The following is a 144,179-nucleotide window of genomic DNA, read 5'->3' on the forward strand; positions in this document are numbered from 1 at the left end:
TTCTGGCTCAAAAAAGCTCTGTGGTTACCATATCAAGTGAATAGGGGATTAGAAACATGATGACAAATGCATTTGGTGTTTTTGTGGGGATTTTTCAGCAGGGGGGGGGGGGGAATTTCAATCCCATCTAGATGTGACTATGGAACATACTTTAACACTAATCATATAATAGTGGGGTCTTTTTTATAGAGCATAATTCAGATAAAACAAAGATGTCCATGGGCAATAGAGAGGAAAGAAAACACTAGACATCTCCAGTAAAAGAGGACAATAACAACAGTAAAAAAAGAAATTGACAGGTACCAATGAGTTAATTACAGTTCTGTCATTAATTCCTTACCGTACCTGTCAATCCCTTACTACCACCTTGCCATGGATATGTACACAGAGAGCTTACTGTCATAGCCTACCTCAATCTGTCTCTGTGAGTGCTGTATATTACCATCATTCTCTGAAAGGCTAATCCTCAGAGAAGATTCACTCACTGTAGGCAGTTGTTGAGGAAGCCACTAATCCTTGTATTGACTGCCTGTAAAGATCCTTCATTGTCCTGTAATTAATGTGTCTACTAGAAGGTAAGATCAAGGTCAGATGAATGAAAGGGAGCTTTCACCTGTTGGTTAGTGATAGTAATGGCTTCTGTAGGCAGTTTCTATGGGTGTTGATGATAGGATGCGCTGTTACTTGACACAGTCTATGCATAAATCTATAATGAGAATTCCTTTATCACCATGCCATTTTCCTTGTGAAACTAAATAAAATGGAAACATCTGGGGACAGAGACCATCAATGGCAACTGCAGTTGCCCCCAATGGGGGGGGGGGGGAATTAGTGTTTCTTCCATACCACACAAACCTGGTGTGTGTATATTACAATGAATCATGCACAGTTTTCCCATCCCACCAATCAATATCCACAGTAAAAGGTACTACACACATGCTGGGACATCCAGAGATAACATGTGTGAATAGAGAGGTTGGCAGTGCTCACAGCAGCACCAGCACACTGCAACCCAGTTGTGTGGTTCCACAAACTACATCTTTACTGCCACTCAGCCACTGTTTTGGTTGCGCAATGTGCAGAATCTAGGATTGTTTGGAAAATAGCTGTTCCCATACGGAAATACATTGTGTAAAATCCCTGTGATTATATAAGATCTTCTGATTTAAGTGACAATGAAAGTGTTCTTGCTAAAGCAGTTTCAGATTATCTGGTGAGCACAATATAGGGTTTGCTGTGGGCTTGCATGACCTGTCCATATCTGTTTGGCCTTTGCATCATAAATACAGAGATAAAAATGAAGGCTTACAGAGATACAAATAGGGACACACAATTCATAAGTTCACAAAAACAAAAAAATCCAGGAATATACTGCCCCTTATCTTTTTAACTTTTTTGTTCAAAGGAAATAAATTATGTGTCTTTACTTTCAATTTCTTGTCCTACATCATACCTTCTGTTTACATGAGACATCTCCTGTCGTGGTTATAAGTGCAACTTCCAACATTTCCTATTGCATTTCAAAGGTTCATATTTATTTATTTTTTTTTTAAATCAATGCTTGGCATCTGTGTTCAGTTTGTAAGACATGTGACCCTGTGTGCAAAAGAGGTTTCAGAGTCAAAGAGCTGCTCATTCAAAAAGTCTTATTTGTAGATGCTGAGGAGTCTAACACAATTGCACTGACCATTGCACAATCACACTTCCCAAAGGACAAGTAATGACATAGTGCCTCAGAGCAAAAACCAACAGTAGTCTAACAGGTGAGAAGGGAGCTCAAACAAATGGTCGCAGTATTTGTCAGAATTCTCCCTCCTACTTAGAAGAGTAAGATCTTGAAAAAACATTTACTAAGTACATACCAAGGATACCTTACAAGTTCTGCCTGATAGCAACCTTATTCAAGCAGGAAACTCACATTTCCCTTGTTTGCTTTCACTGGCTGGGAAACTAAAATCCAGTGGGAAGTCCTGTATTCATGGGGCCTACCACGTTCACTTTCAGAGCATCTTGTAGATTTGGGTCACTAATACAGCATTACCTTCTTTTTCTGTAGTGCTAGATGGGCCTTGGCAATAATGTTTACATCCATGAGCAACTAGTAACTGGTAAAGCTTAATCCTGTACGCCAAAATACACAGGAATGCCAAATTTTTCTCATAAATGAAGTTTTGTTAGATGCAAACAAGATGATACTTCAAGTCTAACATGAGGGCTACGGATTGCTGCTATACAGCAAGCCCTATTTGCAAGAGGGAATAATAGTAGTCATCTTATTAGCATATAATCTTGTATGTTTGCGTCAGATGAATAGTGTACATATTGAACAGTTATTTTGGGAACACAGGTTTTCATACTCACATTGAAACTAGCGGTATCTCACTTTCTTTATGAGTATGAATGTCCTGTTGTGATACCATGTGGTCTAGCAGTAAGATAGACTGCGCTGTGTGAACCAAGCAGGCAGTTGCACCACAGGAGTTTGTATGGGACACATCATAATGTTGAATGTTCTTGTAATGGATTATAAATCTGATCTGATCAAATGTTGGAAAGTGAAAGAGAAAGATTTCATGAAGGCTTAGGAGGCTCATGTAAAACCCTTCTTTTCACTCACTACCCTACTCTCAAACATTTTATACAAAATTTGTCCATACAGCTCATATATTTTTCTAATTATTGCAGATTTAGGATTTTTAGGAAAAGTAACATTTTTCAAGGAATTGCCCATATGTGGAATTTGTGGCTTGTTTTTTACTTTTAATATTGACTTTGTCTTTGACTAGATGCCAAATAAGTATTCTGGGATGAATTATGTGGATCTTAAAACATGATGCATGGTAAGGCTGCAAAGTACAATATGCACCGCACCAGGCCAAGCGCCATGACGTGATTGCATACAGCACTACGTGCAAATGCATGTGTGGGACTACGGTATGCAGTTGCAAATCCCAGGACAGTAAAAGCGGGCAAATAAAGTAGGTACCAGAGGCTGTAGTTTGTACGTCAGCGGTGCTGTTGTGATGTATTAAAATCATAAACTTTCATGTAATGAAAATATTAATATTCTCTCGAAAGAAATAGGAAAACAGGTGAACTGAGCACTGATTTGCTGAGAGTCATCATGATCTTTTGCACGATTTTGTCTATCGCGAGAGGAGTATGACATAATGGACAAGGCGGTGTGAGTGCAGCGCGAGTGAATTTGGGTGGACGGGGATAACCAGGGTGAACGCGTTCGAAAATAGGGTGGTGAGCGAGGGTTCGACACTCACGCATGCGCAGTACGTAAAAAATAAGTCATAGCACAGTGACGCCAGTCTCAACGTGCAAATCGGAAAGTGCCCATCACTGCAGATCTACATACAATACACTGCACATTGAATGTTGCCTCCCTAGTCTTACGCTTGATGAGACTGTGACATGTGCATTGTATGTAATGGTAATGTGTACCGGCACAAGACATGCACTTCTTAATACTCATCGCATCTATCTAGAAGTTAATTATTTTTCCATTGCTCTTTCCATCTTGTTGTAACAATCAAAACAAACATGCAAACAGTAAATGTCTTTCATTAAAATCCTCTCATACTACCACATGATATGTCATTATTTGTATGTTTGTTGAGTGAGTTGAATCTTAGAAATGGAGGATATGTATGTTGAAATACATTGTATCTGTGTATACTGAGAAAATTGTTTAAAGATCTTTAATAGTATCAGCATTTATCATCCAGTAACACTAGGGTTCAGGTGTTCAAAAATATGCTGAGTAGCAAGGGCATACTAACCTAGAGAAAGTTTTGGGGAGACACCTGTGAAATTAACATACATGTAATATGGTAATGGCATCATTTTGGCTAAAGCTGGATTCCAACACCTTACCAAGTAACTAGACAGAGTAACTAATGGTGTTATGTGGAAATATTCAAATGACTGATACTTGTTCTTTGTTATTTTAATCACAATTATAATATATAAATAAAAAATGACTTGATATCAGACCTTTAATCATCTAACACCCACACTAGTAGCTTGTAGCATCTAAATACATCAGGAAATACATGTACTTCCATTATTCAAGCAGCTCAAAGCAAAGGCAACAAAGCCAATTGGGTATAGGATATACTGTATACGCCATATATTTCGCGAGTCTAAATTTTCGCGAGTGGCTAAATTCGCGATCGTGGAGTCCTGTACTAAACGGAGAATTGTACACGCGTACGTCGCATCCACATCGGGATCAGAGTCAATATTTTCATGTGTCTTTAATTTTGCGAATAGCACCTGACTCGTGAAATTCGTGAAAATAAAAACCTCGCGAAATATTCAGCGGCCGAGCCCGCCTTCATTTCAGTGGAAACACGCCAAAACGAGCCCGGCCCTTTCTCAGTGTAAATGCAAACTGGGCCAAATGCACGGCCAATTCTAATCTGGCTTCCAAACCCTCTACCCGTACTATTTCACTATTCTGGATATTAACCCCCTCAACGTCGAAAACTAGTGTAAGGTGGTTTTGTCCTGCAAAGGATTTTTCCTTCGAACGGCGACTTCGTCGCCACGGAATCCAGTTGGCAAAGGGTCTGAAAACCAGACTATACCAAATTGCGTTTCTTTCAGTGCCGTATATACGGCACTGGTTTCTTTACAAGCAGAGCGCCACCATGACAAAATATTGAAAGGTTTGAATTAAAAGCGCGGCCGAGCCCGGCAGTGTAAACGGACAGAATTGGGGGGCTCGGCCCCTCAATTGAGGCTGGGCCGGGCCGCGGCTCGGCCCAGCCGCGCACTGTTAACGGGGTCTCAGACAAAGCCCCAATTCAGTATGAAACAGACATAAGTATGGTGAAGAATAATGTCACAACTGTCCTTTCATACAATTCCCCTTACCAAAACTGCTAAAAATGTGAAGTGCTTAATGATACTAAACGTTATAGAGTAGTAGCTAATGAACATTTCTTAGTTTAATATGGAGACATTCAGTACTGATAGTTAATTCAGTTGTCATTAGTATGATGCCTTTTATACAGCAAGGAAAACATGGCACACACCATAGACGGAGAGAATAGACACGGAGTGGAGTCATGACTATTCTCTTACAGCCATCTGACATTCTGTAGCTATTGATTTTTCATTCAGTCTTGAAAACAGTGCCTTAAGAATTAGTATTGTCTAGTAGAACATGCCTTATTGACTAGTCTCTGGGAAGGAACAGTCACTTAAACCATCCCAAGTACCAAGTCTGAACAGAAATTGCTGTACAGGGATCACAATCACAGCTTGCATGCTGACCAGGTAGTGACTGGATTCAATAGTGTTGTACCAGTAGTCAAAATTCATGTAGACTACAGGTAAAATAGCTGCTTTGCTCATACATCTGTAATACTCAATCAATGAACATGAAAGCATCCAGCAGAAAACTCACATCAGAAACACTATCAGTCACTTACAGTATAATCTGTGATTCTGACATTGCTTGTACTGCAGTCTTCCCTCTGGACTGTCACTTTTTCCAATCTTTGTGGACTTCGACCCCGTTTAATACAGTGAGTGAAAAGGCCAGGCTCAGCCCAGGCTGAGCGGGGGCCTTCCTTTCACGGTAAACACTCAAAAAGCCAAATGTGGTACCAAAAACGGCCATGCATTTGGCCAATCTCTGGAGGTAGTGTCAGCACAGCCTTTTCTCACTGTAAACGCAAACTGGGCCAAATGCAGTACCGAATTGTGACATTTTAAAAAGCTGTGCTAAATATTATATTTTCTAAAGGATGTTCCATTCATTAAAGATGTTCAACAATGTAAAAAGTTGGGACTTGTATAATAGGGGATAATATAGTGGTCACTGGCGTGCCCTTTATGTCATGCATTGTATTGCTTGCACACTCAGAGCCTTGTGGCAATAGGAAGACTGATCGTGTCATTATGACAAGAAGTACATTGTAGCTCATCAAGTTTCACATACTGTCAAGAGTTTACTCAGATTATAGCTCTTCACAGTGGGTGTTCCTACTTAATACATACAAGTACATGTACCTGAAGAATATTATGTTTTCCAGTAAAGTAAGGCTCTACATCTATTATTTATGCTGATAGCGGTGGCTCACCTTGGTAATGTAGGGTACCTAGCAAGGAACAAAGAATTACAGTACTGTATACGCCAAATATTTTGCGATGTTTTTATTTTCGCAAATTTCGCGAGTCACATGCTATTCGCAAAATTAAAGGCACACGAAACTAATGACACTGATCCCAATATAAATGTGATGCACACATACCATTTCTCTGTTTACGACAGTACTCCACGATCGTGAATTAACCATGTGCAAAATCGTCGGGAAGTCCCGATTGGCGAAAATTTAGACTCGCTGGATATATGGCGTATACAATATGAAAGAGGGTCACCTCCTTGGCGACTGCTAGAAACACAACTGCTCTGGGTATTATATTCTATAAAATCTATATAAAATGAATACACTATATTTGTTGTAGTATTTACAATAACATGAATACAGTCAACCTCGCTTAAGTCGACATAAACGGGACTGAGCAAAACACGTCAACTTATGCAAAAGTCGACTTACGCGTAAGTCGACATTTCGTTGACTTATAACTGAAAACTGATTTCCCCCAGGTGTACAGAGTAAGATTTGGATCGCGATGCGGATCGCTATCCAAATCTTACTCCTTTTGCTGCCAAAACATGCCTACTGACAGCATTAGCAACAATAATGTTTTAGTTCATGTATACAAATTGTAAATCTCGCACGGATTATTAACAACAACACACAATTCCCAAATCTCTACAGAGATTTTGACTAGAGCCGGATCAGAAACCTGGACCCATGCATTTCTAGAAATTTTATGTTTTAAACTTGATTTGAAAAATCAAACGCAAATTCCCAAAATTGCATGCAACTTTGCGATTTGAATTCACAATATATGTTGCTGCAAAGATATGCGTGTGAATTTGTATGATTCTGTCAACATGATTTTTCAGTGCCGACTGAGTTGAAATATGTATGATTTTCCTTCCCTAAGTCGCCATATTTGTTTTGCTTAAATTTCTATTGCCATACTCTGAAAATAAATTGTTCTCGCTCCGATTCGCAACATTACCGCTCTGTACGGCACGGGCCCGTCTGATAAAAGAAGAAGAAGAAGAAAAGATTGTTAATCTGAAAACGACCTCTTATTTTCGGATTAACTAACTTTCATAAAAACAAACCTCTTTCCATTGTCGGACTAATTTAACTTTGGACTGAGATTTACACCTTCGGTATAGCAAACTGTAACAATAATTTGTTACCATTTTCTCATTGACATTTCGTGAAGCAGCATGTGTTTCAGTAGTTTGAAACGCATATATGTTGCGGTGTCTTTCCCCTGCTGGTGCAGACTAAGTTTGGTCATAGCGAAAGTTCCATTTGATATTTTAATTTTGCGTACGAAATAAAAAATAATGCAAGTCTTTTCAACAATAACGCACTTCCGTAGATTTGTAGGGTTGCGTTTAAACGCAGTTTCTAGCTTCGTACGAAAACCGCAAGTCTTTTCTGCAACCCTCTTGCATTTAAATACAGCGTTGCGTGTGATAATGGACTTGCATTTGATTTTTAGAGTTGCGTTTAAATGCAATTGAGTTTAAGGTTCATATCATTATTTTCTAGTTTCATATGATCAAACGCAAGTCGTTTCAGCAACGCACTTGCGTATAAATGCAATGTTGCGTGTGATTTGAAATACCTGCATTTGATTCTTTTAGTTGCATTAATTAGTTGCCTTTAAATTAAGTTTCTAGAAACGGGCCCAGGTTTTTAATACCGCTTCGGAATAATTAACGTTAGATTATTCGGATTAATGAAAAGGCCTATTTCATGTTCGAATATGAATATCTACTAGGACCTACAGGTGTACAATGTTTGTGCGTTTTGAGAATAGCGATCAAACCTCATTGCATTTTTGATTTTATAAACAAAATCACCCGTAACAAACATATTCCTGCAAACTGCGTGAACAACCATCTTAATAATGAGTGTGCAGAGAGGAAGTGTGATATAAGTGTATTTGACAAAATTGTGTACGTTACTGACTGTAATCACACAAAATATCTTTTTGACATAGCTTAGAAGGCAAGTGTACATCCAAAGGTACAATGCATGTAATTTTAAATGAGGCAAAAAGCGAGAAAAAAATGTTCAAGAACAATTTCCCGTTGCACCCTCATTGGACCATGCAGCTTTAGCTCCACATTCACTCCGTAAGTTGCATCACGCTGATATACCTGCACCAAACGATACACACAGACACAAACACTCAGAAAGTGAGAGGGAGAAAAGGGAGAAAGTGAACTACACTTGTACCTTGGGTACTACGTGTAATATTCCAGTGTAAATGAGAGTATACATGCCCTTTCTATTCAGGCATACAAGACAATGGATGCATGGCGCGAACACTACCGCGCTGTACACTAGCGAATTAGCGAGTAGAAATGCTGCGAGTCGGAGCGGGAAAAAAATTCTTTTTCAGAGAATGGCGATAAGAATTTGAGCGAAAAATTATGTCGACTTAGATGAGGGAATTAACACATACATTTCAGCTCAGTTGGCACTGAAAATCATGTCGACTTACACGAGTCGTCAACTTATAAATGTCGACTAAGACAAGGATATTTTCAAGGAATAACAAAGGCAAAAATCGGGACTTTTCTTTCGTGTCGACTTAAGCGAGTTGTCGACTTATGCAATGTCGACTTAAGCGAGGTTTACCATATTTACAAAAGGTATATGGGTAATTCCATGAAATAGGGACCCACTTTGTGACATGCCTATTTTGCCAATTTTCTCTTGAAATCTTTTAAACTGTGTGACTGCTACCAAAATAACAACAAACAGTTCAACACTGGTCCTTAAAGAAGAAATCCACGACCTATACAAAGATTATTCATAATATAGTTAAGAAATCCACGATTCCGATGAGCTTAATGATATACCTCACTTCATAACCGTTACAGCAAACGAGATTTGTACATTTGGGAATGTTTTCAGCCAAACAGTTCAAATTTCTGTAAGGAATCGAAATCAATCACATGACCCGATGACGTTTCACCCTCACATTGCTCGAGCGAAGTTTATTTGCGGAGGAGCTCAATACACGTACAGTACCTCGCGCAACTGCGTTGTATACACTGAGCTGCATGCATGATATGCATGCTGTTCGACACCGTGCGTGCATCATAACATTGAGCGAAGGTGCCGATGTGTCAGGCATACGGGTGTACGAATAAGCCTGCAAAAGGCAAGAAAAAGAGCTTCTTTCAGATACCCAACCCAGAAATAGAAAGGGAACGGTGTGCAAAATGGCTCAACAACATTGGAACAGATAAATTTGATGTGATGACATACAAATTTAATCCAAATCGAGTCGTATGCGAAGACCATTTTGAGTCGCACTGGTTCCAGGATGACATTCGTGCGCGCGTGATGGGATATGTGCATCAGCACTGCCAGCAGCGGCAGCCCTCTCGGTCAGTTCTTCTTGATTCCGCTCTGGTTGGAAAGCATATCCAGGTGGACCCGACATGACACTTGCAGTAAAACCACATATTATAATGAACGTACGACAATAAACGGAGATTAACAAAATGGGCGCTAATTAGAGCGGAGAGAAAAATAGCTTAAACGAAAGAACAAGCGATGTATGAACTGTATGCTGCACGTATATATGGTTCACGGTGTAGTGGGACGCGACGCGACGCACGCTGTGAGCTGAACGCTGAACGCTGCGACAACACACGTAGATACACACACACTCACACATAGTACTTTATACAAGTGGCACACACACACAATTTCTGTGGCAAGGGCAGGCAGCGATCGTAGAAAACGGAAGTGCGGGTCGTACGTCATCGGGAATTGCATTGTGGTAGAGAACAGTCTCGCAAAATGAAAATATTAAACAAAATGATTAAAAATATTTTCCGTCAAATATTTGTGAAATTAAGAGCATATCTGAGCGTTTCATATTTTTGTCTTTCATTTGAGCATGACTTTATGTAGACCCGGATTTCTTCTCAGTACTATGGATTCCACACTCATAAATTAAGGTTTCTCGTGTAAGCAATTATGGGGACACCAAAACTTACACGTGAAACGTCTTTCTTGGGATTAACGTGTGCAAATGTGTATCAATTGATGCATGAATTATATTTATAGTGTTCAAAATTTGCTTGTCTTTTATCAATTTTGACCCCTTAAAATAGAGTTTAATCCACAAACAAGCTGTAAATCTAACTGGTGTTACATAAAATGTCACACAATTTTGCCCAAAAACGTTGTGATTTTGCACTTTTTGTCAAAATTCATGTGGAACTTTGAAGAAGCAATTTCTATATTTTACTTTGAAAAGGAAGATACTTACCTGAATAAGAGTATTCAGAAGTAAAATTGATTTAGGGTATGTAATTCTTAAGCAATGACAATATGAAGCAAATAGAAGCCCGGGCATTTAACTAGTGGGACCCTTTTTTATTGGAATTACCCATATAATATGTAAATCAGGGCAGTGAAGAGAGTTGGAGTACAATGGAAAAGGAATGTGACAATTGCAAATCATTATGTGAAGTGAAACACAATCAGGAAAATGCATGGTAGTGGAACATAAAAGAGTTGGAGGTCTGCAAGTCAGATAACGATTTACATACAAAAGCAGATGAAATGTCAGGAAATGGCAGAAAAGGAGAAGAAATAGAATCTCTCCTCTGTACCCATGTTCCGTGAAGAGAAGTTAAATGCACTCAATCAAAGGTGTTAATAAATTGCTTTGACAAAAGACAGCCTTTCTGTTTAAAGGAAAAGTTCACCTTGAGTGACTTCATAGACATGTGGGTTGAGTGAATGCAGCAACAATAGTAGAACACATCAGTGAGAGTTTGAGGAAAATCAGACAATCCGTTCAAAAGTTATGAATTTTTCTGCTCAGTCACAGCTGGATGAGAAGACTACTATTAATACCTTGTGATGTCACATGTGTACAACGATACAAAGAAAGAATAAAGAAAATTAAACATATTTTCACTTTTCTCGCATAACAAAAGAATACTCGACTTCTCTCTTTCAGAAGGCAGGGGGAATAATAATACCCATAACATATAAGTGTAAGTCAGTAACAAGTCAAAGAAATGTGCACTTAACGAAAAAAAGTAAAGTATTGTGAAATTCTCTTTTTATTTTCTTTATATCGTTGTATGCATGTGACATCACACACTGTAGTAGTCTTCTCATCCAGCAGTGACTGCGCAGATAGTTTAAAAATTCATAACTTTTGAACGGATTGTCCGATTTCCCCCAAACTTTCACTGTGTCCTACTAATATTATTGCATTCACTCCAACGATATGGAGGTGGACTTGTCCTTTAAATACATGTGCATCATTCATCAGGCACGATAAATTGAGCGAGCAGCAAGTCGCCGTCCCTTTTAATATTCTTGGCAGTAGATATTTAGTGTGTAGAAAACAGGACAAGCAAACAAAAAATCAGCAAAAAAAAATTGTAATTCCTTATTATGTAAAATGCTATTAAACAAACAAAAAGTGCACTAGCCAATTATTTAATTCAAAAGATTTCACATTCATACCAAACCTGGCAAACAAAATAATGCACAAATGTGTGTGAGATGGTTAAATGTTGAAAACTTTTTAGGCGATACTAATATTCCTTTCTTGCAACTGATTGACAAATTGCCTGTAAGTATAACACTGAATTGACCAGCATTTCTAGTAGCAGCCATGATAAAAGATATCATAGGCATACATATCGAGGAGGATTCGAACTTACAACCTCCTGATCTCGGGACAGGCGTCTTCTGCCCCACAGCTAGGTGCTGGTTCTGATCCTTATACATGTAGCATGCAATGGGTACTGCATAATAATTCAACTTCATGAAATTCTTCAATTGAGTTGTTTTATTGCACCTGACAAATTGCCCAACATTGACTAAAATAAGCACTGAATTGATCTGTGTTATACTGTAACTTATTCCCTATATATTCCTCTCTTTTTTTGTCCCGGGGTATTGATAACAAGAAAATTTGAAGAAAAACTGAAAGGATTTGTTCAGTAACATATGAAAAAGTTCCAAACAGGATTTCATCACTTCCTCTGAAATACAGTATCTAGAACCAATTCTTTGGTCTCCATATCAAAACTTGACAGAAGAATGTCTTGGAGCATGGAACATCAAAGCCAGTGGAGTGCCACATGTAAGTATTAGCCATCATGCTACTGTACTGAACCCACGCATAAATTTTCACAAATTGGGAAGAGATTCCACTCCTTTTCTAACACTTCTCTGGACAGAAACAGTTCAGAATACACTGGCCTGTTCAAAATATATCCCTACAACTAGTCTCCTTCCCCATATAAAATGCCCTCAATTTCAAATAATCCTTTCTACCCTATTGAAGATACAACTATTGTAAACATCATTCACCAACATACTTTATAATTCAAAAGTTTTTCTCAGACTTCATAAAGCCCTGAAACAGAGATTATACTGCATATTATACAATTCAGATATATTGAATTTCTGGTTTACATAGCTGTACTTTTAAATCAATGATAGAAGATCATAGATCAATATGTGTTCCACCTTTGTACCATACATCTCATATTGATTCAAATGACTAGTTGTAGGATGCCTAGTATTTAAATGGGTATCCCTCCCATACAGGGACGGAGAAGTAGGCAACAGGCTTTACACTCCGTTACTGCCAGGAACACACGCCCTGGGGTTTCTGCTTTTGACCTCAAGGGTTTATCCAATATAATATATGTCCTGGTAAGTATGTACAAAATGTAACATGATAGTTAGAAAAGGTACAAATAATATGCAAATCAGTGTGGTGAAGAGAGCTTGAGTACAACAAGAAGGGAATGTGACACATGCAAATCATATTGCTATGTTGTGAAAGTGCTCGAAACTGCACCCTCCTGGATAGCTGATTGAAATAGGAGAGACTGAAAGATCAGTCTGTCTTTATATCATTGGGGATTATGTTCCATGGAGACTACATCTGGTTTCACAAAATCCTCCTATTCAGACTGAAGGCTCTCAAACCACACAGAGGTGAGACAATCACCTCCTTGGTCATACCCAATATTTTTTTTTTTTTTTTCCGGGGGCTGCTCTACCCATAGGAACCCACATGACTGGCTAATGGATGTATTCGCCGATGATCAGTTATTCAAGTGCTATAAAGGGTGCTGTTAGCATACCAACCAGCTAGTACAGTAGCTGTCTTTTTCCATGAAAATTCAACCCAAATCTTTGATACCAACCAGCTGGTAAGCACACTCTATTCATCAGTATGTTGATTTTATTATTTTAATTAAGATTTGCTGATCTAGGACTGTGAACTAGACGTAATTGAGAAGAGTGCAGTACCTCACCAAGCACGGTATACAGGGACAAATGGTTAAGTCTGTCTTGGAGGACAACCATCACAATAAAAAGAAATGTTTATAAAATTCCTCAGAAAAAATGTACCGATCTTATAACTTTGCTATTTAATTCTAATAAATACAAGTAATATGGTTTAATCTTCAAGTATAGTTCTTCACAGATTATATGTCAGATTGGTGACTGGACACGCCCAGTCAAGTAATTTTTTCTTTATTTTATACATTTTTGCACAATCTTAATCCTGCATCCCTGTGTCTTTACCATTATGTATTGCTCAACTCAAGTAGGGATGGCAAAAGGTACCATCACAAAGACATGTGGATGTATCTTCCTCAGAAATTGGCTGGTCATTATACAATGACACATGAATCAATTGTCTTCTTGTCTGTGAGACAGATCCAGTTTGGCACATATCGGTACTTCAAGTTCAAATTCTGAATTTTTCAGTGGTAGTATCCAACGTGGGTTCAAAGCAATATATAAAGATAGTTGTAACCAAAGAGTATAGAAGCTAATGCTATGAGAGGGCGTACTCTCGCAATTTCGCGCGCAAACGGGTGTAGTACGCATGGAGCCCCACATGGAGCCCAATGGCGGCTATTTTAGTATTATTAATAACGCAAGCTTCTTAACACGTGAGCCTATGGAGCAAACTGTGCCTTCCTTTCATTTTCTTCATTCTACGGAGGCACACAGCGGTAAAATTTTGTTTCAGACCGCAAAATATCACCAGAAGCATATATTTTTTGTCAACTATTTACGCAAAAAAAAATTTGAAGTAATGCGGTTTACTTTTCAATCTGTAGTCCCTCAAAGTCTGTATCTCTTTCTCTCTCCCTCCCGAAACATAGTTCGGGCTACTTTAGCTCAAACTTTGTGGGACTACATATTTGAAAATTTGGACATTTCTTCAATTGCATTTCATGATTAGACAGGAATGATACTTTTGTATGACAAAACGAGGTCCTAAGGTGTATCTCTTCCCCTGTATGCCCCCTAAAAATGGGAAAAATGAAAGGGAGACAGAAATCACTCTATATACGAGGACCCAGTGATACGGCACTGCTATGATCACGTACAAACATACGGTGTACGCCCTCTATCGGTCTGTTAAGATATACCTTTAATGGCGCCCGTATTTCGCCCATGAGCGTACTACGCGAAATCGTGGGAGTAAACCCTATAAGCGCTCGCTTCTACACTCTTTGATTGTAACTCTAATCTCTTGAAATTCCTTGATACGCGTGACTGCAGCAACAAGATACACGTGTATTATACAAGGCCTGCTTGAAATATATTCCTATTTTGTACATAAAATGAAAGGTAAACAGTCCAAGCTTTCTTGAAGGAATTTGCAAAAATGTTAGCACAAATTTGCTGAGTTTTTCCGACAGGAAATAATGTCTGCTGAATGTGCAGCATTGCAAAATTGTCTTTCATATTCATTGACATTAAATTTATTATTTTTTTTACTAGGTTTACAGTTTCTTTTAGGTTAAGGTTTAGGTTTACATCTAGGGTTTTATTATTAGATTAAGTTAAAATTGGTCTTAACTCTTGTGGAAAGGTGGAACATGATGTGGATACAAAAGTGCTATAGTGCTGCTAAATGATTGCATTCACTACATCTAGATCAAAAGATCAGTACCGGTATGTATGAAATTCAAATTGATGAAAACAACTCAATGCAAGAATTTCATCACTTTGAATAATTGTGCAGTAGATCTACCCGCTACATGCTATAAGGATTTGTACAAGCACTGGATGTTGAATGGAAGCTCGGTGGTCTAGAGGATATGACGCCAGTCCGGTGATCAGGAGGTCATTGTTCGAATTCTGCTCAAGTATGTACAGTATGTCCATGATTTCTTTTGTCAAGGCTACCTGGTACTACTAAAACACTGATCAATTCAGTGTTTACAAGGGCGGATCCAGGAATTTCGTAAAGAGGGGACGCGTTTACAAAATTAAAGGGGGGGCGCACGCACCCCTCCCCCCATTTTTTTCTTTTTATTTCTTTTGTTTCAACAGAAAATAAAGGGGGGGGGCGTGCGCCGGTTGCGGCCCTCCCTGGATCCACCACTGGTTTACTTGTCAATGCAGGGCAATTTGTCACTCGGTTGCAGTCTGTATATCTTAAGGAATATGTTATGCAGAGAGACTAGTATAGAATGTCTGGCTTCACAGAAGCCCACCTTTCCACAAGTCTATCCAGTTACTATGTCTCACTGTGATCTAATCACAATATTCTTAGGCACAGGAATTCATAGCGCAAAGAGCAGGGAGTTTGTACTGATCTAAGAATCTAGAAATGTGTCTGGGCTAGCTAACATTCACCTTTAAGTAGAGGCTTTGAGCCTTTATAACTCAGATAGGATGATCCATAATGGATCTGGATTGTTCTCTCATGCTGATGCACATTTACAATTGGTGATTAGTTTTAACACAAAGTTACCATTCAGAGATAAGATATTGGATCAAGACTATTTTCTGTGTCTAGACTGTAAACTGTATCATTTACCAGGTATCTACAGTATAGTGAGGTGCCTGCACCTCGTCAGGGGCCCGAATACCGTCACCCCCCCCATTGTTTTGAGCGCACTAAACAAAAATTTATGCCCGGAACTGTGTTCGGTACGCTTGAAACTTGGCAGGGCTACCACAACCAAGCAAATTGTGGTGAAAACCGAACAGTTTTTCGCGAAAATCTGAAATTTTAAGAGGAATACGTATTATAAGTCACAAGCACGCATCCTTTTACGTGTATGTCTGTGGGAACATCACGGTTTTCCGCACACATCTTTTACGTGCTAAGTCTATGGGAGCGCTGGTGACGAGCTGCAGGCCCCTTCCTTAGCGCACAACTATTCCGCATCATTAGTGATTCCAGTTGTGATTCCATTGGAATTTTCAGCATTTTTCCTGTATGTGAGTTGGATTTCAAAGAATTTCAGTGGCGAAATGTGATTCACATATGCACAAACATTAACTTAACTGCGACCAGCCCCAACGTGCAGTGCAGCGTGTTGGGGCTGTGCCGTTTTCGCATTCAGATCTTAATGTTGTACAAAACAGGTGCCGTTCCGGCGCTATATTTCCTTAATTTTTCAACAAAAACTACTAGGAATACTTACATGGGTCGATTAAACCTAAATGATTCAAATCGGCGACTGTTTGATGCATTTCGTTACTTATGATGCAGAAAATGTTGTCTTATAAGGCGAATTATCTTCAGCTCACCGATGCTCACTAACGTTGCATGCTAGCCTTTTGTCAAGGCCCTCTCGCTGTAACGGACGAGCGAAGGGACGAGCGAAGCGAGTCGCGCTACCTTACTCGGCTGGGCTCTCTACACCATACAGCGAGAGGGCCTTGACAAAAGGCTACGTATTGCTCGTTACACGATATACACGTTCAAAATGGTAGCACGGCTCTCCCACTAGGGCAGGCCGCTTACTCCTAAAAAATATGGAAAATTTTGCAGTTTCCAGATAAATTGGTGAAAAGAACCAAGGCAATGGGGTAATGTATATTTCATTTTTTATTGTCACTGTGTTTATGATAGAAATTTACCCATGATTTATTTGTGAACTCGCCATATGTGGCAATAGGGAGTTGTTCGTGATTCTCACTTTAGCGAAACTGCGAGGTAGCCGCCAGGACCCCGCCGCATCATAGCGGCGCGGTCTGTGGGGCTAACATTAACTATGACGAGATGCGGGTCACCCAAGTAACGTTAATACTTCGTACTACTTCAAGGTACTTGAACTTGTTACCCACCTCCTCATTCATACAAAACAACAACAATAAAGATCTATTTTCTGTGTCTATACTGTAACTGTATCATATACCAGGTATCTCCACTTGTTATCCACCCTTTACTCATTACAAAAAAAAAAAAAAAATCACTCCATCTATCAATGTTGCGAGCACTCAAATTGCAAGATCAGATTCTGACTGGAAAGATAAAATCACATGAAGACAAAAATTGAGAATGAGACACTCAACAAAAAGACGGCTGACATTAGAAAAAGAAAAAAAGGATAAGAAAGGCACCATCTGTACATGTATGATGGGCATAGGCATGAGTAATTTCTTTACGTTCAAGACGAGTCAAAATATTATTCTTTGCGTCGTCCATCATCGCGGGCGGGGCCGGGCCGGGTGACTCGCCGAAGAAACGGGCGCGAGTTCACTCAACGTTCCGCTCTCACTCGCACCTTGAACCTTTCCAAACAGAACCTTTCCCCACGTAGATTTTACGTTAGGCAGCCTAGAGCTAAGGAACCCCACTAATACTTACTTTGCGTTGTGTTCGGGTGATGTTACCAGATGTCAATCTGCGGTGAAATTACTTGGAATATTTACTCACACTTCAGCAAAATATGTCCTCTACGATCATAACATAAGATCCGGTTTGTCCACAATTCTTTCGTAGAAACGAGACGCCTTTCTTCACTCCACTGCACAATACTATTAGTATCTCATCGAACACTTGCCGTGTGTGTTGTGTGCATTGCATGTGTGGTGGGTGGGTGTATATGACGTAAATCCCGCACAGCTATCGTGCATATGGGGCTACTAGGGCAGCAGAAGAATCGCGGATGGCATACACAATGAATGCACAGCTACAACAGTACGAAGTTACAGAGTCATCTCAGTAGTTCATTTTCACAGATTCGTGAGCAAGCGCCATCACACGGTTCAAACATTATATTTGCCAGACGTCGATTGCGGTGGATTCATAATGTGGTCTGCGTGGTGGTCTGCAATCACCCAAAATCCCCAAAAGTCAATCATAAGTTTTAAACCTTGAACCTGGAGAATCAATTCCTGTTGCAGCTGTGTCTGGATACTGCATCGGATGATTTATCAAAAAGTTACTCATCAAATGGAAATTAAAGGAAATTTGCAATCGATTGCAAGGCCTCCTATAGTATTATGATCATCATAGCTATAAACATTCCTACAATAGCTCATTTTTATTTATTTTTTTTTCTGGCAACCTTATTTGCACTATAGGCAGTGCCAAGTCCTGTAAAATATACATTTAGCTAACAGTTACAAAATGCAAGTCTTTTATTGTAGTTTTTTTTTTGTCGAATAAGGGAAAGAATAGCAACAACATCTGATAAATTTTGTAATTATTTGTAAATATTTCGTATTTCAAGGGAATTGTACTGCAATTATTGTCGGCACATTATGTTTGTTAATATGGATGAATGGTGACACTTCATGAATGTAAATGGGAAAAGTTTTTGAGCGTTAGATGGATTAAAAAGTCATCACTATAGTATCAATTTTGCCAGATATTTTGCAAATGCTTCAGGAACTCCTTGGGAACATTTAGCAAAACCTTCAGTTTTAGTATCAAAGTGCTTCCTTATTAATTGTGTATAATCTTTGAAATTTCATGTCAATCACTGACTATCAATCGATTGGTTCATAAATTTATTCCTGTATCTATTCGGGAGGTTTTGGTTGTATTTGATTTACGTGTATGAACGAAACAAACCAGGACAGGCACAGATACATTCCTGACTCTATCATTGCTGTAATATTATATCCGGAGACAGTCCTATTGGCACAATGGCTGTTGAAATAAACCAAATAACTTCAACTTACAAGCTATATGAGAGTGAATTGATACATGAATGTATGCATAAAAAGTTAGTAATGAGTGATTTTTTGAAAAGAAAGCGGCGAAACAGAATGAAAGTTTTATGAAAATTATATGGGCAAAAATAATCAATCATTAGGGGTCACCCCACGAGTCATATTACAGCCCACTATTGTTCGACATTTAAAAAAGGTCCATGAGTCATACAGCCTACGAGACATAGGGACCTACAGCCCATGCATGAGTTCGAAACTCTAGGACCCGACCTATATAGGAAAATAAGGCCCATGGGTTTGACATTCTGTGAAAACAGCCCACGAAATCGAAATTACAACACGGGGTTTTCTGTGGCGGTATCATGGGCTTGTTTGCTTAGTGTCGCACTCATGAGCTGTATATGACTCGTGGGTTGTATGACTTATGGGCTGTATGACTCGTGGGCGGTCACTAATTTGAGATGCCAAAAAGAAGATCATATTCCGTCCGTAATCCTTTTTTTTAACCATTTGCTGGGTTTGTTCAATTTCTGGTGGCAGACAATATTCTCTAGGAATGTTACTGAGTTACCGTATATGATGGTGACTAATTAGTATATTAAGTGCGTCAAAACGGTGCCTTCAAAAGCACTATTCACTGAGGGGCTGCTCCCCTCAGTGACTAAAGTGCTTTTGAAGTCACCTCTGCCCATAGTTTAAACCAGAAACTCTCAAGGCAAAGAATATTATTCGTATGTATATACTGTAGGCCTAAGATAATGTTTATGTGTCACTATGTAGGAGGCATTTTTGTAATGTCAAAGCATGAAACTAATTCTGCCCTATGGTTTGGTAAAAGGAAGCAGGTGACATACCATCCAAATTTGAGTTATTGATGTTTTCATAATTCACATAATGAGTTCTTCTTCCAGGTCAAATTTCATCAACATAGCTGCAGAAACACTCATCCTTTACTAGGAGATATGCTAGATAAGACATCATGATAGCCCATTGACGTCAATGTAAATGACAGACACATTTTGCTCTCAATTTACGAGAAATGTCACTTTTGTCACTTGCTTCCTTTTGCCAAAGTAGGGCAGAATTGTTTAGAGTAAACGGGTACCTATGACATGAGTTTAATGTGTCGGAAAATATTAGGATACAGGGTATTTTTTTTTTTTAGTTCACTGTGGAAAACATTGTAGGCAGTATAGACAATATTGCAGGCAACTTAAATCATTTCTCTTTGCTTCACTGATACAATACCTTTAAACTGTTTCCACTAATATGCAACATTATACACAACCGTTTTGTTCGCTTTAATTCCAAATTGAATGTCATATCCATTACTGTTTCTCAGTTAATTATTGACTAGTTCTTTTGGTGTTTATTTGTCTGTTATACGTGTATGTTCCAAACTTGTATGTGCATGTAATGATATATTTACCTATATTAAAACGTACACGAAAAAGCGGAATTTCACTTCAAGTGAGAATCAGATGGTAGACTAGCTAATCACCGTGGATGTCAAACAAGGACAACAACAAATCATGATATAATTATTATTCGTTATTACAGTTTGCCACGTTTCTTAAAACAGTGCTATTATAACAACAAAATTGATGCAAGCTCGCATTTGCCAAGACTGACAGGTGAGGTGATTGCCGGGGCGTGTAATTTTTGAGATGTTCATGAAAAAAAAAAAACATATTTGACACGTAACCTTAATTTGCATATCGACAACGGCATATAAAACGCATGAGATAATCACATTTTACAAGGTTCACATATACTTTTGTTGGTGTTGTTTTTTAATACAGTATTGGCGTTTGCCTCTGAAAACATAGCTCATCTCCGCCACCTTCTCCGTGAATATAAAAGCATCGAGACACTTCATCCACGATCAGCTCTTCTTCGACCAGATTTTTGTAATAGTGAGTTGCTACAGCGAAACGGCCGAGAAGCAAACGCTGTATAGCACATTATGTCTTTTACCCTATAAAGTACTTTTGATGTAGGATTTTTCTTTGAATTTTTATCATAATAATCTGAATCACATCACACGTTTAGTTGCTTACAACTAGAATTCGTATATAACTGAGTGGCAGTTTACAACAAAACATTGAAAAATTAGTTGACAAATGGATGTTCTTCTATTCTTCAGGTCCCTCGATGAAAAGACTGACGTTTGGAGAGATTAACACCAGTATAATTTCGTCCTGATTTACATCATGTGTACGAGTGAAGCTGCCAATCCCGAATTGGTCTACATTTGTAGGCATTTCACAACTTACAAATAACTGTTATCCTACATGAATTTTTTGAAAATGAGGGATTCTATAAGTAAATCGATTGTCATCATCCACGCATTTCCTGCCACTCATCGGGGATTTGGTGTTCACTAAGACCCTATTGTCCCACAAGTCCACCAATATAAGCAAAGACGCAATTACACAGACTTGCAAATGTAAAACACTTGCACTCAATCAACTGATCAGCACGTAATTGTATGTTTTGGACAGTAAACTTCAACTCTAAAAACAACACGGAACACAATATTAAAACATTCGCCATTACTGTAGCCTCTTCCAATGACTAAAACTCAGGCGTGTTATAAGTTCTCCGATCCTTCATGCCAATACTAGAAAAAAAAAAAACACAAACAAACAAACAACAACCAAACATAATGTCTCGTAAAAGCCGCATCTAATTCAGTAATAACTATCTGACGTATACTACAAGATTATATTCTGTCAGGATTATACGTATGGATTGTGTTTGTGCTTTTCTTATGGTGTGTGCCATTGGTTTGCGGTTTTAGAGGATTTAATCGTGTCATATCATTTGAATATATAATATAAGACCCTATGGTATAGGTATATTAAGAGAGTTGCGCATACATTAAGTTTATAAGTCGATTTTGCTGATGTCATCTCTGTAATGTATTCACCATGTATTCTTGTGCCTTTATTCCTTTTCAGTTAATATTGATTCCAGCTTCACCCGCGTCGAGGGCTCAAGTGAAATAATGCGATCACTTTACGTACACTCGTTAAAACCACCATAGTCGGATTTTGATCAAACTTGGCAGGATATATTTGCATGATACTATTCACTGACGGGCGCTGTCCCGAAGTTAATAGTACTTTTGGAAGCCCCGAGGCCTATATTTTTAACCAGAAATTCGAATTTTAGGCAGAATGCATTTGTTTTATATTTTGGAACAAAATGTTAAGCAAATGAAGGGGAAAATGTGAGGTTAGATATCGTGTGGTGGATGTTGTGGAGGAATCCTTCAGTGACCGTATGTCACGGTTGTTTTGTTAGAAACATTGTTACATTGCAGAGAGTGACGGTACGAAGCAACGAGCGTTGTCAGAATTACTTTGTGATGTCACAATTACTTTGTTACATTTCACGAAGTTTCTGTACGAAGCAGCGTGTGATGTCAGAATTGCTTTGTGACGTCATTTCACAAAGCACAAATAATATATGTGCACTATTTTGGAAAATGCCGTCAATAAATAGTGACGTCATTTTCCAATAGTATGCCATAAAATGTCAGGCAGGCCAAAATCCTGAAATAGATAATATATATATATATTCATATATATACACATATATATATATATATATATATATATATATATATATATATATATATATATTAGAAGAAAGAGTCTCAAGTACGCCATGGATCCAACGATTACAAAATTCTTTATTACAAAATTTTCGGTCTGCCTCAGACCTTCGTCAGTGCAAAGACAATTACTGGGGTCAATTAATTAATCATCAATTAATTACAATTAATTGGGTCAATTCATTGTCTTTGCACTGACGAAGGTCTGAGGCAGACCGAAAATTTTGTAATAAAAAATTTTGTAATCGTTGGATCCATGGCGTACTTGAGACTCTTTCTTCTAATAATTACAACATTCGAAGTCCAACACGTGGAAAATTCCAAGATGAACATATATACATATATATATATATATATATATATATATTATGAATGAGCACGTGAAGCTCTTTCAAGCAATTACTACATAGAGGATTAACTTCTAATCCAAAATACAAAATACGCGACACCTTACTTGTTATTTCATTACAAGGAATAGTCTTGAAATTGCGATTGAAAATATACCATATCAACCCACTATAGTTTTTACATTTTTTCAGCTTTAATCTCAAATATCTCAACTTAAAAATAATCGGGTCAATTCAATTTGCGATCAAACCCTTCAAATGATTACTGACATTAACAGGAATCATTCTAAAGGCATTTAACACTAAGGTGTTCAAAGTGCTTTAGTGGACCTTATATGAGAGCCATGCGGGCCAACTCATCGGGGTTATCCCACGAGTTCGACACGAACAATAAAGGTCCATGAGTTCGACACCAGGTACAAACAACTCACAAGTTCGACATTACACCACGGGGCTTAATGTGTCGGTCTCGTGGGCCTTGTTCGCTGAGTGTCGAACTTATGGGCCTTGTTTGCCTAGTGTCGGATTCATGGGCCACATTTGCTTAGTGTCGAAGTCATGGGCTGAATGACTACTGGGATGTACAACTCGTGGGCTGTATGACTCTATATAAGGCTGTGAATCGTGGGTGTCGAACACGTGACATACACCCAAATCATCAAACTATCATCTTTTCTGGATGCACAAATATCACAGCAAAATTTACTCTATTATTTAGATGTTGCTTGAAGTAACTAAATTGTCCGTAACAGTTGCACTGGTGGCCCAATTGAGTCTCCAAACGGTAACATGTTTAGGAGAGAGAAAGAGAGAGAAAATTGTGCAAGCCCTCTGAAGAGATCGTACAGGGATGTATATGGGATGCACAAACTTATTTGAATTGAACGCGTATCCTTAATTTTGACTCAAACACGGATGGTATCATCTTCTTCAGATCAAGAAATAGTGACACTTTTTTGTGTGTAATTTCCATAACAGGGGAGATATCAATGTTCACATGGCAGACGCTGGGTGGCTATAGCAAAAATACCCCTGTTATTACTTTCTTTAAAATGCATTTTTGATCATAAGTCTTATTGGCAAGGTCCATGCTTATAGTGTGGCGTCACACTGTCACAAATTGACACAAGACGGCCATACAAATATTGAATTTTCAATTTCTTGGGTAGTTGGCCCCGAACATGGTCAAACGCCAATCAACAGTCGAGACAGGCACGATGCCTACAGAACGTCACACGATGGCACCCGAACCACACGCGAAGGCTACATAAAGATGTGAATTTTAAACTGAGAAGTTTACCTGAAGGACACAGAAACATAATGGCTACACGAATACTTTGCCACCGCTCATGAAGTTGCTACTAGATCCTATGGCGATCATTATGATGGCTTAGGATGCCTTCATGAACGTGACTCCATGTTTATAGGATTAGAGATGAATTTGAACATTTACTTTATCGTGTGTTTATGCATCTTTGCTCAATCTCGGGATGGCATGACACCTACATTAGAGACAGGGAATACAGAGTCCATGATTCCTACGGGGACCCCGGGAAGGGCTTTACCGAGGGTGAGAGCTGGAACATCGTAAATTCCAACATCATCTCTCTATCGAGTAGTTTGCGTGTATATACCTTTGTATATAGGTAGATAATAACACTCCGAGTTGTCGAGATGCACTTGAAGAGATCGTCGTAACAATCCATTTACTCTAACATGATGATGATGATGATGCTACTACTACTACTACTATACTAATGATAATAATTATAATAACAGCAATAATGAAAATAACATCAATAATGATTATAATAGATATAAACTAAAGTGGTCTTCTTTTTTTAAGGTAATCTCTTCAACATTGCTACTGCTCTACCAAAAGGCTCTACCATTATCGTTACCTAATATAGCATGGCCAGCCAGGTACCCAACACGTAGATCGTGAGAAGGCATGGTGAATGAAAACATCCTGTCCACTTGACGGGATTCGAACTCTGGACCTCCGACTAAAAAACAAGAGTCTTATCCACTATACCACATGTGCAATCATACGCTCAAGGGCATCGTAAGGAAGTTACATGAAGGTTGAATTGTCTTGAAGCCCATGTGAGCCTCGTAAACCACGGGGTTCTTAATTACGTTATGTTTAATTGTATTATAACTAATTAATTAATGATTTACACCTTTGCTATATGTAAAAGGTATATGTAACCAAATCTCATTTACAAAAAAAGAAAAGAAAACAAAACAAACTACAGATTCGTAGTCTTATCTCTACTTTCAGTACAAATGACAAAAATGCTGAGCATGTGCATATATACAAGTGCTAATTTGTAGCTATATATACAGCCATCTTTTTAGGAAAAGCGACAAGATTAATTGCTATTGCGACGCTTTTCGATCAGGCTGGTATAGTTTAATACTATGATTTGATATCAACTTTGCACGTGTGGTGAACAAGTTCCAGGTCTGAGAACACATGTTCTGATACAGAATATGGAATGATGTCAAGTAAGATCAGGGCCCCGTTTTATCAAAAGATAAAATTGATTTTAAATTTTCTTACCACACAGGCTGCCATAGACTTACAGTTGAGATCAACTATAAAATCAATTTTAACTCTTCATAAAACAGGGCCCAGAGATATTAACTGTAATGTCACTGTCCAATTGACATTAGACTTCAACCAACACCTTCAATACATTGTAGTAAAAAAGACTAAACCTTAAATACTTACTCACTAAATTGCATTTTTTTTTTAGATGCGATCTTTATCAATCAGGAACTAAAACAAAACTAAAATAAAAGAAGAAGTTGAATGCTGAAAGGTTATGACAGGTTTTTTTTTTGTGTATCTATATGATCTTTTTTTTACCTTAATCAGGCTTTGCTATTGTATTTTTGTTTTGTCACTGTGTTTCTTGTCGTGTTTGTGAGTGCTATCTTTTGTTTTGTATTATATCTTGTTGGTTTATACCATGTAAATTGATATATACGGACTCACTGAAAAACAGCCCTGAGGCTGATAGTGGGTTTTTTTTAAACCGTATTGAAATAAAACAAACAAACAAACAAACAAACAAAGTCTGTTCCCAAAGAAGGAATCTCACTGTCACTTAGATTAGCAGCTTTTCAAAGTGCGTCATACATGAATGAAATTATGCTTTATATAACATAGTTTCTCGAAGTGCTCAGAGACGGTAAAGACATTTATAACACACGAAAACGCCAAGAAGGATACGACTAAATAAATCTTTTTCCATGGCAACGCGAACAATGATGTATAGCTTTGTGCTATTAAGAATACTTTATCTAGTACGAGCATCGCCTACGAGCATCGCCCCCGCCATCGCCGTGACCAAGGCCAGCAACCCCCTCCTCCTGGTAGTGACGCGTCTCCAGCCCTGAATCCCTTCAGTCGAGTCTCCATCCGTACTGATCTTCCCCCAAAGATGAAGCGCGAGAGAGGGAGACTGGCAGCAACGGCATACAACATCAGAAAAAACAATGACCTATCGACCAGGATAAAGGTAGTTGGAACCAAAGTCATCCTCCAAACCAGGAAAAGTGCACGAAATGGAGGGAACGCCGACCGTTGGACTGACTGGAAGGAATAACATGTGAGATTATATCATTCCAATTTGTTTTTCTCTTGGAAATTACAGTCTGTCTCTAATGTGAATTGATGTTATTTCCGCTCCATTTATATATTTTTTCTCTATCTCATACTTTAAACAGCACAATAAGTATTGCATGTAACTGTAGATGCTTGTTGCTTTTATTTTCCTGCCGAAGTAATTGGTGATTCTGAATCTCTGTCTTACTTCAACCCAGTCGCCATGTGGCTTACCCCTAATTCCCCCCAAATTAAATGGTAAATTATATAGCAAATTACCCCTAAATAATATTGTAATTTATTGTTGAATTATATAGTAAATTATAATAAAACACCACTTTTTGTATACAGTGACTCATCTTATAATTATGTTGTTGTCAGTTACGAGATCAACTGAATTGTGAATTCAATACACTGCTGTTGTAAGCCTCACTCCAAAACTGTCACCAAAGTCACTGACGCGATACGTAGCATGTCCTCCACATTCCTCCAATATCGCATGTTTTTGTCTGAAATCATCATGCTCAAATTTATAATTACCCCATGCATAAAAAAAAATACTGAGTAGTGTATATTATCTTCTTTTTTTTTAATCTGCCCATGAGTAACTAAATTTTGTGTTATGTTAACGATTTATTTTCATGCTATCAAAACCGATGTCTGTAATGCGTCCAGCTAAATCTACGATTTGTATGTATACATTTCTGTTGTGTATCTCCTTTGAAGAAGGATACTGAAGGCACTTGGGCAATTTACAGTAATTCAATTTCCCACATGATTCTTTTTATCCCAATTGCATACAGAGTGCATAGAACTCGTCCATACACTCTCCATTGATATCCACTTGTGTGTTTTCCTTAGATTGTTTCGTTTGCCTTATACTCATGTGTTTAACATACTCTTGCATTATAAGACGCTATGGAATCCAAATAACACTCATTCTTTGTACAGTTTTCAAGGGTACATACCCCTCCATTGAAGGTCAAGGTGTGTTTTGAAACCTGTTCCACTCTCCCATTGGTATTCACACACTATAAGACGCATTTATTTTATGTATGTATACATGTGTACCCCCAATTGGATTCTAATTGTCTCTTTCCCAATACTCATAATGTCTTGAAGGTCAAGGTGTGTTTTGAAACCTGTTCCACTCCCCCATTGGTATTCACACACTATAAGACGCATTTATTTTATGTATGTATACATGTGTACCCCCAATTGGATTCTAATTGTCGTTTTCCCAATACTCATAATGTCTTCAGTTGTATCCGTTTTCGCAATGCCCATGTTTTTTTCCTCCAATCATTATACATTCGTTTCAACCCAAGTTAGAATACGACCAGAGGGTCATTACGTGTATGTTCTCCTTATTCATCCCTTACACCCCCCCCCCACTAATCGAGGGTAGTCACCTCAACCACTTAGCCAGATCAGCTATAATTTCAATCTGCATTTGGATCCGTCCTGTATACCTTCCCTGTTATGTAACATTTGCGCGTGAACTGTTTTCACATTTTTTCCATATATACCTGTTATGTAACAGGACGCGTGAACTGTTTCGCACATGTTTCGTACCTTTTGTAAGCCAATGCCGGGTAAAACTTGACCGAGAAGGTCGTTTGTCTGCCTCAATTCCTCGCAAGTTCACCCACCTTGTAAAAACTGAATTGCATATGCATGTGTTTAAACAGTCTAGTGTTTCACATGCCGTATTTTTTTTTAACACATGCCTATGAAAGATTTGTCTATCCCATCTCCGTCCTCTTCACCCTTCTCAACAAACACTTTGTTGTTTCATTTCTTTTTACTCTTTTTATGCATGAACGCCTATAATTTCCATCGTTTCACCCACCTTGTCAAACAATACAAATTTCACATGCAAACAGTGCGTTTAAAACTCCGGGAGGGTTGAATCGGCAGCGGAGGTGGGACATACAGTACATTCTTTTCTGAATATTAGGACCGGTTTATTTATTCATGCATCCAAATATATGAACAGCGCTTTCCCTGAGATTTTGGAATGAGCTGTTGTTGTTGTTTTTGTTTCCTTCCCTTTTGTAAGTATGGTATTCAGTTCTCATACAGCTGTTGCCCATGCGAAAGTTTTCAGTAGTACAATACTATATACTGTCCACTCATTATAGCAGTTTTCCGACATACGTAATGTCAGCAAATTAATTCAAACCTGGGTTCCACTCACGTACTGGTATTCACACACTATGATACTCATGATAATAATATTTTATGTATGTACATGTGTACCCCCATTTTGATTCACCTTGTCGACATTATGGATCCCAATACTCATAATGTTTTCAGTGGTATTCTTTTTCACAATGCCCATGGTTCTTTAAAAAATCGTATGAATCCGAGCTAGAATAAAACCAGAGGGTCATTACGTGTTTGTTCTCTTTATTCTCTTTATTCCCACCCCCACAACTATCGAGAGTAGTCACCTCAGCCAATTACCGTCAGATCAGCTATGATTTTAATCTGCTTTCTGATGCGTCCTGAATACCCCTATGTAACCCCTGTGTACCCCTCCATGTTATGTAACATTGCACGATCATTGTTTTCACATTTTTTCACACTTCTTTTGTAAGCCAATGGAGGGTAACACTCGTCTTGACCGAGAAGGTTGTTGCGCAAGCTCGCCCACCCTGTAAGAACTGGATTGTATATCAGGGAGGTGGGACTGTGTTTAAGCAGCCTCAGCATTTTACATGCTGATTTTTTTTTTTTTTTTGTCGACACATGCCTAGTATGAAATATTTGTCTATCCCTCCTCCGCCCGCTTCACCCTCCTCAGCAAAACACTTGTTTGTTTTATTTTTTAATTTTTCGCTCTTTTTACAAGTGAGCGCCTATAATTCCACTGTTTTTTCTCCACTTTGTCAAACAATATAAGTTATACTGTAGTTTCCATATATCAATGCAACCAGTGCGATGAACTCCAGGAGGGTTGAATCGGGAGCGAAGGTGGGATACACAGTACATCTTTTTTTCGAACATTAGCCCGGTGTATTCGTGCATCCAAATAATAAATGACGCTTTCCCTAGGACTTTGGAATGAAGTGGGTTTCTTTTTTCTTCCTATTTCCTTGTCACCTTTGTAAGCATGGCATCTAGTTCACATACAGCTATTGCCCCGTCTGCCCCTGCGAGGGCTGTCAGTATTATTATATTGCTCACTCACTTCAGCAGTTGTCCGACATTTGTAATGTCAGCATATTATTTTAGCCTGATTAGTTATGCCCCTTGTGTATAATGTAAAATGAATGTGAGACTTCCGGGCCTTGATAATATTATGATACTACATAATGATCCAAGAAATGAAAGGGGTTTTATTTTTATTTTTATTTTTATTTTTACACGCATTTATCATCCATTTTCTATATTTTCATCCTATAAGTCAATACTTATTTCCTATAAATAACGAATGATCTTTCCAAATTCGGGAGCTATCTTTATCTCCATGTCCGTTTATATGCTTTGCACTGGTTCTGTCAAAGTTCTTTTACAGGCTTTGGCTATTTGTGTGTACGCTTTCTTCCTGTGTTGTTTATGTATTCTATGTTCTTTGATTATGTTGCCTAAAGTCTATGTTTTCGTGAAATTGCCTACTCGCTGTACTATCCGTGAACCCGGAATTGTCCATGCATCTTTTGTGCCAAAAATGTTCATTCCTTTGCTAACTCGTCAGTTGACATGCCTTCATATACGTTATGCCTCTTTTTATGGCTAATCGACTTAATGTACCTTTTGATTCCCTAGATGATGATGAACTCTTTGATCTGTTTAGATGTTCCCCTTCGGACTTAAGTCGGAATAAGTCACAATCGTCTGCTTTTTTTGACGATCTTATTGTTAATAATGTAAACTCATCTTCAAAAGATATATATAATGATTTTGATTTTGAATATGACTCCCCTCAAATTCCTTCTAAATATGTAACTGTTGATCAGTTTAAAGATTATACAAAAAGTTTTTCACAAAGCATATTTTCTATGTTACATTTAAATATAAGGAGTATTAATAAACATTTTGATGAGTTGCAGATATTATTAGATAATCAAAATAAACAACAAATTTCAGTAATAGGTTTAACTGAAACATGGTTATCATTTGACGTTAATTTGCCGTATGCATTAAATGGTTATGAGTTTATTGTTAATAACAGAGTAAACAGGACGGGTGGTGGAGTCGCTTTTTATTTATCTGAAAAATTTGAATTTAGTGTTTGTGATGAATTAAATGTAATGAATGAAATTGTAGAGACTTTGTTTGTGGAAATTTGTATTCCGCAAAGTAAGAATATTATAATTGGTATTGTTTATAGACCCCCAAGTTCTAGTTCCAAGGATTTTTTGAATTGTATGACAAATTTATTAAAAAGTCCTTTGTTTATCAATAAAAGCATTTTCATAATGGGTGATTTTAATATTGATTTGATTAGGAATGATGATATCACATCTCAAGAATTTCTTGAAATGTTTTTGTCAGCCTCTTTCTTGCCACTAATTTCGAAGCCAACTCGTGTTACAAATCACTCCGCAACCCTCCTTGATAATATTTTTTCTAATTCTGTGCAGATTTTAAATTCTGCTATAATTTTATCTGATATAACTGATCATTTCCCTATTATAACATGTTTTGATATTAAACATTTGGTTAATAAGTTTCAATTTTCTTCATTTAGACGTAGAGCTTCACCGGAAAATTTGGCTAGCCTTGGTGCTTGCTTAGATAGGGCTGACTGGTCTAGTGTTTATGATAATGATGACGTAAATGCATCATTTGAAAATTTTTCAGGGATTATGAATAAATATTTAGATGAATATATTCCTAAAATAAAAGATAAGTTAGTTAACTATAAAACGTCTCCTAAACTTCCATGGATTTCAAAATCCGTTCTTCGTTCAATAAATAGGAAAAATAGGTTATATTATAAATTCAAAATGAAAAAAACAGAGAAGTCAAAAAATAAATACACTTCGTATAAAAATATCTTAACGAAGATTATACGGTTGGAAAAGAGGAAATATTATATGATTCAGTTAGAGAAATATAAACATGATATAAAGAATACATGGAAGATATTGAAGCAGGCTATGAATATATCAAAAAAGAAATTAAATATTACAAAGTTAAAACATGATAATAAAATTGTTGAAGATCCTAATGATATAGTTAATATTTTTAACTCTTATTTTTCAATGATTGGGGAAAATTTGGCAGAAAAAGTACCACAGTCAAATATGCATTTTTCTACATTCTTAGGTCAACCTAATTCTAGTTCAATTTTTTTTGTTCCAACTACCAAATATGAAATAATAGATATTGTTACTGCAATGAATAATAAACGAAGTGCCGGTTATGATGATATAAGTAATTTTATTTTAAAGGGAATTATATCATCAATTGCTGACCCACTTTCATATATTTTCAATAAATCTATACTAAATGGTGTTTTTCCTGAAATTATGAAAATAGCTAAGGTTTTTCCTTTATTTAAAAAAGGAGATGAATTTGATGTAAGTAATTATAGACCCATTTCTTTGCTTTCATCCTTATCTAAAATTTTGGAAAAATTGGTGTTTGTAAGAACAATTAATTTTCTTAATATTCATAATGTTTTTACAAATTCTCAATTTGGGTTTCGTCAGAAACACAGTACCATTCATGCCCTTTTGAAGTTTATTGACCACGCCGCGCATACTATTGATAATCATTCTCATCTTATTGGTATCTTCCTGGACTTCTCCAAGGCCTTTGATACGATAAATCATGACATTTTATTATATAAATTGTCTCATTATGGAATACGGGGGAAGGCCTTGGAGTGGTTCAGGAGTTACCTACAAAATCGAAAACAATATGTATCTCTGAACGAGAATGACTCAAATCTAGAATTTATTAAATGTGGCGTCCCACAGGGTAGCTTATTAGGACCATTACTTTTTATCATTTATATTAATGACTTTTGTAGATCATCTGATATACTCTCATTTATACTTTTTGCTGATGATTCCAATGTTTTCTTTTCTCACCGAAATCCAGATACTCTCGTAAGCATTGTTAATTCTGAACTGAAAAAAGTTACTCAGTGGATAAGAGCTAATAAATTATCACTTAATCTCAAGAAAACTAAGTATATGCTTTTTAGCAATTCTGTAGAAGCTTTGCGCACAAATATCATTTTTGATGACACTCTGTTAGAACGTGTATCTCATATAAAATTCCTTGGTATCACAGTGGATGATAAATTTTCATGGAGACCGCACATTATTAACATTAGTACAATCATTTCACGTAATATTGGTATCATAAATAGACTCAAGTCTCATATTCCAATGTCCTCTTTGTTGACCTTGTATTTTTCTCTGATTTTACCGTATCTTAATTACGGACTCCTAGCATGGGGTAGTGCCCATCAAACTTTATTAGATAAATTACTAGTACTGCAAAAAAGGGTACTTCGTATCATATGCGGCGTCCCGCCACGTTCCCATTCAGAGCCATTGTTTACTAAATATAAGATTTTGACAATTAAAGATTTGTATTTTTTTCAGCTTGGTCAGTTCATGTTTAATTACAATGCAAATGCACTTCCCAGTATTTTCAATTCAATGTTTCCACGGAATCAGTTTTTTCATAATTATCCGACTAGACAATCTAATGAGTTTCATTTGCCCCTCCTGAGAACTTTATTAGCTCAGAGTACATTTATATACACCGGTCCTAGATTTTGGAATTCATTAAGCTGTGAAATAAAAAATTCCCCTTCTTTGCATTCTTTCAAGCGCAAGTTGAAATCATTTCTGTTAAATCCTCTTTGATATATTTCGTCATTAGTTAGATCTCATCAACCTCAGGGTTCATCATCCATCCACCAATCTTTCGTTTACTGACTTCATTATTACGTAATGGATTACATGGATTATTATGCAATAGCCATTAAATCCCTGCACAGCTGCGTGCAGTACCAGCCCTCTGAAGCACATTCTCAATCACCCCCTGTTCCATTTCCCTAGTTCAGCGTGTAGGCATTCTCTTATTCTCTTTCTCTTTTTTTTTTCTTTTCCTTTCTCTCTCCCCATTCTTTCCGTCTTTTTTGTCAAGTCGTGTCATGTCTTTTGTATTTCTCCTGTCTTGTTCCTTTCTGTCGTAAATTATAACTGTGATAAGTATTTGTAAATAAGTAATTCATAAGTTTGTTCATTTTTTGAGTGGTTCACAACATACAAGCTTGCTTTTCAGTGGACCTCTCAGTTCTTTTTTTCCCCTCAACTGAAGCATAACTTTGTACTTTTTTGCCAGTATGCATTCTTTTGTTTATTTGTATCATTTATCTTTTACAAAGTCGAATGTTTATGTTTATGATGTAATTCCAAATATATTATGCGTTATGTTTTGTTGAAAAAAAAAAGAAGAATGAAAAATAAATGAATTGAATTGAATTGAATAGTCCCTTTAACAGGAACTTTTCAAAATGAATGTTTTATGTGCATTTTGTAAAATACTTCAGGTAAACACTGCAAGAATATAATAAAGTGTTGTTGTATCTATAAAACATCGAAATGGCAGTGTCTTAATGGTATAACAGTGCAGTCAGTGTGTGCACCATTCTGTACCGTATGTTTAAACAATAAAACAAATGCTGAAAGAATTTCACAAATTTCTATTATCGATGACAAGTACACCCCAAACATACCACTGGGGGAAGGGGTATGTTGACGCAACTGTTATTCCCAGTGTCTTGGGAGCTGGGTCAAGCGTTTCTTCCTTGCCTCGATGTATGATTTTTTTTTTTTTTGTCGAAACTGTGCCCATATTTTCTGGATATCGTGACATTTCAAATTGTTATAGAGTCCAAATGTGTTATGAGTGGTCTGCAATTAAATCAACCAAAACTTTAAGAGTCCAGAACTTTCTAGACGATTGTCAGAATTTCCTCAGAGTTTTACTTAAAGTGATAATTTTTCTTGATATCCTAATTCGTGTTTGGGGAAACTTCTATCCCTTGGACTGAGACCAGGGCTCTGATCCGTGGTGTTTGATTTGAAGTTGACAGGGTCCTTTCGGGATACCATCGAAGAGTTCTCCCTGTGATCAAACAGCGGCACATTCGTAACGACGTCACTTGATATGAACACATCCTTGATTGCAGAACGGAACTGCGGGTACTGGGCAGCGTAAACGAAGGGATTCGCGCACGAATTGACAAAGGTAGCAAATGTAAGTCCATAGTAGAGGGGACTGAACAAGTACGTCGCCAGTCTGCCGGTCATTACTGCGATCAACGTGAATATTTCGTTCGGGCCTAAGGTGAAGAGATATATCATAACAACCAAGAAAGTCATCTTCACGACCCGATCCCGAGCTATTAAGTGAAAGGACGACGTAGCCCCATGACTGGCAACGCGAATCCCCGAGGTGGCTTTTGACTGTCGGTGGAGACTAACTGCTGTAAGTAGTTGGGTGACGATCATAGTAACAGCAGGGATGCCTACCCGAATAATGAAGAGATAGAAGGCGGCTATTGTTCGGTCACTTCCGCTCCAGGTGTTAGTACAGACACTCCCGACAACGTCTAGAGCCATAAAATGAAGGCAAGAGGGTGTTGCACACAACCACACTGATATAATGTATACATATACTCTACGGCGAGTGACCCAGCGTCTGAAATGAAGAGGATATAGCACGGCAACAAAACGTTCGAGAGACATTCCTGTTAGCGTATAGATCGAGGAATGAATACTCAACCACATCAAATAGCGCGTGAAAACAAATCGGCAATAGAACAACCCTATGGCTGTATCTGGAACCCGAATGGCACGAGGTATGGGCGTCGAGAACAGTGATGTCAAGAAGTCGGCTATTGCGAGCGCTCCAATGAAAATATCCGTCGAATGTTTGATCGCCCTTCTCTTGGCCAGAGCCAGAATGACAAGAAAATTTCCGATCATACCGATGACAGAAAACGCCATTTGTAGACTGTTCGACCACGACCACATGAATATCCAGATCCACAAAGGCTCATGGACTTCTTCAGAAACATCGAAGAAGACGGTAGTACCAATCATCTCTTTATCCAAACCCCAGTCACATTGAACACTGGCAGGGTGGCAGTCTGTCGTAACATTTCCTGACATTCTAGGTAGTGGCGATGAAGGCAGTTTTGTATTTGCTTCCACCGAGATGTTCGAGATACTGATATCTTTTTGTTGACTTGGATGCAAGTTGATGAACAAATGGATCACTGTCTGATACATCGCGCGCATCATCCACAGTGAGCTCTCATGCTGAGTCTATATACGGAAGATTATACACCACATAATTATGAGATTACAAGAATAAATGAGTAGACAAATACACATACATCATGTATTCTGTTACACAGTTCCTGTCAAACACACAAAGTTTCCAATAGGTCGGTATAAAGGCAATATGCCGATTGTGCATTTGTATCTTGCTCACGGCAGACTAAGTAGCATACATGGAAATGAGACGCCAGCTTGATCTATGAAACTAAACTTGCATTTCTTCTCTGACGAAAGATATACAGGAGCTTCAACTATTAGTAGAAAATTTCGTGCCGTAATTTTCGCGATACATACACTTCGTATAGGCTTAAAAAATGAAGACAGTGTTAAGAGTATTTGTAGAGAAAAGTCATTGATGGCTCTTTCTATGAATTAGACTACAACTTGCATGTCTCCGTGCAATATCTTTTGTTAATCATATTTATGTTATATTTGTAATTATGTAAGCATGTTGTGCTCAGTCTATAAGGGAAGGTGCATTCCACTGTCGTTCGTTATGCATATATAGTTACTTTAATGTATTAGCAGAGTTCGACAGATGATGTCATTGACAGAATCTGAGTCTGGATTTTTTTAATGGGGGGGGGGGGGGAGGACAAATCCAAGTAATCTGAAGAAAGGATAGTAACAACAAATACAGTGTATCTTAAAACTATGGCAAATGTATATTTCGGTATTCATATGGCCACATGTGAACACAAACCAACATGCATTTGCACTGGGTATGCCCTTAGACAGCGATTCCAGGAAACAAACGAAAGTCTTAGGAACAGATGGCAAACTTTTTGAGAAAACGACAATATTGTTGTTTTTGGTTGGATAGATCCCATATGTCTCCTCTTATTTTAAACATTAGAAGTTTTAAGTTTGTAATTGTTGGTAATACCAAGTACAAAAATTAGTGTACATACAATCACACGAAAGTATAGAATAGCGAAAAAAAGACATTATAGTGTGCAAATGCAATTCTCTCTCCAAAACGAACAGTTAAACAGTACATTGATTTCTTAACTTACCGCAACATTGATAACTAATGACCAAGTAGGGCGAAACATTTTTTTCCCCCGTGATGATCTGTGGTGTGATGCAGCTTCAACTAGTTCGGGCTCTGTCAGGGCCTGAAAATCGAGTCAATTATAAACGATGTCGAATTTTCATGCTCTCACTGAACATGCGCAGATCGCGATAAGACGAATGCCAAAATGCAATAGAATATCGCGCAAAAAGATGAGATGACAATTCGCCACTGAACACATCTACGCCCGTATCGCTCGTCAGTCTGATCGACAGTTTTGGTGGCTCAATAAGATATTGATCTTACGGGAAAAAAATAGTGAGAGAAACATGTACTGACGCTGAAGACGGAAAGATTATTCTATTTTATAATCATTGCACCGAACCATGAAAACTTTTATGAGGTTTTTATTTACTTTTTTGTGTAATAATTATGACTGAGTTTCATTGAGTTGACTTTAAAGGGACTGTACAGTACTGGTTGAGGTGGGGATTCATGTTTCGACCATTCCTACGTGAGATAATAAGAAACCTCTTATGAAATATGAAAGAGCATGTAATTTTAAGAAGGATTCAACCTTAATTTGCTGAAAATTGTTTTTAAATGGCTGAGATATCCAAAAAAGTGACAATAATAAAAGGCGACAGGCCACGCCTTTTATTAGGATCTCTTTGTTTCACCTTGTTTTGGGATATCTCAGCCATTTCAAAACCGATTTTCATCAAATAAACTTTTGATACCCCTTAGAATTGCATGCTCTTTGACATCTCATAGAGTGGTTTCTGAATATCTCGCAAAGCGTTAAAAGCTAAATCCTCGCCTCGACCAGAACTGTACACACCCTTTAAAGGAGTTTTTCATTTCTTTTCTTTTACACACAGGAACAGTTAAATAACCGTGTTTACTCATGCATATATTTTGACCCTGAGGTCACCTACCCAGTTGAAAGACAAATAAATCACCTTTAATGTGATATCTGATTTATCGATTATCATTAAAGTCTTATGTATATTAAAAAAATTTGAATTAAAGAATGTGCCTGCTTTTTGTTTTGTTGAGTATCAGTGCCACATTGTCCATTTGTTGTTGTTGTTGCAATTTTCATGGTCGTACCTTCGAAGAGCAAAATGTGTGTGATCATTCAGGAGTAATATTCCTCCCTTATGTTACTCTACCGATATGAAAGAGAATAAAATGTCTTACAATTTAATATATACTTCATTCCATTCTCTTACGGTGTGGTATGAAAATCTGAACTTGAAAAAGTATTTACTTACTTTTTTCTTGAGTGTATACATATATATATATATATATATATATATATATACATATATATCATACAGAAAATGACGGGGGGGGGGGGTAAAGGAGGCCGATAAAAATGAAAATGCTTGCAAATACGTAAATACCTTTTGAGTTTTATAATTCTCAAGAGAAAGGAGATTTTGAGTGCATAAAGATTGAGGCAATTTTTTAATAGTATATTTATATGATTTACGAACGGTATGGATGAATAGGAGTATTGGCAGAGAAAATCGATCAAAAAAACATGAAATAGATAATCTAGAGAATCAGTAGGGTAAGGATCTTCCTGTCTGTAACTCTATTCTGATGCTCTTTAGTTCTGACATGGCCTCGAAAGCAACTGACAAGAAATTATGACGATGTCAGGCCTGAACGTTCTCTCCTCCTCTTTCACTTCTCTATATAATATTAGATCTCTTCCATGTTTCCTTCCTACATATTATACTCATTCACAATGTCTTTCCCTCATCTATATTATTTTCCCTTCTTGTTCCCTGAATCAATCGATTTTGATGTGAGATCCTAGCGACTATCTGACTTAGTGAACTGTATACTTACATATATCAGCATCTCTGTCATATCTTCTCATTGAGTGATCATAGTGGACATGTATAACGAAACCATGAGTCAAATTCAGGAAAGTTTGGGTCCTTTCATCCTTTTCAAGGTTTATAACTTTGTTACTGTGCCGTATTCCATTTCGATCAATGTTCTGATAAATAGATAGTTCTTTTGAGCTGTTTTGATCCCTTATTCCCAATAAAATATTTTCAAATGACGAACTCTCGGAGAGGCAGCTGACATGCATAATGTTGTCATTATGTCTTCCTTACAATTTCATAAGAGAAGTAAACATGTTCAAAGTTTGACATTAAAGTTATATTTAATGATACTATTTTATAAATTACTAGAACAGACTGTTATCATGATCAATGCTTCAAATGATTTTCTCTATAAGGTTGGATTGTAGTTTGTTTAAAGATGATCATAAAATTGTCCCTTGTAATGCCATTTAAGTTCATGATTAACACCGTCCTTTGTGTAGGTGGAAGTAATCAGATACATAAAATATACTATCACGTCTTTCTTTGTCCGTCTCTCTCATCAATATTCATGGAAATCCCAAAGATTAACATGTTTCAAATGTAAGGTTGAAATATATCTATTGACATGATCTTAACATTAAAGTATATCAACCCTTAGAACTAAAAATGCTTCAAAAGATGCTAAAATGCTACTTACAGAATTACTCTCCAGTGAACTAAGCCATCTCATGCGTTTATAATCATGACTTATTCTATATAATCTTATCGTCTGCTGGTTGTCTCACATCAGGGAACAAAGTACGTCCATGTGAAGTTCTCTTGAACGGGGAAATGTAACGTCAGGAAAGCGCACTTGTATGTACAGCACCAGTCCCATCAGATACACTCCAAATGTATAAAATTATAGGAACTGGCACATTACGAGAACACGACCGTTTTAAAAGGCTTCAGGAAAACTCCACAGGTTTTTACAAATTACCGCTAGAACCAAGTGAGAACAACACGTACCAATGGCTTCGGTCCGAGGATGATGTTAAGTGAGTTCACAGTTGTAGCTCTCTTAACACTACTCTTCATAATTGTCCATCTTATACGTGCGCGTAATATTGATATTCATTGTACATCTTGATAGTAATCAATTGGAATAGCATAGCTTCAAGTCGCTGAAACTAATGGTTCAACTTGGTGTTACCTTCCGATGGTTACCCCTTCCAGGCCAAACGAACTTTATGCGCCACTGACATCGCATAACAATGGTTTCGACACGGTAATGGCAGAGTCTATGTCAGTCTCTGAGATTAGTGTAACCATTGGTTGGTTCAAGTTTAGACCGAGGAACGCATTGTCTTAATTCTGTCAGCCCGTTCTGTAAAGCGGCATGTTCTTTTTTTTTTTCTTTGAGCATTCGTTTAAACATCCTTCTTACAAATAACATTGGCTGCATCAATGTAATTGATGACAGAGTCATGCAGCGTAACTGATATAATTATGTTGATCTCTCTCTAACATACAATAATAGTTTATCAGCCCGAATCTGGCAAACAATTTTTCTCAGTGGCCATGTGATGGCGCTGTACATAAAACAAAGAGCCAGTGCCCACATCGACTGTGTAATGAGCGGGCTCTGTAAAGAGCAATCTCTGCAGTCAAACGCAAAACTTTTGCTCCCAGGGGGGAAACGAGAACATCAGTTCTAAAAAGGGGATCCTATTTCAAGGAAGAGATAAAGTTCAAAGACAATACAACGACAAAGTAGATCGTGGGATGTCTTAACAATGTCAGCAAAATGTATGATAAACCCGAAGATAAAGGAATGTTGGTCGAGAGAAAGATGATAAAGAAGCCCGATTTTTGTCTCATAGTTGTGAGTAGTTGTTGTTTAAAAAAGAAAAGAGAGGGAGAAAAAAAAAATTAAACCCTATTAGAAATAATTTGCTCCAGACGATACTGACATAAAATCAGACCATAATAAATCTTAAACAAATCAGAAATTATTATCAGAGATACAATTTAAGGTCTCCACGAGCGAGCTCATAATGAATATCTCCAGGAGGGAGCTCATAGTAGTATTTGAAGTAATCATAGCTCCATACTAATAACCTCTTAAGCTTGCTGGGACTTTTTTTGAGCAGTATTTCCTTTAAAATGACAAAGATTCTCTCGGGAATTCCACAGAAAGATTATCTAATACAGTCACATAGATTTTTGGAGTATGTGGAATGTAACAAAATTTATTTCATATGGAATTAATTTTGTTGGAGATTGGTTACTCCGATGTATTCCATTTTGTTGTTGGTGGTGTCTTTTTCTTTTTGCCACACGTTTTTATCACAATTGTGATAAGCACATTAAGGACATCTACAAGTCGTACAAGATGTACTTGGAGTTTCACCATACAGATATATTAAAGGGACTGTGCAGTTTTGGTTGAGACCTAATTTCAGGTTTCTAACATTTTTTGTTGAGATAATGAGAAACCTTTTATGAAATATGAAAGAGCATGTAATTCCAAGCATGAGGAATTCAATGTTTATTTGATGAAAATTGGTTTTGAAATGGCTGAGATATCAAAAAAAGAGTGATTCTAATAAAGTGTGGAACCCACATTTTATCACGATCGTTTTGTTTTACTTTGTTTTTGGATGTTTTAGTCATTTCAAACCCGATTTTCTTCAAATAAACTTTGAATTCCTCTTAAAATGGTATGCTCTGTACTATATCATAAGTGTTTTCTTGGTATCTCGCTAAAAGTTAAAAGCCCAATTCTCATCTCCACCAATACTGTACCATCCCTTTAACGAAAGTGTTATCGGATGCGTGGGTTATAACGAAAATGAAACAACAGCAAATGGTCTTGTAAAAGTTGATTGCACTGCTATCATTTTTCTCAACTTTGCACTACCCGCCAAAAAACATACAGGATATGAAGAGAGATATCAAAGAAAAGATTTTGAAAATATAACAACAACTAAATCGTAACATGACAGTGGAGATATGATGAACTCGAAAGTAAAGGGCCGATCACACATCGCCGGTTTAGATGGCGGTTCATGGCGGTTCGGCGATTCGCCGTACTCCGACAAAGACCTTGTTCACACCATACACAAACCCTGGTCATCCGTCACTCATCCGCCGTAAACCCCGAGAACCGCGGGGAACCGCCAGAAAAATTAAACACGTTTAATTTTTCGTGGCAGTCTTGGCGGTTTGAAATGGACCGTGTTTAAAACGCCGTTCACCGTGTAAAAAACGGCATCCTCCGTGTTTGCATCGCAAGATCCGTGATGATACCGTGTTAACACCGCCATAACTTTTCATGCAAAAACAAATGTTGAACTTAAAAGAGAATAATGCCTCCGGCGACACTTCGTGGCGGAGCAATAAAAAATGGGTGAAAAAGCAAAGAAGAACCCATAATACAAGATCGGATAAATGTATGGAATGCCAAAGTTTCATTATTTTTTTTTTTATTTCAACGCATGGAGTAACAAAGAAAGTGTAATGTTCAAAAAGTTGGTAGGTATTGTGAATAGTACATCAGTTACATTAAAAGGTGTGTTCATGGTTTTGTTAAAGCTTAAAGGGGATGGCTAGTAACTGATCAGTGGGAATCAGTGGGAATGCTGAGGGATGATTGTTCCAATCCTTTTGGGATTCATTTAAGAGTACATTATATATCTACTGTTGTTATGTGAAAATTATTTGCTTTAGAACGATCTCATATTCAAGTAATGTGCAGATTAATGCCCCGTCACTGACCAGGCACGCTAACCTGGAAACATTAAACTGCACATTACTTGAATATGAGACCATTCTGAAGCAAATAATTTTCACACAACAATAGATACTAGTATATAATGTACTCTTAAATGAATCCCACAAGGATTGGAACAATCACCCTCCAGCATTCCCACTGATTCCTAACGATCGGTTACTAGCCATCCCCTTTAACAGCTACGTGAACCTGTAAGTTATGCACAGAAATATGTAAATAATATGTTTGGTTCTGCTTTCTTAATGTATGCCTTTTTGTAAGACTGCATGTTGATACAGATATGTTGAAACTGAAGAGAGAGTAGAGGGAAAAACGATGTTGAAACTTGAAAAAAACCCCACACCATTATTATGTTACGTGAACCTGTATAGATACTATGTAGATATACTGTATTCTTCTTTGCTATGTATGTATTTTCATTGACTGTTGTTAGAGATAATATATGTAAACTTAATTAATAAAGAGAAAAAAATAAAGAGATGTTGAAACAAGCAAGTAGGCCCTACTTGTACATCACTTGATATATAAACCTGCAAATGAAAAGCAAACTTTGTAAACTATGTTGGATTCTGCTTTGACATGTCTTTTTAATGACAGTTAATACAGATATTTTAAAAGTTAAAAGAGAGAGAGAAAAAAAAAAGCATGTTGAAACTTGAAGACAATTGCTTATTGCATCACTAATGTCAATCTGTAAATACACAGGGGGTTACAACGTTTCGCCATTTCTTTTAGATTGTGTTTATACATAAGAAAGCAATACGTTCCTTGTTGTAACCCATTGAAGACGAGTGAAAGGGCTCTGATTGCATCCAACTATAGGGACTTGTATATGGACTCCTCCACCTTTCGGGGAGATCCGTGTTACTACCGCACCAATCTGCGTTAGCGACGTGTTCAAAACGTGTTGAGAACGTGGTCACATCGCGTTTAAGTGCTTTCCACCATCGTTAGGACACGGTTCACGGCGGTTTGAGAACCGCCATGCATGAACCGCCATCTAAACCGGCGATGTGTGATCGCCCCTTAAGACAGTTATGATAATTTGAATGTGAGTATGCTGTTTAAAGCCAGCCGTCAGTTGTGTGCTAGTATGGTGTTTAAGGCAGTCGTCAGTTTGAGACTTGAATTGAATATGGAACATTCAATTTCGCACAAAGTTGACCCTGAACAATTAACAGCCGAAGCAAATACGATGTCTACAGAGGGTCAAACGGGGTCAAACGATGACACCCGAACGACATAAGAAGACTATACGAAGATGTGAATCTTTATAGAATTTTTCAGTCAATTTCAAACTATCTTCAGTCAATTTAACCTTTCGAGCAATCAAATTTACCCGAAATGAGATGGCGATTAAAGAAAATCAGCGTTCAAATTCGTTTTTAACATTTTAAGCGCTCAAAATCAACAACGCAGCATTCAAATTGCAACTTGCGCCAATTAATTTGACAATAATACATGAGCAACTGTATTTGTCAATAGTCATTCAAATTCGTCCATGCCTGTCATCTCCTTTCCTTCGGTCATTCAAATTCGTTTTGGGTCTGGAAAGACCCAGCATATGTGAAATAACTGAGGTTCGTATGAGGTAGAAAGTCAAAATGGGGAGGGGATTGGGGAACTCTAGTTCAGGTCAAGACTTGGCCTTGGTGATGTTATGCTCATTTGGCAAATAACATGAAATATTTTCATTCTTTCTCTGAAAATCTGGGAAAATGTGGAAGATCTGAGCTCTGTTATGGAAGTGGTGTTTTGATTTCCTAAAAAGGGTTTATGCCGCTGTTCTCCTATTAGCCATAATATTCTTAAATTTCATTGCATAATAGATCTGTGTATAATGTTGTTCGTCGTCATACAGGAGCAGGCTGATGGAATACTTGTAACTAGGTCCATTTACATACATATCTACGAATTTGACATTTATAGTACAGTCTATTATGCCTTCATCTATTCTGTGTTCTGCTGTCATTCCTTTCATTCTACAAACTTGACGCTTACAAGCAAGGTTGTGTACTGAACTGACTAACTGACCACCTATACAGAAAAAAAAAAACAACCCAACAACACCATGGCTGATCATCATTAAGAACGCTGCCGACGCACTACCAATGAGGACCGACCCAGAATACTACGTAATCGAGGCTTTTGAAGTAGACACGGACTATATCTTGAAATGCCGGACAGAAGTTGGTGTCAAGCGCCACACAGGTAGCTAAGATGATAAGTAATTATGCACCAAAATGAAATGTCTCAAAATGTGTGCGAAACACATGTACAGAAGGCATGCACAAAAGAATAAAAGAAATATAAAAAAATGAAGAGAAATATAGAGTAATAGAATAGAATAGAGTAATAGAAAAATACACGAAATTGTCCGGGAAATCATATATTATAAAATGAACCTTCCCAATATCTTCGGGCTATTTTTTTTTTTTTTTGGACTTCTTAAGATTTTCCGTCGTTCACGAAGTTGCTGCCGGAGCTGAGAACTTCTATCAGCAGTCAAAGAATATAACTTTAAAATGCCCTTGCGAATGACAGGTAGTGATACAATCAGAGCCGATTCGAATATGTCCATTATAGCTTGGCTCAATTTTGCAGGAGTCTCGCTGTCCCGAACTTGAACACAGATGGACACACAATAAAGGAAAAGTTCAAAGTCGGCTCTGATCGTATAAACATTCGTGAAGCCATTTTGCAACTGCCCCTCTGGTCCCCCCCCCCCCCCAATCAACGCCCCTACCCCTCCCTAAGGAGCTTTTGCACTCTTACAGTTTAAAATTCACCGATCTGGTGCACACTTTGGCTGGCCATTTGAAGAAAAAAAATCTATCAAAAAGTTCAGACGATATTCCGAATGTTCGTTATTTGACGGTTCCTTATCCTGAAGTCTGGTTTTTCGAAATTGAAATGTGGTTTAACATATCGGAGATATGTTTTCCAAATATAAAACAGAGTTCCTTAATCCGAAAGAAATATCTATAGTTTGTAAATTCGAAAACAAAATGAGGATCATATTCGGAGTAACGGGCAGTATATCATTTCCGAATTAACGAAATTCTGTTGATTCGGACAAACTAACCTTCAGCATAATCACGGGCCGAATAGGAATGACGAACTTTCGGAATTATAATGTATTCCAATGTATCGTAAATGCGTTACAGTTCATCGGTACTCTAAGGCTTTAATTATTGTATACCCCGAACAGAGTTCGGAGGATACTTGGTATGGATTTGGCCTCGTTGCGCCGCCGCGCCGCCGCGCCGCCACCGCCGCCGCCGCCGCCGCCGCGTCCGCCGCAGAGATTTTCTTGTGAGCGCTCTACTGGCTGCACTTCTTCTTCAGTGGCGGATCCAGAGGGGGGCGCAACCGGCGCACGCCCCCCCCTTTATTTTTCGTTAAAAACAAAAGAAATAAAAATAAAAAATGAAATGAAACCCGGAAGTGGCACCAGAAATATTAGTTACGCCCCCCCCCCCCTTTACAGAATTTCTGGATCCGCCCCTGTTCTCAGATCATCTTCAAATTTGGCATGAAGGTGTATTATGGTAAAACGAAGAAGCCTATTGTTTTTGGTGATGGCGCCCTCGCTTGTTCCTTCTTTATACATGCATGAGAAGGTAAATTTAACAGGGTCTGTTTGTGTGTGCGACGCTGGCCTTGTTTCTTGACCGATTTTTTTTTTTTTTCAAATTTGGCACGTAAATGTATCATAGTCAAATCTATACACCTATACCTGTTGATAATGCTGCCCTCACTGTTTCACCTTTTACAGGGTCAAAGGTCACCCTGATCATGTCAACATTTGCAAAAGTGCTTATTTATGCAATATAACTTGATTGTTACTCAACAGGTTTTATTCCGACTTGCCAAGGAGGTGTATGGGTGGTAATTCTACGTAAAGGACACAACAGTTTGTAATGACGGCGCCCTCAGTGTTCCGACTTGGAGGCCATGTCACATTTCTTGTGTGCGCTCTATCAGCCACATTTCTTTTCAGATTTTCTTCAAATTTGGCAAAAATGTGCATTATAGTGAAATGAAGATGCCTATTGTTTTTGGTGGTTGCGCCCTCGCTTGTTCCGTCTTTATACACGAAGCGGTAAATATTTCAGGGTCTGCATGTGTGTACGATCCTGGCTGTGTTTCTTGACTGATTTTTGTTTTCTTTCGACTTTGGTATGTAAACACATTATAGAGGTGTATGGGTGGCCATTCTACATGAAGGACACAACAGTTTGTGGTGACGGCGCCCTCAGTGTTCCGACTTGGAGGCCATGTCACATTTCTTTGTATATGCTCTATAGGCCACATGTTCTTATCGGATTTTATTCAAACTTGCTATGGAGGTTTTTTTTTTTTTTTTTTTTTTTTGGGGGGGGGGGGGGGGGGTATTGTAGGTAAAGAAAGTTTCCATCGACAGCACCCTCATTGTTCCGACTTTTTAAGGATGCCATGTCATATTTCTTGTATTAATGTGCTATACTACATGTAACCTCATTTCTCATGGGATTTTATTCAGACCTGGTAAGGATCGGTGAATGGATGGTCATTCTAGTCATTCTACATGTACATGTAGGACACAACAGTTTGTGGTGGTGGTGCCTTTAGTGCTCCAACTTGGATGCCAGTCACATTTCTTGTGCATGCTCTATCAGTCACATTTCTTGTCAGATTTTATTCGAACTTGCTATTGAGGTTTATGGGGGAGTTATTCTAGGTAACAAAAGTTTTCATTGCAACGCTCTCATTGCTCAAACTTTTATAGGATGCCATGTCATATTCCTTGTATGTGCTAATATACCAGTCTCATTTCTCATCGGATTTTATTGTATCCTGCAACAGTTGCCATATTATACAACATTCTGGCCTAAAAAAAAGTAATCCAGATGGGGTATGGGATACGGGTTCGGAGGATACATGTGCTCGAACAGGTCTCCTGTGCGAGTGCTCTAGTTGTTATTTACTCTATCAAATCCACATTGTCTTGCTTACATTTTTTTTTTCTGTTGCTAAAGAAAGTGAGATGTGCATTATGTTCTTGTCAAAAGAAGAAAAAAAATGAATTGAACAATCTTCAGATTAATGAACCGTCGGAATGCTTAGTAACGGATTTCGGATTAATAAACCGTCAAAAAGAATGTTCGGCACTACCAACCTTGGGAATAAAACAAGTATTGTTGATAGTATGCTTGTATTATCAGCATTATCATCAGTGAAGTATTTCGCAAGCATTGTATTAGTTATCATTGTCATGCCGATGATATACAACTTTATTGTCTTTTAAACCCACTGTGTCTTCATTGTCATCCGCCATTGCAAAACTCGAAGCATGTTTGCAAGACCTGAAAATCTGGCTTACATCCAATGGCCTTAAACTTAATGATGATAAATCTGAGTTTCTGTTATTTGGCTCAAAGCACATGTCAAGCAACGTTGATTATCAGTCATGTCATGTCAACATCGGTAGCACTTGCATTACTCTGTCGAAAACAGCCCGTAATTTAGGTGTCATATTTGATCAGGAAATGTCATTTCGAAGTCATGTAACTCATATTCAGCGGAATGTTCGATATCAGTTGCGTAATTGAAATTTTTATAAGGAAATATTTGTCTAAATCTGCAGCTGAGAAACTTATTCATGCTTTGATTTCTTCTCGGTTGGATTTTTCGAATTCATTGTTGTGTAATCTTCCAAAAACAGATGTCACAAAACTTCAACGGTTGCAAATTCTGTTTCCCGATTGTTAACTTTTACTAATAAGTTTGATTCCATGTCACCAGTTCTTCGTTCCTTACATTGGTTACCTGTAGAAAAAAAGGATTATTTTCAAGATTCTATTATTAGCAAATCATTCAGTTCATTCTTTTCCCCCCATATACATAAGTAATTCCGTTCAAAAATACAATCCGACACGAAGGCTACGTTCATCATCAGATACACTCCAAGCAGAGTAAAACATGGGTATGGTGATCGTGCTTTTTCCGTTATGGGACCAAATGTGGAATCAGTTACCTCTTCAGTTAAGGGAACTGTCATCTACAGAGTCATTCAAATCCAAACTTAAAACTTATCTGTTCCTTTCATACTGAGGACCGTAACTGCTATATGTCATTAATGTTGGATCAATATTGTATTCTTAATTGGTATATATGTTGTATTCTTTATTTGGTCTATATTTGTTTTTGTTTACCATTTTCTTCTTTGATGAAATGTTTGAATATGTATATGCATGTAAATATATGATATCTTTTCATTTTTGAAGCGCCATGAGCACTGAAAAGTGGACCTGTGCACTATACAAGTAGCCACTATTATCATTATTATTATCATTATTAAATATATCAATGACCAAATGTACAATGGTATACATTATTTACTGGTATATTGGTGTTGCTTTTGTTTTCTTTTAAGTGTTCCACGTCCTACAAGATAAGCTTTTTAGTGGAACACTCTCTTCCATGGTTATGATTACTTCTTCTTCTTTTTTCTTTTCTTTTTTTTTTTTTTGGTTTCCATGGCATGACAAAGTGTGCATTATTTTTGTTGTTGTTATAATACCATTTGTACATATATTTTATATTGTGTTCAATAAACTGTCCTTTCCATCTGAATGAAAATTAAAATAACGCATGTACCGCTTTGTATCATGTTTTTTTTTTTATTTAGATGGAAATAAGTAAACTATTGAATTAAATTTCTTATATATATATTCAAACTTTATTTTGCATGAGCGAAAATCTTGTATAGAATGTTATGTGTTCTGAAATGCTTTAAGGCCCTGTCACACCTTTCGGGGCAAGCTACGAGGGAATGTTGCGTGTATAAATTTTCCAGCACGCAGGGTAATTTTCTGCGGGTGGACAAGGATTTGGGACTCTCGTTCTAGTTAAGGGCTAGTTGCGTCGGAGTTGCCTGCGAAGTGCTGCCGTTACGACCCTTCTACTGCGGGGCAATTACGCAACTCATCCGGAAAAAGTTTGAGCATGCACAAGGGCCCGTCACACCTTCCCGGGCAAGCCTTACTTGTGACTTACGGGGAACAAGTTTTGCTACCCGGAGGTCCCCGCAGATGGCCTGCACAGTGACAGTACCTAGCACGTAGCCGCCAGTAGTTGCGCATGCAAGTCCGATTTAGCCGCAGCCAAGTTTTGAGCATGCTCAAAACTTTTTCCGGGTGACTCGCGGGGGATTGCCAGCAGAGGTCCACGCAGAACACCAGTAGGAGGCCCGTAGCTGCCGCAAGTCACAGGCAGTTAACCCACGTGCATGTTGAGGGTCAGTTACTGCCTTTCTGCTGGCGAGTTGAGAGTCGGCATGCGGCCAGGATTATGACATTCTCTGGGACCTCTGCCAAACAAATATTCCTTCGGAGGAATTCCTTCACTGAGTTAAGTCAGCCCCCACGCGCCTGACACGCATGTCACACAGAATACCCGCAAGTAGAACTTAAGTAGCACGCGTCCAACAAGTAAGACACATGCAAAACTATCCCAAATCCTTGTCCGCCCTCAGAAATTGTCCGGTATGCTGGAAAATCCCCACACGCAACAAGCCCGCGTAGCTTGCCCGGAAAGGTGTGACAGGGTCTAAACATGGTTTCGGGTAAAAATGATTTGCGTGCGCACCTCCGGGTTCACCTGCGTGCTAGGTACTGTCATGTGCGGGCCATCTGCGGGGATCTCCGGGTAGCAGAAATTGCTCTCCGCATATCACACGCAAGACTTGCACGGAAAGTTGTGACAGGGCCTTTGCATAAAATGTATTGAATGACCTGTTCAGTTCCCTTCTACATCAGTCCAATCGACTTGAACAAGACTTCCCTCTTTCGTCTTTCTTTCTTCCTTTTTTTTTTCGAAACAAAAGTCCTTAAATAGGTAAATACAAACTTTATCAGAGTGATAAATTAAGAGCGATGGACGTCCCAGACATCCCAAGTTTTATGAGAACTCTTTGCTTTGTTGGAAGCTGCATAGTGGAATTCAGACACCTCTGGTGTGGTATGTGAGCTCTTCTGCGGTTTACTTAATTCACACTATGTACTCATGAACTGTTTTCATCGCAATTTCTTTCAAAAGGATTATTAGGGTTTGGTACGTACGCTTTAAAGAAGGGTCACAGGTTCTCTGAGGATGAAGTTAAATAATGGAAAAAACAAAACAAAATAGATCATGTTGACCGATGACTCTGTTTGAATTCTATAACGACTATACATGTACCTCGGTCTTTCCAACCTATACAATATGTACAGACGATATAAAACAGAAGCACACCTTCAACATCAGACAGGTACATTCATTGCTGTTTTATGGGATACGCGTTTTACTACAGGTAAACATTGCAAGAATAGAAATTATCGTTGTGTGTATCCAACATGGAAAGACGGCGTCAAGGGTATTTAGGCCTTACCCTTGACACTGCCTTCTCGATGTTTCATAAGGGCCTACAAAACGATTTCATTAGAGTCAGTGTGTGCACCATTATCTGTACCGCGCATTGAAATAGATGCGGAAATAATTTCACAAAGTATACCCTCCCCCGAATCATCACTGGGGTGTATGTTGAGGTAACTGTTATTCCCTGTGTTTTCTGGAGGAGCTGGGTCAAGCCTTTCTTCCTTGCCTCGATAAATACTTTTATTTGTTCATTTATTGTGTGATTATTATTATTATTTTTTTTTTTGGGGGGGGTCAAAATTCTGCTTATATTTTCTTGATATCGTGACATTACAAATTATTGTAGAGTCCTCATTAATGTTTAGTGTTCTGCCTTAAAATGTAACCAAAACTTTACAAATTTAAACTTTTCAAACGATAATTGTCCGATTTTCCTCAAAGTTTTACTTATGATATTAATTTTCTTTAATCCTAATATATGTTTGGGAAAACTTAATCACTTTGATTCAGACCGGGGCTCTGATGTATTAGCGTTTAAGTTGACAGGGTCCTTTCGGGATACCATAGAAGAGTTCTTCCTGTGATCAAACAGCGGCACATTCGTAACGACGTCACTTGATATGAACACATCCTTGATTGCAGAACGGAACTGCGGGTACTGGGCAGCGTACACGAAGGGATTCGCGCATGAATTGACAAAGGTAGCAAATGTAAGTCCATAGTGGAGGGGGCTGAACAAGTACGTCGCCAGTCTGCCGGTCATTACTGCGATCAACGTGAATATTTCGTTCGGGCCTAAGGTGAATAGATAAATCATAACAACCAAGAAAGTCATCTTCACTACCCGATCCCGAGCTGTTAAGTGAAAGGACGACGTAGCCCCATGACTGGCAACGCGAATACCCGAGGTGGCTTCTGACTGTCGATGGAGACTAACTGCTGTAAGTAGTTGGGTGACGATCATAGTAACAGCAGGGATGCCTACCCGAGTAATGAAGAGATAGCTAGCGACTCTAATGCTGTCACTTCCAGTCATGGTGTTAACACATACACTCCCGACGACATCTAGTGCCATAAAATGAAGGCAAGAGGGTGTTACACACAACCACACTGATATGATGTATCCATATACTCTACGGCGGGTGACCCAGCGTCTGAAATGAAGAGGATATAGCACGGCAACAAAACGGTCGAGAGACATTCCTGTTAGCGTATAGATCGAGGAATGAATACTCAACCACATCAAATAACGCGTGAAAACAAATCGGCAATAGAACAACCCTATGGCTGTATCTGGAACCCGAATGGCACGAGGTATGGGCGTCGAGAACAGTGATGTCAAGAAGTCGGCTATTGCGAGCGCTCCAATGAAAATATCCGTCGAATGTTTGATCGCCCTTCTCTTGGCCAGCGCCAGAATGACAAGAAAATTTCCGATCATACCGATGACAGAAAACGCCATTTGTAGACTGTTCGACCACGACCAAGTGAATGTCCAGATCCACAAAGGCTCATGGACTTCTTCAGAAACATCGAAGAAGACGGTAGTACCAATCATCTCTTTATCCAAACCCCAGTCACATTGAACACTGGCAGGGTGGCAGTCTGTCGTAACATTTCCTGACATTCTAGGTAGTGGCGATGAAGGCAGTTTTGTATTTGCTTCCACCGAGATGTTCGAGATACTGATATCTTTTTGTTGACTTGGATGCAAGTTGATGAACAAATGGATCACAGTCTGATACATCGCGCGCATCATCCATAAGTGAGATCTCGTGCCGAGTCTATATACGGAAGATTATACACAACATATCAGCTTATAGAAATAAATGAATAGACGAATAATTACATGTAAACATTTAATGAACAAGTCCTACGAAACCAAACAAATATTATTAAGTAAGCAGAAAGTTGTAAAATTTCAGACATTACTAATGCATTACATTACATCCAGTCTGTCTTAGATCGATTCACACAAATCCATGTGAGGAGTGAATGGATTTGCTGTGCACGCGTTGTCCATGAAATAAGTCCTTGTTCATGGATTAAAGTGAGATATTCTGTTACACAGTTCCTGTCGTGGCAAACAAAACTTCCAACAGGTCGTTAAGGCAATATGCCGATTGTGCATTTGTATCTTGCTCACAGCAGACGAAGTAGCCTACATGGGAAATGATACGCCAGCTTAATCTACGAAATTAAATTTGCGTTTCTCTCTGGCTAAATATGTACAGGAGATTCTACTTAGTTTTCATGCGGTAATACACGTGATACGTACATTGTAATACTCTATATTCACATTTCGTAGCCTTAAAAAACAAATAAATATAGTGATACGTTAATATCATATGCAAAGAAAAGTGATCAATACCTCAATCAATGAAACAGACTTGCATGCTTCCATGCAATATCTTTGTAATAATAGTTTAGCAGTGATTGATAGATGATGTCATCGACAGAATCTTGATTTGGAAGATCTTTTGTTGGCTTTTCCAAGTACAAAATCTCAAGAAAAACAGAAAGTAATATATCAATACAAGTCAACATGCATTTGCACTTCGTATTGCCTTTAAACAGCGAGTCCAGCAAACAAACGAATGTCTCGTACAAGAGGCTAACTTGGACCATGTCATTTTCAGTAGGATGGATCCTAAATTTCTCCTCTTATCTTAAACGTCAGCAATCTCTAGTTTGTAATTGTTGAGCATTCCATGTATATACGACACGCGAAAATGTACGAGAGCAAAAGAGACCTATATTGTGTAAATGCAATTTTCTCTCCGAAACATAATACAATTTGTATACAAAACGTTACATCGATTTCTTCTATAACTTACCGCAAACACTGATAACCAATGACCAAGTATAGCGAAACATCTTATTTTTTTCGTGATGATCTTTGGTGTGAGGCAGCTTCAACTAGCTCGGGCTCTGTCAGAGCCTAAAAATCGAGTCAATTATAAAGGATGTTGGATTTTCATGATCTCATTGCACATGCGCAGATCGCGACAAGACGAATATCAAAATGTAATAGAATATCGAACTAAAAGAGGAGATCACAATTCGCCACTGGACGCATCATTCACATCTATACGTCTGTATCTTTCGTCAGTCATCTCTCTGCCTCTTGTCCATAAGGCGAAAGTGAATTATAAGTTTGTCAATTTGTCTATTTCCTTCCTTTGTTTAAAGTTTGTTGAAGGAGAGGCTGTCAACAAACTAAACCCAATAATTCCCTCAAGACAGTCAACGCTGAAGTCAACACGTATTTCAATTTAATGTCTGTTAGTAGTTGGCAAATTATGTCATCGACAGAATCTTGGTTAGGAAGTTGTTTTTTTGTGGGCGTATCCAAGTATTCTGCAGAAAAATATTAGACAAATTTATATACATATATATATATATATATATACATATATATATGTATATATATATATAATCTGTATATATATATGTATATATATATAATCTGTATATATATATATATATATATATATATATATATATATATATATATATGTGTGTGTGTATGAGAGAGAGAGGGAGGGAGAGGAAGGGAAAGAGAGAGGCCGGCCAGAAATGCTTGCAAACGGTACTCTGTATGGTTTCATTGTGTATTGTAATTCCCAAGAGCGACGAAGATTTTGAGCGCATAAAGATTAAGGCATTTCTTTACTAGTTATAATGCACGAATGGTATTAATGAACATGCGTATTGACGCAGAAAATCGATTAAAAAAACATGAAATAAATAATTTAGAAAATTGTCAGTAGGGTAAAGACCGCCCTCTCTGCTACTTATTTCTGACGTCTCCTTCGAGTAGTTCTTACATCGCCTGGAAAGCAAATGACAATGTCAGCCTGAAAGTTTTCCTTTTCTCTATCACGTCTCCTACTTCCTCTATCACATGTCTTTCCCTTATCTATGTTATTTCCCCTTCTTGTTCCATGAATCAATCGATTTTCATATTCTATGAGATCCTAGCTAACGAATTTTTGTCTGTTTCTCTTGTTGATAAAACAAGTCGATTCTAAAGGTTATTGCTTATGTTTATGTTTCAAATGTAAGACTTCAAAGATATCAATAATAACATGTCACAAACCCTTTGAACTGAAAATGCTTTTGATGCTGTACTCTCCAGTGAACTATTCCATCTTGCACGTCTATTAATTATGACTTATTCTGTGTAGGTTTATCATCTGCTGGTTGTCACACATCAGGGGATAAAGTCTATCCATGTGAACTTCTCTTGACTGAGAAATGTAACGTCAGGAATGCGGACTTGCAGTATACAATGATACATCACCAGCCCCAGATACAAGATGATGTAAATTAGGAACCGGCAAATTACGAGAACATAACAGTTCTAAAAGGCTTCAAGAAAACTCCACAGATTTTTGTTTGTTTGTTTGTTTGTTGTTGTTGTTTTTTGCAGATGAACAATACAACAAAGTGAGAACAACAAGTACCACATGCAGGCCTTGGCCTGCGGATGGTTTTCTTAACAGGATTTCAAAGCAGTTCCAATATTAAGTAGCTCTCTTGAAAAAATACTTCATAGTCTTTCATCTCATGCGTTCACGTATTGATATTCATTGTACATTTTTAAAGTAATCAAGTGGCAGGGTGGGATAACGCAGCTTTAAGTCGCTGGAACTATACCGGTTCAACTTAAGTGTTACCTTCCAATGCAGAGTTGACCTTTACAGGCCACACGAACTTTATTATGTACCATTGACATTGTATACCAAAGATTGTAGATATGGCTATGACAGAGTTCATAGCAGTCTTGTATACACCGTTTGGTTCAAGTTTCGACCCAGAGACTCGTTAGGCGTTTTCACATCAGCCCGATGTTTCGAAATAGCGCGCTATTTTCTGACTTGGGAAATAGGAAAATATCTCGAGCTTGGATTTTTATCGGGCTGATGTGAAAACGCCTAATGACGCATCTGTTAAAGCGGCATGTCCTGTTGTTGTTGTTGTTTTTTTATCAAATATTCGTTTAAACATCCTGGTCACGAGTAACATGGCAATCAATGTAATCAATGGCAGAGACGATTTTTCTCAGTGTCCGTGTGATGGCGCTGTACATCTCAGAAAGCAATCCGGTCAATCGCAGAACGAAAACGAGAGCAACAGCCACAAAAGGATGCCGCTTCAAAGAAGAGACGAAATTCAACGAAAATGGAGCAAAATAAATCGCGGGATTTTTTTTTAAATGTCAGCAAATTGCATGATAAACCAGAAGATAAGGGAATGCTAATCGAGAGAAAGATGTCGATGAAGCCAGATTTTTGTGTCAAAGCAGTATTTTGAAATACAGTAGTCATAAATCCATCCTAACAAACCTTCCAAACGTGTTGGAGTTCTTTGAGCAGTGTTTCATTAATTGACAAAGGTTGCAACGAGAATGCCAGAGAAAGATGATCTAATATACGGTCATAGAGATTTTGGAGCATGTGTCGGAATACGTGGAATGTCACCAAAATGTGTTCATATGGAATCAATTTTGTTGAAGATAGGCAACGGTGATTCCATTTTGTTGTTTTTCTGCTACACGTGATTACTGCATTTGAAATAAGCGCGTACGGACAATATTATTATCTGATCTTAAGCCCCCGTTCCACTATCACGATTTGGACCCCGATCTGTCCCGATCTAGCAGATCGGGAGAGAGCGGCAAAAGCGTACGGGGATCGGAAGCATCGTAGCAGCAGCGTGTGGAGGTCGGGGTTGGAGCGGGCAGTTTTTCAGATCGGGAAGAAATTTTGAACCGGTTCAAAATTTCTTCCCGATCTCCCCGATCAAAATTGACATATTTTTAATCGTACGGCAAGCGGGGAGAGCGTAATGACGGCGTAAACGCTGCGGGATGAGCGTAACAAGGTCTTTCTGAGCGTAGTAACATCGGCACAAGAACGGGAAGTAATTTTAGCTGTAATTTTCGAAGAAGAAGAAGAGATGAAGAAAAAGAAGAAAAGAAAGCAGCGAAGCAGCGAAGCAGCTACCCAAAAGGCGAAGAAAGAGAGACTGCACGTGATGCTGAAAGAGGAGGAAGAGGACATAGCAGATTTTTGAAGAATATGAAATCATCTACAACTGGAGGAAGACGGACTATAAAAGCAAGAACATCAAGAAAAATCCTTTGAAAAATCAGCACGTCTTTGTTTATACAATGCATTGCTGCAAAAGAACCGTGAGTTGAGGAGGCTCTTAAAGTTCAAGTTCAAGTTGATTTATTTCACTTTCAACAAACAAATTATTAAAAAAAATACAAAGAAACGCTCATATACACAGACGTCATGAAACCAGTACCACAATGCGATGAACAGAATAACATTGTAAAAGAGATACAGGAAATGGAGGGGACTGCTAAAAAGCAGAGCTTGTAGTATTAGAATGCAGTCCCCTCATAGAGAAAAATATATAATTGCAAAAAACAACAACAAATTTCCCTAAGCGGTAGCAAAAAAAAAAAAGACAGACAGAGTAATACACACATACATGCACACATACGGACGCACATTAACAAACATATGGCGGCTCTCTTGTAAGGAAAAAATTGATGAGAGGATAGAAAGATATAGTAGTGAAGAAGGTAGTAAGTCCGAGGTGGACAAGGGGGGGGGGGGGGGAGGAGGGGAGAGGAGAGGGAAATGGTGGGTCATAACCAGGGCACTGGAGCCACAGAAGCACGGGCTCGCTGATGAAGAAAGAGTAGTGAGAATAACGAAGCAACAACAACTTTGAAAATCAAAAGTAAAAAAAGAAGAATGAATCTTCGAGGTCCACAGTATATTTCTTCGGTTCTGCATGCTAATAAGTTGACTGACTGCTGACCCACAGTCGAATCGGGGTACATCGGGGCACATCGGGCACTTTTCAGCTCTCTGAACGGGGTAACAGCGTGATAAGATCGTATAGATCGTTCAGAGCGTAGATACAGCGTGCATTGATCGGATAACATCGGCAACATCGCACTAACAGGCGTAGCTACATCGTTCTAAAGCGTACCGGCAGCGGCAGAGATCGCAATGTCTAATTCCCGATCATCGTAGTAAGAGCGTAGCAAGCACTTGGTAGTCGTAACTGCAGCGTACTTAGAGCATTCTAACATCGTACTGTGTCCAGATCGGCTCAGGTTTTACCCGATCCTTCCCGACCTGAGAAAATTGTCAAATCGTAGCGAGAACGGCATAGTGGAACGGGGGCTTTACCAAATATGCAGATTCTTTCAAATGCATAGGCCTACTACACAGCCCCACACATTCACCTACTGTAATATTATGTGGGAAGATTCTGGTGTCAGCAAAATAAACTCGATATTGTTATTACAAAAACGTGCAATAAGACTTATCACTGGTTATCTCTACTTATAGCACGCACTGAAAGTTTCTTTCGATGCTGAGAATTTCCGATTTACATACATGGCAAACAACAATATTTATGTACAAATTCATTAATGATAAGCTCTCTGAAATGTTTAAAGATTTCCGAGAATTCAGATGCAATATCTTCTGGCTGTTCATCAACATGAGTATGATATGAACCAGCTGGCCATCGCCCAATACATGCAAGGCAAGAGAAGACGGAGGAGAGGAAAGCATTTGCCTAGCTCTGTTTGTTTGTTTGTTTGTTTGTTTTTTCACTGAAGGTTCAGGCTGGGACCAGTTGGAGGCACCAGACGCAATGGAGGATGTTGGACTACCACCATGATCATCAGAAGGAGGTGGAGGATTGCAGTTTTAGGGGAATCTTGAGGACTGAGGATAGCAACATCAGGGGGGCATTTCATGAAGCAATTTGTCAGATATTTCGTCTAACAAACTGTTAAAAGCTACTGAAATCCTTGCTCCTGATTGGCTGAAAGCAAATTTTGTCCGACAAGTTGTCGGACAAAATGCTTCATGAAATGCCCCCCAGCTGGGGGGCATTTCATGAAGCGTTTTGTCAGATATTTCGTCTGACAAAATGTTAAAAGCTACTGAAATCCTTGCATCTGATTGGTTGAGAGCATTTTTGTCCGACAAGTTGTCGGACGAAAATGCTTCATGAAATGCCCCCCAGGAGTACTTGGTGGTGATTTCTGTGCCTGCTTGGCAGACTGCTTTCTTCTCTTTGGGGACATTTTCACAGCCAGAACATTACTTGAGACTGTCATTGCTCAAAATGATTTGGTGAAGTGTGCGTCAGTCGAGATCCGTCACGTGGTTGCCGCAGTATCGCTTTGCATATTTTGGGCATTCGCTGGTCATTCGTTTTGTCCGCTGAGCATCCGTTGGATGGCCTGTACGCATTCGCTTTCATTTGTTACTTTATCCGCTCGTAACACAATTAGCATAATAAATCATGTTCATCATTCGTTAGGCGAACGTACCACATTTTGCTCGAGAATTCGAGCGGATTCGAGCGTATCTGGACTTTGCCCAATTTGTGTACTCCCGTTAGCATAATGCATGTTCTGCATGGGGACGTGGGGGCCCGGGGGTGGGGAGAGGGGGTGGGGAGAGGGGTTGGGAGTACATTTTTTTGGGCACCTCCAAAGGGGGTGCTTTTGAATATGCACCCTTTCGATTACACCGATATTCTAGAACAATGTTTCCGATTTCAACTCCATCACATTTCTTGAACATTGAAGTGTCCTTGCTAAATATACGGCCGAAACGCCTTTTTAAACACATTCGTGTGAACGCTTAAGGCCGTGTCACACCTTTCCGGGCAAGCCTTGCGTGCGGCTTGCGAAGAACAAATTTTACCACCCGGAGGTTTCCGCAGATGAGCCGCACATGACAGTACCTGGCACGTATCTCCACCCGTAGTTACCCGGAGTTGTGCACGCAGGTCCTATTTACCAGCAGCCAAAAAAGGCCCTGTCACACCTTTCCAGGCAAGCTACGCGGACTTGTTGCGTATGGGGATTTGCCGGCACGCAGGACAATTTTTGCGGGCGGACAAGGATTTGGGCGAGTTTCGCGTGCGTCCTACATGCTGGATCCGTGCAATGTATGTTCTACGTGCATTCCATGTGACCTGCGTGTCAGGCGCATGGGTGGCGAGTGAGGCTGACAACTTGGTGAAGGAATCCCTCTGAAGGAATTTAATACTTTAAGTATGGCGGAACTCCCACAGAATGCCATCATCTTGCATAGATGCATAGGTGCATAGATCCACGGGCCGCAACCTGTACTTCAAGTGGGTCAACTGCAGGTGACTTGCCGCAGCTACGGGCATCCTAGTGGTTTTCTGCGTGGGCCTCTGAGGGCAATCCCCGCGACTCACCCGGAAAAAGTTTGGTCATGCTTAAAACTTTGCTGCGGGTCAATCGGACTTGCGTGCGCACCACCGGGCAACTACGGGTGAGGTACGTGCTAGGTAATGTCAGGTGCGGGCCAACTGCGGTGAGCTCCGAGTAGCAAATTTGTTTCCCCGCAAGTCAAGCCGCAAAACTTCCCAAGATACGGTATGACAAGGCCTTGGGCATGCTCAAAACTTGTTCCAGTTCAGTCGCGGGAGTTTGCCCGCAGAGGTACACGTAGAACATCAGTAAGAGACCCCTTCCGACAGCATGTCGCAGGCACGCAGGTACTTCGCAGTATATATCCGTAAGTCGCTCGTAACGGAAAACGGATCGGTTTCAAAGCTCTCACGCAGGTCACACGGAATACACGCAAGTAGAAGGTAAGTAGCAGGCGTCTTTCAGGTAAGACACAAGTGTGAAACTCGCAAGCATTCTTGTCCGCCCGCAGATAAATCTCCTGCGTGCTGGAGAATCCCTAATCGCAACAAGCCCTCGTAGCTTGCCTGGAAAGGTGTGACACCGCCCTGTCACACCTTTCCGGGCAAGCCTTGCGTGTGATTTGCGGAGAGAAATTTTTGCTACCCGGAGATCCCGCAGATGGCCCGCACATGACAGTACCTAGCACGTATCTCCACCCGTATTTATCCGGATTTGAGCACGCAAATCATTTTTACCCACAGCCACACCTTTCTGGGCAGCCACACCTTTCTGGGCAAGCTACGCGGGTTTGTTGCGTGTGGGGATTTTCCAGCATACCGGACAATAATAATTTCTGAGGGCGGACAATAATTTGGGCGAGTTTTGCATGTGTCTAACTTGCTGGATGCGTGCTACTTAAGTTCTACTTGCGGGTATTCTGTGTGACCTGTGTGTCAAGCGCGTGAGGGCTGACAAGAAATTCCTCTGACGAATATTTATTTGGCAAAGGTCCAAAAGAATGTCATAATCCTGGCTGCAGTCGGTTCTCAACTAAGCAGCAGAAAGGCAGTAACTGACCCTCAACGTGCACGTGGGTTAACGTATATACTGCCTGTGACTTGCGGCAGCTACGGGCCTCCTACTTGTGTTCTGCGTGGACCTCTGCTGGCATCAATCCACGCGAGTCACCCGGAAAAAGTTTTGAGCATGCTCAAAATTTGGCTGCGGGTAAATCTGTCGGACTTGCATGTGCATCACGGGCGGCTACTTGTTAGGTACTGTCACTGTCCAAGCCATCTCTGGGGACCTCCGGGTAGCAAAAATTGTTCCCCGCAAGTCACAAGCAAGGCTTGCCCCGGAAAGGTGTGACGGGCCTTTGAGCATGCTCAAACTTGTTCCGGGTGAGTCACGGGCATTTCCCGCAGATGTCCAGGCAGAACACCAGCAGAAGGGCCGTAGAGGTAGCACCTCGCAGGCAACTCCCACTCAACTAGCCCGTAACGTTGAGTAGAACGTTAGTAGCACACGTTCAGCAGGTAAGACGCAGGTGAAACTCGCCAAAATCCTTGTCCACATGCAGAAAGTTACCCTGCGTGCTTGAAAATCCATACACGCAACAAGCCCGCGTAGCTTGCCCGGAAAGGTGTGACAGGACCTTTACAGACCAACGATAATCGTGTTGGTACATTGTATACAGTATGCTGCATGTTTTCTATTGCCATGAGGGTGGGGTGACTTGGGGCACCTCCCACAGGGTTGCTTTGAATGTCCACCCTATTCACGACATTGATATCGTAGAAAAATGCCCATTTTATCACTTCCATGACATTTCATATAAATAAACTGGGAAGCGTAGGTCCATTGATATGTAACTGAAACGATTTTAACAGCATGCACGCGCATAGAACAAGACAGTATTGTCACGTTGGTAGAATGCGTGTTTTGTATAAGGGGCCGTAAGCGTAGGTGTAAATGTGGGCACTTCCCGAGGGGTTAACTTTGAATTTGAATCATTTTGGCTATATTCATATTATCCCTTACGAAAAAGTCCTGTGGTACTCCTGTGGTAATTACCACAGGACGGTACCACAGGACAGTACCACAGGAAAGTACCACAGGACAGTACCACAGGACAGTACCACAGGAATTGTCCTGTGGTATTTTGGGACATACCACAGGACAGTACCACAGGAATTCCTGTGGTATTTTGGGACGTACCACAGGGCAGTACCACAGGAAAGTACCACAGGACCGGTACCACAGAACAGTACCACAGGACAGTACCACAGGAATTCCTGTGGTATTTTGGGACGTACCACAGGGCAGTACCACAGGAATTCCTGTGGTATTTTGGGACGTACCACAGGGCAGTACCACATGACTAGTACCACAGAACAGTACCACAGGAACTGTCCTGTGGTATTTTGGGACAGTACCACAGGACAGTACCACAGGTCGATCATTACCACACAGCATTACCACAGGGCAGTACCACACAGCATTTCCATGGTACCACAGGAGAGTACCACACAGGATAGATCGAAAAAAAAAATCTGGGAGACTTTTAGCCACATTTCAAGGAATATAGGTGAGTGATGGATTTTAGGACAAACATGGCCCTACTTAATAACCTGTCCTACTCCTAACATATAACCTCAAACAAGAGTCTAATGGCCAAGTGCCAATCTAGTCCTATAATAGATCTATATAGTCATATTCTATTCCTAGGTAGCCATCGACCCTATCAGTACATATATATATGGCCGTCTATCCGTAAAGCATTAAGGCATGGTTACTAACTCGATTATACTTTATAAACAAGATATGAAATTACACTTTCATAACAATATCTAGGATGTTGGGAATAACATAACATAATTAGACAATCTTTCATAAAGTTCAAAGTAAGTTCCATCATTAATACTTTGACTTTTTAAGTCATATATGTATTTTCTAAAATCTAGAGTGCTTTTTATGAATATTCATGAGCTATGTAAAAATTTGTACCACAGGGGTACCACAGGAGTACCACAGGAGTACCACAGAAGTCCTTATGAAATTTCTCATGCTTTACATCAGCACTTTCACTAAATAGGTAATACTGTAGGAGTATAGGACAGGATAAGTAATGGCAAATCAATTGTTATAATTCACAGCATAACTCATCTATCAATTAATTGAGGAATATTAATATGTGCTTTTTTGTTTGTATTTTTGTTATAAATTTCAGTTGATTCTGCCTTACAATTTTCCTGTGTGGTACTCCTGTGTGGTGCTGCTGTTTGATATTATCTTGATGTGATAGTCCTCTGGTATAAAATGTTAAGAAAAAAAAAAGAATATCCTGTAGCATTTTTCTGTGGTACTTACGAATTTAATTTGCTGTGTGGTACTTCTGTTTGGAATAGCACCATATTATGATTTTCCTGTGGGATTTTGGACAGTTCCTGTGGTACTCTTCTGTGGTATACATCGAAAATTCCACAGGACAATTCGTGTGATACTGTCCTGTGGTACTTCCCAAAATACCACAGAACAAGTCATGTGGTACTGTCCTGTGGTACTATCCTGTGGTACTTTCCTTTGGTATTGTCCTGTGGTACTGCCCTGTGGTACTGCCCTGTGGTACTGTCCTGTGGTACGTCCCAAAATACCACAGGACAAGTCGTGTGGTACTGTCCTGTGGTACTATCCTGTGGTACTGTCCTGTGGTACGTCCCAAATTACCACAGGACAAGTCGTGTGGTACTGTACTGTGGTACTATCCTGTGGTACTGTCCTGTAGTACTGCCCTGTGGTACGTCCCAAAATACCACAGGACAAGTCGTGTGGTACTATCCTGTGGTACTGTCCTGTGGTACTGCCCTGTGGTATTGTCCTGTGGTACTGCCCTGTGGTACTGTCCTGTGGTACGTCCCAAAATACCACAGGACAAGTCGTGAGGTACTGTCCTGTGGTAATATCCTGTGGTACTGTCCTGTGGTATGTCCCAAAATACCACAGGACAATTCATGTGGTACTGTCCTGTGGTATGTCCCAAAATACCACAGGACAAGTCGTGTGGTACTGTCCTGTGGTACTTTCCTGTGGTACTGCCCTGTGGTACTGTCCTGTGGTACGTCCCAAAATACCACAGGACGAGTCGTGTGGTACTGTCCTGTGGTACTATCCTGTGGTACTTTCCTGTGGTACTGTCCTGTGGTACTGCCCTGTGGTACGTCCCAAAATACCACAGGACAAGTCGTGTGGTACTGTCCTGTGGTACTATCCTGTAGTACTTTCCTGTGGTACTGTCCTGTGGTACTGTCCTGTGGTACTGCCCCGTGGTACTGTCCTGTGGTACGTCCCAAAATACCACAGGACAAGTTGTGAGGTACTGTCCTGTGGTACTATCCTGTGGTACGTCCCAAAATACCACAGGACAATTCCTGTGGTACTGTCCTGTGGTACTATCCTGTGGTACTTTCCTGTGGTACTGTCCTGTGGAACTGCCCTGTGGTAGGGCCTACTGTCCTGTGGTACGTCCTAAAATACCACAGAACAAGTTGTGAGGTACTGTCCTGTGGTACTATCCTGTGGTACGTCCCAAAATACCACAGGACAATTCCTGTGGTACTGTCCTGTGGTACTATCCTGTGGTACTTTCCTGTGGTACTGTCCTGTGGAACTGCCCTGTGGTAGGGCCTACTGTCCTGTGGTACGTCCTAAAATACCACAGAACAAGTTGTGAGGTACTGTCCTGTGGTACTATCCTGTGGTACGTCCCAAAATACCACAGGACAATTCCTGTGGTACTGTCCTGTGGTACTATCCTGTGGTACTTTCCTGTGGTACTGCCCTGTGGTATTGTCCTGTGGTACTGTCCTGTGGTACGTCCCAAAATACCACAGGACAAGTCGTGAGGTACTGTCCTGTGGTAATATCCTGTGGTACTGTCCTGTGGTACTTAACTGTCCTGTGGTATGTCCCAAAATACCACAGGACAATTCATGTGGTATGTCCCAAAATACCACAGGACAAGTCGTGTGGTACTGTCCTGTGGTACTTTCCTGTGGTACTGCCCTGTGGTACTGTCCTGTGGTACGTCCCAAAATACCACAGGACGAGTCGTGTGGTACTGTCCTGTGGTACTATCCTGTGGTACTTTCCTGTGGTACTGTCCTGTGGTACTGCCCTGTGGTACGTCCCAAAATACCACAGGACAAGTCGTGTGGTACTGTCCTGTGGTACTATCCTGTGGTACGTCCCAAAATACCACAGGACAATTCCTGTGGTACTATCCTGTGGTACTTTCCTGTGGTACTGTCCTGTGGAACTGCCCTGTGGTACTGTCCTGTGGTACGTCCTAAAATACCAGAGAACAAGTCGTGTGGTACTGTCCTGTGGTACTATCCTGTGGTACTTTCCTGTTGTACTCTCCTGTGGTACGTCCCAAAATACCACAGGACAATTCATGTGGTACTGTCCTGTGGTACTGTTGTGTGGTATACATCCCAAAATACCACAGGACAATTTGTGTGTATACTGTCTTGTGGTACTGTCCTGTGGAACTTTCCTGTGGTAATGTCCTGTGGTACTGCCCTGTGGTACATCCCAGAGTACCACACGATCCTGTGACACAGTACCACACAGTTCCTGTGTTAACATATATTTGTGTGGTACATTGTGTGGTACCAACCAGTACCACAGGGAGTATCACATGAGCCTGTAAAACAGTACCACACAGTTCCTGTGGTAACATTTATTTATGTGGTACATTGTGTGGTACTGACAAGTACTACAAGGAGTACCCTACAAGCCTGTGGTACAGTACCACACAGTTCCTGTGGTAACATTACAAGTGTGTGGTACATTGTGTGGTACCGACAAGTGCCACTGGGAGTACCACAGGACTTTTTTGTTAGGGATTGTAGAGCAATATCTCCTGTATCATTCCGATTACATTTCTTGAAGAAAAATGTGTCTTTGCTGTACGACAGGAACGACTTCATAAGGGCATGTGCCCATGGAACATAATATGTATTCGCGTTTAATGATATTGCATATTGTGTGTGTGTGTGTGTGTGTGTGTGTGTGCACGCGTGCGTTTAATGTTAATAGTACCGTGGGGGTGAGGTGATTTGGGCACATTCCACACGGTTGCCTTTGAATGTTCACCCTTTTACTATATACATATTGCAGAGCAGTGTCTCCTCTATCATTTTCCCAAACATTTCATGAAAATAAAAGTGCCTTTGCATTAATTGCAAGGCAGTCGAACGATTTTCTACAGGCATGTACGCTCGGAACAACTGTATATTTTCGTTGGTTGATTGTAATGCACGTTTTAAAAGACCATTGAGTGTAGGGGTAACTTTGGGCACTTCCCAAGAGGTTGCCTTTGAATGTTGATCCTTTTGACAATGCAGTTATTGTGGAGCAATGCCTTCCATATTGATCCCATGACATTTCTTGAAAATAACGGTAACCATGCCTCATACTCATAACTGTATGTTTTCTATTACCGTGAGGGTTGAGACTTGGTCACCTCCTACATATGGTTGAATTCGTATACGTGAATCCTTGTCCCTTGATCGATATTGTAGAACAATGTCTCTTCCAGAAATTCATTGCATCTTAATGAAAATAGAAGTATTTTTTTTTTTCTGTATGGCAGGAACGACTTTTTAAAGGTATGTACGCTTAAAACAGCTGTCTCTGCATTGGTATAATGCATGTTTTGTAATGGGCCGTGGAGATTGGGGTAAATTTGGGGGCACCCTCCAAATGGGCTGCCATTGAATGTGGACGCTTTTTGATATAATCAGAGCCATTTTATTTCGCGAAAAAATGTCTTTGCTGAACATACGCGTGATTTTTAAAGGCATACTTTAGAACAACTATTATCGCGTTGGTTAATGTAGGTTTTATATAAGGGGTGTCGGGCTGGGGGTAGACAAATTGGGGCACTTGACTAAAAATGCCTTTGGACTCTTGAATAGGGTTCTATAGACCGCCGCCGACTCCTGAAAGATGATGTTATTTTCATAAGTTTGTTGAACTCGGTCCGTATACAGCAACCACTAAGTATTGGCTTGTTGCCAAAGTGTGCTGCGTTGGCTGTGCTGATGAAGTAAACCACTATTCAAACTACATTTGGAGACTTGTGGTAGTTAGACACCTTGAGAGACGCGCCAGCAAACTGAACAAAAGAAAGGGTTGGTATTTAATTGTTGATAACCATCACTAAACGTGTACGTGCTTCTGGAACAATTTGTGTAGGCCTATGCCAAAATATACTCTGTGAAATATATGCCCCAGAGTCGATCCCTGTACCGATAATAACAACACCTGCTGGTCACTTCATGAATTCCAGCTGGGAGTCATATTCTTGTGATTCTATTTATTCTACAGAAAAAGCTGGATGACATTGCGTTTACTGTTGCTCGGTACTTGTTCGTCGATTCTCTTGAAAGGAGAAACCCCCCCCCCCCACATATATACAGGCCTGATGACCTAGTATAGTATAGAGGGATGTTGGCCTTATGCCAAAAGGGCCTTAAAGAACTTCCCCTGTTATGCCAAAAGGGCACTAATAGTGTACAAAGTCTATAGCGTTAAGGGCCTTTTGGCATAACAGAGGAAGTGGTTTAAGGTCCTTTTGGCATAAGACCGACGATATATATTTCATATGTTAACATAATTATATAGGACCTAATTACCCGGCCAGTGCAAATGAAGTCCTAATAAAGTTCTTGTTTTGAAATGTTTGTGCAATTACTATGTGCGAGACATTCGAAATTCTATCATAATATCCCCGTAAATTGAAAGTGGAAATCAGGAACCAGGAAATTTTGAAACGAAAGCTCCAACTGAAGAAACTGCACAAGTAGGCCTATGGCATCGTGCTGTGTGGAACCCGTATGAAAACAAAGAAATAAAGCTGACATCTCGTTGGTGTGTTATACTCGTACTTGCCTATTATCAAGATCTGTCAACAGTAAGCCTACATAATAGTCTTATATCTACACTTGTGTAATGAGTTCCCGCGCACTTTTTCAATCACTGTGCATCCTTGCTTAGGTGACCACGAGTGTGTAATGTCCCGAGAACGACTCGAAGCTGATGATGCAGGGATGGGGTAAAGGGTAAGAATCATTCGATTGGTGTGATCACTGTACATGTGAAACAATTCTTAAAATTTATAGTGGACCGGAATGCGCGCATAATTATCAGAGTTGCCACTGCAACTCGAGACGGTCGCTTCCGATGAACTGAACTTCTCGAGACGTGGTTGTGTTGTCTTCGTTTAGCATCATGGGGTGGATACATTTCCCACCATTGCCCTTTTCCCCTCTTGTCATCACCCCCGGTTTTTTTTTTTTTCTCTCTCTCTCTCCCTCTCCCTCACACACAGGCTACACAAACGAAACACAAGTTTACACACACCCCACACAACATGGAGCGCAGCACATCACTTATAGACGAGACTTGATTCAGGGGACATACGGAAAGAAGGACAAAATAAGAAAGGGACAAAGAGAAAACTGCAGTACGCATGCGCATGAGAGCGACGGCCTCGCTCGCAGTGTATAATTGCATGCATGCAGAATACGCAGCCTCTCCCTTTCATCCTTTGAACTCAGCAGCCACGTTGATGGAACTAGCAGATGAGATTCGTACTGGAATTTGAAGATATCAGAGGCTTCCGTAAATTTCCGGATTAGAATCGTTGGATTGTTCATCTTATTTCCTGGATGCTCATATGTAATACGACCCATTCGTGAACTGGTAAGTGACAGAATTTTATACAATTTTAGAAATGTCCGCAGTATATGTTATGTATTCATCGTCACGTCGAGCGTTGATGTACGTTGTACACGCAGCCATTGCCGACGTGCTGTTCACGTCTCGCACGCTCTGCATCGATACATGCTGCATGTATAGTCGTAAGCCTCGAACAGTGATGAGTGCGAGTCGGTTTTTTTTCCCCTTGTTCCCTTGTTCGCGGTGATTTGTTTTCTTCGTGTTTTGCTTTGCGTGTCGGTCGTAACGTGATGGATGGGCTGTGCAGAGAGATTCGGGCACGTACAGTACTGCCAATACGGTCAGTACAGTAGAAAATGGTTACAACTGCCTAACAAACTGCTCGCGGATGCGCATTGTGAAAGCTCGATCGGAAAATATCCTGATCTCGAAAGGCTTGATGGACGTCCATGAACACGTGTCGTGAGACTGTACGTCCAATGCGTTAATGGCAATAAGATGTGCGTTGTAAATCTGATCGAGACGAGAGCAGCATATTATAATAGTTCATGACTACAGGTGTACAGTACAGAACAATATATTAGCTGCGTGCTATGATTAGCTCGAGCAGGCCTTATCTTCCAATCACAGTTCCACTGCTCTTAATTGTAGGCCTACCTCAGTATAGGCTATTCGTTAGAGTAATGTTGGCGCTTTGTGGCATGGCAGAAGAGAAAATCTAAGGCTAGCGTACTGCCAAAGACGTGGAAAGAACTTGACACATTACAAGAATACTTAACGGTTACTGCGTGCGAGGGGGTGGGGCTGGGGGGCTGGTGGCGTGGCCCACCCCCGGCCCCCTCCCACGCACCCCGTTCCGCCGACCATGTAGTTTCTTCTGTAGGCAGCTATATTTACAAGAGGCTATTAGGTCCATTTGATGATTTTGAGGTGTGTGTTGCCTGTGTAAATGGATAATGCAGGAGAGCATATTGTCAGGAGCTCATGACTGTTTTTTTTTTTTTTTCATCAACCTTTTCCCACCAGGCCTACAGCTGGCAAATTGCTTGATGAGTCATAGGAATACAGAGTCTATAAAAATGTTATTAAAGAAAAGTGGGCATCTAAGGGTCTATTCAAGCACTTAATCTTATCGAGCTGCACTCTGTGCAATGAATGTTACAAAAGAGGGTTTAAAATACCATGTAGCAACAACAATGAAGGCATTATCGGATTAAGCTGGCATTGATTATGCTCTATTAACACATTTTATCAATGACTATGACTGCAAACTTTTAAAGCAGTAGCATCATACTTCAAAAGTTATTAGAGTTGAAAGTGAAGATTGTGTAGCAGTTGTTAAGAAATGAAAGAGCTACAATGTAGTGACTCTAAGAAACACCCAATCACACAAGTTAAAACATGTTAAAAAAAACTGTCAAAAATATTACATTGTATTTCCCATTCGTTTTATGATTTCAAACTGTAGATCGATGTAGGATTGCTCTTTCAAAAAATATGAAAAACTCAAGATTGACTACATCTACATCTCAATTTGCGCTCTATAAAAATGGTTTATTATTATTATTATTATCTATGCAGTATAGGTTGACCCATTTCACCAATTTTTATTTCCCACACGTTAAGTGCTCCTACAGGAAAAGATGTTATATTCATATTTGTATTTTGATCATGTGGCCATACTTTGGGGCCCAAGATGAGCTGGATCTTCGTGCATTATAATATTGGTGGTTTGGAAGCATGAGGAAAGCATCACAGTGATGTCATTTACATACCAGATACTGCAGGGCAGCTAGTCGATTGGCTCAGTTGGTAGCGCATCTGCCTTCGACCGAAGCGACCCTGTTTCGAACCCGAGTCTTGACTGAGCAATGTTGTGTGTTATCATACCGTCCCCTCTACTAGCAAGAGACAAAACACTCTGTCCCTCGGATAGAACATGCATGTATAATGGAGGTCCCTTGTGTGAGAAAGTCACAACTCGTGCACATAAAAGACCCCGCTTCATTCATTGCAAAGAGCAAGGTGTTTAACCTGGTGAAGTGGTCCTGCTTCACATTTAACTGGACCCCATGGAAGACCAGCTTAGCATAGCTGAATAAAATGGGCTATCCAGCCATCTTCAGAGACGGAAATGAACAAACAAAAACTGTCATGGGTACCGGTAGTCATTATGTTTGATGAAAGGTTTACGTGAAAGAAGGGAAAGGACTACCAATTCCTTTTCATTCCTCTGTACTAGTCAGGGATATGAGGGTACATGGGAGTTACCAAACTGTTGCGCGATGTACACAGGCTGTGGAGGGGCAAAGGTACATAATGTAGGGAAGGAATTACCACAACTGGCGTATCCCTCTTGTTGGGATATATGAGGGATGTGTGTGAAGTTCAAGAAAGCAGCATTCATAAAGCCTTTTAACAGGAGAGGGGTCACTGGCACATTTCTCTATGTACCGTACCCCATCTTAACAGACTGCACTCCTACAATGTACCCACTCCAGCTAGAGTCCAAGCATTCTCCTGAAAAGAAACACCAGGTAACATTCCAGAGATTTATCAAAACATGGGGTGAATGATTAGTGCACTGTCTTACTAGGCATTGCTTGCATACCTTCTCTGGGTATGTTACTACACATGTAAATAAATAGTAAACTCACCTGTCCTTGGTCAATTCATTGATACACTGGAAATGGAGACGTCAGTCATTGGAGTAGCATATACTGTGCTCATTTACATGCAGTGGAGGCATTCATTATTGACAAGAGACATTTGAATTACCATTTTCTCTTTTGAAACACATGTTTACCCTGTGTTAATCATTTTGCTCCTTGGTTCTTAGGAATATAATTAGTAAATTCAGAAAGTAAATCATGATACACGTACTGTATCAGCAACATTGGTTACACCCAGAAGTGTGGTGGTACACTGTATTACAAAATTCTGTTCAAACCACTGAACTCATTAGTAGCTTAGCATAACAGCTCTATCCTATGCATGATGCACTTCCCGCTAAGGTGATATTATTTGGCATCTTCAGGTAAGATATCCCTTGAGAGTGTCCGCTGGAGGCTACCCCAAAGTCTTCCCTGAGCAGTCTAGGATAAAAGTTACCTTGAGGTCCTCTGGAGACTACATGGAGGCTGTTTAACACTGTTTTAGTGTTAAAGGGATGGTGTAGTATTGGTTGAGGCTAGGATTAAGCTTTTAACATTTTGCGAGATATTTAGAAACCACTTTATAAAATGTTCAATAGCATACAATTCTAAGCAGAATTAGAAGTTTATTTGATGAAAATCTGTTTCGAAATGACTGCGATATAAAATCCAAAAAGAAGGTAAAACAAAGAGATCCTATACATAGAAGTTGTGGCCCGTCACATTTTATTAGGATCGCTTAAAAAAAAAAATCTAAGTAATTTCAAGACCAATTTTCATTAGATAAACTATTCTTTTATAATATTTCATAAAGAAGTTCCTAATTTTCTCACAGACACACAAACAAAATTGGAACCTGCACCCCATCCTAACGAAAACTGTACCATCCCTTTAACAGACTTACTCACCGAATGGCTAACAGGACGCAACAGAGCTGAAGGCACCACCAGCAGGAGTGGTAGACGACCGTATCAGTAGTAGAATACACTAGGGCACCAGAAGAGGTGAACAGTGTCCTTGTAGGTTGTATTGCACTCCCCGAAATGATATGAAAGAATATGGACAATCTCCGAAATGCACTCAGGGTGTCCGAAGACGGCAGTGTCCCATAGAAGTACGAAAGATCCAGCGACAGCGTGGAGTAGCCTCCGAGTGTTGCGGCTAGCACAAGCGAGGGTAGAGTCCAACGCTGGAACGCTGGATAGAAAAAACTGCGAGGTCCCTGGTAGAGTCTGCACACCACGGACAGCACGCTAGCAGGACCGAAGCAGCGATGTAACGAGGCGCAGATCGCGTTGAATGTAGCGATGTAAAAATCCCCAGATTGGAGTGTAGAGCGTGAAGAAAGGGCGAGTCGCGATGTACAAAGTAGTGAATATCGCAAAGTATAAAATCCGAGAAAGTGTAATAATCCGTATTGAGTATAATCCGTATGTAATGACAGTCCACGGCGCGAGGTGTTGTCCGCGAGAAAAGACATGGGAAGTAATGTAATAATACGGACGTGACTCCAACGATTAGGACGTGCTCTCAGGATGAAAGCTAATCGTGAAGTGAGGAAGCGTGGAAAATGAAACAGTGTGGTCGGAGAAAAGTCGTCACGAACAGGAGCTTTGAAAGTGGTAATTGGCTGGTGAAAATGCACAGCTCGCAACTAATTGGTAGTTCGTGTCCATGACAGCAAAACAAGGGGTGTGTTAATGGAAATCCGACTACTGTTGGAATGTGAGTTAACGCTTACCTCGGCACAATGACAAAGGCGAAGAATGTAGTGTGCACCCGTCCTGTGTCGGCGCACAAAGAAAGTTCGCGTGGATGTTGACAAAATGCTGGGGTCTCCAGACGGTGTAATTTACAGCAGTCAGAATACCAGACAATATGATACATGGATATTGAAAACCGCTACATTTAGCTCCCTTCCAGATCGCTAGTGGAGAAGTCAATGAAGTGAAGACTAAAAACAAGCAATCGATGGTGAAAATTTAAACAAAGTAGAGGTTGAAAATTTCAGGTATTGAAATACATGTACTGAACGTAACGTGCTGGCCAACGTACTTGCCTACCGGTGCGAGTCGTTCGTGTCGGCTGCTGCGGTTGTGTTGGCTGTGTTGGCGTACAATGTAGGCTGCTGCTGCTGCTGCTGCCGTGGTGTGATTAGCGGGGCGTTCGGTGTAGTCGCCGGAGTTCTGGCAGGGACAGGCGTGGGCTGCTGGACTGGTGCGGCTTCTAAGAAGGCGGCCTTTAGGCGGTCAATTGTGACGGTCTCCCTCTTACTGTTGATCTCCAGTGTAAAGTGCTTGGGAGATCGACGTAGCACTTTGTATGGTCCAGTGTATGGTGTCTGTAAAGGTCGATGTACACCGTCCCGTCTGACAAAAATGTAAGTGGAGATGTGTAGGAATGTGAGATGTGGTGTTCTGTTTGCGTGAGTGGGCTGGATGTAAAGTAGACATGTACTCACGCAAACGATGTACATAGTTGGCAGGATCATCTAGTGTGGTAGTAGTGGCTGGAATGACCATCTGACCAGGTAGGACTAGAGTCGTGCTGTATAGCATCTCAGCTGGTGTACACCCAATATCCTCCTTTATGGTAGACCAAATACCAAGCAGAACGATGGGGAGAAGTTCATACCACTTGTCGCTGTGGTCGTGGGCTTTCAGCGATGATTTGAGCTGTCGATGAAAGGGCTCAACAAGGCCGTTAGCAGCTGGATGGTATGCTGTGGTGTGAATGTGAGTCGTGCCCAGTGTGTTGGTGAGCTCGTTGAAGAGTGACGACTCAAACTGGCGACCTCGATCTGTGGTTACAGTAGATGGTACACCGTGTCTGGCTACCCAGTGATGTATGAAGGCTCTGGCGACGGTCTCTGCTGTGATGTCACGGATTGGTATAGCATCTGCCCATCTACTGTACCGGTCTACACATGTCAGGAGGCATTGATATTCACTCGATGGGGGCAGGGGTCCGACGATGTCGATGTGGACATGTTGAAATCGAGCATCTGGAGTGGTGTAAGTGCCCAGTGGAGCCTTGACGTGGCGATGTACTTTGGCTTTTTGACAAGCCACACATGACCTGGCCCACTGGCGTACATCTCGACGCATGTTAGGCCATACGAAGCGTGATGAAATTTAAGCTTCTGTGTAGCACAAATTCCAGGGTGAGAGATGTCGTGCAGTGTATGAAAAACTGTCCTTCTGTGTGACATAAGAACATAAGGACGTTGGACTCCAGTTGAAATGTCGCACCAGATCTCACCAGTACCATCAGGCAGAGGGAGGCGCCTGAATGAAAGGGATGGTAACTGCTGAGTTGTCGTCCACTCGTCGTCGTCTTCCTGATCGTCGGCGAGCTGCCGTAGATTGACGACGGAGGATGTATGGAGTGCGTCGACGTGTATCCGTAAAAGTGCATCGGCTACAGTGTTGCTGTGACCGCTAACATGGCGTACTTGTATGTCAGTGGTAAATTGAGAACTGTAGTCCAAGTGACGTACTTCACGGGGGGAATGACGGTCTGGCTTGGCCTGGAATGCTATTTGAGTGGCTTGTCTGTGAAAAGGATGAAAGGACGTCCTTCTAGCAGATAACGGAAGTGCCGCACTGCTAAGTAAGCTGCTTGAAGCTCACGACCAAAAGTGCTGTAGCGTGTCTCAGCAGGCTTGAGTTTCTGAGAAAAGAAGGCGATGGGGTACCACTCACCGTGCGAAAACTGCTGCAAAACGCCACCTACAGCCGTGTCTGAAGCATCTACCACAAGGCTGGTAGGTAGACCAGATGAAGGATGTGTTAACATGGTAGCTTGAACTTGAACTTGAACTTTATTCTGTTTCATTTAAAAAACATATAATTTGTACAATGACAATCTGAGGACAGTAAACGAGTACATGAACATGCATACGTAACATAATAACAACTATTAATGAAACATGGAAACTACAAAAGACTGGAGTCTTGTCAGGGTAGTTCCCAACAGACAGAATAATAGGAAATAACATATTACGATCAAGACGTAGGACAGGTGAAAATATTACAAAAAAACAAACAAACAGACAGACAAACATACACAAAAAATATATTATCATTAATGAAATGATAGTGTTTAGTCATATCACCCCTAGAAAACAAAAACCATAGAATTATCTATAATCATAGTGTATTTCATAATGACTACTCTAACTTTCTAACAAGTGTCTTTTCAGATTTTTCTTAAAAATATTTGTAGTTGGAGAATTTATAACTGTATCTGGTAAAGAATTCCACAATGAGGGTCCAGTGTGTCTAAGTGTGTGCATTACATACATCTTATCTACCTTGAAATAAATGACATTTATTACTAATGCGAGTATTATAACTATGAATTTGATAATTAGATTTAAACATAACAGGTAGCAAATTTATTTTATGCTTGTTCATCCTATACATAAGAATATTAAATCTATTCAATTGATATATATTCAAAACATTCATTTCAGAAACAGAGGCATTGACGACGCTTTATAATACGAGTTTGTACAGAGTCGAATTGCTCTTTTTTGAAGGATATAAAGTGTCGTGTAAATTTGATTGAGGAGTAAATCGCCCATACAGCATTACAATAATTCAAATGAGATAAAATCAAACTGTTATATAACAAAATCAAAACCTTTGCAGGTAAAATACCTTTTAACCTATTAATTACTCTAATATTTCTCGAAATTCTTTTATTCATCATAGTTATATTTTTTTTCCAGTTCAAATTACAATCAATATAAACCCCTAAAAATTGTGTATATTCTACTCGAGATAATTTTACATCATTCATTTTTACATCATAAAGTTCCAATTCTGGAATCTGTTTTCTACCTTTAAAAAAATACATATAATTTGATTTTTCAATATTAACAATTAATCTGTTGTCACAGAACCACTTTGACAATTTACTGTTCAAATTATTTATCAACACATTCAAGTCAGAATGAGAAATCAATAAAGTAGAATCATCAGCATATAAAATAAATTTAACCACACGTGAAATATTACATACTCATAACGAATATCAAAAATAACAATGGACCTAATATGGAACCCTGGGGGACTCCACGTAAAATATCACATGTATCCAATAAAGTATCTTTATATAATGTAACTTGTGTCCGATTGTTCAAATAACTTCTAAAACCACTTTAATGAATGACCTCTAATACCATAACAATCAAGCTTTTTAATCAATATTTCATGATTTATCAGATCAAAAGCTTTAGACAAATCAAGAAAAACTCCAATAACATGCAAATTATCATTTAACGCAGTAAGAATACTATCTTGCAGATCTACAAGAGCCATTTCAGTTGAAAAATTTGAGCGAAATCCATATTGAGAATTACATAAGATATTGTTGTATGACAAAAAATACAAATGGTTATATACAATCTTTTCAAGGATATTTGAAAGACATGGTAATATTGATATTGGTCGATAATTTCTAACAAAATGCTTATCTTCTTTTTTAAATACTGGAATAACTTAAGCAACTTTCAATTTCATTGGAACAATTCCTGTTACTAATGACAAATTAAATATATGAGTTAAAGGCTTCAACAATGAAAATATAACTTAATCAAAATTATCGATAAATTATCGATTCCGGTGCTTGCAGAATTTGTCATCCCTTTAACTATATCATATATTTCATGATCTTTGACAGGAAAAAAAAAGAATTGTTTGACTGATGAGAAACAAAAGTCAGTGGGTCTGAAAGATAACCATATTCATCTTCATTTACTATATTTCCTATATTAACAAAATAATCATTAAAACAATTTGCAATTTCTCTTTCATCTGTTATTTGCCGACCATTATGTAATACATATGAAGGATAACTTGACCTTTTCTTCCCTAACAATCCATTTATCACGGACCATGTTTTTCTTATTAAAATCATTTGAATATTTATGAAATCTATCATGATAATATTTTTTCTTGGCATTTCTCAACAAAGTAGTTACCTTATTTCTCACTTCTCTATACTTCCTATTTACATTCTCATTATGATCTTTAATACTTTTCTTTAATAATCTGTGTTTTTTATTAATAAGGGACAATAGTTCAAATGAAATCCATGGTTTCCTAATTCTACTACTATGCTTCTTTTTCTTAAAGGAAAGATGGCGGGATGCATCTTTAATAGTGCTTTCAAAAGTATACAAAAATAAATCGTATGCAATATCTGGATCTTCCTTATTCAATACTTCACTCCAATCTATTGTACCTAATTTTTCTCTAATACATTCCAAAAACTTGGGATTATGACATAAATTTTGAGAATCATTAACTTGTTGTGATTTCATAACAATATTTGATGTCAATTGAACTAATTGAAAAAATAGGAAAATGATCCGTAATATCTGAATAATATATACCGGGAATAATACGGGAATTATAATCATTACTAAATATATTATCAATTAATGATGCCGAATGTCGGGTTACTCGTGTTGGTTTATCTATCAATGGAATTAAAGAATTTATATTCATCATACCCAAAAAATCACATATACTTTTGTGAGTTATTCAATAAATAAATATTAAAATCACCCATTACATATATTATCTTATTTTCAGTGTTAAGTTTATCCATAATCTCTTGAAATAATGAAATATATGTTTGTATGTCTCCATTCGGTTTTCTATATGAAATACCAATAACAATATTCTTCTTACAAGGAAAATCAAGTTCAAATAAATAAAATTTCACATAAATCACTTACCATCATCAAATCATTTCGAACACTATAACTCAAGTTATTCTTAACAAATAATCCCACACCACCATCTCTGCCATTCAATCTATTTGAGTTCAAAAACGAGTAACCGTCTTTATGAATTAGGTGTTCATTATCAGAGTGTAACCAGGTTTCTGAAAATCCATATACTGAAAATGAACATGGTAACATAGACATAAACTCATCAATAGCAAAGAAATTATGATGTAAACTACGAGCATTAAAATGCATGACACTAAATGAATTACAATCAATATCAAATTCATCGTCTGAAGGAAAATAATAATCACATGTATCAATATTTGTATCAAAATCTACATGTATATAATCACAATCAAACTTACTTTCACGTTCATTATCTGCTAAATGGGATGTGAAATATCCAAGGTTCTTTAATGTACAAAATGAAATAGGGGACTGGTGATGTGATTGGTTGTTGTCAGAGAACAAAGAACAAAAATCATCCTTATCCAGTACAGCAAAGGAAAAAATATCGTGCATACACATATGAGTGTCTATTTCAGATTCAGGGGCCTTAACAACACAGAAACAATCACGTAAGTACATTTAGATCAGCATAAACAGACAAAAACAAACAAATATATACCGCAAATGAATAAAACAATACAAAATCTTTCATGTATTCAAAAGTATAAACATCGTATAGAATTACAAATATGACAAGAATAAAATAAAAAAATCCTGCCAGGTTTTCAAGGAGAAGTATTTAGGTATAGATTTAGGTGAGCTTTTCTCCGAGTAGCGCTGGCAAGAGCTGCTTTCACACGGGTGAATGAAGTCTCACACTCCCGTGTCCATGGGATGGGCTTGTTGCTGCGTTTGGGAAGATTGCGCAATGCGTTTGTGAGAGGTGTGAGCATTGCGGCAGCACTGGGGATGAATCGTCGATAGGAATTGACGAGCCCAAGGAAGCGTCGAAGCTGCTTAATGGACGAAGGACGGGGAAAATCGTGGATGACTTTCACCTTCTCGGGTAGTGGACTGATGCCATGCTGGTTGACGTGATGACCGAGGAAGTCCAGCTCGTTCGCACTAAATACGCACTTGGCTGGATTGATGACCACTCTGTATTCGGTCAGCCGCGCAAACAGAGCATGGGGGTGACATTCATGTTCCTCAGGGTGCTCACTGGCAATGAGGAGGTCGTCGATGTAGGCAAAGACGAAGGGCAGGCCTCTGGTAACCTCATCGGATCGATGAAGCGTTGGAATGACTGGGCTGCATTCCGAAGACCAAACGGCATACGAGTGAACTCGAACATCCCAAATGGTGTTGTGATGGCGGTCTTTGGGATGTCGCATGGGTGAACTGGGATCTGGTGGTATGCACGAACCAAGTCTATCTTAGTGAAAATGGACTTGCCTTGAAGTTGGGCAGTAAAGTCGTGCAAATGGGGAATTGGGTACTGGTCGGGTATCGTCCTGGCATTGAGGGCGCGATAATCCCCGCACGGTAGCCAGTCTCCCGGGGTCTTTTTGGGGACCATGTGTAGTGGGGATGATCAGTTGCTGCTGGAGGGACGGATGATACCCAGTTCTAACATGTGTCCAAACTCTGCCTTGGCGGTGTTGAGGCGGTCTGCTGCCAAACGACGTGGTCGGGCTGCCATGGGTGGTCCATGGGTAACTATGTGGTGAGTTACCAAATGTTTCACGGCCTTCTGATCATAGGTAGGGCGAGTGATGGGATACTGTTGGACGATAGTATCATACCTATGATTGTCTGGCCGAGAAAACATCGGACTCACGATGGAGGGAGAGTTGTGGGCGCAGACACCATTGACAGAAAGGTGTGTAGTGGAGTCAATGAGCGTGTGGTGTTTGGCATCAACTAACAAACCAAAATGTTGCAAGAAATCTGCCCCAATGATGGGTGTGGGCACATCAGCTATGATGAAAATCCATCGAAAGGTGTGACGGAGACCAAAATCGAGCGTGAGCGAGCGCTCTCCATAAGTGGTGTTGTTCACCGCCTGTAGATGGAATGTAGGCGAAGAATTCGTCTTATCAGCTGCTGAAGGAGGAAGGACGCGGACTTCAGCTCCAGTGTCTACTAAAAAGCGTGTGCCGTGTTGTCGATCGCAGATGTAGAATAGGCGACTGGCCGTGCCACTGCCAGAAGACTAGCTCGTCGCCGCTAGTTTCTGCTGGCTAGCTGGATGCGGTTGCCGACGCGGCTGGTGTTTCCGTTGCGATCGGGGTGGTGTTCGCTGAGACCGCCGCTTGCCTGCTCCAGACATGTGGCCAGTGCGCACACCTGCTTGGTTAGCAGAAGGACCTGTGCCATGAGGTTCGCTATGACATCTGCTGAAGGGCTGTTGGTAGTTGCGTTAGCCATTGTAGTAGTAGGGAAGGATGAAGGATGAAAGGTGAAGGATGTAGGATGAGACGTGAAGTTGGCCCTAAACAATCACGTCGGGGTCACCAATGTAGGTATTATTGTGTGGGCCTATAATGAAATACCTACTCACCGAATGGCTAACAGGACGCAACAGAGCTGAAGGCACCACCAGCAGGAGTGGTAGACGACCGTATCAGAAGTAGAATACACTAGGGCACCAGAAGAGGTGAACAGTGTCCTTGTAGGTTGTATTGCACTCCCCGAAATGATATGAAAGAATATGGACAAACTCCGAAATGCACTCAGGGTGTCCGAAGACGGCAGTGTCCCATAGAAATATGTACGAAAGATCCAGCGACAGCGTGGAGTAGCCTCCGAGTGTCGCGGCTAGCACAAGCGAGGGTAGAGTCCACCGCTGGAACGCTGGATAGAAAAAACTGCGAGGTCCCTGGTAGAGTCTGCACACCACGGACAGCATGCTAGCAGGACCGAAGCAGCGATGTAACGGGACGCAAATCGCGTTGAATGTAGCAATGTAAAAATCCCCAGATTGGAGTGTAGAGCCTGAAGGAAGGGTGAGTCGCGATGTACAAAGTAGTGAATATCGCGAAGTATAAAATCCGAGAAAGTGTAATAATCCGTATTGAGTATAATCCGTATGTAATGACAGTCCACGGCGCGAGGTGTCGTCTGCGAGAAAAGACGTGGGAAAATGTAATAATACGGACGTGACTCCAACGATTAGGACATGCTCTCAGGATGAAAGCTAATCGTGAAGTGAGGAAGCGTGGAAAATGAAACAGTTTGGTCGGAGAAAAGTCATCACGGACAGGAGCTTTGAGAGTAGTAATTGGCTGGTGAAAATGCACAGCTCGCAACTAATTGGTAGTTCATGTCCATGACAGCAAAACAAGGGGTGTGTTTATGGAAATCCGACTACTGTTGGAATGTGAGTTATGCGTACCTCGGCACAATGACAAAGGCGAAGAACGTAGTGCGCACCTGTCGTGTGTCGGCGCACAAAGAAAGTTCGCGTGGATGTTGACAAAATGCTGGGGTCGCCAGACAGCGTAATTTACAGCAGCCAGAATACCAGACAATATGATACATGGATATTGAAAACCGCTACAAAGTGTTAAAGAGTATACAATTCTAAGAGGAATTCAAAGTTTATTTGATGAAAATCGGTTTTGAAATGGCTGAGATATCCAAAAACAAAGTAAAACAAAGTGATCCTAATGATAGGTGCAGCCCTCCTTTTTAGTAGGATTGCTTCGTTTTGGATATCTCGGCCGTTTCAAAATCAATTTTCATCAAATAAACTTTGATTTCTTCTTAGAATTTTATGCCCTTTCATGTTTCCTAAGAGGTTTCTCATTATCTCAGAAAATCATCAAAGAACGATGGGACACCTGTAGCCTCATCTCAACCAAAAACTGTACCATCTCTTTAACTAGTTTCTCATTATCTCAACAGAAATCTGAAGCCCCATCTCAACCAAAACTATACCATTTTGGGGGTCATTTTGTGGGTCTGAAGTCCATCTACACAGAACTCTGGATTCAGTGGCATTAAACAGTCACATCTTCACATTTCCAGATTCATTCAAATTTGCTAAGGAAGTCAGTTATGGGAGAGTCTGGCCATACTGTTGTTTTTTCAATACAGTGCCCTAAAGTGTTGTAGCTTTCCTAGGCAAAAAGGTAATTTGAGTAAATCTGCTTACATAGTACATATAGGCCTATTCGTGCACTCTGCAAGCTACAATCCACAATTAGAAAAAAAAAAGTTTCTTCAAAAGCAGGTACACTGTACAATATGAGTAGAAGAAGGTATCCAGACAGACTGATGGCATTTTCTTCATCAATACATCTTTTGTACAGGATAAAAGAAAAGGTTACACTCTGTACAAAAACTGGATAAACATTTGCAGAATGCTTAGAATGAATGCAAATACCTACTTGTTACTCAAGAGAATTCATTCAAACTTGGTATGGTATTGTTCTGACTTTGTAGGGAAACTGCATGTACACACAAAAGACTGTAATTTTCCACATGTTCCATTTCTCACTTAAATGTTTTTTTTTGTAATACATGGAAACATTCAGCTTCAGAGATTCCAACTCCAAGCACCTCTCAAACTGGAGATTCTCCCGCTTGGACCCCTTAGCAAACTGGAGACTCTGCTCACATGATGTGGACAATTTTATGTACCTGGTATGTACTGTATACGCTATATATTTCGCGGGGGTTTTATTTTCGCGAATTTCGCGAGTCGGGAGCTATTCACGAAATTAACAACGCGAGAAAATATTACCTTCCAAAATGAATCCCTTGCCTTGATGATACGAACATTTCAGAGTATACCACGTCAAGGCTTACCGAACAGACCATACGTCCACGTCTACTTTAATACGAATACTGTAGAGAGCCAATCCATTGCGCCACAACGTTACAAACGCGTGGCGTGTCACTCTTGGATTACATGTACCGTATTAGCACTAGCTCTTGCGTTTGCATGCCGCTACATGTCAATTTTAGGGGCCGGGGCTTCGATCGTATGCTCCAGCTGGTTGCCGTTGAATTTACTCGTACCCCTCATACCACTCGTCAGAAATCTAGCGCGATGGACTTAACCACTTCAAAAATGTTGAATTCTAACTTACTATTTCGCAGAGTTTGGTAAGTTTTTTTCATGCAGTGCATAGCTAGTATCATTCTTATTTGCTAGTAAGTTGAAAATTCACACTTTCTTTGCCACTTCATATTTTCTCTGGTCCCCCAATCGCGAATTTAACCACTCGCGAAAATGTGTGACAGCGGCAATTCGCGAAAATGTATGTACGCGAAAATTATAGCGTATACAGTAGTTAGTTCACATCATGAGCATAAAGTGGGACATTCTTTGCAGTGGAGGTCCATCACAGGGCCTACTTACGGGCCCTGGAAGCTTAGGGTTATATGCCTTCTGGTTCTATATCTTAACCTTACCTGCTATTTCCACTCACAAAATAATAATAATAATAATACATACAATTTCTATAGCGCCGTTCTCCACTTTGATTAAATGCTCAAGGCGCTTTACAATTGTACATCAAAGCAAACAGACTGAAGATACAAGTACATCACCGTAATAGAAGAAAGGGAGAAGCAATCTTAAGTTATAGAGAAAATCCTAAGCGGGAGACACACACCCAGGGAGGGATAAATTCAATCTCATGGAATGGGAGAAATTTGAAACAATTGCCTCAAAGTGGGAGAGTTGAAGTGTCTGCAGGTTGGTGTGGGGGATAGTGGTGGACATTGTCGGCATTTAATAGTCAATATGCTCCCTAATGACAGGACTGCGTTTATGACATTAGCAAATGATTTAAGCATATGAAAAGTATTGTAACGCTGTACAGAGTATGCATTTAGTAGGTGTTATACAGTGTTGGAGGTCAGTGCACAATGCAGGAATTTGTATTTATTGCATACACAGCAGGGATGCCAAGTTCAAAAAAATTTTATGAGTGAGATTTTCATGACTCGGCATCTCAGCATGCGAATGTGCCTGCAAGCGAGGGTGTAGGAGGGGTTTTTCCCCCCTGTGGCCTCTCACGGTACGGTAGGGAGCTTTTTCAACTTTTACTTCTTAATGGTGCTATCAGGTGCATACATATGTGACTATTTTTTACTTATGTTGAAAGACAAGAGGGAAATATACCTTCATTTGCAACTATCACTTTAATCTTTTGAGCTATGCTCATTATTATAGGCCCAAATTGCAGACTTTGCCCGATGAGTGAGAAAAATGGATGCCATGAGTGAGATGGCCCCTAAATGCTCGAGTCTCACGCAGAATGCGTGAGACTTGGTAGCTCTGTACACAGTGTATTTCGAAACTGGCTTTTGATTCACAAATCAAATGCAAAAGCTTGCTTCACAATAACCAAAATTTTGTACAATAAAGTGTACTAGAAAATCTCACTCAGAATTCTTTCCTATACTGTGTAAAGATCCGTGTGATCTGGTAACTCCTATACTTGGCATGATGTGTATGATTGCAGATCTTGCCATTGCTACCCTACGTCAGCAGGCAGATGTTGCAATCTTATGTGGTGTTGTATACAGTGCTAGCATAGCACATTTGTGACCGTGCACCTCAAAACGAACATAAAGTCGCACACGCTGATTTTGCATGAGGACTGAAAACAAGTGAAATGGGTCAACCTAGCCGAACTTGACTTTTTCATATTTTCTGAAAGAGCGGGTCTTCTTTTACATTATGCTAAAATTTGGTATCATAAAACGGGCAGGAAAGTGTGTTTTTTTAGCATTTTATCTCGAACATTTTTGATAGAATAGTGTGATTAGGTGTGTCTTCAGAATCCCTTTTTATGCCTCCGCCACGAAGTGGTGCCGGAGGCATTATGTTTTCGGGTTGTCCGTCCGTCCGTCCGTCCGTCCGTCCGTCTTTCCGTCCGTCCGTCCGTCCGTCCTTCCATCCGTCCGTCCGTCCGTCCTTCCGTCCGTCCTTCCGTCCGTCCGTAATGAATTTTGTGGACAGGGTAACTACCAAAACCTTTTGAGGTATCCTAATGAAACTTGGCATGTATGTGTATTAGGGGGTGAAGTTGTGCCTATCAACTTTTGGGTGCACATGCTCAAGGTCAAAGGTCAAAAGGTCAAGGTCAAATGCTTAAAATTTTACTATTTCCCCCATATCTATGCAATGCCTGAAGATATTTTCTTGAAACTTAGTGTATACATGTACTACCCAATTAAGATTCTCTGGTGAAAGTTTTGGGTCATGAGGTCAAAAGGTCAAAGGTCAAAAGGTCAAGCAAAATGTTAAAATTTCACTTTTTTCTCTGTATCTTGGAAATTGTTCAAGGTATCTTCATGGAACATAGTATATATGCATCTACTGACTGGCAGTGGTTATCTAGGGAATTTAGGGTTCATGGGGTCAAAGGTCAGGGGTCAAAGGTCAAGGGCAATACTTCAAAATTTTACTATCTTCCTTATATTTATGCAATGCCAGCAGGATTTTTTTTTAAACTCAATGTATGCATGTATAACCCAATAGAGATTCTCTGGGATTTTTTTTTTGTGCCAAGAACGTCAAAGGTCAAAAGGTCAAAGATCAAGTGAAAGTGCTGAACTTACTTCTTTCTCCATATCTCGGAAGTGGCTCAAGTTATCTTGAAACCTAGTACATGCTGAATTTATGTATGTTCTGCCTGACAGTGATTCTCTTATAAATCAAAGGCCAGATGAAAATGATAACAATTTACTGTTCAATACAGAAATTGCGCTTTTTCTCCATACCTTGAAAATTACTCAGTGCATAAACTTATGAAATGGTCAATGTCAAGTTAAAGTTCTTAAATCCCCAAATACATGCTCTCCTATTCATCCAATTAAACATAGGTCAAGGAAGGTAAAACATTCAATACATTTGTGACAAACATGTCATTTTAATATTTTGCCAATTTTGTGAAAATGTAATCACACATTGTCCACATGTACTATAGACCTATTAGGAGAATCATGCATTATGGCGGAGGCATACCAGTCGCCATAGCGACATTTCTAGTTCATTTCTTGCAAACCTTGTCCACACTCTTCACTTTCAACTCTAATAACTTTTGAAAGGATAGCGCTACTGCTTTGAAAGTTGGCATTAATTATGGACAGAATGTGTTAATGAGGCATGCTTAATTTCAGATTAATCTGATAATCTCTTCATTGTTGTTACTCTGGTGGTTTACTTCCTGTTTTTTGTCCCATTCATCGCACAGCCAGCACGGTTTGGTAAAGATTAAGCGCTTGAATAGACACTGTACTTCAGAGCCTCTTTTCTCAGTTCACACTTTTCCTGAGTTTGTGCTTTCTTTCCAATATTTAGATAGGTTAGGAGAGGCCATTTGATTTGAGTTATACATTATCTTAAAGCTTAAAGTCTGCTCTTTCAGAATATGGTCTTATCTAAAAATTCATGTCTGGCGACTTTTTGTTTGTTTTGAGGTGCAGAGTCACATTTGCTGGCATAAATTATTTCCCGGCCTCATACACTGAATGCCTGCCAGATGGACTACCCCATAGACAGTGGAAATCCCCATATGTTGCAAAATGTATGGTTTTTATAATGTCCCATGCCATAGAGTGCTCGTTAGGGTTACAATGTGTACATGTACAAAGATGGGGGATTACACATAAACCAGGATGCCATGTACTTCTGTCAAAACAAGCTCTGATCTCAACTTTTTGTTTCTTCCTTGACTATCTTTATATTTCCACTACTGAGCATAATATTGTAACACACACACACTCAAACGCAAAATGTTCGTGGATCATTACAAGACAAAAGTTCAGTGATCTCAGGTGAGTCAACTATAGGGATGGACAGAATGAGAAAGAGAGAAAGAGATATGACAGATTTGGAGAGAGAAGAAGAAAGGGGTGAGGTTGTTCAGTGTTGGTAATAATGTGAATGATGTACTGTACATGTACTAACTGATGGCTGCTATGAAAATAGAGGCCCTTGACTACTCTCTTGCCATCAATATTCAAACTTTTAAATTCCCTGTAGTTTTCGATGGGTTTGGAGTGAAGGAATTGATACAATATAAATAATTGATGAAAAAGTCTTTTATGACCAAGTGAAATATCCTGCATGTCATGCTTATAAATGCAGAATTATCTGTTGAATTGCAGTGGGGGACAAAAGTCACGCTGTTACCCATAAAGGCGTGATAAAATCCTGTACGAAGATCTTCCAATGAGATGATGTAATTTGTTCCAAATTGCTTTCCAATGAAGATGATGAAAATGAATTGAAAACCTGCTTTTCATAAAAACCATACAAGAAGTTAAAATTTTAGAGGGTAAAATGCTCATACAGTATAACATACTGGCATGACACCATGGTGTGACATATTGTTATATTGTATATTTTTTAGTATTACACAAAATACACAAAATACACAAATATACTTACAATTTCTATAACAGTAACACATTATAATTCTAGAATATGGGGTTGACAGTATTTCATAACATTTATGATAGTTCTCTACAAATGCAATTAAAGTGATGGAAATCCCAATTGTTATCATTTTCAGCATATTTTGAAATTTGAGCCAAATTTTCCCCCAAACTGGCCATTTTCAGGGATAAAATGTTAAAACTTCCACACTAAATTATGATAATAAAGATGTATTTTTTAAAATGTGAAATCTCTTTTTTTGTGGGGCAGAGCATATCACACACCTATGACTTAAAAATGTTCCCTCTGATATCTCATTTTCTTGTGGAAATAACCACTGAATAACAGTTGCAATTTCAATTTAAATAGGTACATTTACATACAAAATAAGTGAATTTAAGCTGAAAAGTATGTTTATGCATGCAGATTTATAAAATTACCATAACGTATTGCATACTGTGGTCCATGTGCAACATGGAGTCACTGATATTGAACACCCAACTTGGTGATTGTGTGTTTCACATACTGCATATGGAATGAATGAGAATTTTAACAAGATATATATGGGGAAAAAAACAAACTACCAAACTTGAATGATGTCAACTCCTGAAATGATAATTGACCAGAATGAAAGTGGAATAAGGCAGTCTTATGACTGGCAGTGAAATTGTATCATTCAATGAGTTCATAGTGTGTGTGTGTGTGTGTTTGTGTATGTGTGTGTGTGTATGTGTATGGAGGGGGGGGGGTCCCACAACATGCTGAGATCCCTTGGAACAATTCATATGTTCCCAGTTGTCGAGATATTTCATCCTCTCTGCCATTACTGCTGAACTTTCTGCACCTTTGATAAAACCATAGTAATCTGTCCCTCTGTCCATCAGATGTGTGTTGTGCTTCATAAGCAAGTTTGTTTTGCTCTTTTTCCTCCTGTTTGTCCAGAAAGTCATGATGTGATGGAGGGATATCAAGATAGCAGGAGTCTTGGGCTGTAGTGCCTCAACCCAGTATACACGCCTGTCATGGATGTGGCTAACAAAGAGCAAGGTACCGTACTTACAATGTAGTAATGCAGTCTACAATGATGCAGTCTTCATCGCATATATACAAGGCATATGTGTATAACAGTGTGTGCTTGAGATCTAGTAATTTCCTTAGTGGTTTGTACAGTACAACTACTTAATTGCCTAACTAATTGTATTCTAGCAAAGCTGACTAAATCATGGACAGCACATTATATACAATATGTACAAAATTGTAAGTACTTTGTCCATTGTTGTTTATTGCTGTGATGCTGCTGCCGAAAGATTTAGGATTGATAAAAACAAAATTGTTGAAATGATTTTCCATTTCATTGCATAGCCTTAAAGGACTCATTGGCCCGAATTCACGAATGTGGTACAAGTGAAACCATGGGTTAAACCATGGACAATTTGAAGGAGTGCCAAGTGTCACATGGCCTATTTCATTACGTAATCAGTCATGTCGTCGACGAAATTATCATTTCGTAACGAAATGACATTTCATCGACGAAATGAACATTTTGTAACGAAATAGGCCATGTGACACTTGTCCATGGTTTAAACCATGGTTTCAATTGTACCACCTTCGTGAATTTGGGCCATTGTCATGTACATAATGTATGCCATGCTGTTCAATATGCAATACATTATTGTGTTATCACACGTTAAGTTAGGTTTGTATGCGGTTACTACATTCTTGCCTTTCAATTGCAGCCAGGGATAGTCCAGTACCCAGGGAAGAGGAGCTCCAAATCACACATGTTGTCACTGATACCCCTGCTCCAGATGAGTGTCAGGAGAGAGCCTTCAAGACAGTTCCAGAAGGGCTCAGCATTCGACCAGCTGCAGCCAACAATGCCTTGGGAGTGTGGGCTACCAAGGACTTTGAGAAGGGGACCAGATTTGGCCCTTTTTGTGGTGTCCAGGTAGATGGAACCACTGGTCAAGAAAGTAGTTGTGCATGGGAGGTATGTCAGTCACACTGAAGACATAATGAATAAAAGACCTTGTGTGGAACCTCCCGTTTTGAATCATTACAACCTGACATATTGATTATGAATATGTATGTCAATATTCTTGTTTAATGTGAGGGAAATTGCCATTTTCATGCCTCCGTCACGAAGTGGTGCCAGAGGCATTATGTTTTCGGGTTGTCCGTCCGTCCGTCCGAACATACGTCCGTAACTTACGTCCGTAACGTACGTCCATCCGCATTTGTTTACGCGATAACTTGAGTAATATTTACTGGAATTTTACCAAACTTGGTCCAAGTATAAGATATGATAGGGCAATTACTTAATAAGATTTTGGGTGAAATTGGCCAAAGGCTAAAGATCAAATCATGAAATTACATCCGTTTACGCAATAACTCCCGTTTACGCAATAACTCAAAACTGGATCAAGCAAATTTCACCAAACTTTGTCCAAGGATGATGTATGATGGGACATTTACTTGATTAGTTTTTGAGTGAAATCGGACAAAGATCAAGGTCACCTTCTAAAATTTATCTGTTTACGTGATAACTCAAAAGTGGATGAAGCAGGTTTCACCAAATTTGGTCCAAGAATAGTGTATGATGGGGCAATTAGTTGAGTAGATTTTAGTGACATTGGCAAGAGGTCAAAGGTCAAGGTCAAATGCTATAAATGTTGCTATTTCCCCCATATCCATGCAATGCCTTTACGGTATTTTCTTGAAACTTAGTGTAGACATGTACTACTGCATAAAATTTTCCAGAGAGAGTTTCATGTCATAAGGTCAAAGGTCAAAAGGTCAAAGGTCAGGTGAAAATGTTAATAATTTTACTTTTCTCGCAAATGGTTCAATGTATCTTCATGGAACTTGGTACATACTCATGTACTGACTGGCAGGGATTATCTAGGGAATGTAGGGGTTATGGGTCAATAGTCAGGGGGTCAGAGGTCAAGGTTAACTCCTCAAAATTTAACTATTTCCCTCATATACTAGTTTATGCAATGCTTGTATTATCATTTTTAAAACTTGATATATACATGTATTACGTACCTAATGGAGATTTTCTGGGAAATTTCCAGCCAGAAGGTCAAAATTAGGTTAAAGATTAAGGGTCAAAGTCCAGGTCTAGATGCAAAAAAAAAAATCTAATTTATACTGTAATTAACACTCTTTCTTCATAGGTCTTGAAAATTACTCAATGCATAAAGATTATAAAAGGGTTGGTCAGAAGTCAAGTAAAAATCCTCAATTCCCCAAATACATTCTGTACCTACACTCTATAGACAATTATTGCAAACCTAGTTCAAGAAAAGTGAGCATTCAAAATATTTCTGACAAACCTGTCATTTCAATATTTTGCCGGTTCTGTGAAACTGTGATAACACATTGTGAAGACATTGTACCATACACCTATTGGGAGAATCATGCATTATGGCAGAGGCATCAGTCGCCATAGCAACATTTCTAGTTATATTTTGAAATGATTCCTAACATCTTCTGTATGATGCAATTGGGGATAGCTCTCAAGATTCTGTTTTAGAGAGTCATGTCTGTAATACCTCTGCCCCCAAAGGGTGAGTGAGATATTGTGTGTGTGTGTGTGTTGTTGTTGTTTTTTTTTTGTTGTCCATTCTTGAAACTTAGTTCTTCTTGACCCTCAGACCAGGTATGTTGCATGAGGTATAGATCCACTTGTTTGACTATTTGTGAAGTTTCTGCTATTTCATTTATCGTTTATCAACATAATAATCTGAACATTGCTTCTCCTGATCTTGTTTGGAATCCAAGCCTGTAACATTCTCTACAGAATATGCAAAGCAAATTGGCACAAGGTGGTGTGTATGAACAGATTGACAATGGGTAATAGCAGGTATTTTGTAAGTGCCGTATAACAGGCTCTTTTTTTTCATGTAGAAGGTGTAAACTGTGTATTTTTCTTTACTATGTCTATGAAATGACAATACTTCTGGAAATTTGTAGCAATTGTAATGGCTTTTATTGTATTATTATTATCATTATCACTATATATGATATATATATATTTTTTTTCCTTTGTGTGTGTGTGTGTGTGTGGGGGGGGGGGGGTAATCCTATTTTAACTGGGCTTTTTCAGTCCATCTTTTAACTGTTAGTTTGACCCCCAGGATCTCGCATACTGATTGTGTGACTTATGCAAAATTTGCATTGAGGTCCATTGAGGTATTAGCAGTGCATTCATGTTTTCATTCAAATGAGCAAATGTAGAATATGCAAATTATGCAAATATAAGTTACCAATGTCTGGTTATTTTTGCTATTTTTGTATTTTTCAAAGAAAAACAATAAAAAGTTTGAGACAATGTAATGACTCAAGATCATAGACTTCCCTTTTTAACATGAAGTGATTTGTAAAGTAACAGAATATATTAACAGTAATTATCAGGTGAAAGTACCGAAAAAAATGATAAAAGAGTAATCTGCAGTGGTTCCAGAGAAGTCGCAAAATCATGACCGGGGGTGGGGGGGGGGGGGAGGAGGGGGTCAAGGTGACCTCCCAGTTCACATAGGGTTGAATGAATGCCAATGAATCATTGTCAAAACAAGTAGTAAGAAAAAGAATGTACTAACATCAACCAGTGGAACCAGTAGGCCTAACAGGGGAAGAAGATACATAAAGCATGTATTGAGGATGTAGCCTACAAACAGGTAACATCCTCCTGTACATGGAGCAAAGTACTTTTGACAGTGACATTTCTTACCAGTTTTCAGCTGACAGCCTTCATTGTTCTTCAGTCAATTGTAGTATTTATATGTGCTTCTTTGATTTAGATTCGAGAAGATAATGGCAGAGGAGCTGTGATGCACTGGATTGATGCCCGTGACGAGAACAAGTGTAACTGGATGCGGTATGTGAACTGGGAGGCTGAAGAAAGCGAGCAGAATATGAAGGTGTATCAAGAGGAGGATGACATCTATTTCTTGACCACTTGCCCAATCCAAGCAGGAAGTCAGCTTCTTTCCTCTGATCCAAGGAACAGAGGGAGGGAGCCAAGAAGCAGAGAAGCAGCCAGTGAGTCAACAGCTAAACATTCATTTGTACATGTTGACATGCCTGCAACAACTTAACATGACCATCACTGAAAGCATGGTCTGTACAAAGCATTTGGGCCTATGCATTTTGTATGGTACTTAATGAGCTTTCAGTGCAAGGTGTACAATTATAGTCAAATCTGTGTCACAGTTATTTGCACTTACAAGTATTGTGCAAGCTGGTAGCATTCTTGCCAGGCGTATCTCACATGTCAGTAAATAGAAGCTGAGCATATTATTCCAACATGCCAGCCATTCCAGCCATAACATCACCTGTGAAGTTACTGTCTGGCCTCCAGTGTGAAGACACTAGAAGCCCAGCAGGCTTTGTCTCCGATGTATAAGCAGTGCTGTGTAAGTCTGGTGTTGATGTGGAAGCTAAAGTGAGAATGTCAACATTAACAAGAAGAAAGATTTAAGATTTAAAAGAATGTGTCTTGAGCCTTGTGTTACATAACAGATGCTGGCTTGTGAGGCCACTAAGGTCATGTTTTCTACTGTAAATGCACATCCAGTTAACCTTGTCCATCACAAATAGTGTACACACCATAGAGGGATGAATTTCCAGCTATCTGTCACACTAATGTATCCCATTGCGAGCCAAATGTTGTTATAGAATGGGTAGCGAGAATCCTGCTATCTCATTGGTCGAGAGCTATGTGTTTATTTATACTGGCCGCACACTGAGTCACAGTGGTAAACATGTATCGCGCACTTGTAGCAAGAGTACGCGCACTTGTGACAAAGGTTCGCGCATTAAGCAAGCGTTCGCCACTCAGTACGAGCCGCCTATTGGCTAAAACAGCCATGCATCAGTTTTTACTGATGCATGGTTGGCCATGCGTCCAGTAAAAATTGATGCATGGTTTTCGGGCTCTTGTCTACGGCAAGCCAAAAGAAAATGCATCCAGTAAATTTGTCATCGGGTAACACGATTGGAAAATAGGTTTTTGGCAAGAAAATTACCCATTCTATAAAACAGATGACGCACATGTCTTTTCGTGCGTCAGTCGGAATATAGTGTGCATGCGGTAACTATGGAATTTAGCCTAAACTCACTCGGCTTCGCCTCATGGGTTAAGCATTCCATAGTTACCTTATGCACACAATTCCGACTGACGCACTCGCACCTGTGCGTCATTTGTGTACTGACTTGACTGCTCCACTGCATAATTCATGCAAAAATTGGTGACACAACAAGCTGCATTCCGTAGACCTGATGACCAGTCTCCTCTTGCTGTACTGAGGGCACCAGTCAGAAAGTTAAAGTGATGTGAAGGAGATTAAGCAAATAATCAACATTGGTGAAGGTGATGGGACAAACTATCACTTCCGAGGCGATCTGGATGTAGCTATCTTTCCGAAGTGCAGATGAGGAAAGATAGCGTACACATTCAGATCGCCAAGGAAGTGATAGTTTGTCTCATTGCCTGAAACTAAAAGTTGATTATTTGCTTTATATGGCCCATTCTCAGTAAAAGCGTTCAAATACGGAATTTTGGTGTCGCCGACATTCCATGACAGTTTGCGGTTCCCTGAAACCTATTAGATACTATTTAAATGTTTATAATATATCACGAGGACTTTATTTGTTAAAAATAAACACGATCAAATGCGGTTGTCTGCCTTTTTGTATAAAATTTTGCTGTTAAACTTCGTTAAGACCCCCAAAACGCAGTGTCGCCGGCTATTTCAGAATTATGTTTTATTGCTCCTCTCCGTCCACAAACATACTTTCCAAATATCATTTTCATGGACGATGAGCATATCATATGTGCTAATCACAATACTCAAAAAGTTCCAAAACTTTTATTGACTTCTGTTTTTATAGCCTTTTGAAACCTGTCGCCAAATTCACCGCCAGATATGTTACCAGTTTCTTTAGTGTTACAGCATTGCGAAAATAACAAGACTATGCAATGACCCTGTGTATATGAAACCCTGAGGATATACTTCATACACTGCAAGTACTTAGATTTTTTGTGCAACAGCTCTTTATTGAGAATACGGTACAATGTTTGAAATATCGGTTTTCTACACTTTTATTTGGACAGATACGTTACATACTTTTCATGCCACCCACGGCGACAGATATTGCAATATCAAACAAATTGTATATTATACATTACTCCTCGGAATGACGCATCGATTCAACATTAAAGTTTAGTACAAGTGAGAAATATTTGGTAGATATCGCTCTCATAATAATATGATCGACCATATACGTTACCACAGATACGTTACCCCAGATACGTGACCGAATTTTGCTCATTGGTCTTGTGCTTTCTGGGGATCAAATCTGGTCAAAATTCATCCCTACACATTACATGCTTCGTTTTGTTGGACCTCAGGATTATATTCTTACACCAAAAGGACAGAGAGGTGAAAAAGAGCAACACTTCCACATGATTTTTCTTTGTGCGTCAGTGTCTCACAACTTAATGCCAAGTTTTCCGACAGATACGTTACCACATAATCAAAATGCTGAAAAGAAATTGTAAATGGTTTTACAAACAAATCGTTGTGTGCTCATAAACTCCAAAGTTCTATTCTATAAAACCCAGCCACTTTCACATTCTATGCAACAACTTTGAACGTTTATTTTACAAGACGAAGCTAAGATTCAGCATATCAGTTTTTTGCTTTTCAGATTTAGCAGATACGTTACGTATAATTCAGGGCACCCACAGTGACAAATAATGTTATGTAAAACAAAGTGTTTATAAAATAATTCTGCATAGAATGACGCTTCCATAAAAAAATTAAAGTTATGTTCAAATGAAGAATATTCAGTAGATATTGCTCTGTAACTTCACCGACAGATTCATTTACGGTACGCCAGATACGTTACCAAACTTTGAAAGAGTAAAAAGTAGTTTATGAAACGCTTCCGAGAAAAGTTCCAGTGTTCTGTTGCATATTTATTCTAGTGTTTTTCAACATATGAAGAACTACTCAAGATTCATTGATAAGTTGAACAATTATTTATTCATTTTCATTAAAAGGAATGAGCCAAATACGTTACCATAGGTCAAACAACTGTTTAGCACATCGAGTTCATAGAGACTGTACCTCTTTCCTTCTAAGTGCCTGCAAAAATATATATTTTAAACCTTGTTTGCATTATCCATCAAAACTTAATGAATATTTATAGTCAGATGGATAAATACATTCAGACGTAAGATGAGAATATTCTGTGAATGAAGAACTCAGCTTTCACATTTAGGGCTCTTTTCCACTACATTTCATAGTTTAAATATTACGTACAATGTTTAAAATGGTTAATTTGGGCTTACATTATTCATTTTTACATCAATTCATGAGGTGAATAATTAAACAGGTGATATTTATTAATTCATACACAACTAAAATTATTACTTATATCTTACCAGATACGTTACCAAAGGTGATTCGATGTTTTTCAATAGTTATTTCCCCGGGAAAGCAATTCATATTTGTTTCCTGTGGAAATTCCAGATCGGATCGTTCCGTTTGCATGATTTGTGGGATTCGAAACTTTATTTGTAAGCGAAATTTGCAAAAAATACAAAGTGAATCTTAAGGTTATATTTCATTTCAGCAAAAAGCATATTTCAACCTACCACACAGAAATAATTTCTACCAATTAGCAAGGGATGACAACATCTTTACCTCTTGAAAAATCCCAATATCTTTAGGGGGGACAGATGTCTTTTCCTGAACAGAAATTGGATCAAAACAATAAATTTAATTCAGAGTTAGGAGTCCATTACAACATGTAAATTTGCGGTAACGTATCTGATTGGTGATCAAAAATCATATATGATGCTCTATTTCAAATCATTTTTACTCAATGAATGGCCATCATTTAGAATGTTCCACTTTTTGTTTCGTATTTGACCGGTTTTGAAGTTTCCGAAAACACATCTTTGAATGTATTACTTTGTGGTTGATTTTTCGGTTTTACTCACATGGAATTGAACACTTAATCTGAGAATGGCCCATATTCCACATCTAGTGTCCTAGATATTCCCATTTTATTCCACATCTCAAACCGTTTTAGTTGTTTTTAGGTCTCCTACCTCAGGGCTTAGGTTACTTTAGATGTATGCGTGTAGATGACAAAACAATGAATTTGGTCCGCGCATTGCGCGGCACCGAAATAAAAATGCATTGCACTGTGTACTATCAAGTGACCTAGTTAAATGATAGTCCACAGTGCAATGCACTTTTATTTCGCGCTAACTCATCTCGAGTTAGGACTGTATGAACTGAAGAGATCAGCGAAACAAAAGGGACTATCAACATAGAGTGCAACCAACTTTTCTTCCAGATGATGTGATGGGCAAAACTACGCTTTATAACGTGATCAGCTCTTGACCAATCCTATAGCAAGATTCTTAGTATGTGGAATATAAATATACGTGGCCAACAAAATTAGTTGTGCAAAGACACATACCCAATGTTCAATAACTCCTTCAGTCTAATATGTATGCACCACTGCTATCATGAACATCATGTAAATGGCCCAAACTGTCAAAAGGAAAGCAGCATTAGACTGAGTTGACTTACAAAGGTACTGTTCAGTCCTGATGACCAAAAGATACTCAATGTCACCAAGATGCTACACTGTATGACATATATATTACCAGGACCAGGTACCACAGTAAATATGTTGTATTTGTTCATCATGAGAGGTAAAAATAGAGGGCAAATAGTGCTTTGCATGGCCATTTACCATCCTTGCTGCGTAGAAGGGTGCACCACCATTGGTTTGATGTCTGTCATGAAGACATACTCTCAGATGAATGTGGTATAATGCATCGTTGAGTGTAAAATGCTCTGCAAGATACCACTGTGTAGAGTGCTACATTTGAACAATCTTAGCAATACATCGTGCATGTATTACTGTAAAACACAATATATTAGCAGCATGAAAATTTCGTGAATTGGAGGCGAAAGCCTTTCCTGCAGCATGAAATTTTTGTGAATTGCCAGTGGCATCCAATGCATATTAAGTAGGCAAGAACTTTCGCATGCATTTTAATTTCGCGAATGTTGGCACTAGCGAAATTAAAATGCACGCGAATATTCCTCGTTTTACAGTATCCTAGATTGTACGCTGGTATACATACTTGTTTATATATCAGACTGAAGGAGTTGTCAGTGATGTGCATTTTAAATGAAGAAATAGGAGAAGATTTGAATCGCACCCTGAAGGTCATTTGCTCTATAAGCTGTTATTTTTGTGTGGGTTTAATTTTTGTGGAATTTCATGAATAACTCTTATTCTGTAAATTCAACAACACAAATGTCTCCATGTGCTAGGGTAATAGTGCACTAACGACAGCCTTAGTGACAATTTGCGAAAACAACATCTCGTGAAAATGTCCATTATTCCCCAAAATATGTGTACGCAAAATAACAGCTTGTACAGCACTGGTCCCATTCCTCTTCTTTATAATGTAGGTTCCTGTATTGACTGGTATATAGCTATTGTATCAACTTCTAATCTTCTAGCTGCAGCAGCTATACACTGGCCTCCAGATTGTTCTTCAATCTACCAATCTTTCTCTGTTCCTTGTGATTATCCCTAGTAGTCATGCTGAATGAAACCTGGCACATTAACACACATCTGTGTGCTAGCACTGTGAAGCATTGGAGTAATAGTGCACTCACCTCCTTACAGTATGAATTCCTGTGAACAATAAAGGGATGCAAAATTTTACCTCTCTGAGAAACTGGTAAATCTGATATACCAAGTGGAAGGTGACTCTATGTAATATGTCAGTTCGGGAGTTAGCTCATGTGCACATGGGTACGTATGACCTTTTTTTTCCTCAGACGGTTGGGCACTTCACTAAAGTGAGATCATGCATTTTATAAGCTTGTCCTACATAACAATTTATGGAATTCATCAATCATGTTCGAACAAAAAAATATCTTTAAGAGAAGATCAAGTGACTAGAATGGTCCTTCAATTAACACTTAAAATTAATATTAGTAATGATGATAATAATAATAATAGTAATACCTGGTAATAATAATAATAAAAAAAAAAGATAAATATCACTTATAAAGTGCTTGATTCTAAAGTTTCTAAGTGCTATTAAAGCATCTTGTATTTGAGGAATTCAATCTTGAAGTACTGTAAATAGCAAGACGTAACAAAATACAGCAGTCATTTCATTATTTTGTACCAAACGTATTGACAATCTTTTTCTATTGATACTGCCAAATATCACGTTTGCCGTAAAGCACCATGAATGTGCTGGCAATTACCATTTATAGGAATTACTTTGATAATCATATACGTCTCAGATGCTTATCTCAGTGAATTTAAAGCCAACTATGCCCTGTTGGTACAAATTACCTTTTCTCTGTTCATGTGCATACTGGAACCCTGAACTGGCATTTCGATCTTATGCAGAGAACATTCAGCTGCTCACTGCAGTAAACTCTAATCTGATTATTCTGTCTTTTAACATTCACCATTTGTGATCCTTGTATGTGTGGCAGTTCTCACAAGTTGGAGCTTATTGAGAATGAGAAGAGAAGAAGCTTTTCACTCTTTCTGTGCAATGCCAGCGTCTACTTTGCCCACTTTGATTATTGTCTAGGTGCATAGAGGTGTGCAGCCAGATGTGGCTTTCTACATCAGCTGTTGGCATTAAGCCAAGGCTGAAGCTAGAATCGTTAGGTTCATGAAGGTAGCTTGCATGGACAATCTTGCAGATGTGTTATCCTGTATCCTGCTGTGGTAGTTATGTGACCGCAGCTGCATACCCTACTGCCAATCATGCCTACTACCAATCAGACCTACCGGTACTTTGTATTTTTTAGATCTACTCATATTTTACCTTGACTATTTATTTCACATAAATACACCTCTATTCTAGCTGTACCCCCTCTTCTTTTGACATCAAATTATTGGTGAAATGTATTACCCTCTCCAAATCTGGGGTTCCTTTATCATAACTATGCTCCATTTGCTTTCTACCCAGCAATACAATATGTGAAATGTTCTTTAAACTTTTTGATTATTTATAAAGAAAATTTGCTATCGTGTATGAGAGCTTTATAAATGATAGCCACTCTTCATTGTGTTTTTACTATGCAGGTTCTAACTCACATGAGCAGAAGTCCACACTGCAAGAATCAGAGAGCAGTTCTTTCAGTGATCACAAAGGTTGGTTCAACCTACAGAACTTTCACAACATGCCCAAGCATACATTAAAGTGTAACCCAAATAAACTACTACACACACACAGACACACACACACACACACAAAAGATGTGTGGTACTCCATGTGTGCATTGCTGTATCTCCAGGGCAGTAGTACAACTCGTTTTTCTCCCAGATATTATTAGTCAATGCTATTCATACATATAAGAACATATAAACATTGGTTTTGTAGTGGAACAATCCTGATGTAGTTTTCATGATAATTTATTAATTTATTAATTATTTTTTGGTGGGGGTGGGTGTGATTTCCCAAGAATTCTCTACCCAACCCCCTTCCCCATGGAGTGAAAATGATAAAGGTAGATGATACCTGCAAAAATCAGAAAAGCTGTTACTATTGCTTCAATGTATTTTATATTATCAAATGAGGAAAACCTTTAGCATTAGATAGAAATGAAAATACAGAAGGGGGACTGTGAGATGGTGCCTCACTGTGTTTTCTCAGGAATTTGAAAAAAAAAAATTAAAAGGAAATATGTTTTTTCCCCCTTTGTTCTGTTTCCATTGTATTTTAGACAAGGATGATGCTGGCGACTCTGAAGGCAGAGAGGATGAACCTTGTGATGTTGAGATCTTGAATGATGACTCTGAAGTTGATGAGGCAGTTTTAGATGCAGGTACATTTCCTTAGATTTGTGACACTTCACCTGCATGTTTGTGCTCACACTGTTACTTGCAGGGTGCCCCAAAACCTCACAGTAACTTCCAGCTGTCTGTACTTTATTTACAAACCAAATATACCACAGCATGAGCCTCACGTTACCCTATGAGTATGCCATAGTTTAAAAACTTTTTACAGAAAAAAAAAAAAAAAAAAAAAAACCTTTTTACAGCATGTATGTTTTTTTTTTCCAGTGGATATTGGTTATCTGTGCCAGGGAATAAGTAATTTAAAGTTGTAATGGTCAAATGAGAAAACAAAGATGCTGGCTGGTTGCTTTGCACGCACGTGGGAGAAAAAAGACCAAAACACACGCAACTTTAATAGAGACAGCTACTGTATTTCACAGGAAGAATATTTGTTGATAGTTTCAAATAAAATACATACATGTAGCACAAGGCAGGGCAGTGCATGTTTGCTTTACTTTGTTTGTGCAATGAGGCAAGTGTCATTTCCATAGTAGCTCTTTCGGTGCCATGTTTGTAGGCCTGACTCGGGTCACGACTTGTCAACTTCACATATTTTGCTCAAACTGAGTGATAAATCACAATATGTCACATAGTATGTCACAGCACCTCAAAAGCATCATGTGTAATTCTATTCCTCATGCATATACTCATGGTGACTGAATAGTGCAGTTCCATATGGGGATTTTGCAAGAAAATTCTGATTTTCTATCGAGTTTGCGTCTTCAAAAAGTCATGCCATCCTCAGACCTACTCATGAAAGTAAATGTGAGGGTTACCTTGACCAAGAATACAATTTTGCAATGTGTTTTGGATAGTATTTTGAATATTGGCCACATGCAAGAAAACTAGCTATGGCTTTGTCATAACATTTTCATCACAGCAAAGGGTGTGATTTTCTCTTCAACTTTGCTGTACTGTGTTTCTGGCATAATGCTTACATAAAAGGTTACATGGCTTTGAAAAAACCCCAATGATTTCTAAAAGTGCTCATGTGTTGAAACAGGGGGTTTATACTGTGGCATATAGAATGTTAATAAGTACAGTGTAGATGCTTGTCGTGAGTTATGGTTGCTCTTCTTATTCTGTGGGTTAGTTATGCCATGAATGTTTGAAAAAAGATACTACCAATACCCACTTGCATGTGGTGCATTTACCAAACCGCTGTATTGATAGTTACAAACCTGGAGTTCTTTTCTGATCTTTGCTTCACATGTACTTCTGCCCCCTTTGTCAATCGATTTTTGCACAATAGTATTATCAGTATGCTAACAAGAAATTATTTGAATTACTTTGTACAGTAGTATTGTAATGAGACATAGTGTTTTACCTGCATTCTTTATTGGTCTCATATTGCATTACATTGTGTGTTGTATAATGTGTGAGCACTGTGTGTATACTGACTGTTTCATGTTTTTGGAATGCTTGCCATGATCTCCTTTCTGCTGCTAGCTTCCAGAGTAAATCTTTTACACTGGAAATTTATGTCATACCTGTCATAGTTTGAATATTGTCGTGATTATGTTAGAATATATGTTTCCACAAGAGAAATGCAACCCTGTCATTATATACATATTTTTGCTTTGGTTCAGAGCCTGTGGTGTGTACATGGTATGAGGATGTGCAGGAGTGGGCTGAAGGTTTCATAGGTGAGCTTGAGGCACTTTGCCCAATTCCTTTCAGATTTGCAATAGTCTAGAAGCATGACAGGCACCGTGAATTCGCTTTTTTTTTTCAGTTATTATGGTGTATCTCAATTGCCATTAATCATAACCTTGTCGTCAATTGCCATTAATCATAACCTTGTAGTCATTTGCAGACAGAAGATGGCATCATGATTACGAATGTTATGTATATTCACTGAATTCATTGCCTGTCTTAGACATGCTGAATTTGTGTACAATATCAATACTTACATAATGATTACAAGATAATGAACTGATAACAGAAATAAATTACATATAAAGGAGTGTATTAGGATTGCTCAGTGCTGTAACAGGTGGCGCAAAACCAAAGAATTGCTTAAAAGAAAGCTTTGTTATTCCCTATATATGTAGGAAGATATATGCTGTAGCAGCAAAGGCTGCAGAAAATGAGAGAAAGTAGCAGTCTTGGCAAGTGTAATGCAATGAAACAGACTCCCCTGCCCCCCACCCCCCCCCCCCCCAAAAAAAAGTGTTGAATAATTAGAGTGTTTACCATAATGTTATGAACTATTGTATCCTTAAATCATAGACCTTGCACTTCTCTAGTATTACTTCTTTAGTAATTTGGCTGATTAGATTTGTTTTATGCTTCTATTTTTGTCACTAAATCTGGTAATCTTAAGATATGCATGCGCACAAAAGGGCACCTTCCCTCCTATCATATTCTCTCATGGGTCCATAGAGGCAAGCCTACCTTTGTAGGTCCCGATTGACCAGGGTTTAGAAATTACTGTGAACATTTTTGTTAGCTTGTTCAAAGTCATTTGAATGCTGGATTGAAAATTAACAGCTAAAAATGTATGCTGGGATCCATTGAATTTCTTTCCCTTCAAAGTGATAACCTTGCTACCCCAAGTGCAAAGAACAAACTTGATTCATTTTCAGCTATATTCTGTGTGCATTTAAGCAACATTTACCCCCATTCAATTTTCCAGCCAGAATGGCAATTTGAAGGTACTGAGTATGTACAGTTATATTTTCATAAAACAAAATGGTACAAAAAGAATACTATTTTGTGAATGCTCAATTTCTATAAATATAAAAGTTTTGTGATTCACTTCTTCTATATGCACAGTGTATAGAATATCTTTATGTTTTGACCATTTCCTGACTCAATATTGGGGTGATAGGCTTTTGCTTCGCACTACAGATGTTTTAAAGGTATAATTTACCATAAAAGCTTGCTATCTGGACCTTCACAAAAATCCTTTCAAATCAGGGTTGCTTTCATTCTCTTTCATCATAGTTCATGCAGGCCTGGTTCATGTCCATGTATATTTCTGTTTGCTTTGTTGTTTCTGTTATGGCCCTGTCATGTGTATCTGTGCACCTTACACAATACATATCAGACTACAGTATGTTATATTTGCCAGCTTGACATACCTGTGTATAAGTGTACATGTACCTACAAACAGAGTGTGTATGTGGGGGGGGGGGGGGGGCACATTGTAGATAGCTTTATACAAAGATTCATTTTTGTACTCTGATTGTGCTTGGCTTTTATATGAATACATTTAGAACTACCAAGGACAAATTGTCCTCTTAGCGCTTGTAACATGAATCAGCTTGACTCCAGACTGCCTTCAATATCTCCCTCTAGCTAAATTATATGTTCACATAGTAGTTTATATCTTCCCAATGTCATTTTGTATGAAGAAAATTGCCCTGTTTCTTTTATCCCTAAGAAGTGGGCAGAGACTAAATATTGTAGGAGATTCAGGACAAACTAAACAGCATGAAAATGGAATTAAAGGCTGATGTATTTATGTTGTAAAATTTTCAGTGATTGGAAAGACAACTAGTAGTTGCTGAAACTCCAGAATATGTAACGTGGATGTTTAATGAGAGAAGCTGTGACGGTTTCTGTCTTAAATGTATTTTGGTAGTCACAGTTAGATAGATTTGTACTGTATGATTTCTATTCACAGTGTGGTTGATTATTATTGTATAATCTATATACTCTGGCATTGTGTCTTTCCACAGATGTGGATGCTGATGCTGATACAGATGATGGAAGTTGGGTCAATAGGAAACAGAAGCTACCTGCACAGAGTGGAGAGGGTAAGTTTTAGTTTCATGTTCTTTTGATGAAACCAAATTTACAAGTATTTCCTTCCGTTTAAAAGCACTGTGTTTGCTAGCATATACCATGAGGGTGGCATGATTATTTTGTCATTCAGATTTAGTCATTTTCATGTCAATGATTTTTGGCCATATAGATTCTTATTTCTCTTCATTTGTGTTTTCTTTTTGCTTTGTTGTCATGTAGTGAGCACTAATATGGCAGTTTCTGTAACCAAGTCGTTCATGGCAAATACAGTCAACCTCGCCTAAGTCGAATCTATTGGACCGCCGAAAACATTTCGACTTCAGTGGAAGTCCAATTTTTTTTCGACTTGTATTTCCTAACGAATAAAGCAGTGTCTGTTTTATGTTTTTATTGGCCCTGAAATTACAGTAGACGGCAGTAATATGTTGTAATTAATGTTTTTGTTTTGTTTAAGTTTTAAAAAAGAATCCTGGAAAGATTACTGGACTGCGATAATCAAAATGCGTTGCATGTAATGTCTGCAAAAGATTGCCAAACGAACGCTTGAGTTCTGGGGCGTCGTCATTTGTTTTGGGATGTCGTTTTTACTTTTGCAAGAATTTCAAAACAATTAGAATTTTTTGTGAACCTTTTTCGCACAATGAGTCATGATTTATTCGGGATTTGTTTTCGAAAATGTCTTTAATGTCTCGTCATAGCGCAAGACCTTCGCCAGACGTGTGCGATGTTCGCAAAAATCTTTGTGAAACCCCGAAGCTTCGAAGAATGTCTCGCGCATGTTTTTTGATATTTCCCGATGAATTTTTATAACGCAGTGTCTTTTTATGGGTTTTTTTTTTTTGGGGGGGGGGGGGCAGAGTTTATTTTTACAGTAGACGGTAACAATATGTAGTATTTAGTGTTTTTGTTTTGTTTTGAGTTAAAAGAAATCGTGAAGCTCAATTATTTGACTGCAATAATCAAAATGCGTTGCATGTAATGTGCGTTTTTATGTGGTCACGTCGTGAGGGGCAAAATCTAACATTCACATTTTAGTCTGCAAAAATAGCCAAACGAACGCGGGAGTTCAGAGGCATCATCAATTGTTTGAGGATGCCGTTACTTCAGCAAGAATTTCAAAACTATTTGTTTTTTTTTCTTTGCGAATCTTTTCCGCACAGTGAGTTATGATTTGGTTGTTATTTGGTCTTGAAAATGTCTTTAAAGTTTCGTCATATGTGCATGACCTTCGTCAGACCCGCGCGATGTTCGCAAAATCTTTGTGAAACCCCAAACAGACCCCGAAACTTTGGAGAATGTCTTGTGTATGTTTCGCGAAATCAGCGTAGTCCTTCCGATCATTTTACGACACAAACTGCAATACCTGTTCATGTACCTTTTGAAACATTCTCACAAACTTTTGGTGCATGTTTGATGTATGACCCCTTTAACGCTCTATGTTTTCTGCAAAACACATAGCATACTACGTAGTACATCCACACATCAAGCAACTATACACTGTATATGAAAACGAAATTTTTGATATTAAAAAAAAATCCCAAAATACACTTTAAATTACTCCAATGCATGCAGAAATTACATTTGAAACTTAAGATAATGTGTAGGGGAACCTAGATAAAGAATGATGCTTGTGAATTATAGGGTAGCCCTAGGTCATCAGAAAAAAACCCCAACAACTAACGGTCCGCACACACATACGCAACAGAGAAATGAAAGGGAAAGAAAGGAGAAATACAGGAAAGAGAAAATCTTCAACTCAAGACAGCTATCACTCCTTGGAAACATTCTCCAATGATTATTGAAAAATTTATGTGGTTGCATTTCCGTGGTGTGTTTTTCGTTTACGTAACTGGCTGTATTTTAGCAAAAGTTCACGCGACATTTACACATACATCATGAGAACTTGGCACAAACTGTGCAAAAATGCGTGTTTTTGTTTTGTTTTTTTGCTTCATTGTCGGAACACATTCGGATAAAAACTTCTGAATGTCGGATTTTGCTGTTTGTGTCCTTCGCAAATCGTTTGTGTGCTCCTCGAAATCTCACTGAGCTGTGAATGTTTGCGAGCGTAGCGAATACTTGGGAATTGTAGGATTGTTTATCAGTTGCAATCAAATTCGTAAACAATTGCAGTCAAACTCGCAAACTGTTTTTATTGTCGGAAAGAGTTTTTGTTGTCGCAGAGAAATTTTGAACATGCTACACTCACAAACATTCGCCACTTAGTGAGATTGGTGGCTTGTACTGGATTTTGAGAGTTTTTTCTTCTTCCTTCCCCCCCCCCCCCCCCACCCCGCTGCGCCGCCCGCACGTGGCTCGCCTCTAACCTGGTATATTGTGATTTATGTTCTTCTCAGCTGGACATCAAGGATACAAGGGATATTAGGGTTCGACCCTTGGGAGTATTTTATCACAAAATTAGTGTTTTTTCCTTCGTTTATTTATTAAAGAATGAAAGAATGCTTCACTTCCATGTTTGAATGACGTACGGGAAAAAAAAACTTTGACTTGTGCGATAGAAATAACATGTATTTACACAAATCTGGACTCGAAATTATCTTCAACATAGACGAAATTTGACTTGTAAAACTTTGACTTGTGAAAGATTATTTTTAAAGATATAAGAAAAGAGAAAATTGGGACTTTTCTGGAGCTTCGACTTGGCCGAGTTTTCGACTTGCGCGAGGTCGACTTAGGCGAGGTTGACTGAATGTAATCACTATGTATAGTATGTTGTGCTCATGACCTCATGAGTTCTCTGTACTGTGAAAAGAATCCTCAAATGTGCAACACAGTAACCTTGTCAATTCAATCTCTTTATAAGTGGTGCTTCTACATTTGTTCTTTTTTTCTTTGGGTCAATTCTTTTCAGGTTGTTTTCCACATTTTACAACAAGGCTTAAAGTCAAGCTAAATGTGTTACAAAAAGATAAATGTTTTGTACCTGAAAATTGTGTTAATTTCTTTTATGTACAGGTCAGCTGTCAGAGCAGCATCTTCAAAGTCAAGAATATGGAGAGCTGTGTAACAATGGAGAAACTCACCAGCAGCAGATGTCAAAGGGCTGTGATAAAAGTTCTGAGAGAATGTCCAGCAGTCTTCCCTCTGGCAGTGATCATAATACGTCCGTACTTGAATTGACTACAGGAGCAAATGACATGAGAGATGACTCTGAAGAGAAGAAAGATAGTGTTACTGCAGGTGAGGAGCCCTTCAGAGAAGATTCAGAACTGCTTGATGAGAAAGAGATGTCTCCTAATATTACAGATGAGGAGGAGAAGATGACAACTGAGAATACGGCATATGCCAGCACCTGTCACGGAAATCTCTTTGAAAAGTTTGCCCCAGTTGTTGATGGAAATTTGCCTCCTAAACAATTAGAAAGAGGAAATCTTTTCCCAGAAACTAAGTCAGACATTGCTGAAATGTATGGAGGGAATGAGACAGGTCTGCCAGAGTATATTGCAGATGAGAAAGACATCTCTTTACAAAGTGCTTCATGTGTAACCCCTGATGAAAGTCATTTTAAAGATGATACTGACAGCGATCAACATGTCATGCCTGTCACTCACATGCCACCCCAGGAAGATGCCACCGTTGATGGTAATGCATGTGAAAGTGGAATTGACTCAGATATTGATGTGGTCGGCATAGAAGAGGATAATAACCAAAGTGTGAGAAAGATGGATGATAGGTCCTCACCTGTGCTGGACAAGTGTAACATAGATGATGGCATGTCACAACAAGTGTGGAGGCAACTCATCTGCAATATCTGCCGTAAAGCTTGCCACAACAAGCAGGCATTTGAAGAGCATCAAAAGACACATATTAGCCAGTGCAAGATCTGTCATATATCCTTTGTAGATGAGGAGAGTCTTGCTCAGCATATGAGAGACCACAAAGAGAGGCCTTTTGTCTGTGGCACTTGTGGGAAATCATACAAGAGTCAGTTTAGTCTCAAAGAACATGAGTACAGTCACACAGGACACAGGCCATTTGTCTGCCCATTTTGTCCAAAGGGATTCATGCGTAATAAGAAAATGAAGCTACACATCAAGAAGGCCCATCAAAAACTACTTCGTGCAGCACGAAAACCACCTCCGCCTCCCATCATGCCTATGCATGAATCTGGACTCAAGATTGCAAAGGAAATAGACTCAAATACTGCAAACAGCCACAGCTGCCTTAATTTCACAGCCCAAGATAAAATTGCACTTGAGAATCACCAGTGTAGTACCACACCTGAAGGTAGTGGCAGTGATGAACAGTTACAAGATCAACTCGAGAGTGAACCCATGCAATTCAAGTGTAATGTGTGCCAAAAGAATTATCCAACTCAGAAAAGCCTGGAAAAACATGCCAAAATTCATCAGATATGGGGATCAGCTGCAAGTTTACAAGCAAACTCCACCTGTTCGTCTCCACAAAGTAGTGATGTTGCAGAAAAAACAGGAAATGACACTGGTCCTCTTTGTGAACAGAGTATGATTGGTCCTCGTCCGTACAAATGCCAGCTCTGTGAATCCACTTTTCTGGAGGATTCTCACCTACAAGTTCATGTTGAGATTCACAGCATGGATGGACCCTGGATCTGTGTGGTATGTAATAGATCGCTGAAACAGAGGGCTCACCTCTTGGAACATGTATATACTCATTGGGGTTACAAACCATACATTTGCTTGTATTGTCCAATGGACTTCAAGCGCACATACGAGGCGGAAAGGCATATGAGCTTGCACAAACAGCAGGAGAGAAGGAAGAAAGCACAGCAGGGTAAAGTAGTGAAGACATGTGAAAGACAAGCCAAAGATCAAGCTCTTAAGCAACTGACTACCAATCAAGTTGTCACCGAAAAGTTGGCAGTGACCAAGAGACAACCAAGCAAAGATGAAGATACTTCAAGCAGCACAAATGAAGGGGATGCTGACCTCAGAGAAACTGTGCCAGAAGCTGTTGGAATGACACCGCAGAAACTGGATGGGAAGGCCAGACCATTTTCCTGTGAGATGTGCGATAAAGCTTTCACAGCGAAGTCTTCTTTGAAAGAGCACTTGTTCTTGCACTATGGGAAGCCTTATGCTTGTGATTTCTGTGAGCGTCAATTTACCAGGAAAGCATATCTGATTAGTCACATGAAAGAAAGTCACCCTGCAGAGGATACCACAGCAGTGGAAGAAAGCATCTTAGATGCAAAGTATGAAGAAGTTATCAACAAAGTCATGGAAAAGCTACCTAGTGTAGACCTCAAGGTTGAGAGAGAGCGTGTAGAAATAACATCAGCTTCGTCAGACAGACCTTACTCCTGTAAAGTTTGTAGTAAGGATTTCCAGTTCTCTGCAACGCTTAAGAACCACATGAAGGTTCATGTGAAACTGAAGCCATTACTGTGTGATTTCTGTGAGAGGAGATTTGTGAGGCAGAGTTACCTTGATGAACACATCCGCACTCAGCACCCACCAGGAACACGCTCTAAGGATCCAAACAAGCCTTTCAAATGTGACACTTGCCAGCTGGCATTTTCTAAGCGAGCTTATCTGAAGGATCACAAAATCCGGCACAAGCTAAAAAAGCCATTTCCTTGCACCTTTTGTTCCAAAAGCTTCCGACGCAGATGTCTTCTTCAGATGCACATATCAAGACACCATGCGGAAGAATATCTTAAGATGACAACAAAATCCAGTGAAATTTCAGTGCGAAGTCAGCTTGCCAAAAGTACAGATAACACATTAAAGATTAAGATGCCATTTGTGAAGCAGAGACTAGCATCTTCCAAGTCTAGTTTTAAGAAAGACCCTCTCATGTGTCATGAATGTGGAGCAACATTTTCATGCAGAGCAAATGTTCGCAGACACATGAGAATCCACAGTGGGGAACGTCCATTTAAGTGTGAATTTTGCCCATGGACTTTCAACCGCAAGGAAGTCCTGCAAGGCCATTTGAAGAAGAAGCATTCATCCATGATGCAACAAGGAAACTTCAGTGATCATGCAGTGAACCAGAACTCTTTCGCAATGAAAGTGCACAATCAAGTAGCAAGCAAAAAGTGCAAGTCTGCTTTCAGTCGTCAGGTTGACCTTGTGAAACATCAGAAGTTTGCTCATGGCATGCTGACAGATGCTAGCAGAAAATCGCCATCAAGCAGTGTCATCAAAATCAAAACCGAACCTGGGCGATCATCATCTGGGAGTGTACCAAGTGATCTACATGTGTGCCATCGGTGTGGCTCAAGGTTTGAAACATTCTGGGGCTTAGAAAGCCACATGAGAGTTCATGAAAAGCATTCAAGATTTCCACGGCCTTTTAAGTGCAAAACTTGTGGAGCTGCCTTCAAAGGACACTCAAACCACACACGTCACCAAAGGGTACATACACCTGAATATGCTGCTGAAACAAAGAGACTTCTTGCATTGATGGATGGCAAAAAGAGCAGAGTAAATGCATCCCTGAAAGCAGAGATAGAGCCTATCATGAAGGGACCTGATCCAAAGGGTGTCATAGATCCTGAACGCCCTCATGTATGCTCAAAATGTGGCACAGCATATAAGTATGCCAGAAATTTACGCAAGCATCAGTCTCGTCATGTGAAATCCAAGGATCGTCCTTTCCAGTGTGACATCTGTGGAATATATGGGAAGTCTAAGATCAGTATTTCCAAGCATAAGGTAATTCATAACTTGCAGGCACCCTCTTCATGGACAGCCAATGCCAAAGGTGGAGCTGCATACCAAACAAAACAAAAGCTGCTCTCTCATATGGCAAGTCATGTGAACCCATCTCAGCCTATCCATAAGTGCAGACACTGTGGTGGAATATTCAAACAAAAGAATGCCCTCGTGATTCATGAGCGTTCCCATGCTAATCTTGACTTAGGCTTAGTGAATGTCAAAATGTCAGAGACTCCGAAGGATAAGCCAAAGAAGAAGTATGTGATATCTGGTTTTAAATGCCCAGTATGCAGAAAAAATTTCACGAAGCGTTCAAGTATGAGTAATCACAAGCGTGTTCATCCTGGAGTTGAGTTCATTTGGGAGGAAGACTTAAAGACGTCACACACTACACCCAGTGGACCTCCATTTGAATGCCATGTCTGCCATATTTCTTTCTCCAAAAAGTCTAGTCTCTCAAATCACCTGCACACTCACCGCAGTGAAATCACCGACATTGAGAATAGTCAAGGCACTGAACATGAGACACAAGATCAGTATGAAGAAGGCAGTGAGGACACTGTGCACTCAGCAGCTCAGGACAGACCTTATGCTTGTGATATCTGTCCTTGCACCTTCAAGACAAGGGCTTCTTTAACTACCCATACCAAGGTTCACTCACAAGATGGCCTGGAAGGTAGAACACATGTGTGCAATATTTGTGAATGCAGATTCATCAGTTCCACAAATCTCAAGAAGCACCAGAGAATTCATTTCGATCAATCACAAACTATGTCTGTTGCACACAGTGATCCTGTCAAGGCTTACTCCCAACTAGAAAATGCTGAGAGCATTGATGTGAAAACAAAGCGTCCATTCAGATGCAGAGTCTGTGGAGAAACCTTCAAAGCAAAGCACCTTCTTGATGATCACATACAAGTTCACACCATCTCTCCAAGGCAGCTTCAAGTTACAGCAAAACATAGAGTTATATCAGCAGCAGAGATTCCAGACCCAAGATGGTTGACAGGAAATAGGGACACATTAACAAGAATGATTGACAGGCCACACCCATGTCCCATATGTGGTGATAGGTTTCGTCTGAAGTCTACCAAGTACAAGCACCTGCGACTCCATAGACAGAGTGAAGGGAAGCCATTTCGATGTGATACCTGTGGTCTTGGATTCTACTCAGTGGGGAATATGACCAAACATGTGAGGCGAGTTCATGGAAGGTTGTATGATGATGTGGAGCAGGCTTCTTCTACTACTCCTGACAGTTATCATTCTGCCACTTATGCAGAGATGCAGCTTAAGAGACAAAATCTTCCAAAGAAAAAGCCATTCGAATGTCCATACTGTGGAGACAGGTTTACCATGAGGTGCAACATGAATAGGCATCGCAAACGGCATGAGACTGGTGACAACCTACCTTATCGCTGTTCACAATGTGGCTTCGGTTTCAAGAGCACAAAAGAAAGAACAAAGCATATGATGCGCACTCATGACAGGGTACCAACCAAGACAAATTTGACATCGAAAATCCAGTTCATTGTCACTTCGTCAGGTGTAAGGAGGTACAAATGTCCTCTTTGTGGAGATTTATTTTCAGAGTCATCAGGAATGTATAAACATCTAAGGGTTCATGCCAGAAGTGCAAACAAGCCCTACAAGTGTGATGTATGCCATATTGGGTACAACACAGTAGTCGGACTGAGCAGACACCAGGGGCGAGTCAGTCATTATGGGCAGAGTACAAAGCCTGCAGCCACACAAGGGATGGGACATCAGGTGAGTCAACAGACAAAGAAACCTGGCCAGAACCAAGTTACTTTGATGCAGCCAACAACAAGGAGAGGTGAACACAAATGCAGATATTGTCCACAGGCATACAAGGATCGCTCATCGCTCTGGAGACATGAAAGGATTCACAAGCTTGGTCCATCTGTAACCAGACCATTCCCATGCAAGCTCTGTGGACTATCTTGCTACACGAAATCTCACCTAGAGCGGCACATGCAATTACATCGCAGAGCACCAGGCTTGCTTCATGCTGACTTGCAAGGAAAGAAGAAATGTGATCGGTGTAAGAGATGTGGTTTGTCATTTCGGACTAGAAGTTTGTTTCTTGTTCACATGAAGCGATGTTCTACAACATCATCTTTCTTGTGTCAACTCTGTAATGTGCCATTTAGTAATCAGATCATGCTAACAAAACATCTTCGACAAGACCATAATGCTTTGCAAAGAGATGTCATCAGAATTGGTGGACGGGATATCATCAGAGAGACTGGACATGACAAGAAATTCTGCTGTGATCAGTGTGATGCAAGATACAAGAGGCCAAGTGAACTGGAGAAACACTTGAAGAGACATGCCCTAGGCCTACTTAATTCAAGCCAGAATCATTCTCAAACCGTCATAAAGACTGATCCTTCAGAGCTCAACAATGATGGCAATGCAGTTTCTTCTGATAGGGATGAAAGATCAAATTCTTCCCCCTCCCATTCACCAGTCCCATCTATCAGTGCAATAAGAAAGAGCTTGTCACCCGGTCGCAAACCCGTTCACAACAGAACTGCAAAGTCTAACAAAGCACGTCCATATGTATGCCAAACCTGTGGCTTTGCTTTTATGACTGTCATCCATCTGCGTAAGCACACCCGTCTCCACAAGGTTGCCCTGACAAAGCCCTTTGTCTGCAAGATTTGTACATTGGGATATAACCGACTTCTTGATTACCATAGGCACTGTAATGTTGTCCATCCATGGAGGAAAGGTTATCCAAATGAGATTCGATGCCCGCGCTGCAAGGAGAAATTTGAAAGCAAGACAAATCTTGTGGAACATTTGGAAAAGCAAACATGTGAGTTTGTTGATGATGCTGCAGAATCTGAGACCCAAAGTGAGACTGTGCCTTCTGACAAAGCTGCAGCTACCTTAGAGGAGAATTCCAATGGCAGTGGGAAGCAGGATTCAGAACGGAGGGACCTTTCGTGTCCCATATGTAATTGCAGATTCCAGGCCAAAACCCATGTGGAAACACACATGAAAGTCCATGATAACTGGGAAAATCAGCCTTTCAGATGTGCAAGATGCAAACTTGGCTACAGTACAAAGCAGCACCTAAGTAAGCATGTAAACATGAATATCCTGTGCTTAAGACTCTCCCAACAACAAGACAGGGACTCAAAGGACTCAGGTGTAGAAAAAGAAGAGCAAAGTAAGGGAATTTCCTCCAGCCATGCCATCGTTCCCAAACGTCATTTTTGTCATCTTTGCAAAAAGGGTTTCAGTAAGAAAGGGCAATTGCGATTTCACCTTGAGCTTCACAAGCCTTCCCCCAGCAGACCATATGTATGTGTGAAGTGTGGACTTGGATACAAGACTGTATCAAACTATGCCAAGCACATGAAATGGGAGCATTCCAAGCCAAAGGGAGAACAGTCTAAATTGACCGCTGCAATATTCATGTGCAGAGACTGTGGATACTCAGTCACCAAGAAGTCCCTTCTACTTGAGCACACAAGAAATGGATGTCCGAATAAAAAGGCAAATCCAGATGCTGAGGCACCCAAAGCATGCCCTGTGTGTGGTAACTACTTCAGTTCATCTAGTATGCTTTGCATCCATCTTCATGGACATGTTTATGACAAACTTTTGAAATGCAGTCAGTGTCCCTTAAGATTCTCTCTTCGTGATGAACTTGAAAGACATGAGAGGGATCATCCAGACTACAATCAGATGCTGTTGAAATTAATATCCACTGAATTCACCCAGAAACTCAGTGACCAGGGTGAGAACAGGGCAGAGCCTGTGCAAGTTAAAATTGAGCCTGGTCTTGAAAAGTCAGTTGGTCCGGAAACTTCAGATAACTCAATTGGGGTACGTATGGATATTGATCATATGGCAACAAAGATAAAACCAGAGCCAGTAGATCAACCCGAGTACAGCTACAGCCTTGGTTCTCTAAAAGATAGCTCTCTGGGAGATTATCAAGCCTTGCTGCCAGATATTTCTGAAAACACGCTGCCAGGTATTTCTGAAAATGCTCTGCCAGACTTGCATTCAAGTGGGGATGTTCAACGTCATAGTACTTCAGTTTCATCAGCGAGTAGACTGGAGAAAATTGTATCTAACCTTGCAGCTCAGAGGCCATCTAGTGATGGAAAGAAACGGCCGTGTGTAGAGAACAAGATGACCCCTTCAGCTGACATACCACCTTCACAGCAGACAGAAATTCTCCCAGAGGCAGCAAGTGTTCCACATCAAGATGAAACAGATGACCTCTCGATTCCGACAGCTGCAACTTTGTCTCTCCAAGTCCAAGAGAGTGTAACAAAGCCATGCTCTCCAAATCTATTAGAGAAGGAGATGCCATTGAAAAAGGATGATATTCATCTCAAGCAGGAGCAACAGGAGCAGCAGGAAATGATTCAGCGTAAACTGTTTCGCTGTAGATATTGCCCATCTGCATTTAGATTGAAAGGACTTTGCATGGCGCATGAACGAACAGTCCACAGAAAAGTCTATTCACGAAGGTCATCAGAGTGTCAGAGCAAGCCTGTAAAAGACCTGAGCAAAATGTCTGTATGTAAGATCTGCAATGCAGTGTTTGAGCAGCAGTCTAGCCTCTCAAGGCATATGCTCTTCAAGCATGGAATCACCATGAAGACCAAACCCATAAGTAGCACATCAACAACTCCATCAGAACAGTTGTCTGGTGAGAAGATACAACCTCCTATTGCACCAGAAATTCAGTCTGGAGTTCCCAGTTCACATTTGTCAGATGATTTTGGCAGCAGTGGTCTCTTTATCACAAATGTGACCAGCCATGCAAATGAACAAACAGTTGCTCCGAGCGAGAGTAGACCTTCACTCCTGAAGCAAAGACTAGAGTCACCATCCATATTCAGCGATCCAACTGTGAGTTCCATGCAAGGTGAAGTTATCCAAGAAGTCATCCAAGAACCACAGCCAAACCCAACATATCGCCATGTTTCACGTCTTGAATCTCTGCTTACAGGGGAACAAACTACTTATATTCCACCAGAAGAAGGCTTCCCTTCTGTAGACCACAGACCTTACCGTTGTGAACACTGCAATTTTGCATTCACTCAGAGGCATCACCTTGTCAGGCATATACGGAGAAAGTCTTGTGCTTTTCATGTCCTGGGCAGGAAAGCAGCCGCTGAACTCAAGAACAAGGGTAGAAAGACTGCTAAGTCCAGAAACTCTAATATTGGCAAGATCAAAATGGCCGACAAGAAGCATCAGTGCAATGTGTGTTCTCAAACCTTTTGGAAGAAGGCAAGACTAGAGAGCCACATGGCAGTTCATGAACTCTCTAAGGTTTTTGAGTGTCAGTTTTGCTCAGAGCAATTTACTTTAGAAGCAGAGTGCAAAGACCATGAGACTGTATGTGCATTCAGAGGTGATGCAATGAGTGATCTTCCAGACATTGATGAAGATGGTGTTGACCTTGGAGAAGAAGATGTAAACTTTGGCTCAGATCTAGAACTGGACCATGCTCAACAAGAGGCATTTGCAGAAGAACCTGAACAAGACTATCGGTTTGGAAGAGATGTGGAAGGGAATGCTTTGCACACAAGGCAAGAGGAGAATGCTTTAGGAGTCCGTATAAAGCAGGAACCATTTGATTAAATGTCATCACCCCAGATGCAATCTCTGATGTGATATTTTTTGTTTGTTTGTGTGTGTTTACGAGTGTGTGTGTGTGTGTGTGTGTGTGTGTGTGTGTGTGTGAAAGGAAATTGCATGTAGACAAAAATTGTCAGATAAAGTTTCTCCATGATTAAATCTTGTACTGTGCAGCAAGTCAGCTACTTAAGCCACTTCAAAATATGTGTTATTTTGGTTGTACATATATCACATCTCAGCAATGACTTTAAGAAATGAATAACTTTTTGTGGCATTCTTTTCTCTTGTCTTGTTCATGTGAATAGTAGGAATGTGTGTGTTTTTTTTTTTTTGTGTGAATGTTAAAGCCATACTGTTATTATGAGATATGGTGTTATGCATTCTTTGTGCTATGTAACAGTCATGTGAAAGAATTATGTGTGAATGTCTCAGAGATAACAGTAGTGCAGCAGCCACAACTGACAGTCCTACATGTATGTAATAGTATATATTTCATCTTTTACCGAATTAAATATTCTGTCCATTTGTGGGAATGAAAACATTTATTTGTGTTATAAACGCCTAAAATAAATCCTTATCATTTGATGTTTTATTGATTTAGAAATAAGAGAAATCGCGATATTATTGTCACATCAAGTTGAATGGTATGTTCACACTTCTTATAATAGTCCACCATCTCGTAGTGCTTCTCTTATCTTTGATGAAATGATTATTTGTTCTCAAGTGGAATTTCGTTGACTGTGTTTAGGGCTGTGTGAATGAAAAATAGCAAAATGAGATAGAAGAGAAATATGATTTGAGAACCTCTACAGTCACAGATAAATCCACTCAAGTACATGTCATTAGGAGACTGAGTCCTTGTGGTCTTTGAAATCTGATGCAAGTATTTGAATTGTTTGTGATGATATAGTAACATTTTATTGGAGCTGGAATTTGCTGAAGTGAAGAATTGTATGTCTGAGGGGACACTCTTGAGTGAACCAACTGAGATAAGAAAATTGTGAATAGTTGCCAGTATGACATTTATACTAAGATTTATACCTGAAAGCAGAGCTCATCTACAAATTTTAATTGGTCATGTGTAATGTCTTGATAAGTATACAACATGGAAGACTCATTTGTATTATTATGATGGATATGCATTATCTGCAGTAGTGCTTCACTCATCTTCCTGCGTGAAGGCAGTGTGCGATCCATGGTACACATGTATATAGGCCATATGAAATCAAATTGTGCACTTGCATTTGAGATTGGTGCAGTGCTTATGCATCAAAATAGTGTGCAGACATGTGATACAGTGTAGTTCAAAGAAATGTAGAGTTTGTATCTTATTAGTACTAGTGTATTTTGTTGGCACTCAGCATATTAGCTGTAAACAAGATGTCTGGAAAGTATTTTGATGTCTCTGCCACAGATTGCCAGAGGCAGTGTGTTTTCAGGATGCTGGTGTGTCTGCCTATCTGTTCCAAATCTTTTGTTTGAGCACAACAACAACAACATTTGTTTTCCACAGTATTAAGCCATTAGGCCATGAAGTACAGTTGTGCTGATCAGATTTTGGGCAAAATCTCTCCAGTTAAAGATAAAAGGTCGCTGATCTGTGGCTAAAAATGACACTTTTCAGCCGTAACTTTAATTAGAAATGTTCAGTTATATGATTTGATAAGGAACAGCAGATATTGATGAATACTAGGGTAGACTGGCAATTTTTCACAGTGAGAGGTTTCTATACCTATGCTATGAAATATCTCTGACAGCCAGTTTTCCGCTGGAAATGTCCACTAGAAATATACATTTGGATATTTTCTTGCATCTAGGGTCAATGGTCACAGTATGTTGCTCATTATTGTGAAAATGAAAGACAATACTAAAAAAAAAAAAAAACTGCAGCATACGATTAAGAAATGATTTTGGCTTTAAAGTAGACTGCAAAGCCGGTGATTTCCTGTAGTTTCATGTTAAAATTTCAATTGTCTTTAGCTTGTGCTCTTATTGAATGGAAAGACTGAGGAAAGTAATATTAGAGAAATGTTGTAATACATGTGTATTATAGTGATGGTCTTTTTGTGTACATACATACTTCATTTACTTGAATATACTGATGTTATTTTTGCATTGTGACCATAGTGGAATAATGGTGTCCCATTGTTCCATACCTAGTTATTGGTGATTTGTTACCAGGACGAATGACAAATAGCCTCAGTTTTCTGTGTTGAACAGATGCAGGGTGACAAATGAGAAGATTCTGATTAGGCTACGAACTGCTTCTCTCCCTGCTGCATGGGGAAAAAATCCAAAGAAATATTAGAATCTTCAGTATGTCAAATATTTGTGATGACCATCATAATGCAATTTCTTCTCTGATAAAATGGTACTTTTTACTTCAACAATGGGCGAATGCTTCTTTTAATATTCTGAGGAATGCCTCTGTGACTGCATGTACTATTTGCATATGTATCTGTTGTATTCATACAAGATGACATCAATTCCTGTGCATAGCTCTTGCACAGAACAATTTAAAGGATGTCACTATCATTTTTTTTTTTACCTGTGAACCAGCTATTCATTTGTATGATTTTAATCTTTTTAATTTACTGTTGAAATTGCCTACTGCATTGTACACTGAAGTCCCATCATAGCAAGGTCAGATACGAGGATCTGCTGTTTAAAAGCTAGGTAAATCATTGGATACCAAATAGCTTTTACATGTAAACATATTGAATTCAAATTTCTTATATTGCAAGTTAAATTTTGAACCAAGAACAAAGAAAATTAAAGAAGAATTTTTGCATCAGATAACAAGGAAAATTTTGGGTTCTGAACCTGGCAGTGGGCAAATCATGCGCTGTGTCAAATCCAGCAGTCAGCTGTTGAATAACCACTCTCTATGCTTGTCTGTGTCATTGTTGCATGCTTCCAGTTAGTGACTACCCCCAGTGACAAGTGCTACATACTGCTGTACATATAGATGCTCCATATAGTATCAGCTCTAATTGTCTTAGTGGATAAGAAGTAAGCAGAGACAGGTCCTGTCTGCGAAATGATTGTTGTCAAATCTAAAACACTTGACAGCATGTGTCGAGGATATATGTTTATTTTGTAGAAAATGCTCATAGCACTTTCCCATTGCATTTCCTGTTCATCAGTATTGTGCCGTCCTAATCTGTATGTTCGTAACCCTATCATAGCAGAGCATGTTCACACAGTGTACATTTGTGAGTGTGCAAGTAGGGTCCAAGGATAACCAATAATCTAACCAGACCATATGACCTTGTAATGTATTATTTCTAGCAAGCAACCAGGGCAACAGGAAACAATTACAAAAATAATCAAATAGTGAAGTTCTTATCAGCCAATGCGTAGAGTTTTCAACCCTTGTCTATGTTTATGTTATGATGGTGTGCACATTTTCAGTGCTTACTATGTAAATATAACGTATGCACATACTGTAAAAAGCTGTGAGAGATTCGGAGCATCAGTTCATCAAGATAAAATGTAATACGTTTGTAGTTTACTTTTATGTTGAGCTGTACGTTACAAAGTGGTTGATTGAAGACATGACAGAGCGGGCAAAGGGAATGAAGAAATGCCTGTGTGTTACATGTCCCTCTTTAGCAACTGCTACTATTGAAATTTACCTAATCAAGAAATGTTTCAGCGATCTTCACAAACTATGTACCTCCATATGGCTATGAGTTTTTCACCAAGTACGTATACTTCATAGCAACTATGACAAGATTGTTTTGAATCGCAAGGAAAGGAAAACTGCAGAAAGCATGTTAGCAGCTTACGTACGAGAAGTCTCTTGTACCAACCCCAACATTTGACTTTATAATTTACAATGCATCAGATTTTTTTTAAAATTCAGTAATGACATGTAGCCTTCTACAATTCAAGCACAGCAGCTGTATAGTCATTGATAGTACATATGTATGGTGATTGTGTACAATCTTGTTCCGTAGGCCTAATTCACTTGTTGATGTGATGTCTGTATAGTGTCCCTGCAACCTTCAACCATACCATGTATGGTGTACAGCATCAATTCATGCAGTGTGACTCTTCTCTATACACATATTTCATTGCCTTTGTGGGACATACATATAATATTGTTTGTAGTACTGAATATTGCAATTGATTTGTTTCTGCCAATAAAGTTTCATCCAGATTGACAACACCTTTGACTGCCAGATCATTGCATCTTAAACAATTATATATATACATTTTTATACAAATAGTGAATGGTCACGAGTGCGATGGTACAAGATTTCGCACGAGGTGAAAGATAGAGGCGCTCTATTCAACGAAGTGAAGTCGAGTTGAATAGTGGACCTCATCTTTCACCGAGTGCAAAATTTTGTTCCATTGCACGAGTAAAGACCATACATGTACACTATTTGTTTTATACAACACCTCGAACGTCAACAGATGTGGTCCACACAGATTCTAGAATTTAGCACAGAAATGGCTACCATTTTCTGTGAAAGAGGAATGAGTAGCCGGACAGCCACAGTCACCGTGTACTTACATACGCGAAGCCGATCGGTTGAAGTTGCTTACAAAAATGCGTGACAAAAGTATGCGCTTGTAAGAGCGCTTGTAATTGTTGAGTGCGCGTGGCAAATGTATGTTTATTGTGACATTTTATAAGAGCCGTGCGATGGAACAAAAACTTTGAGTCAATCAAGAGTTTAACACAGGAGTCAAAGGAAATGGATGACGTCAGCCATGCGCTATCCATTTTTGCTCAAACAAAATTGCACAGCTGACAGCCAAAGCGTGCGATGGAACTTTTACTAAATGTCACATGATGGGCTATCGACCAATCGGATAGCTACATTCCAATTAGGTGTTGTATAAAAACATATTCTGCACATGATAGATGATGACTAGCCTCAGCATGTATGGAGCTATTTGAAGATATGGAGCTATTTGCCTTCAAAAAGCTCCACACATGCTGAGAACCTGTACCAGGAAGGTCCGTAGTAGACATGAAGTACCAGTATCCATAGGAAGAGGAAGGAGGAAATCTAGGAAGAAAGAGATGACAGGTACATTGTAGTTTTCTTGGGTTTTTGTGATGAGACACACACACACACATTGGCACATTGTATATGTTACATGCAGTCAACTGCTTTAAATCACTGCTGTTGAGTTTTGTATATACAGTCAACCTAGCCCAAGTCAAATATATATACAATTTTGACTGAAGAAATAGCTTTTACTTAGAAAAAAAAATTGACTTACGAGGGATTAGAATGAATAGAATAAGAAGAAAAGAGGACTTGAAGACGATTGACTTAGGCAATTTTTCAACGACGACGATTTTTTCGACTTATGCGAGGTCTACTAGGTCTACAAGTAGCCACTATTATTATTATTATTATTATTATTATTACTTAAGCAAGGTTGACTGTTGATATACAGTGTACAAATTTCATTGTCTTGTAAGCTTTTCTGAAGTTCTGATGTAGATTCAATTAATACAGAATTGACTACACATGGATGCATACACACATACACACACATGTGTGTCGCTCTCTATCTGTCTCTCTATACAGTAAACTGTATAAACAGAGTGACAGAGTGTATTTAGACAGATGGTATCCATGACTGACTAGACTTCCTTTCTTCCTCTTTCTTTCTTTTTCTCATCTCTTTATACCCCCGCCACACAGTGTGTGAAGGGAATCAGCGTGATGTCGGTCAGGCGGGCGGTCGGTCGGTCTGTTGCAAAATCTTGCGTCGCGAACTCCTCCTACTGTTTTGAAGCAGTTTAAATGAAACTTAGGGGAAATGATAATATTGAGGTATAGATGTGCAAGACATGTTTTTTGTGTTTGTCGGACAATGTGTTGCCATGGTAACCATAATTTTACCAAAACCTTGTGGATTGAATAACTTCCAAAGTATTTGAGCAATCAATTTCAAAATTGGTATCTATGATGATCTATAGGTGTAGTTATGCAAGACACTCTTTGTGTGTGTACTTGACAAAGCGTTGCCATGGTAACTGCATGTTTTCTTCAAAATCTTGTGGAGTGAACAACTTCCACAGTTTTGAATTGAAATCAAATTTGGTAGGCATTATGGCCTTGAGGCATAGATGTGAAACACATAATTTTTGTGTTTGTCGGACAAAGCGTTGCCATGGTAACCATAATTTTACCAAAACCTTGTGGATTGAATAACTCCCACATCATTCAAGCAATTAAGGTCAAATTTAGTATGTATGATGATCAGGAGGTGTAGTTATGCAAGACACCAATGTGTTAATATAAGAAAAATGTGTTGCCATGGTAACCACTCATTTTTCTATCAAATTGAACCGTTTAATCTATGAAGGTGAAATTTGATGTGTATGATGCTCTTTAAGTGTAGTTTTGCAAAATGTCCTTTGTATTTGTATCGGACAATGCGTTGCCATGGTAACCGCATGTTTTTTTTTAAATCCTGTGGATCGAGTGAACTTCTTCCACAGTTTTCAAGCAATTGAAACCAAATTTGGTAGGCATTATGGCCCTGAGGTATAGATGTGGAACACATAGTTTTTATGTTTGTCACACAAACCGTTGCCATGGTAACCACAATTTTACCAAAACCTTGCAGATCGAATAACTTTTCCATCATTCAAGCAATTAAAGTCAAATTTAGTATGTGATCATGATCTAGAAGTGTAGTTTTGCAAGACACCAATGTGTTAGTTTAAGGAAAATGTGTTGCCATGGTAACCACTCATTTTTGTATCAAAATAAACCATTCAAGCTGTGAAGGTCAAATTTGGTGTGTATGATGGTCTTTGGTATTAACGTCATTGCCCTCACGACATCACATCCCATAAAGCAACACTAGGGGCGGGGGTATTAATCACCTTCAGTGATAATTCTAGTTTTCTCTGTACACTAAGGATGGATGTGTGAGTGTGTGTGTGTGTGTGCCAACAAATTAAAGCTAAGATTGTGTTCAATAACAGATGATTTAAGTACACTTGTGTGTTCTTTCAATTTGGACTAATCTTCTGTATGTATTGATCCATGTCACAATAAGTGTTGGTTGATTGTATGTACAGTATTTTATCTTTTTTTTTGGGGGGGGGGGGTTTGAGGACTCCAGCCACAAGCCACAAGCACACAATTGCTTCTAAGGAGTCCTGGCATGTATTTGTTTCTTTGTAATGACCTGTAAGTTGTATATTGTTTTATATTTTGCCAAATAAATGAATGAATGAATGAATGAATGAATGAATGAATGAAACTCCCGTTACATATATAGCAAAGTGCTTGGGACTGGCAGTTTTCTGTTGTTATATTGAAATTTCGTCATGCGCATGGCAGATTGTCGTTAGCGCACTTCCGTGCGCATGGCAGAGTGTTGTTAACCCTATGCGCACTCCCACACCCTAACGACAATCTGCCATGCGCACGACGATTTCGTTATAACAGAACAAAGAACATATAGCTGATAATGTTGCAGCCTAAATTTTTTACTTCATTATAACCAGAATTTCATTTCAACAGTGTTTGTTATAACGGGAGTGCACTTTATATGCATGTATACACATGTACAGATTGGCGAAAACATAAATATGACTGCAACACGTCATTACGCCTATACACTATAAAGGCCTATTTGAATAGTGAAGCGATAGTTACCACTATTAAAGAGGAATGACACCTAAATATAATGTGGATAGAGTGAATGCTACATTATTAGTTGATGCTTCAGTGAAAGTGAGGAAAATCGGACATTGGGTTGAGAGATTATGAAATTTTAAAGATTTGCTGCAGCCATAGAAGAGAAATACCATCACGGTTTTTGAAGTCACATATGGAAAATGATTGTCTTGAAAATACACAGAGAATTCCCCAAAATGTAAATTTCTAATAAGTACACATTCCCTCGACTTGCTACCGACATACAGTTGACCTTAGCGAAGTCGACCTCGCACAAGTCAAAAAATTGGCTATTACAGTGCTCTCCCATTATAACGAACATGGTTATAACAAAATTCCAGTTACTATGAAATTGAAAATCCAGGTCGCAAAATTATCTGCTCTATTTTCTTTTATTGCTTATTTGTTCAGTTATAACGAAAGAAAACTGCTGGTCGAAGACTTCGTTATAATGGGAGTCCACTGTAGTATTTAAAGTTTTTTTTTAAAAATCGACCAAGATGGGTATAAACACATGTTAAATCGTATGTGTAAGTAAAAATCCATGCTAGTCAAAGAATTTTTTAAAGGGATCATATAGTTTTGGTGGAGACCAACTTCAGGTTTCTAACATTTTTTTAAATAGTTTTTTTATTTCCACTCATTTCATTCATTTCACTTAATATACATCTGTTTTACAGATACAAATCACATGACACAGCTTTGAATAAATCAAAGTACATCAAGTATCGGAATACCCTTACATCCCTGTTACGTAAAGCGAAAAAGGATTATTTTTGTTCCTTGTTTGAACAGCATAAGTCAGATGTAAAATCTACTTGGTGTATAATTAATAATGTAATTCATAAACATGAAAATAAAAGTGTGATTGATAAGATTGTCTGTGAAGGCAAGAATATAACAGATGATGGAGAAATTGCGGAAGTATTCAATTCTTTTTTTGTTAATATTGGTCCAAATTCGGCACACAACATTTCATCTGCACACAGACCTTTCCACTCATATCTACTAAATTCCAATCCTCAGTCTCTATTTTTTCTCCCTGTACTTGAAGCAGAGGTCTTAGATATTGTTAATTCCCTTTCCCCCAAGAAGAGTGCAGGTCTCGATGGATTTTCTAATCATCTCATAAAATGTATTATAAATGAAATTCTTTCACCATTAGTCCATATTTTGAATCTGTCTTTACTTACTGGCATTGTGCCCACTCAAATGAAAATTGCCAAAGTTCTACCAATCTATAAGAAGGGTAGAGAGGATGAGTTCGGAAATTATCGACCAATATCATTGTCTTCTTTTTCTAAAATACTTGAGAAGGTGGTTTATAATCATTTACTTAAATTTTTGAATGAATGTGATATTTTAGCTGATAATCAATTCGGATTCCGGAAAAAACATGCAACCACTCATGCTATATTATTACTTGTAGAGAAAGTTGTGAAAGCAATAGACTCAAAGTCGCATACAGTCGGCTTGTTTCTGGACTACTCCAAGGCCTTTGACACAAAAGACCACGAAATACTCTTCTGTACAAATGAAATCATTACGGCATTCGTGGAAAGGCCTTGGAGTGGTTCAGAAGTTATCTTAACGAAAGAACTCAGTTTGTTACTGTGAATAACCATGACTCAGAAATAGGTTCGATTTGCTGTGGCGTTCCACAGGGCTCCCTCTTAGGTCCTCTTTTATTTATTCTTTATATTAATGTGCGTGTTTATACAGGAGCCCCTCGCATCGGTGCGCATGAGCCGGTATTTTACCTCCCGCATGAGCGCTTATTTCTCGTGTTTATACAGAAGTCAAAATACCGGCTCATGCGAGCCGATGCGAGCCGATGCGAGCAGACCTCAGCTGAACCGGACCTCTCGAATTTGGGGGTCAAGCATAGGTCACGTTCGCAGTGCAGTTTATTGCATGATGGGAAAAAATGAAAAAAATCAAGACGGCACCGGCAAAGTCATCAGGACCACCAAGCTTGAAGGTCATTCTTGTAACGTTACTCTTGACAACCACCCGGCCAAATGATAAATTGAAATCCAGTTTTTCAGTAAGAAGGAGAAGACGTGGTTCGATCATGACAGATATTAAAATACGCGCTTTCCGGTTACCTCTCGAATTTCGGTCGTCTGTATAAACACACAGCAAAATACGCGAGGCTCCTCTCGCATCGGCCACCTCAAAAGGTGGCGGATGGAACCTCTCGCATGAGCCTGCATTTGGCGGCGTATGCCGGCATACGCCGTGTTTATACAGAGCAAAATTCGAGAGGTCCTCTCGCATGAGCCGGCATGAGCCGGCATGAGCCGGCATGAGCGCGTATTTTGCTTCTCTGTATAAACACGCTCAATGACTTCCGCAACTCATCCTCTCTGCTGTCTTTTCTTCTGTTTGCCGATGACACAAGTCTTTTTTATTCTCACTCAGATCCTTATGTGTTGCTTGATTCTGTGAATAACACGAACTGCAACTGGTATTTGAATGGATACAGGCAAATAAATTATCGCTCAATATAAACAAGACTAATTATATGGTCTTTAGTAATACAATAAAGTTTCTTTCAGGTCCAGTATTAGTGAATGGTTTGCAGTTAAATCAAATAGATTCAACAAAATTTTTAGGTATCTATATTGATAGTAATCTTTCTTGGAAGGTTCATGTTGACTTTTTATGTAAGTTGTTGTGTAAAAACGTTGGAGTTATTCACAAATTGAAGTACCTTTTCCCCAAGCCAATATTGCATTCCCTCTATTCAACTCTATTATTACCTTACTTAAATTACGGAATATTGGCCTGGGGGAATTGCTCTATGACTAAAATCGATTCGTTATTTTTGATTCAGAAAAAGGCCTTGCGGATTATAAATCGTGCACATTTTTTGGATCATACAGATGAATTGTTTGTTTCCAGTAAATTACTAAAGGTTTCTGATTTGTATTTGTATCATGTTGGAATCTTTATGTATAAGTTGAGCATTGGCGATCTTCCTAGTTTATTTTCCTCAATGTTTGTTAAAAACAGTGAAATTCATAGTTACCCTACAAGACAAAGTGGATCATATCACTTTTCCCCCGTTCGTACAGTTTTAGCCCTTAAGACAATTACTTCTACCGGTCCTTCTTTCTGGAACGAGTTAGATTCTGTTCGGCTGCAATCAAGTTCTCTAAGTTCCTTTAAGTAAAATCTAAAAGCCAATTTTTAAAATTCTTATGTATAGTTACTTGCTGTGACCATTTTGATATATGTGTTCTTATTCGCAATGATGCCTCGCTCGGGTGACATCATTTGACCACATATCTTTGACCAACAGTGCAATTTTATGTAGCATTGAATCCCTGAGTTTTACCTTGAACATCATAAACTATTTTGTACATTCCGTAGAGTTTATTATAATCTCGACATACTGATTTTCGCTTGTGTTTCGTCATCTTTCATAATTAGCATGTAGTACTAAACACTTATATTATTTCTTTGGAACCTACATCCTTCAAGCATTGCTTTTTAGTAGGTTCCTCATATTTACACATAATTTTATTACATGTCCTTATACATTTGTGAAATTATGTCTAAAATTGAATGTTGTGTTATACATATTTTACTCCGAAATCAAATGGAATATGAAACCTGAATATGGAATGTGGAATATGGAACTTGAATTTAAAAAAAAAAAAAAAAAAAAATATATATATATATATACAAGTCATTGCAAAGGAACAAATACATGCCAGGACTCCTAAGAAGTAATTACATGTGTGTGCTTGTAGCTGGAGCCCTCAAACAAAAAAAGGTAAAATACAATCAACTATCACTTGTGATAATGAGAAACCTTTTAATGAATTATGAAAGAACATGTAATTCCAAAAGGAATTCAAGATTTATTTGGTGAAAACAGGTTTTAAATAGCTGAGATATCTAAAACAGAGGAATCCTAATAAAAGGTGGGACCCACCTTTTATTACGATTGCCTCTGTTGTTGGATGTCTCGGCCATTCCAAAACTGATTTTCATCAAATAAACATTGAATTCCTCTTAGAATGGTATGGTCTGTTTACTCTTTCATAAGTGGTTTCTTGGTATCTTGCAAAAAGTTAAAGGCCCAATTCTCATCTCCAACAATACTATACCATCCCTTTTTAAGGTCCTTTTAGATTCGACATAGGCAAAGTTAACTGTATTGTTAATGATAATATTCTGCCTGCTATCTGAAAGAGGTAAGTGCTCTTTCATTTAATACTATGCTAAAACAGCTGAAATATGTTGAACATTCTTTATGTATTCTGTATATCATTTTTTCATCCATAAAATCTTATACATAAGTATTCTCCTTGATGGCAGCATCAAACTACAAAAACTGCAAACTGGGTTTGTGTGCCATTATTTGTTACGAGATGAGAAGTACGGGCCTATAATTGTTCTTTTGATCCTCGCAGTATGTGAAAGTCGAGCACTCCCCTCCTTTTTTCAATATCTTTTAAAAGAAAAGGCAATGAAGGAAGGGGAATAACATCTTTGCAAGCAAAAATCTTCTCGTATCAATGAAATCTTGTGAGTTTCTAAAATCAGACGGTACATGAAGTGAGCTGTGTCATAGCATGCTTGTGAATGCTGTGCGGCCTTGGCTTTAATCGGGAGGGGTCATGAGACTAGCTCTTTGAACAATTTTTCTTTGTGTGTCTGTGTGTGTGTGCGTGTTCATGCATGTTGTGTTCTTGGGGGGGGGGGGGGGAGGGGGTAGTGCTTGTAGTTGGTTGGGTCATGGGTCAATCCCTCAGTTCTGTGGCCTCTGCAGTATTAAAACTGATTATATCATCTAGTGTTTTTGAATGCATTTAAGCATCATGACACAATGTGGTAAGCAAAGTTGAACAATTTTTGTTAATAAGTCACCATAATGTCAAAGTATCATTCAACAATGAGACTATGATAGTGAGGTCTGTGTATAGTGTAGATAACTTAACTTTGAAACTGGTCACAACTTCCATACTTGCTGGAGTGTCTCTAAGTACATGTATGTAGGCCTTCGTATGTGGCTTTGGTTTATTCATTTATTATGTATGAAATAGATAACTTGAATTCTCTGAGACAGATGCCCCTTTCAGTAACCCTCTTGGCTTGAGTAACCCTCTTGGCTTGAGTAACCCTCTTGGCTTGAGTAACCCTCTTGGCTTGAGTAACCCTCTTGGCTTGAGTAACCCTCTTGGCTTGAGTAACCCTCTTGGCTTGAGTAACCCTCTTGGCTTGAGTAACCCACTTGGCTCGGACCAGGAGTGGGCCAAGTCCAAAAATGCATGAGTTACTGAAAAGGGTATTACGCAATTATTTGAGTTCATTTATACTTTGATTACCTTCAACATAAAGTCATCCTATAGAATTTTGGTCTCTATGAAGTTACCTGCTTTCTGGGTCAATTGTATAACTTCTCCATTTCATGCTTGACATGATTTACATGCACCATTATCTGAAAACACAAAACTCTGGAAAAGTACTGCTGCTTTATTTGTGTATCAGCATCAGCATTTTGATCTGATCAACGATGTGCTGAATGGACTCCATAAATGGAATGGAGACAATTCTGAATCTTGGTCCATTTCATGGTAAACTACTGTAGGTATTCTCTTTACAGTTTTAGCTTACAGGCAATCATGCAAGCACACACTCACATACCATACACGCACACACACCAAGAGTTGCATTTGCTTTTTTCATCAAGGTTCTTCGAGTACATTGCACTTATCAACTCGCCGACAAGTTAAAGCACAAAGACAGGGGAGTATAAAAGGGGAAAGAGGCCTCCCGGCATGAAAGCCAGGTAAAACTCACTCCCCATAGGCCCTCTTTCCTTTTCATCAAGTGCCCTCTACCATAAATCAATGATAAAAGATGAGGCAGACAAATGTAAAGCCGTTTTCAAGCACATTTAATGCATACTCATTTTCTTCCCTTTTTTATGGCAGGTTTGAAGCGCAACAATGAATACATATACACCAGTTGTGAATGTAGTTGTTCCTCTTTTTTTTTTCCATTTTACCAAACTTTTCATGCATGTGGAGTTGTTCAAGGTTCAAGAATTGATCATATAAGAGACAGGCCTACACATGAGGCATTAAATAGGAAAGTGCATACAGCAGTCAATCTCTGTGGCAGACATTTCTCAGGCTTGCCCAGGTCACACAATAGGAATACCACAAGAGACCCTGCCAAGCACACAATGTATAGCACAGACTACAGGAGACAGAGTGCCCCTGGCCTAGGGTATACTTGGTCCATTTCATTTTCTTTCTCCCCCCCCCCCCCCCCCCCCACATGTCTAGTTCTTAAGCACAGTTGATGTGCAGTTGTGCAATGGAAACTGTTTTTGGGCGATCCATGTTACTGAAAACAGAGTGACATATATGTATTTTTCCCTATCACATGACATGCTTGATTTGAATGCAGAATGAAATGGGATAAATGAAAGTTTGCCTGTAATGTCACTGATGTCACGCCTTACTATTCTCAGATATTTCTTAGATTCTCTGTGCTGTAGGGATAACGGTTGACACCAAACCTGGATTGGGAAAGAAGATTTCAATGCTTCCCTGGTTTGTCACTTTTGTTGCATACCCGATCATAAACTCCTGAGAATAGTGATGTGCCTATCCATAAAATGACTCTTTACAAATAATTCATGTTCAGTATTCAGATACTGCAGGAAGATTCTCTTGATTTTGGACAAAGGCTGCCATGCTATTGTATGAGTTGGCTGCTGTATACACTGCCCATTGATCACATGCACTACACATATACTGCATCTATCACAGATAAAAATGGAGAACAGAAACAACATACACACTTGCTAGGCAAAAATATAAATTACTTCATACATTACACTAAAAATGAGACATAAACTACAACAAAGAACTATGTATTGAGTTTGACTCTACACATGTAAAACATGACCATGAATTTACCTTATGTATTATCTCAAAGATTATGAAGTCAACACATTCATTACAAATTTCCACCATGATAGCAAACTGTGTCCAGTTGAACTACCACATACTACAAACACACGCACAAATCTGGTCTCACGACTATAGAGTTACTTTTCAAGTAACAAAAAACACAACATTTAAAGACATTAAAGTGGTCCCTTTAAAAATTCATCTGCATTTTGAATGCAAGATGGCTCTATTTCTTTGGTATTTTCTGAACGTTGCAAATTCTTTAAATCTCGCTCATTTTTCACTCACTCAAAGTTTTTCTTTTTTTCAACAATTTCTTAATCCTTAGTTTGGCCAAACTCTCCATTTTCTCATCGTTATACTGACATTAATATATTTCTAACTTGCATTTTGCACAGGTACTTTTTCACACTACTTTGGTACTTTACCATGAACATGTACACGGAACCTTTGGAGGAATGCACAAAGTATAGGACTCAATTACAGTTGCACACAGACTGAAAGAGAAAACTGAGAAGAGAAAAGATACACTGATGTGAGAGAAGTGGAGACAGAGAGTGAGAAAGCAAAGAGCTAGGTCAAAGGAACCAGGGACATGTAGTGGAAGGTAGAAATGACTAGCTGCTTTGAAACATTATGCACTTTTGCTCCTGTCCCTGCTGGCACACTTGTCCAGATTGGCAGGTTGGGTGCAAACGTAGTATTGTATAATTACAGATATCATAATGAATGACTAAAGATTTCAGTGGTACAACTTAAGGAACAGAGCTGTACCTACAATGTATTGTTTGCTACATTCTATCTCCTGCAATGAGTCTTCAGTGTCATCAAGAATTTGCAGACCTGTGTTTGTACTGCGGTAAAAACACAATTCACGAGTTATCACACATACATGGTAGAAGGAGATGTACAGACCTGTGTTTGTACTGCAGTAAAAACATAAGTCATGAGTTATCACACATACATGGTAGGAGATGTCAAGTAAAAGTTACCTAATGACAACTGTCCTCCCACAATGTGGTCTAGTACAGGGAGATTCAGTACCCTGACCACAACTGCTACATCTGATTGGCAATATCATTCTTAAGTTTCTATATGATTCCAATGTCTTGATATACTACTTACCGATAGTTGACAACCTTCACTAAACTGAGCCCTATCAACTTCCTGTGCATGGGTTCAACCATGCTGCATTAACATGCTTGGATCATTATGGAGGAGTTGCAATAAGTAGAACAACAAAACAAGGATATTCTACATTCTAGGTTAAGAGCCATTAAACATCGAGTCTCTACGAACATTGTAGGAGCAGCTATTGTTGAGCACTGGATTAGCATTGCAATACTTATTTCCATGCATGAAATCTAATTAGAAAGCTTTTTCGAGAATTCTCTGTCCTCAACTTCTGAAGTACAATCCTTACTTACTCTCAACAAACCCAAGATAAAACATCCTCAGTCCACAGTCATGTAACATTTATCATCATAGCAAACTTTGACTCCTAAATACACAAAAGTGTAGCAAAGTTAACAATTCAACACACTTTCAATAGCACAATTTACAGCCAAGCATTACATTTGAAATAAGAGACAAAAGCCCTCCCTAATAAGCATTCCATATTTCACTCTATGAGAGCTAATGCCCTCTCAATCCACATTTACAATATCACCTTTGTCCATCCCAAATCTCACTGGCCTAAATGAATTCTGGTCACTGGCCCTATTCTACATAAACTTAAAATATGATACACTATATCATCTGCCCATGTGGTCCAAATAGCTGGCTCACAAGATTTATTAGTAGCCTAAATATACTAGTATGCCTCATGCCTCTAACACTATATGCCATGGTATTCACTTGCACATGAATCAATGATTTAGGCTTGAGCACTAGGCACTGGGTGTCAGTTCTCTCTATTACCAGAGTGACTTCTGGTCTGAAGTCACTGCTTTGTGCTTGTCATCTGCAGGCTAATTCAATGCACCATGCAACTTTGGCAAAACAAAGCTGGTCAATAAAAGCCCCTTGTCTCTGCCCTTATAGACTGAGGAGTGGTGTGACCCAGCCAAGGTATGTAGACTTCAGCAAAGTGCCAGTCAATTTACCAATAGCAGTAACTGGTGGGATGTGCCCCTGAGGAGCACAACACCCACACAGGGATCAATCTGGTCTTAATTCAACACCTGAAATCAGCCAATATCACCACATTAATCAACATCCTTAAATCATTCATCACCAAGTCCACCTCCCAAAAATGCTCCTTGCACAATTAAGTCTACCATACAAAAAAAAAAAAGAAAAAGAAAAATGATAATCATTTGGTGTTAGTTTCATTTGGTATATATGTTATAAGATTACGAAATAGAGTAGATACAGTAGGGTACGATATGCTTTTTGACACAGAGCACTAGAGATAAGGGGTAACACAGGCAGCCTATGGTACCTACCATACATGCAGATTTTTCTAGCTGTACAGGAAAGTCATAATATACAAATGTGAATACAACAGATTTTTAATGTAGAAAGACATTTCTTTCACTTTGGCACTAATGCAAGAGAAGGAGAGATGAAGGAAAATGTCTCGTTTTATCTTAGCATGTCACAGAGAGCTTGTTCTTCAACATTAAGTCTACAACTATAACTACCTTAAATTACCCTGTGTCATAACTCTGAAGTAATCAGATAACTTTGAATGTCGCTTCAGAATGGGTAAAATGCACATTCAACCTACTGAACAATAGCCAGACAGTCAAGGTGCAATTCTGATTGTAAACTTACTGCTGTTGAGATGTTATGACTTATGAAAACTCCAAATGATCTATTGTGGTCTTATTGCTGTAGAAAACATGATGCCTCATGCAGAGGTCTTCACTGTAGAGTTGTATCTTTCGGTCCTTCTCTCTGACTGAGAAAAGTGAGAATATGGATCATTTTTGACATCATTCAGGGAAGGGAGTGGTGAGAATAGTAACGAAACTCTCTTTATAATTTCTGTAAGAATGGTTAAATTGGTACAAATAATCAACTTCACTTGCAACTTTAATGTTGTCATGAAGACAATTAAAACCTACACAAACCAATCAAGTAGCATGCACTATGGTTAGTAACACTGACTTCATGACTTTGGTTTCTACATATGATATTCTCTCACTGCATTTGATCAATGCTGCTCCCCAGTTTGAGGGGTTTTTGATCCTGTCTTAAGTGGGGTATGGGCCTAATCTCACAGGATTAAAGGTGTATCCCATTTACATAGTGAGTCTTCCACAGTAGATTGGGATTGCAGTAATATCATTTGCAACTCACAGTCACAAGTAGGCACGGTTTTAGTTTTGGTGATGGGCACAACACTAATGTAACAGATGCAAATCATCATTATCTTATGGCAGTGAAAAAAATGATATTCACAACTACAATGCATACACTTACATTGTATCATCACATTCAACTGTCACTTCTCAATATGGCCCTAAAGCACACATGTGCACACTGTTTAAGATTCCTTATTCATCTCTGTGCCAGGTGAAATACCCATCCATTTGACTCCATACATCCATAGTTCTGCAAAAGTAAACTAATAATCAATAGCAATGGTGTAACAATGCAATCATACTTTTACTCCACCTACCAGTGGCAATCGGAGACCACTGAGTCAACACCATGTCTTACTGGAATGAATATCTCTACATAATGATATTACAGATTGGTACTTTCCAGAACACTATGCAAAACCTCAAACCAAGCACCAATGAACATTTTACATTGTACATAAAAAACATAGACATAAACATATGTTTACAATATAACATGATGGTCACAACTATACCTGTACAAACAATGTCAGTAAACATTCATAACACATAAACCTCTTCCCTTGGCTAATCAGCTGTAAAATCCATATCTAATAGTTATAATACTGAACCACAAAGCTTCCTCACATTTTCTTTTTAAATAGTTAAAAATTGCATTTGGAAAGCAAGCACGAGGAAAGTTGAGATTGTCACCATTGCGAAAGAAAGAAAGAAACATATATTGCTATACTACAAATACACTGTTTTGCCTACGTTAAAAAAGAAGAAAATATTGCAAAAGCATTTCACCTACAAGTCTTAAGAATGAAAACATATATGATAGAGCTGACAATCCTAGCATCAGCAGAAAATAAACAAGGTCATTAGTGGATTCTGGTGTGTGCAAAGTACATAGGAGTACTGGCTCTCAGACAAAAAGTAATCTGGCCACAACCAAAAAAAAAAAAAATCCTCATGAGATATTGACTAGTATTTTATACAAAGTCTGACATATCATATCACACTGTATTCTTCAGCCTTAAAGCTTAATTAATTTGTTTCTCTTGTGTTTGTAATCATTAAATTGTTACAACATGGTAATTATTTCAGGTAGCTTTGATGCCAGTTAAAGAAAAAGGAAGGAACATTCGCCCGCCAGAGTGATAATATCTTCAACTTTTGCTGGCTTCATTAGTTTTACACACTGAAATATTTACCAAAACTTGTTAATATTCACAATGGCACTAATAAACAAAGTGAAATGGGATTTATGAAAGTAACATGTCATGAAAGAACTATCAGACTCTTGCCACTTTCAGTTTTGTTGCAATGTGTGTGTGTGTGTGTGTGTGTGTGTGTGTGTGGGTGATTTAAGAACTTTTTAATACCAGAAAGTCTACAACAGACATGCTTGTACAGTTCAGCCAGCGATTAAGTTCCCCCTAGATCGCGATCACAGGCGATCAGTGATCGCATACGCGATATGTCGCAATCAACGATAGTTTCCTGATGACTGAAAAGAAGCAAACTATAATAAGTAGTGTGTTCATATATCATACACAAAATCGGTGGTTCATTCACATAGTAAAGAACTCTGCAAGAATGCTAACATAAATAGTTACATAATTTACAAACTAAGTGTGCTTGATAGCCCCCATTTTCATTAGTAAATGTAATTTCAGAAGACTAGCGTCTAGTCTTTAAATGTAATCCAGGGTACTAGGTATCTTGTGCACTTGTCACAGATTTAGCAACCTTGCAGCCATTATATCTGTTTCAAGAGGAAATTGATATTTTTGTTTGCATGTAAAGAACTTGAAATGTGGTGAGGGGTGAAGACAACCATATTGCCTACAAGCTCAGACAGCTACAAGGTTAGTTTTCTTCAGTTCCATTTCAACCAGGAAAGAGAATCTTGAAGAACAAAATACTCAAGGATGGTTTAATAGCTACATGTAGCAGTGTGTATGGACAGTAATGAAGACCTGTTGGCAAGACTTTCTTTGCCCAGCCATATCTTGATAAGCATAAACAACAAATCAAAATTGTTCTCTCAACCTCAAAAAAGCAGACATGATGTCCATACATAATATAGAATATTGCAACTGCTGATTGAACATAGTTTGTACTAATGCAAGTAAAGGAACAATTGTGCATCAGAATGTGTCCAAGCTCCTCTTCCCAATCACTCTGCACATAGCTACTGCAACTATAAAACAACAGGTACATTTGGAATTCAATGACTTTGCCTTGAGTATGTAGTAGCATGGGAGTCAACATGAAAGTCTTTTAGCTACAGTTTTTCATTATGACATTGCAGACACAATACTATGACATTGGCTGTGGGACATACATCCAAAGGTAATTGTCAAACTAGTTCTAATAACTGTAATATGGCAAAGCTGGCTGATGAGTTGTCATTATCTTTTCTGCTTCAGTTCTCTTTTACTCTTCTGTCCTCCTTACTTTATGGTCAATCTTAATATTAACCCTACCAATAAGTGCACACACTGTGTAACATATCAGCACATAGAAACAGACCTAGCCAAGGTAATGCTCAACTAGTATAATATACAAATAGCGAATGGTCACAAGTGCAATGGTACAAGATTTCACAAGAGGTGAAAGATAGAGGCGCTCTATTCAACGAGGCAAAGCCGAGTTGAATAGTGCGCCTCATCTTTCACCAAGTGCGAAATCTTATTCTATTGCACAAGTAATGACCATACACTATTTGTTTCATACAACACCTCAAACGTCTACAGACGTGGTCCGCACAGATTCTTGAATTCAGCACAGAAATGGCAACCATTTTCTGTGAAAGGCGCATGAGTAGCTGCAAAGTAACATTCAGCTGTGTACGTATGCACGCAAAATCGACAGATAAAGTTGTTCATAAAAATGAGTGACAAAAGTACGCGCTTGTAATTGTTGAGTGCGCGTGGCAAATGTTTCTTTGTTGTGACATCAGAGCCGTGCAATGGAACAAAAACTTATGAGTCAATCATGAGTTTAACACAGGAATCAGTGGAAATGGGTGACGTCAGCCATGCGCTATCCATTTTTGCTCAAACAAAACTGCACGGCTGACAGCCACAGCATGCGATGGTACTTTTAACTGAATGTCACGTGATGGGCAATCGACCAATCGGATAGCTACATTCTTTTTAGGTGTTGTATAATATGAGACACTTCCTCAGTTTTTCACAAACTCCCATATAATATATTTTTTTACCTTTAACTGAAAGGTGTTTTCAAATACTAGTGTCGCCACGGCTGAATGGCTGTGCAAAGTACAAACATGACAATTCTAAACAAACAAATTTTCCCATAGCAAGGAGGCAAGATAAATGTATAAAGTTGACTGCAAGTTTTCAGAGCCAATACCTCTTTCAATTCTTCCACCTTTGTAACTTAAAATATACATTACAAAAGCAGCATTACAGCTGCCACTAAACTTCTACTATGATTAAAAAAAAACGTTATAACTTCGATTTTTTTTTTCAAAAAAAGGTGTGTTTTGGCATTAGGTAGCAATCCTTTACAAATCAGCTGATAAGGCAAAATAATGAGTAGAAATCGATATAGCTTTAAGAAAATAAAATATCATTAAATGTCAGCTACAGAGTGTAGAACATAATGTACTAATAAGGTAGACAAGCACATCAAGCTACAGGTTGACCCAACATCACCATTCACTGTGGCCCCATCAACGTGGTTATAATGCTGATGTGTTTATTGCAAAATATCTGAGTTGTACCCGCCAAAAGATCCCTTTGACAAGTCACTATTAATGGCTGCTATGATGCATGACAGATGGCACATAATACTTTTGGCATTATTCACATTTCCATGCATTGCCCCTGGCTGTATCCCACACATAGCATGCTTGATTGTGCCTGCATTTCTTCCATTCTCTCTCTCTCTCTCTCTCCCTCTCTCCCCCAATTACATGGTAATACCATTCAATTTATCTAAGTCTAAGTTTATTCTTCTCTGAGCTTCTTCTCTCTTTCTCTCTCTCTCAACTGTAATATCAACACTTCATGCAATTTCATTTCCCTCTCCCAAGTTTCATAATATGGCAAGAATCTGTTTCTTGTTCTGGACAAGAATACATAAACCAGAATTACTTCAGAATTTCCAAAGCATTCTTCCTAATATAATAATCCAGAGATCATAAAACCTATAGACAATTCAAGGTTTATGTGATTTTCTGTTTCAATGTCTATGAAGCAATGGCTGCAAGAATTTCTTAACAGCATGCTACAAACTCTGTTACAAGCATTACATGCTTTTCAAACAACACCAACATCCATTTCCATTTCAAAATCCTATGACTCTGAAGTGAAAATTGCAGGTTCTATTTAGTGGATTCACAACTCAGCATGACACTTCTTGCAGCAGGCCAAATTTGACCATATTACAGAGCATGGAGTCATCTCAATTTCTTGTTCACAATTTTGGTAGACAAAGAATGGCTTAACTGGATGAGAATTGTGTCCAGTCAATCCTGTTACATGACACTATAGTTTGGCACTGTGGAATTTCTACAACACTCCCATTCTTTCTCCAGTCAAAAATAAAGTGGAAAAACAGGTATGTGCTGGTGAGATGGCAGTTGGAATGATCTTAACATTGTTTTCAATGACCCTTTTTGAAAGTCAAATGAAGGCTTTCTTTTCAGTTTGACAAAGAAAAAAAAAAACCACCCTATAAAAATCACATCATAGTGATTATGCACAACTGATATGTACTAAAAAAGAGTCTTCTCTGTATGACACAATCCCTGTAAAATCAAATTGACATTGGTAAGATTTGGCATTCATAGCTGTGTAAGTGTGCACAGAGTTGTAAATCCACCAAATGACATGGTGGGTGTTCATTTTGGTGGTAAGGACTGCCACTAGAGGGATATCAGACTGTGTTGGGTGGTGGGTGTGTTGCCAGGAATCTGAATGTTGGCCATGAACTGGTGCTTCTGCAGATGCTTTTGCAAGGCACTGTTCACAATAAAGCTCTTTCCACAGATGGGGCACTCATGGGGCCTGAATTCAGTGTGGACACGCTCATGCATATTTCTGGCACTGCACTGAGAAAAGCGCTTGTTGCAAAAGCGGCAGGGGTAGGGCTGCTCACCTACATGGGTGCGAACGTGGATCTGCAGGTAGCGACTCTGAGTGAACGTCCTGCCACAAATGTTGCATATGAAGGGGCGAATGCCATGCACTTTCTCGTGATGCTCAACCGATGCAGCATCGGTGAATTGCAAACCACAGTAGCGGCAGTTGAATGTCTGTGCTACTGACTGGTTCCCCTGCTGTTGGCTCTGTGCACTGAATGGGGGAATGGTCTGTTGAAGTGGAACATGTGTTGGGCTTGGTGGAGGGAGTTGGTTCATTGGAGACAAAGGACTCATCTTATAGTCACCATTCCTGACATGAATTCGTTCATGCACATTGCGGGAGCTGCCTTGTGTGAAACGCTTTGTGCAGTAGCGGCATTGATATGGCTTCTCACCTGTGTGAGTTCGCTCATGAATTTGGAGGTAGCGCCCCTTGCTGAATGCCTTGCCACAGAAACCACAAATGTGATCTCGGGGGCGCATATGGGACTGCTCATGGCTAATAAGGAGTGCTACATCAGTGAAAGTCTTATTGCAGAAGCGACAAGTCTGTATTGCTGGCTGCATTGGAAGATTGGGCATGGCAACATTTTCATTTGTTTTCCGTACAGCTTCCTGTTGCTCGGTGGCACTTTGTTCTGCCTGTTTGGCTGCCTTGATACGCTCATGAATTCGCTCATGAGCATTTCTGGAGCTTGTTTGGCTGAATGTCTTGCCACAATACTTACAGGAGTAAGGTTTCTCACCTGTATGGATACGGACATGGATCTCAAGGTAGCTTCTGTGTGTGAAGCGCTTGCTGCATATGTTGCAAGAAAAAGGGCGCAATACATGAGTCTTTTGATGTTTGTGTAACTCAGATGAGGAAGCAAAGAGCAGTGGGCACTGCTTACAGGGGAAAATCTGGCGCTGTAACGGCTGAGCCGTCTGTACAGGTTGTGGCATAGGGGGAGGAGTACCATTAAGCATGGTCACCCCAAAACACTCATGCCCCAGGAGATCTCGGCTTCTCTTAAAGCTCAAGCCACACTTGTGACAGTTGTACATGCCCCAATTTCCATGCTTCTGCTCATGAACATTTCTGGATGTCATTTGATTGAATCGCTTGCCACACATCCTGCATGCATAAGGCCGCTCCCCTGTGTGAAGGCGCTCATGAACACGAAGGTATGCTTTCTGATTGAAGCCACGGTTGCACACCCCACAAACATACGGTTTCAGAGTGCTGTGGGTGAGCTCGTGTTGTGTGAGCTGACTGGCAAAGAGGAAACACTTGCCACAAAAGCGGCACTGGAAAGGTTTGGCATCCATGTGAATGCGTTTGTGGGTGCGAAGGTGGCTGCCGTCACGGAAACGCATCCCGCATGAAGGCACGTCGCACACAAATGGCCTCATCTTGGTGTGGGTCCTCTCATGTGTATTGCGTGCGCTGCCTTGTGCAAACGCTTTGTCACAAAACCGGCAATGATAGGGTTTCTCCCCTGTATGGATTCGCATGTGGGTTCGGAGGTATTCCTTCTGACCAAAACGTTTGGCACACACACTGCATTGGAAGGGTTTGTGTTTGTCCTCTGAAGCCTGGCTGTTTCCATTCTCTTCCACCCTTCCCCCTTGGATGCATGCATGTGCATCAAGGTCTTCTCTGGTGGGGAATAGATCACCACACATGTCACACCTGTGACCATCTACAACACTGTGTGTTATCATATGGGCATTGTATACAAGCTCTAAGGCAAACTGCTGCCCACACACTCCACACTCATACTCCTTCCCTTCATTCTCCCCTTGTCTATCCTCCCCAGGATTCCTACCATCACCTACATCATCTCGCCTTAATTCTTGTGACCCTGTCAAACCCAGGTCTAGCATTGGTTCACCACTACTCAAGATGAAGCCCTCACCTTGTGATAGCCTATGGCATTGGGTATCAAAGACATTGGAACCTTGACTCTCATTTGTGTGACTAGATCTTTGCTCAAAGCTTGGATACTGACTATGGCTTTCTCCATTTTCTTTGGTAGAACTCTCTCTCTCTGTAGGCTCTGGTGTGGATCTCTGACAACTCTCAGCCACCATAGCAGCTATGCTCTCTCTGTCGATACTCTTTACAGCTTGGTGAACAGCCGAGGAGGACTTGATAACCTTGTTGTGGGAATATCGCAGATGGCGGGCTAAGTAGATAGCAATGGTGTACATTCTTCCACAGAACTCACACTTGTAGGTGCTGGACTCTAATAACAGGCAAGGGGAATGGGGACATAAAAGGAACAAATTAAAACAGTTCACCCCACCCCATGTATAACATCAACTAAGTTCCCATCTTATTCCATCACAGAACATACCTACTTCACACTGCTGAGAACACAATTTCTGTTTGTGCTTTGTTTGTGCATCTGATATTACCGCTGTACGTTAATTACATATAGGTAACAGTGGTAAGGAGTATATGGGACATACCTACATTGCTTCATCTTCACATTCTGTACATGAGAATCATGTTTTTCACAACATTGACAAGTAGCATAGTAATAAATACACTCTTGTCAATGGGACATAAGACGAAATTGTACTTTTACAGTGTGTTCAGTATTTCCTCCTCATGTTGTCTACTCCAATAAGTCCAATGTCAGGCTTAACAAGGTGTAACTAACAAGAGACCCGCGGGTCTAGCGCTCACCTGAGTATCGCAAGTTCACCTTTCACGCAGTCACTAATCTAAATTATTCACAGCTCTACCAAAATTTGACGAGGCATTCTCAAGTGGAAGATGAAAATGTACAATAAGGGCCCAATTTTTTCAAGATTCCTTAATTTGGGGGAATTGGGGCCCCCTGGGGCCCTCTGGGTGGGGCATGGTGCCCAGTTTGATAAATTGAGATCCTGACCACCTAGGGATGCTACCTGCCAAGTTTGACAAAAATCCATCATGAGGTTTTCAGGAAGAAGATGAAAATGTACAATTCAGGCCCCCATTTGGACCCTTCCAACCACCCCCCTCCCCCCTACCCCCAAGAGGGGCACCCCTGGATCTCCTATGAACAAACTTGAAACTACAGTCATTAATGTACTCACTCATAGTATTATCTCAGCTCTATAACTTCTGATTCTAGAGAAGATTTTTAAAGATTCCTTCATTTGGGGGGTTTGGGCCCCCTTGGGGGCCCCCTGGGCGGGGCATGGTGCCCATTTTAACAAATTGAGAACCTAACCCCCTAGGAATGCTACCTGCCAAGTTTGGTGAAAATGGGTCATGGGGTTCTCAAGAAGAAGATAAAAATGTACAATTTAGGCCCCATTAGGACCCCTCCTCACCCCCCCCCCCCCCCCCCTGGGTCCCAAGGGGGGCACCCCCGATTCTGCCATGAACAAACTTGAAACTACAGTCATCAATGTGCTAACTCATAGTATTAACCTAGCTCTATCACTTCTGGTTCTAGAGAAGAAGGTTTTTGCGGATTCCTTAATTTTGGGGGGTTTGGGCCCCCTGGGGGCCCCCTGGGTGGGTCATAGTGCCCATTTTAACAAATGGAGTTCCTAACCCCCTAGGGATGCTACCTGCCAAGTTTGGTGAAAATGGGTCATGGAGTTCTCAAGAAGAAGATGAAAATGTACAATTTAGGCCCCATTAGAACCCTTCCCCACCCCCCTCCCCTGGGTCCCAAGGGGGGCACCCCTGATTCTGCCATGAACAAACTTGAAACTACAGTCATCAATGTACTAACTCATAGTATTAACTTCGCTCTATCACTTCTGGTTCTAGAGAAGAAGATTTTTACAGATTCCTTAATTTTGGGGGGGTTTGGGCCCCCCTGGGGGCCCCCTGGGTGGGGCATGGTGCCCATTTTAACAAATTGAGTTCCTAACCCCCTAGGGATGCTACCTGCCAAGTTTGATGAAAATCGGTCATGGGGTTTTCAAGAAGAAGATGAAAATGTAAAAAGTTTACGCACGACGCACGACGGACGACGGACGACGGACGACGGACGACGCACGACGGACGCCGGACGAAGGGCGATCGCAATAGCTCACTTGAGCCTTTGGCTCAGGTGAGCTAAAAATGCAATCACTACAGTAGACAAAGCACTTCCTTATTGTTCTTAACTTGAAACCCAGAATATGGGTTGTATCTGTTGCACAAGGTGAACATAAAATCTGCATTATTCCCACAGAATACTTCTACCTTTAGTGCATTGTGCATTGCCATAGTGCACTGCTACAGAATGTGGATACTTCTAGCCACTGTGTGGGGGCTGCAGTACCAACTAATCTACTCTGATCACCTCCCAGAACAATGCAATCATTTTGGGACCAGCATTCCAATTGTACATTAACATGTGTCTACAATTATCATAATACACTGTATTCATCCTCCCCATAATCAATATCTAAACAGATACCATGAATATGACATGTTGTTCAATTGGTACT

At 39.4% G+C, this 144,179-nt stretch overlaps 2 protein-coding genes and 1 long non-coding RNA gene across 4 annotated transcripts in view; 2 read left to right on the forward strand and 1 right to left on the reverse strand.

Moving 5' to 3' along the window:
• Positions 1-68,873: 68,873 nt before the first annotated feature.
• LOC139742217 (uncharacterized) lies at positions 68,874-89,895 on the forward strand. Its single transcript, XR_011711667.1, has 3 exons — positions 68,874-69,016; positions 88,689-88,793; positions 89,483-89,895. It is a non-coding gene; the product is annotated as an uncharacterized lncRNA (long non-coding RNA).
• A 2,660-nt stretch (positions 89,896-92,555) lies between these two features.
• On the forward strand, positions 92,556-117,338 carry LOC139742216 (uncharacterized). 2 transcript variants are annotated; one of them, XM_071652792.1, is made up of 6 exons: positions 92,556-92,792; positions 99,912-99,980; positions 100,553-100,654; positions 102,257-102,313; positions 104,354-104,431; positions 107,397-117,338. In XM_071652792.1, the coding sequence occupies exons 1-6, from the start codon at positions 92,582-92,584 to the stop codon at positions 116,726-116,728; spliced, it is 9,849 nt and encodes a 3,282-aa protein (XP_071508893.1). In that variant the 5' UTR covers positions 92,556-92,581; the 3' UTR covers positions 116,729-117,338. The 2 variants fall into 2 exon arrangements, with proteins under 2 accessions (XP_071508893.1, XP_071508894.1); XM_071652793.1 differs by lacking the exon at positions 102,257-102,313.
• A 22,004-nt stretch (positions 117,339-139,342) lies between these two features.
• The window catches only part of LOC139742218 (uncharacterized), a 13,610-nt gene continuing 8,773 nt past the window's right edge, over positions 139,343-144,179 (reverse strand). The window contains exon 5 of the mRNA XM_071652794.1: positions 139,343-141,982. Within this exon, the coding sequence (XP_071508895.1) occupies positions 139,533-141,982 (2,450 nt within the window). The 3' untranslated portion in view covers positions 139,343-139,532. The remainder of the gene's footprint in view (positions 141,983-144,179) is intronic.

The sequence above is a fragment of the Diadema antillarum genome, unplaced genomic scaffold (genome assembly GCF_040938485.1).
Source record: "Diadema antillarum isolate AM-2024a unplaced genomic scaffold, OU_Dant_1.0 seq00000987_RagTag, whole genome shotgun sequence".
Classification (NCBI taxonomy): domain Eukaryota; kingdom Metazoa; phylum Echinodermata; class Echinoidea; order Diadematoida; family Diadematidae; genus Diadema; species Diadema antillarum.

Bases quoted from the DNA above. Each gene is read 5' to 3' on its own strand.
- LOC139742216 (XM_071652792.1), top strand. From the start codon at position 92,582: ATGCACTGGATTGATGCCCGTGACGAGAACAAGTGTAACTGGATGCGG. The intron at 99,981-100,552 runs GTTGGTTCAACC...ATTGTATTTTAG, and splicing joins TTCTTTCAGTGATCACAAAG to ACAAGGATGATGCTGGCGAC. The intron at 102,314-104,353 runs GTGAGCTTGAGG...GTCTTTCCACAG, and splicing joins GTGGGCTGAAGGTTTCATAG to ATGTGGATGCTGATGCTGAT.